Source organism: Indicator indicator, chromosome 39 (genome assembly GCF_027791375.1).
Source record: "Indicator indicator isolate 239-I01 chromosome 39, UM_Iind_1.1, whole genome shotgun sequence".
Taxonomy (NCBI): domain Eukaryota; kingdom Metazoa; phylum Chordata; class Aves; order Piciformes; family Indicatoridae; genus Indicator; species Indicator indicator.
This window is the reverse complement of record NC_072048.1, coordinates 1,159,055-1,292,662: the sequence shown is the minus strand read 5'-3', so window position 1 is coordinate 1,292,662 and position 133,608 is coordinate 1,159,055. Positions and strand designations below refer to the sequence as shown.

Genomic DNA, 133,608 nt, shown 5'->3' with positions numbered 1-133,608 from the left:
TGCTGGATGTCACCAGGCCCTGGCCCTTTGCCACCCGGAGGTGTCACCAGGAGCAGTCAGGACCCTGCCCTGAGGTCCCCTCTGCGTCTGGGGGGTGCTGTGTCCCATGGCTGGACCCTCCCCACGGTCAGACCCTCCCTATGGTCAGACCCTCCCTATGGTCAGACCCTCCCCGCAGTCAGAGCCTGTGCCCGGCCAGAGCCTTGTCATGGCCACACCTTTGCCATGGTGACCCTCACCCCACAGCGGACCCTTGCCATGGGCAGACCCTAGCCCCATTGGCAGACCCTGGCCCTGGCCAGGCCCTTGGCCCACAGCTGGACCCTCACCCCCTGGCAGCAGCTTCACCCCTTGGCCCTCCCCTCACCCCCGACCGTGCCCTCACCCTTATGCCCTCACCCCACGGCCATCCCCTCACCCACGGCCGTCCCCTCCCGCACCCCCTCGCCCAGCCGTGCCCGGTGCCCGCCGCGGGGGTGCTGATTAGCCTGATTCCCGCATTGTGATGCAGAGCCCGTCGGGCACCAGCTGCCACCGCCCGGGTGTTTATTGTCACCCAGAGACAGCCGCTGGCGGCCGCCCAGCTCCCCCCGCACCAACCAGCGCGGGGCCGCTTAACCCTGCGCAGCCCGGCCGCGGGCACCGGCGGGCACCGGGCACACCGCGGGGGCTCGGCCCAGAAGGAGCTGGAGCCGGCCGGGTGGTGTCACATTGCGCTGTGCCAGGCTGGGTGTTGCCAGGCTGGGTCGTGAGACACTGTGCCGTGCTGTGCCATGCTATGCATTCTATGCCATGCCATGCAGAGCCATCATGAGCTGTGCCATGCTGTGCCGTGCAGTGCCATGCTGAGCCATGCCATGCTGTGCTGTACTCTGCTGTGCCATGCCATGCTGTGCTGTTGCCATACCATGTTATACTGTGCTGTGCCATGCTATATGGTGCCCTAGCATGCCATTCTGTGCCATGCTGTGCTGTACCATGCTGTGCTGTGCTGTGCCATGCTGTGCTGTGCTATGCCACCAAAGCCCCAAGCCAGCAGCACAGCTGCCCCCAGGGAGTCTGTATCCATGGCACAGTTAATCCTCCAGCCGGGCATGGTGCCAGCCCAGCCCTGGTGCCCGCCTGCTGCCTGCCCCTCACTGGGAGGTTCCAGCCCAGGCCAGGGGGACCCTGGAGGGACAAAGGGGGGTGCCCACCTTGTGCCAGGAGGTGATCAGATGGGCAGAGGGGTCACGGCTGGGGTAGACCCTGGGCATTGAGGGGCAGGAGGGTGTCTCTGCCTGGGCACACACTTGGTGCCACATTTTCTCCTGTCACGGAGTGGCACAGCATGGCGTGGCACAGCATGGCATAGCACAGCATGGCATGGCATGGCACAGCACAGTATGGCACAACACAGCATCGAGCAGCATGGCACTGCTCAGCATGGCACACCCTGACACAGCTCAGCACGACCTCACACAGCATGGCACAGCTTGGCATGGCACAGCTCAGCTCAGCACAGCACAGCTCGACATGGCACAGCAGGCCAGGGCACAGCTTGGCACAGCACAGCACAGCACACGGAGGGGGAAGCCTCAGCACCACCAGCCTCAGCCACCACCCCCTTGTACCCCTCTGCCCCAGCCTTGGGGGGACACAGCTGGCACCACAGGGGTGGCATCTCCATACCTACTCCCCCCAGCCCCATACCCTGCCCCTCTGCTCTCCCCCCCCAGCTCCCTCCACCTCTCAGCAAGTTTTTTATGTGATTACAGGCACTGCATGGTAATTAGCACTAAACTCATTTGCACAACTCCACTTAATTGGCTACAACAATTAATTAATGTGTTGGAAATTTGGCACTGGAAAAAAAAAAGACAAGGGGGAGAAAAAAAAAAAGTTTAGCATCAGAAGGGGGAAAGGAAAAAAAAAAAACCTGGGGGGACATATGGGGACCCCCCCCCCCCCCAGCACCCATCTGCAGCCACCTGCAGCCCCCAGCCCCTTGGGGAAGTTTCCCTCTTGCACCTAAAAATGTTCCTCAGAGCTTCAGGGCCTCCTTTTTTGGGGCCTTTTGGCTTCGTTTTCGGATTTTTCCTGATTTTCTTTCCTGTAATTCATTGATTCCCCCCCTCCCTTTTCCTTGAGTTTTGGCCTTTTCCTTCAGTTTTTGCCATTTTCTCCTGATTTCCCCTCTTTTTCCTTCAATTCTTGCTCTTTTCCTTGCATTTTTGGCCTTGTTCCTGATTTCTTTTCCCCTTTGCCTTGATTTTTTCCCCTTTTCCTTCAATTTTCCCTTCCCTTCTCCTTCAATTTTTCCTTCCATTTTCCTTCAATTTTTCCCTTTTTCCTTAAGTTTCCTCATTTTCTTTCAATTTTTCCTTCCCTTTTCCTTCAAATTTCCCTTCCATTTTCCTTCTATTTTTCCCTTTTCCCTTCAGTTTTCTCCTTTTTTTTCAAGTTTTCCTTCCCTTTTCCTTCACTTTTGCCCTTTCCCTTCATTTCCTGCTCTTTTCCTTCCATTTTTGGCCTTATTCCTGGTTTCTTTTCCCCTTTTCCTTGATTTTTGGCCTTTGCCAAAACATTTTCCCTCGACTTTTGCCCTTTCCCTTCAATTTTCTCTCTTTTCCTCCCAATTTTTTCCCTGTTCTTGATATTTTTCCTTCCCTTTTGCTGCTTTTTTAACCTATTTCTTGACTTTTTTACCCTTTTCCTGATTTTTTCACTCTTTTCTCTCCATTTTTTCCTTTTTTCTGGACTTGTTTCACCTTTTCCTGATTGTTTTATTTTTCTTTTATTCTTTTGGCCTCTTTCTTGACTTTTTTCCCTCATTTCCCATGACTTATTTGGCCTTTTCTTAGCATTTTTACTCCTTTTCCTTAATTCCTTTTGGATTTTTTTCTTGACATTTTTGACTTTTCTTTGACTTTTCTCTTTTTATCTTGACTTTCTGATCATTTTCCTCAAATTTTTGGGTCTATTTTCTCTTCCTTTTAGCTTTTTCCTTGCTTTTCCCAACTTTCCCTTGATTTTTCCCACCTCTCCCTTTATATTTTTTTCCTTTTTCTCTATTTTCCCACATTTTTCTGGATATTTTGGGCCTCCTTCTTGACTCTTTTCCCCTTTCCCCCTCTTTTTGGCCTTTTCCTTGATTTTTCACCTTTTCCTTGATTGTTTTCTCCTTTTCCTTGATTTTTTTCAACCTTTTCTTGATACTTTTTGCCTTTTCCTTGCTTATATTGGCCTTTTATCTCCCTTTCCCCAACTTTTCCTTGTCTTTTGCACCTTTTCCTTGATTTTTCCAGATTTTCCCTGATATTTTTCACTTTTTCCTCGTTGTTTTTGACCTTTTCCTTGACTTTTTTGCCTTTTTTTTCCTCTCCCCCCCACTTTTTCCCGGATTTCCCCATTTCCAATGATTTTTCTCTCCTTTTCCCTTCATTTCCCTCTCTTTCCTTTGATTTTCCTTCTTTTTTTCTTGACTTCTCCCCCTTTTCTTGGACTTTATCTCTTTTACCTTTGATTTCCTCTCCTTTACCTTTGATTTCCTCTCCTTTTCCCTTTATTTTCCCCTTTCCTTTGATTTTTCCTCCTTTCCCCTCAATTTTTCCCCCTTTCCTTTGACTTTTTCCCTTCTCTTTTTCCCTTGATTTCCTTCCCTCTTCCTTCAACTTTCCCTCCTTTCCCTTTGACTTTGCTTTTCCTTCTCTTTTCTCTCCTTTTCCTTCTCTTTTCTCTCCTTCTCCTTTCTCTTTTCTCTCCTTCTCCTTTTCCTCCTCTTTTCTCTCCTTCTCCTTCTCCTTCTCTTTTCTCTCCTTCTCCTTTTCCTCCTCTTTTCTCTCCTTCTCCTTCTCCTTCTCTTTTCTCTCCTTCTCCTTTTCCTCCTCTTTTCTCTCCTCCTTCTCCTTCTCTTTTCTCTCCTTCTCCTTTTCCTCCTCTTTTCTCTCCTTCTCCTTCTCCTTCTCTTTTCTCTCCTTCTCCTTTTCCTCCTCTTTTCTCTCCTTCTCCTTCTCTTTTCTCTCCTTCTCCTTTTCCTCCTCTTTTCTCTCCTTCTCCTTTTCCTTCTCTTTTCTCTCCTTCTCCTTTTTCTTCTCTTTTCTCTCCTTCTCTCTTTTCTCTCCTCCCTCGCTTCCCTCACCTTTTCCTTCTTCTTTTTTTTTTTTTTCCCCTTCATTTCCCTTTCCCTTCCTGATTTATTTTCTCTCTCTGGTGCTGTGTGTGTGTGAGATGTGTGTGGGGGGGAGTGGTGTGGTGTGTGTGTGTCCCTCCAACTTAAAGCAAACTCATTTCCCCCTGCTAAAATACAGCATGACTAATGGCTGGAGCATGTAAAAAAATCATTGGGAAAATGTCCTTGGAAGACGAATGCATTTTCAGCAGAATAATTAACTTAATTAACAAATTCACATGCATATTCATCAGGCTATTAATGTCTTCTCAGCTCAGCTTGACGAACATTGCGGTAATAACCATCTCATTTGCATAGAGCATTCGACTGCTCTCCAGCACGGCAGAGAAACAACACAGCGAGAGGAGGAGGAGGAAGGAAGGGAGGGAGGGAGGAAGGAAGGAAGGAAGGAAAGAGGAAGGAAGGAGAAAGGCTGATGGTGATGATGATGATGGTGGTGGCGATGCTGGCCCCACAGGATCTCTGGTGGCTTCCACCAGGATGTTTGGGTGGGCTTCGTGTGGCGGATGCCCACGTGCCGAGGCTGTGGCCGTCGACGCCGTGCCGCGGGTGCCCGCACGGCTCCCGGCCCTCGGCAGCTGTGGCAGGAGGCAGCAGGCATGGAAAAGGGGGGGAAAGAAATAAATAAATAAAGGAGGAGGGAGGAAGGGGGGGAGGAAGAGGGAGGAAAAAAAAAAAAAAGCCAGAGAGGAGCAGTGGCAGCTGTCGGCCTAATTCGGTGAACGTGGTGCTGGTGGGCGGCTTAGAAAAACAGATTAAGGCGCCGGCGCCAGGCACTGATTCCTGCCATACGCTCGGGGGGCTCGGGGAGGGCTGGGGGGAGAGAGGGGGCTGAGTGTGGGGGGCAAAGGGGGGAAAGGAGGGGGGGAGGGAGGGGGGGAAAGGAGGAGATGGGGGTGAAGGGGGTGAAGGGAGTGATGGGGTGAAGGGAGTGATGGGGTGAAGGGAGTGAAGGGGGTGATAGGGGTGAAGGGGGTGATGGGAGTGGCAGGGGTCAAGGAGATGAAGGGGGGATGGGGAGGATGAGGATGATAGGGAGGATGAGAGGTGAAAAGGGAGATGGGGTGATGGGGGAGGTGGGGGTGATGGGGTTGGTAGGGGTGAAGAAGGTGATGGGGTAATGGGGGTAATGAAGGGGCTGAAAGGGAGAATGGGGTGACGAGGATGATAGGGAAGATGAGGGGTGATGAAGGTGGAAATGAGGATGATGAGGGTGAAGGGGTAATGGAGGTGATTGGGTCAAGGGGGTGGTGGGGATGATGGGGGTGATGGGGGTGAAGGGGGGAATGGGGAGGATGAGGGGTGATGAGGAATATGGGGGTGGAAGGGGTGAAGGGGGTAATGGAAGCTATGGGGTCAAGGGGATGAAGGGGGAATGGGGAGGATGAGGATGATAGGGAGGCTGAGGGGTGATGAGGAGGGTGGGGGCAATAGGACTTGAAGGAGTGGGGAAGAGAATGGAGGTGATGGGGTCAGGGGGGTGGGGGGAGTGATGAAGGTGATGGTGGTGAAGGAGACCATGGGGAGGATGAGGATGATAGGGAGGCTGAAGGGTGATAAGGAGGGTGGGAGCGATGGGGGTCAAAGGGCCAAGGAGGCAGTGGGGAGGAAGAGGAGGATGAAGGTGTTGAGGGCTGCTGATGTCAAACAGATTCAGCACCTCTGCAGAGGCTGCAGCCCTCCCTCATTGGCTCCACCCAGCACTGCCACACCCTGCCTGGCACCACCCACCCAGGAGACTCCACAGGTGCCAGGTGGTGGTTCCAGACCATGAGGGGTTCCAGGTCCCACAACAGACAATCAAGGGAGGGAGGGACAAGCAGGGAACAGACAGACAGGTGGGCAGGCAGACGTGTGGGTGGGAGGATGCAGGGACAGACACACGGACAGGAGGATGGACAGGCAGGTAGCATGCAGGATGGTGAGTGAGGGGTGGACAGACAGACAGGGGGGTGGACAGATGGACATAAGGGCAGGGACCTTCCTTTGACCAGGAGCCATCAGAAGGGCCCAGGGAGAGGATTCTGTCCCTGTGTCCTCTGCTCCAGGAGTGGACAGACCCTGCTGTGGCCTTTCTGAGTCACCCACTGGCTGGGGTGGGCACCGAGGGACCGGGTACCCCCTGGGACAATGAGGCCATGATCCTGGGCACCAGGGCTGGCACCCAGACGGTTGGTCCTAGGACACCATCCCTAGCAGCAGGTGACCGACCACAGGATGGCCACCAGGGACCACTCTGCTCCCAGGGATGAGGGACAGAGCTCAGCCAATCCCGGTCCAGTACTCATAACCTCAACCAATCCCCTGCCGGAGCTTGTGCTGCTGGCCAATCGCAGCCTCCCCTGCCCCTGGCCCCACCCACCCTGTCTGTATAACCCCAGGCTGGGGCCTCTTGTGCCCCCGCCCAGAGGATGGGGCTGATGGGGACAGTGAGAATGATGAAGGCAATAGAGGTGATGAGGCTGAAGGGGATGATGGAGGTGCCATGAGGTACCCTGGGCCCCTCTGGGTCCCTGCCCACCATGTCCCTCCGTGTGTCCCCCCCCGTGGCAGAGAGTGGAGTGGGACAGGACCTCACCCTGCTTGGGCTGGGGGTGCCCCCAGCACCCTCAGCTGTGCCCAGGAGGGACCCAGATGAGTGCTGCTGGCACTGTGACTCTCCATGGGGGCACCAGGCTCCTGGGGCATGGCAGAGGGTGAGGGGGGGTCACCAGCACTCACTGGGGTGGGAGGGCATAGGAGATGTGGCCACCTGACCCTGGCTGTGAGGTGCCAGCAGCCCCTCCACTCACCCTGGGGGACCCACCTGTCCCACTGGCACCCCTAAGGTGGGCACAAGCTGAGCCCTTCTCCATGCAGCAATGGGGAAACTGAGGCACAGAGCACCTGCATGGCTAGAGAGCAAAGCCACCCCCCACTGCTGTCCCTCAGAATGTACCTTTGGTCCCCACAGGATGCTCCACTGGGACAAAATCCCCCAAAATGAGTCAAAAACATTGAGGGGAGAGGGGTCCTGGGGTGAAGGTCAGGTGAAGGTCATGGGTGAGGAGGAGGAGGAAGAAGCAGATGATGAGGATGAGGTTGATGATGAGAGGAGGATAATGCCACGCACGCTGCCAGCTGCACCCAGGGACAGGACAAACAACAAGGAGGCCGCAGCCCCGGCGGGCAGGCGGTGCCAAGATGCCAGCAGTAAAGTGGTTAACGGGCTCCAGAGCCCGAGCAGGAGCTGGAGCCGGGGTTTTGGGTCCCTTCCAAAGGAGTTAATGTCCCAGGGTATGATGGATCGGGTGTCAGATGTGATCCCAAACCCAGCCAAGATGGATGGCATCGTTTGCCCTGCGCCCGCTTTGGGCAGCATTAAGAAGCCATTAAGGAGCTCTCTGTTTTTTTGGCAACTTTAATAGAATGAAAGACAACAACAACAAAAAAAAAGAGAGAGCTGGGGAAAAGAAAAACCAAAATCCAAACCCCAAAGCCCAGCTCCAGGATCCCTTTGGAGTCAGGATGCTTCCTGATGGAATGCAAATGCCATCCCCCCCCAAGCCTGGGTACTGCCCAGCGGCTTTGTGGTGCTGCTGGCGTCAGTGCCAATGTTATGCCCCTGGCTCTGGCATGGAGGATTCTCTTCCCACTGGAGCATGGCAGTGAGGTGCACCCCAAAGCAGCAGCAAGGATGGAAATAACCCCAACTCCCCCCCCCAGATCCTGCCCAGCTCTGCAGTCATGGTGCTGGTGCCAGTGCTGGTGCCAATGCTATGCCCATGTCTCTAGCATGGAGGATTCTCTTCCCACCAAAGCACAGCAGTTGGGTGCCCACCTTGGCCCCCAAAACAATGGCCAGGATGGAAATAATTCCCCCCCTATCCTACTCAGCTCTGTAGTCGTGGTGCTGGTGCCAGTGCTGATGTCAATGCCAATACCATGCCCACGTCTGTGGCGTGGAGGATTCTCTTCCCAGCAGAGCACAGCAGTGGGGTGCCCTCCTTGGCTCCCAGCACAACTGCAAAGATGGAAATAACCTCTCCCAAGTCCTGCCCAGCTTCACAACCATGGTGCTGCCTGTGCTGGTGCCAGTCTTGGTGCCAATCTCAGTATCAGTGTCATGCCCGTGGACTCCAACACCAAGAGGAGACACCGATGGAGGATTCCTCCTCACCACAGCACACCAGGAGTCTGTTTGTCCTGCCCGGCCTATGGCACCGAGCCCCGGTGCCAGCCAAGGTCTGGCCGTCACTGGTGTGATGAGCTGGGAGGTCCCCGCCGTGGGCACACCGGGGGGTGGCTTTGTGCCGGGCGGGCAGCGCCAGGCAAGGGCAGCCACGCCGGGGACTAGTCAAGGACAAACCGCACACAAGCTGCTCCTGCCCGTGTGCCCGCAGGCGCGGGGCCGCCGTGCCAGCCCAGCCGTGGCCATTACGGCTGCGTGCGCCAGCTGCGACCGCCCGATCCCCCCGTCCCTGGGGAGACCACGGCGGGGGGGGGGGAGGGCTGGGCACCGTGCCACCGCCCGGGCACCGGGGCACAGCCACGGCCTCCGGCAGCGCTCGGCGAGGGGTGCTGGGGTCAGGTAGGGTGATGGGGGGGGGGGTGAGCTGGGTAAGAGGGGGCAGCGATTCACCCTTAGGCTCTGGGGTAACCTTGGCACCGCTGCGGGCAGGGGATGAGCTGGAGGGCAGAGGTGGGCAGGGCTGCAGATGTCACCTCCCGCCGCCCCCCGCCCTGTTGCCCACGGCTTTCGCTGCCGGATCACCGGATTTTGGGTACGGAACGAGGTGGAATTAGGATTATTATGGCAGCTGCGCTCAGCCTGATTGGTTTTCGCTGGGAACTTGTTGGATTTGGTGGGATTACGGCAGGATCCCTCCCCTCCGCCCCGTGCCAACTCGGGAAAGGCTTTAACGGCTCCAAGCTAGCGGGCACCGGGGCCGTGGGATGCTTCCAAAAGTGCTTTTTTCCCAATTACATTTAACCAAAAGAGGGATAATTAAGTCAAATTTAATTAGGAGCGCGCAGAAGGGTCGGGAAAGCCGGGAGGCTGCTCGCTGCCACCCTGCCCCCGGGTTGTCTGGGCACGGCGTCTGTCTGTCCTGCTGCCCGCATGGGTGGATGGATTCCATCAGCTTCATCCCGGCGGAAGCTGGATGGAAAGGGGGGCTCCTGGCTGTGACACGGTGACGTGAAGCCCCCCCATTATGTGCTGTCCCCATCTCCTGCTCTGTCCCCTACACCTCTGCAGCCCTGGGTGGGTCTCTCCACCCCTCCGCCTGCTTTGGGGCTATTGGGATCCACTGGAAGCAGATGGGATCCATCCACGAGCATCAGGCTGCCAAGAGGGAGCAGAATCTGGGTCCTGGTGCCCTCGCTGTCCAGCACAGAGCTCCGGCGTGCCCGGCCGAGCCAGAGCTGCCAAGAGAAATGGGCATATTATGGGATGAACGCGGGCCAAGGCAGGGCTGGGATGCAGCCGCCGTAAATCAGCTTTTAAGTAGCAACAAAATGGACATTTCCCGTCTGAAACGAGGCACCGAGCTGCGGCGGGGAGCCCGGGAGGGGCTGGGGGCATCGGCGGGGGCATGGGCAGGGTCTTATCCAGCAGACTGGGGCGTCTGGAGGGAGGGAAGGGAAGGGAAGGGAAGGGAAGGGAAGGGAAGGGAAGGGAAGGGAAGGGAAGGGAAGGGAAGGGAAGGGAAGGGAAGGGAAGGGAAGGGAAGGGAAGGGAAGGGAAGGGAAGGGAAGGGAAGGGAAGGGAAGGGAAGGGAAGGGAAGGGAAGGGAAGGGAAGGGAAGGGAAGGGAAGGGAAGGGAAGGGAAGGGAAGGGAAAAGGCTGTGCTTAGCTGTGTGGGGTGCTCAGGTGGGCACCACCTGCTCTCTGCAGCTCCTGGCCAGAGCCGGTCCAGCGTCTGCTGGATCCAGCCCCCACCCCAGGCTGCCTCTCGTTTGGGTTTTGCCCCTTTCCTTCCCCTTAGGGATCAGCAGGGGGTTTCCTCCTTTCCACAGGGATGGCGCTGGAGACCCCCGGGCTCATCAGCAGAATTCAGGCTGTCCAAGTGCCCTTGGCCCTGAGTGATCCCTTCCCTTGGGTACCACCTGAACCCCCCCTTGTTGCTTTACCCTATCGCAGCCCATCCATGCAGCCTCCCCAGCGCTCGCCGTGTCCCGCCGGAACGAGGGGGCCTCTCCTCAACCCTCTGGCGTCTCCCACCACCACGCCTCGGGTGGGGATGGGGACAGAGGTCGGAGCTCAACCCCACACCGGCAGTGGGGCTGGGGGTGGGAAATGGGGGGGAATCCGACCCTAGCGAGGTCTGGGAGGCTCCAGCATCTGAACTCTTCACAAGGCTGCGACTGGCAGGGGCATGATGGGGACATAACGGGGACACGACGGCAAGTCGGGGCAGTCCCCGGGGCGCTGCACACACCCCACCCCCGCCTCACACATGCGTGTACCCGGGTGTGGGGGGGACCAGCTGGGCCAAACCCCCCACTCCAAAAATGCTCCGCAGCCTCCGGGGCCGGCTCGGGCCAGGCTGGGCGGTGTTGGAGGGTGAGGGGTCAGGACCCCCAAGCTGGGCTGCAGACAGGGAGGGAGGGGTGTCGGTGCTGGCCCCCCGGGCTGGGCTGCAGGCGGTGCCGCATTCCGGAGAACCAGCATTTGCTGGCGGCCGGTGCCAGCAGGCGTTGGCAGGTTTGGAGCTTCGCAGCGATTCCAGGCACAGATGTCCTTGTTTTAACTCCTCTGCGATGGAGCCTGGCAGCCCGGGGGAGGGGGTGAGAAAAGGAGGGGAGGGGGCGTCTCGGCAGCCCCCGGTGCGGCGGGGATCTCTGCCAGCCCGACCCGCCCCGGTTACAGCTCCAGCGACAGCGGAGACCCTTCCTGTCCCCACAGTCATCATTTCGGTGTCCTCATCGCACAGCACCCAGCGGGGGACACACACACACGTCCCCACACACACTCCTGACCCCCTTTACGCCACCCTCGACTTTTAAGCCTCTTTGAAAGAAGCCACCAGACTCCGGTGGGGGTAACGGGGCCGCCTCCGCAGCTCGGTGAGAAGCCGGCGCCGGGAGGCTCCGGTTTTTACGGTGGCTGCGATTTTGGCAGGGATCTGGCGTTAATTTCGCTGCCCGTATCCAGCCCGCGCCGGGTAATAACGAACAGATGCCGTGAAATTTAAACTGAAGCAATGACTCCTCCTCCCCCCCCCGCCACCTCCCCACGGCTGGCACTCGCCGGGTGGCAGCGGCGACCCGGAGCTGGCGCTCGCCCCGAATCCTGCCGCCGTTCTCAGACGGGTCGAGGGCACTGGGAGCACTGGGGGGCACTGAGAGTATCTGGGGTAGGGGAGTGGGGAGAAAACCACCCCCACCTCACCCCCGCCACCCCCTCGTCTCGTTCTGCCCTTGAATGGGAGGGTTGAACCTGAGCCAGCTGCCACAGAGAGGTCCACTCGTTGCTGGCCCCACTCCGGTGCCCCCAGGCCGAGCCGAGCTGGTGTCCCGGTAACACCCCCACATAAATTCCGCCCCCACCCGGGTGGCTTTGATCCCACGATCATGGAAAACCTTCTCAGAGCCCCGTGGGTCGCAGCTGCCAGGCAGTTCCCGACCTCCCATCCCGGAAGCCACTGAACGGGCATCGGGACCGGGCACCAGAGCCTTGTACCAGGACCGGACACTGAAGCATTGTACCGGGACCGGGCATCCCGGGAATGCACTGGAGCTCTACACGAGGCCGTGTACCGGAGCTTTGCAACGAAACCCTGTACTGGGACTGTGCACCAAAACCGTCCACCGGAGCTTTGGACCGGAGGTTTTCTCCAGAGCTTCGAACCGGGGCCATGCACCGAGAGAAGGGCCGCATTGCGGGGCCGATCGGGGCCGGAGTGGCGGGGCGGGTTCCCGCATCCCTTTGCATCGGCGGGGCCGGTGAAACAAAAATCTCGGGAATTAAACGGAAAAGCGCAGCCCCGCCACCGGGACCGACGCTCTCCGACACGACCGGCCCCGGGCCCTTCCCGGGAACAGATGTCGGGGGCCCCTCGCAGCCCCCAGGCCCCCTCTCCTCGACCTGGGCATCCGCCCGTCGCCGCCCCATCCTCGGGCTGCGGTCTCGGTGCCGGTTGCGGGGTGACGACTGAAGGGCATCGCCGGCACCTGGCTCCGCGGAGCCGCTTCCCGGGTCCTCTCCGGGGCTTTTTCCCGGGAGAAACGAGGCCCTTCCCGGGAGGATGCTCTGGCTGGAGCCGTCGGAAGAGGCTTCGTTCCTCTCCAGGAGCGGCGAGTGCCGGGGACCGGACCAGGGGTACTCGGAGAGAGCTTTAGGGGCTGCTCCCCTTCCGGTCCCAGCTCTCCGCCGCCCATGTCCCCGAGCCGGGCTCGGCACGTCGGGGCCGCGCTGGAGTTGTTCCGCTTTTGCAGCCCCGGCGGCCCCGGGCCCGACCTGACCCCAAACCTGCCCAGATTTCTCCCAAAAGTCTCGGGGCCTTGGGACGCGGATGCCCCCTGTCTCTCCCGGGAGGAAACCAGAGGGTCCGTCCTAGGGGTGCTGCCCCGGTACTCGTCGATACCCGCGGGTAACCTTCTCCCGCGATTCCCGTGGGCAGCGACACCGCACGACCGGGAGCCAGGTGCCCGACCATGCCCAGAGTCCGAGGCGGCAAGGCTGTGGTGAGCCCCGGTGGCGGGGACAGTCAATAGACCGATGCCCGTTCGCCAGAGAAGGCGGAGGAGCCCTGGAACCCGTTCAGCACCGCTGCGGCGGACAGCTCTGCACCGGGCACCAGCACCGGGCACCGCGACGGGGCTTAGGGGATCCACAGGGCACTGGCACTGTGAACCGACAATGGCGTGGGCACCGGGACTGGGCACCGGGCCGAAACCATCGGGCGCTGGCACCGGGAATCAACACTGGCACCAAACACCTCACCGATGCTGCTGGGGCTCCAGTGGGCACTGGCACTGGCACCACACCGGCAGCCGACCGTGTACCGAGGCCAGCAACCCGTCCTTGGCCGCCGCGCACCCTCGCCGAGGCCATCGGCACCTCGGCCCTGTGCCAACTCTGGGCACGGTTGTCCCGGGGGACCAGAGCAGTGCCACGGCTGCGGCTCTCCCGTTAACGGCGGGTTCGGGACCGAGCCGGGCCGCTGCCCCGGTGCCTTTATTGGCGGGGCGGGGGGGGGTACCGCATACACTCACACCGCCTCCCCGGTCCCGGGAGGGACACCCGTGGGGCAGAGCCGCGTTATATCAGCGCCTCCCCACCGTGGGCCGCGCACTCGGGCAGAGGCACGGGGAAGGTACCGGGACGGACTGGGAAGCATCGGGGACGACCCCGATAGCGGCGGGAGGGCGTCAGGCCGGTGCCCCCTGTGCCCCGATGCGGAAGGAAAGCGGCGAAGGGAGGCGAAGTCAACATTGAATATTTATTAATCGCCGTCGAAGGACGCTCGGTAATTACAGGTTCGCCGCGAATCGCACCGGCGGCGGCGGCGGCGGCTCGTCACGGCGGGGACCGGGCTGCGAGCGTCCAGCGGGGCCGAGAGGGTGGGGTGGGGGGAGCCCCGGGTGGAAGGAAAAGGAAGGGAAAGGAAACTGGGGAAGGGGGACACCGGTGCATGCAGTTATCGCCAGGCGCCCCCCCGACCCCGGGGACCCCGCGCTCCGCCAGAAAAAAAAAAAAAGCATCCGCGGCGGGAACCGGGGAGCGGGAAGCGGGGTTGGGGGGGCGGCTCCCGACGCGGGGGAGGGAGGTAGGGGGAAGGTGGGGGGGGGTCTTGCATATCGTTGGCCATAAATATTTATTAATCGAAATGAAACGGAACGGAAACACGAAAGCACTTCTGGTGTCGGACAGGCGGGTCCCCTTTGCTACAACGTTTGTGGGTTTTTTGTTTCTTTCTCTCTCTTTTTTTTGTTGCTTTTTTGTTTGTTTGTTTCCCTTTTTTTTACTTATTTTTCCCAAAACTTTTCTTTTTTTTTCTTTTTTCCCCTCTTTTTCTCTTTTTTTTAAATTTTTCTTTTTGTCGTTTTGAAAACACGTCTCAGAAATCCTCCTCCTCCTCCTCCTCTTCCTCCTTCTCCCTGCTCTCCCTAAATGCTGGTTTCTCAAAGGTGGGGCGGGCACGTTCAAAAAAACCCCCAAAGCATTAAAATATTAAAAGAAAAGAAAACAAAACTTAAAAAAAAAATCTAAATTATCGAACGTTCCCCTCGGCTCCCGACCGCAAGAACGCGGCAAACCGGAGCCGGGCCGGGCTCAGCCCCGCCAAACCCCCACCCACCCCAACCACAACCCCACACCCCCGAACCCCGCTTGCATAAAGCCCGGCCCCGGTTCTACCGGTGCGGGAGAACCTAGGGGAAAGGGAGGGGGGGGGCTCCGCGGGACTGGGAGGGGGTGAGTTTTGTAATTATTTTTTTTATCATGATTTTTTTCTTTTTTTTTCTCCTTTTTTCTTTTCCTTTTTTTGTTGGTTTTTGTTTGTTTTGTTTTGTTTCTTTTTTTCCGTGTCAAGTTTTTGCAAACAGGTAAAAAACGTCCTGACACATACGCTGCGAGAGGAGCTCCCGGGGTGGGGAGCGGGGCCTGGGGGGCCCCCCCAAAGCAAAGTGCATCTCTGAGCGTCCGCCGGGCCGGGCCCGCTTGCATAGATAGAAAATGTGGGTTCCTCCCTTCGCCTCTTTATTGCTTCGGAAAGTTTCGCTCCGCGGCTCTCCGCGGGCTCCTCTCGCCCCAACGGGGCCGGGGCAGCGGGTGTCCAATGCCGGGGGGGTAAGGGGGGTGCGGGGGTAAGGAGGTGTGAGGGGTGGGTACGGTGGTGAAGGGGAGAAAAAGGCTCCAAATGGGTTGGGGAGGAAGGGGGAAAAAAATATATGAAAAAGAGATTAAAAAATGGAATTGAAACGAATTCAAGAGGAAAAGACGAGGCTTGAGCCAGTGGGATGGGCTCGGGGGGCGGCTTCAATAATAATAGTAGCAATAATAATAGTAATAATAATAGTAGCAATAATAGCAATAATAATATAACAGAAGAAAAAAAGAAGAAATAAAGAAGAAAAGGAGAAAAGAAAAGAAAAAAGACGAAAAGATAAAAAAGAAGAAATAGTAAAAGGGGGGGAAGGGACAAAAGAAAAAGAAGAAAAAAGAGAAGAAAAAAGAGGAGAAAAAGAAGAAAAAAGAGGAGAAAAAGAAGAAAAAAGAGAAGAAAAGAAGAAAAGAAGAAGAAAAAAAGAAGAAGAAAATAAAAGAAAAAGAAGAAAATAAATAATAGTGGTAATAAATTATTAAGTAAATTATTGATAATAACGATAATATAAACCCCAGCTAAATAAATAAGAAATAATAATAATAAATGAACTAACTAACAAATAACGACAAAAGAACGAACTAACTGCTAATGATAATTTAAGGAAAAGGGGAAATCCTCCCAAAAAAGCACTTTGTCCCCACGGGGCGCAGGGACCCGCCGCCGGGGCCGGGTCCCCATATTGCACCAAAGCCCACGGCGGAGCCCTCGGGGGCCGGTCCGCGGGTGTGTGTTTGTGTGTGTGTGTGTCCGCCCCCATCCCGTGTGTGTCCCCCCCATCTCCCCGCGCCTCGGGGATGGGTCGGGGGTGGGGGGTTCGGGGGTGGGGGTGGTGATGATGGGGGGGAGAGGGGGAGTCAGTTGTGGAAGAAGGCGTTGAGCTCCTCGTACATGGGGCCCCGCTCATGCGGGAGGTGCATGTCGTAGGGGAAGATGTTCTCGGAGTGGACCCCCCCGCGTACCCCCGCCGAACCGAAGACCAGGTTGTGGCCGGTGGGGCGGGAACCGGGCAGCGCCGAGTAGTGCATAGAGTAGTGGTAGCTTTTGTCGTGGTCGGGGGAAGAAGAGTCCTGCTTGAGGGAGAAGTTGCCGTTGATGCAGAGGGGGGGGCTGAGCCCCCCGTCGTACTCCGAGCTGTTGTAATCGGGGGAGGCGTTGCCGTAGATGCTCTCGTAGGCGGACGAGCAGTAGCTGTGTGTCCTCAACCCGTGGGCACCGGGCCCGGCGGCGGGTGGGCACTGCGCCGCGGCCAGCCGCGAGCAGGGGTACGGGTAAGGGTGAACGGCGAAGGAAGCGTTGGGACCGTGAAAACGACCCCCTTCTTGGCCTTGCTCCGTGAGGAAATTACGGGAATTGAGTTGGAGGCAACCGGCCACCAGGTTGGTGGTGGGCTGGGAGAGCCCCTTGCACAGAGTCTGCACGTAGGAGACCAGGTCGGGCCGCTTGCCCGAGCGCAGGATCTCGGAGAGAGCCCAGATGTAGTTCTTGGCCAAGCGAAGGGTCTCGATTTTGGAGAGCTTTTGGGTTTTGGAGTAACAAGGAACCACTTTGCGCAGGTTGTCCAGGGCCGCGTTCAGATCGTGCATTCGGTTCCGCTCCCGGGCGTTCGCCTTCTGCCGCCGCAGCTTGGACCGTTCCAGCCGCGCCTTGGTCATCTTGCGTTTTTTGGGACCCCGCTTCTTGGGTCGTTCACCCTCCGCTTCCTCCAGGCCTTCCTCCTCCTCCTCCTCCTCCTCCTCGTCCCCTCCTAACTCCCCTTCCTCTTTGCTTTCCCCCAGCGACCCCTCGGGCGGTTCCTCGGGGGGGGCGCAGCCCTTCCCTGCCCGTTCTTCCTTCTCGCTCCGCGCATCCTCCTCGCACTCCTCGGCCCAACCGGCGAATTTCGGGACCTCGGGGACCAGGCTGGGCTCGCTGAAAAGTCGCGTCAACATGGTGGCTGCAGCGGGGGGCAAAGAGCCAGGCGTTACCGGCGGCCCCGCCGCGCCCCCCCCCCCCCTCCACCCCCCTCCCCAGCACCACCCCGGGGAGCGGCTCCGCGGCTCCGCGGCACCGAGGCCGCCGAAAACGAATTGAGCGCGGAGCCGCCCGCTGCCGCTGCCCGTCCCGGTTGCCCGACCCCGGTGGCTCCAGAGCTCCCTCGGGGCGCAGCGATGACCCCCCGACCCCGACATCCCCCACCCCCAGGCTTTCCGCTGCCGCTGCTGCCCGTGTCCCGCTGCCCAGTCCCTGTTTCTTCCCATGTCTCCCGCCACCGGTTCGGTCGGTAGCCCCCGCCTTCCTTCCCCGGTGCCCCGTGGGCTGGGCCCGGTGCCTCCGGACGGTCTTTGACGCCTCCAACTTTTCCCCGCCGCGGGCACGGAGCGTCCCCGGCCGCGGCTCTGCCACCGCCGTCCCGGGGCTGGAGGGGCTGAGGCGCGGCCGCCCCCCCACCGCCGTACCCCCTCCGGCCCCGGTCGGCCTCTCCCGGGTCCCCACTTCCCTACCCCGGGGCTTAGCTCCCCCAGCCGCCGGTGAGGGGCCCATAAAATGCGGCGGCATCGAACGGCGGCGCGGCGGGGGGCGGCGGGGAGCAGCGGGGGCTGCCGCGGCTGGGGACCCCTCCGGGGCAGCGCGGGGGTGTCGGGCGGCGGCGCTACCGGGGTCACCCCCGGGGCCGGGCGGTGCTGGTGGGACCGGGGCTGGGGGCACCGCCCGGGGCGGGGACCAAGGGCGCTGGGGGGGAGCGGAGAGGCGGCTCCTCCGGGTCAGGGTCCCCGGGGGCGGTGGCGCGGCGGCTCCGCGTTGATTTCGTTGATGCCGCTCGGCCGGTGCTGCCCGCTCCGTCCCACCGGGACCGCGCAGCCCTGGGGACGCGCCCAGCCGGAGAGGTGTCGGGGGGATAAAACCCCCAACACCACGACCCCCCCCTCCATAACCCCTATAACCCCCAAGGGAGGGAGGTGTCTCCGAGCGGGGATTAGGGAAACCCCATCGGTGGGGCCGACGGGGAACGGGAGAACTGAGGGCCAGGGGAGAAGGAAAGATGGGGTTGGGTGGGTGAAGGGGGGAGGAAAAAAAGGGCGAGACGTGGCGGAGAAACAAAATCAACATGGAAGTTGCCTTTTCTCCATTCAAGTTTCCACCGCTGCCCTCCCAACCCTCCACTTCTTACATAACTCACCTTCGGGCGGACCGCAGGAATTCCTATTTCATTGTTCCCAGCATCTTCTGGGACTGGGACGTGGCTCCTTGAGGTGCTCCAGCCTCCTGCAGTCCTCTATCCAAAAGGAGGCGAGAGTGGCATCTCTACCCAGCAAAGGGGGTACCAGCTCTGCTGCCAGTGCCATATGGTTGGCACGTCATGCGCGAGAGCTATCACATGAGAGCTAATGATTGACATGCGCTTGCATTCAGGGAGATTTGTCTCTCTGGGGAAGGAGGACTCGCCATCTGTCACTCTGTACTCAAAAAAAAAAAAAAAAGGAAAAGAAAAAAAAAAAGGAGGGGGGGGAAAGGGAAAAAAAAAAAAAAAAAAAAGAAACCTTCTTCCAAATCTCCAGCTCTGCCTACACGCCGCAAAATGGGACCCGGGCGAGATGCAGGCGATGGCGGGGCCGGGGCTGAACAATGGAGCCACAGCCACAGGGTGGTGGTGAAGGGAACTCGGCCATCCCGCCCGGGCCCAGCGTGGCACCGGGGCGAAGCCAGGGAAACGCCGTAGGGACCCTGAGCTGGGAGCTGGCATCTGCGGCTCGCTGCAAAATACCGCGGCGGAGGCTCGCCCCGGCTCCGTCCCCACCTTCGGCTGCCAGCCGAGAGGGGATGGCGGCGGCGCGGAGGGCCCGGAGCGGGCTGGGGGCTGTGGTCGAGCAGGGCCCCGGGAGGTGGCGGTGGTGGCGGTGCCCGGTTTGGCCGTGCTGGTGTGGGCAGGGGGCTGCGGGTGTGGGTGTAGGCAGGGGTGGTAGCTGTAGGGCCGTGAGTCCCCATGTGGGTGGCACATGGCCCCTCTGCCTGCCCACACCACCTCAAGGCCTCCACTGGCACCCCCGTGGCCACGCAGCTGTGCCAGCCTGGTTCTGCGGCCCTGTGGCACAGCACGTTGTGAACAGACAGCGCCAGCCCTGGGCACACTCCTGCGGGCACACCCCCCCTGCACCCACATCTCCTGCCCAGCGCACACGAGGCCCAAGCACCCCACGGCCAGAGGTGCCATGGCGGCGATGGCACAGGCCTGGCTGTGCCGCGGTGACACCAGCAAGGCCTTTGTCTGACAGGCGCTTCCTCACCAGCCGTGGCCCTGTGCCCCGGCCTGGCAGCACTTTGTCACACCCCAGCCTCCAAATCTGTCCCCACCACGCTGCATGTGCAGCCAGGAGCCCCTGCTGCCATTTCCCTTGTTCCCACACGCTGGAGGTGGGCACTGGTGACACTGCTGAGACTCTAATGGGCACATTGTGCCCCTGGGAGCCAGATCCCAGCACCCTGTGCCTCGCTTCAGGCTGCAGCCCCCTTGCCAAGCCGCAGGATGTCCCCATGGCCTGGTCTGTCCACACCAGCCTGGGGCCATGCCCAGGTCAAGGGGCACAAGCAGGGGAAGGGGCAGCAGGTGCCATGCACAGGCACGTGCTGGTCATGCACCACAGACAGACACGAGTGGCACGGCCGTGAAATGGTCACGGCAGGGACACGGTGGCAGCGGTGGCCGGGGCTGTGCCCACAGGCAGACAAAGGGTTGGCTGTGCCCAGGTCTGTGCCAGCGGCGTCGCCCGCTCCCCCGGTGCAGGTGCCGGGGGCTGGCACGTGACCGAGGGGCCCCCACCGGTGACAAGCGACCCTCCTCCCCGCCCCCCCCCCCCCGCACACTGCCGCCGCCGAACCCTCCGACTGTCACTCACGGCTGCGGCCGAGCAGATGGCACCTGGGCTGGGGCCGGCCCGCGGGGAGGCAGGGCCCACTCCAACCGTGCCAGCGCCGGTGCCACGCCGGGGCACTGATTTCTGGGCAGGCTCCCGGCACACCGCAGCCTTCCCTCGCAGCTCAGCTCCTTCTGGTGTTGCCATCTTCATTTTGTAGGCAGGGGCCGGGCCGGGCATCGCTGTGCCCTGACAGACCACCCGTGGCACACTGGTGATGCCCATACCTGCCAGCTCTGGGTAAGTTTCCACTCCACTAGCCCACGGTTCTCATGCCAGGGGACCTCCTCCTCCCCCAGGGTGAGTGCCCACAGCCCCACTCCAGCCTGGCTGCACTGCTGATACTGGGGTGGCAAAGCTGGTGGTGCCCCAGCCCTGGGCTCGCAGCCCAGCTGGGAGGACTTGAAGGTGCTGGAGGGTGAGGAGATGCCAGGGCGTGACCAGGCAGACTGCCCCGTGATGGGGCAGCGATGGGGACGGGGCAGAGCCACCAGCCCCTGGCCCGGTGCTTGGTTCCAGCCTAATTAGCAGCCGGCGAGCGGCAGAGTGGGCGCTGGCGTGAGCCTCATCAGCATTCACAGCGCTTGGAGGGAGAAGAAAGTGGAGACATGAAACGGGGAGAGGAGATGAAAGGGGAGCAGCGAGATGAAAACCCAAACGGTTGCATTGTGCCGGGGCCGGGGCGGTGCCAGGGGCCCGCAGCTGGCCTGTGCCAGGGACGTGACCCCGCGGTACAGGCAGCAGGAGGCACCCCGGTGCCATCCCTGGGCTGTGACCTCCACCACGGTTGGTGGTGGCACAAGGCAGAGCAGGGAAGGGGCAACCCCATAGTGGTCACCAGGTGTCTTCGGGAGGGGGTGGCTCCAGCATCGTGGCATGGAGGGTATGCCATCAGGATCTGGCCCTGGGGAGCAGGATCCAGCCCTGGGGAGCAGGATCTGGCCCTGGGGAGCAGGATCTGGCCGTGGGGAGCAGGATATCTCCCTAAGGAGCAGGATCCAGCCCTGGGGAGCAGGATTATCCCCTGAGGAGTAGGATTCCTCCCTGGGGAGCAGGATTCCCCTTGGGGAGCAGGATTCCTCCCTGGGGAGCAGGAGCTTCCCTATGCAACATGGAAGTGAGGCTGGGGTAAACCCGGGATTGGGCACAGCTGGGGGCACCACCGTGGGGAGCAGGGGCAGGGCGGGGTGCTGGTGCTGTGAGTGAAGGGGCTAGGCTGGGGTGGTTTATCCTGCCCCAGGAGTTTGGGGCTGGGGAAGCTGGGCACAGTGACCCCAGGATTCTGGTTCCCAAGCCGCTGCTGGTCCTTGGGTGCAGGGAGTGGCATTCCTGGCACTGCCACCTCCAGTCCCTGGCCACCCTGGCTAGGACACCTGGGGTCTTGCTGCCTGGCAGGCACCTGGGGGTGCCTGGCTGCTGCATGAAACTCTTTTATCTTCCAAAATTCATCCTCCCTGTCCCTTCCTTTCCCTCCAGCAGGAAGGTGATGAAGACCCTGCCTGGAGATGTCCCAGAGGTAGGTGCTGGGGCACACACGTGGCACTGGGAGGGACACAGCGAGGGCACAGAAGTGGGGCAACACTAGCAGAGATGAAGGTGGGAACTGGGTGCTGGGTGGTGCCAGGACCCGGCTGGCAGCCAGCTGGGCCCAGGGCAGCTCCCTGGGGCCACACTCGAGCTGAATTTGCCGGGTCTCAGCCGGCTGCTGCATCCCCAGCGTGGTGCCCGAGCTTGGCACCTAAGCCCCTGCAAAGACCACGATGTCCCTCCCTATCGTGGGACTCGGGGACACCCAGCGGGGCCCCTCTCGCTGCTGGGGTCCCCTTTATCCCCTCAACAGGGCCAAGCCCTGGGGCCTGAGCAGAGGAACCAGCTCGGGCATCTCCCTGCGAGCGGTGGTGGGGGGAGGCGGGGGCTGCGCTGCCAGATGGAGCCGGCTCGGAGCTGCAATATTTCTGGGAGGTGAAGGCTGGGCAGAGATGGATGCGCCAAGGCGGCGAAGCCACCGCCGGGAATGTCACAGCGGCAGCAGGGGGAGCTCAGCCCGGCCCTGTCCCCAGCCCTGTCCCCAGCCCTGTCCCCGCTGCCTTCGGGCTCTCCCTCGTGGGACCCATCCCTGGGCATCTGCCAGCCGCTGGGTGAGCAGGGCCCCATCTGTGGGTGGGGGGCGTCTGGGGGTGTCCTGCCTGTCCCTGTGTCCCCAAACATCCTTGCAGTTGGTCGTGGGATCGCTGGGGAGCTGGGAGGAGGATGCTGATGGTGGAGGGAAACTGAGGCAGGGAGGGAGGAAGGGTTGGTCCTGACTCTGCTGGGATTGGGGGGGTGGGGAATCCTCTCTTCCCCTGCTGGGGGAGGACAGGGTGATGCTGGTGGTGCTAGTGCCAAGCGAAGCCCCCAGTGCCATGGGGTGGCTGCTTCACAAGGAGCCTGCCCCTGGAGCAAGCCAGACCCCCTGCCCGGACCCCTGCCCGTGGGCCAGGGACTCACCAAGCCTTAAGACACTTGCTGTTAATTAGGGAAACGAGGCCCCGGGAATTGTCCAGTGGAAATCTGCTGGAGCCATGGCTGTGCATGGGGCTGCAGATGGAAGGTGCTGAGGAGGGGGACAGGTCACCCCAGGGGACTTCTGTGCCACCCCAGGGGACATCTGTGTCACCACAGAAGACTTCTGTGCCACCCCAGGGGATTTTTTTTGTGCCCCCCATGCCCTTTTGTCAGCCAACACTCACTGGATTTGCCCTTGGTGGGGGTCAGATGATCTCTGGGGACAGTGTGAGGGGGACTGGGCCAAGAGGACCCCAGCCTGGGATCTGGGGCCGGAGGGCTCTGCCACTGTGTCACCAGCTGGCAGCTGGTGAGGTGCCAAGGCCACCTGGGTGAGGTCAGAGTGGGCTATGGCATCACAAATGCTGGACTGTGCAGGAGCAGACAGGAGACCTCCTGCAGTCATCCCTGCCGTGGCTGGGTCTGAGAGGGGGCACAAGGTGCCAGCACACAGCTCGGCGGTGGCACCGGCGTGGGCACGGCATGGCGCGGCTGAACGAGCGCTGCTGGCACCGGCCCCTGGCCCCCCCCGCGGCAGATGGCATCCGCTTGGGCCCATTTCAGGGCACCGGGGAGGGGGGGGGGGTTGGGTGAGAGGCTGCCTACAGCCACGGCCCCTCCATCACCACCCTTGTGCCCCTCAGCTGTCCCCAGACCGGGGCGGAGGTGGCTGGTGGCCCTCCCAGACATACACTGAGTGGCACTGGGCCTCACTGGGGTGGGTGGGTACAGGAACCACAGGTGAGGGGAGCACTGGGGTGGCACCGGGGACAAAGACCGAGGGGCTGGAGTTGAGGCTGGGGGTGCCAGCCTCCCACCTTGGGGTACTCCATCTGGGTGCACCACCATGAGGGTCACCTGCCCCTGCCAGGCCCAGGGCACTGTGTTGGAGGTGTCCTCATCCCTACCTCGGGGGTGCCCTGGGGACCACCGGGGACCCCCATCCCACGTTCCAGATGGCTCTGGGGAGCAGCCCTCCTATCCCAACACCCATCAAGGAAGGATGGGGGGGGGAGGTAGGGCTGGCACGTAGTGGATTTGGGGAGGGAGGGGGCAGTCTCCATGGCGACAGGGCGCCGATGACGACAGTCGCCATGGCGAGGCTGCGCGGCCCGGCCCGTTGCCATGGCGATGCGCCTGGCACTGCCAGTCGCCATGGAGATGGCCGAGGGATGGAGAGCGGTCCCCGTGATGGGGATCCAGGGCCGGGCCAGGACTTGAGGTGGCATCTTTGGTGGGCAAGCAAAGCAAGAAAAGCACAGCACAGCAAAGCAAAGCAAAGCTCCCCCCTTCAACCATCCCCCCCCCCCACCACCCATGCGTGGCACCTCCCAGGTTCCCCCTGGCGTGGCACAAGGTGGGGGAGAGAGAAGGGGTGGGAAGGGTTGGTGTGGCCTGGCACCACCGCGTGCCCACCGTCACCACCCGGGTGCCCTCCTCCCTCTCTCTCTTTTTTGTGTGTGGTGTGTGTTGTGTGTGTGTGGTGTGTGTGGCACACGAGGCTTTTCCACTCCAGTTCACACTACCATCTGACAAGCCCCAACTTCTCATTTTCAGAGTAATCACTCCACTGCACTAATTGCACATGCAAATATGCAAATTCGTATTAATTAATTACTATACTAATTAGTTCTGTGGTATTTGCGAGTAATAAATCATTCGGAGGGGAGCGGGGAGCTGGGACCTGGCCCATTTACACTCGGCATAAAAATTTAATAGGCACCAGGGCTGAGCCGGGACAGCCGCCGTGTGCCGCCCTTAAAGGCACAGAGCTTGGCCTGGCACGGCCCTGCCCGTGCTGCCTGGCATCGGTGGGCAGCGTTAAACACAACCGCCCCCCCCCTCGCTTGCCCTGCGCCAGTGCGTGGGGGAGAGGAAAAGGCAGGGAGAAGGGGAAAGGAGAGACTGAGGTGGTGGGGAGGAGGGGTAAGGGATGGCATGGGAGTGGTGTGCCCGGTGGTGGGGGTTGTGTGCCCGGTGGTGGGGGTTGTGTGCCAGGTGATGGGGCTTCCGTGCCTGGTGGAGGTTCTCTGCTCAGTGGTGGGGGTTCTGTGCCAGGTGCTAGGGCTTCCGTGCCTGGTGGAGGTTCTCTGCTCAGTGGTGGGGGTCGTGTGCCTGGTGGTGTGGTTCCTGTACTCAGTGGGGGGGGATTCTGTGCCAGGTGGTAGTGGTTCTGTACGTGGTGGTGGTGGGGGTTTTGTGCCCAGTCGTGAGGGTTCTGTGCCCAGTGTGGGGGGGTTCTGTACCCAGTGGGTTTGGTAGTCTTGGCTGTGTCCCCCTAGGGAAACTGAGGCAGCGAAGGAGGTGCACATTCTAGTGCCAGGGAGTGGTATGGGGAGGCTGCCAAGGATGTAGGTATCAATATGGGGAAGGGGGCATCATACCCAGCAGCTACTCCAGATCCTGCCAGCATCATGGCCATGCTGGTGCCAGGGCCAGCCTGATATCATGATCACACCAGAATCATGTTGGTACTTTGACCAAGCTGGCACCATGACCCTGTCAGCAATTTAACCATGCTGGTACCATGACCGTACTGGTAGCATGGCCACATCAGCACCATGACCAAGCTGGTACCATGACCAAGCTGGCACTGTGACCATGCTGGTACCACGACTGAGCTGGCCACACCAGTACCATGCCCATGCTAGCACCATGACCATGCTGGTACTGTGGCTGCACCAGCACCATGCCCATGCTGGTACCACGACTGAGCTGGCACCACGATCATGGCCACACTGGCATCATACCCATACCGATACAAACCCCATGCCAGCACCACGACCACCCTGGGTACTTTAACCACTCCACCACCGCCGCCGAGGCTCCACCATTACAACCACACCACCACAGGAAGGCTGGCAGAGGGAGCGAGAGGCTGGCACGGCAGCAGCCTCTTTCCCCGCCGCCTCCCGCCCTCCCGTCCCCCCCCCCCCCCCCGCTCCAATCCTCCTTCCCCCCCCCCGCGACCCGCTGGGGATTTTGCGAGCCTTTAATTGTGGTAAGCACAGATTAATTAAGCAGCAATAAACACAAACCCATGCATTATTGATGGCGGAGGGGTGAGTTCAGGTTGGTGCAAACCTTGTAATTAAATCTAAACCTCAAGCTGCCCATTGTTAACCAACAAATTACATTACTATTGCGACACGTGTCCGGGGCGCGCGCCCGCCAGGGGGCTCGTGCCCGCCACCCCCACCCCTCCCCAACACCCCCCCCTCCCCAACATCCCCCACCCCAGGGTGCAAGGGAGGGCAGGGAGAGGTGGGTAAGGGGGAAAGAGGTTTAGGGCTCCAGCCCTGAGTTTGCTGCCAAGCTGCCCAGGGTCAGGCTGGTCGCTGCCGCTGGGGGCGTCCCCGTTCCGCCCCTCCAACCCCCGCCCCTCCCGCCCCGGGCTCCGTGCGCAGGGAGGATGCTTCAGTGCCAAGCCTGGCGAGGGCAAAGGGTGGTGGCGCCGCCGGCCGCTGGCGCTGTGGGGATGGCAGCTGAGTGAGGAGGGAGCAGGGGGTGGCTGCTGAGGGCCGGGGTGGGGACACGCAGTGGGGGTGTGAAGGTGGAGAGGTGGAGGTGCGCGCTCGTGGGTGTGCACAGGTAGGGACACAGACTGGATGGACACACACATGTACACGCGTGTGCACACATGCACATACACGCACACACATGCACGCGCGCACACACATGCACATACATGGACACACATGCACATACGTGTGCACACATGCACATACACGGACACACATGCACACACCTGTGCACACAGATGCACATACATGGACACATGCACATACGTGTGCACACATGCACACACATGCACACACGCGTGCACGCATACACATATGCGCATGCATGGACACACATGCACACAGGTGTGCACACACATGCGCATACATGAACACACATGAACACAAACATGCAGAGATACACATGCACACAGGTGTGCACACACATGCAGCTCCCAGGCACACGCATGCACAAATGCATGCACATATATGCGCACACGTGTGCACACACGTATGGACATACATGCATGTACACACGTGTACACACATGCATACACACATACTCCTCTGGACACACATATAGACACGCATACACAGGTGCACACACATGCACAGACCTGGCACACACGTGTGCACACACATGTTCATGATCAAATATGCACACACATGTGTGGGCACATGGATGCACATGCACACATGCAGCTCCCTGGCACACACATGCAGCTCCCTGGCATGCACATACCCCTGGCACACACGTGCACACAGACACACGGATGCACAGACTGTCATGCCTGGCACACACATGCACATGCCTGGCACAACCCCTCGGCCACCCCCCAAGCAGAGCCCTGCCCCATGTCCCCCTATCCCCACATCCCCCTTACAGAGACACTGCCCCCCCCCACACCACCCCTCACCCACATCCCTCCCTCATGTCTTTACCCCCCCTGGGTGCCAGGCACCATGCCCTTGCCACCCTCCTTACTGGGGTACCGAGCTCTTACTGGGGACCCTGGTGACACCCGAACTGGGGGTGAGCGACAATGGCACTGGGAGGGGATTGGCTGGGGGGAGAGGGGGATAGGAGGGGGGTGAGGCCGGCTGGCTGGCTGCGCGTCCCCGGTTCCCTGCGCGCCCCCCGGCCGGGCGGGGGCTGGGGGGTTGGCAGCTGGTAGCTATTTATTAACCAGTCATGGTTAAATTGGTTTATAAATTAACAGATGTTTTAACTTTAGGCTTTCTTCTGGGAACGGAGGCTGCAAACGGGGCTGTGCTGGAGGCTGGGCACCGCCCGGGCCCCCTCCCCAACATGGGATTGCGGGGGAGGGGGGACGGGGCGGGGGGCAACAAAAGTGCCAGCCCCCCCTCCCTCCGCCACACCCCCAATCTCAATTCTCCTTGGCAGGGGCATTGTGGAGGGTACCAGGATGGGGCTTTGGGGATGGCAGCTCCCCGGGAAGGGGGCAGAGAGGGAATGGGGCTGGGCTGGGCACGTGCTACAGGTGGGTAAACTGAGGCAGGGCTGGCACTGAGGCCCCCCCCCTCCCCCAGCAAGAGGAGATCACCCCCAAAAGGAACTGCTGCAAGCCCTCCCTCTTGGGGCACGCAGGCTGGCACACCCCAGATCCCCACATCCCCGACATTTAATGCCCCCACCCCCAAAAAACCAAGGACTTAACCCCCCTGGTGCAGGCAGATCCTGGCACCAGGCTCCAACTCCAGAATTCCCACCCCGAGCGCCCAGGAGGGTGCCCAACCTAGGGGTTGTTGTCCTAGGACCCCCCAGTATCCCCACGCTGGGGCCCGGCCCTGGGGCTTGGCACGGGCTGGTGGCGAGCGGCTGCCAACCGGGATGGCTCCAGCCGCGGCTCAGCTCCGGCCGCCCTGTGCCAAAGCCCTTGAGCCTGTGCCCAGGCCTGTGCTCACTGCGCGGCTGTGCCAGCGCCGGGGTGGCCGTGCCAGCTCAGCCATGCCAGCCCAGCCATGCCAGCGCCGGGCACCGCCGCACCAGCCACGCCGGGATGACATCTGCCGGCAGCGTGCCGCAGCTGTGATGGGCACGGCCGAGCTGGCAAGGGCACTGGGGGGCACTGGAGGGCAGCGGGGCTCACCAGGGGTCTCGAGGGCCATGCCCAGCGCAGGAGGGCGTGGGGGCACAGCACTCTGCTGGGGTGAGGGATGGGACACCCTCCCCCCCCCTCCCTTCCATCCAGGGACGTTTTCCCTCCTTGTACCTGGATGGGCTCCCCCCTAAAATCGTGGTGGGGTTATGAGGTTGCACCCCCCCCTTTTCCTGCCTCACTGCACTGAGAAGGTGCCGCCCTATGCCCCCCAGGCCCTACCCAGCCAGTCTGGGCAGCAAGATGTCACTGCGGGGGTCACGAAGCCCCATTTTGAGAGGGGGTCGCCCCCCCAGCTCCTCCTTCCCCTCTGCAAAGCCTCATAAGGGTTTCCCAGCAGGGAAGGGGTTAAAGCCCCCGGGTCCCCCCCCTCCCACCTGCCTGCCGCCCCCACGGGCTCCCACGCGCGTTCCCACTCCTGGCACCTCCTCCTCGCCCGGGGGTGGCACCGGCCGCCCCCACTACAGCTCCGTCGGGCGGGCTGCACCCACGGTGGGTCCTGGGGTGCTGTGGGGAATACTTGGGGTGCACAGTCCTGGAGAGAAGGGTTGGAGGGGACACGGTCTGGAGGGGGATCCCCAGAGTGAGGACGCTGGAGATAGGGGGGAGAGGGGGAGATTGGCACCCCCTGACCCCCGCCCGACCCTGCCCGAGCCCCTCCCACCCCATGGCCCCGCCCCCTCCATCGCACAGGTCCCGCCCCCACCTCCGCGAAACTCACCTTTGGACCGGGCAAGCAATGTCCCGGGGTCCTCCTGTCCCCACGATGCTCGGGTCCCGCCATGCCCTGTCCCCATGTCCCCCTGTCCCCATGACATCATGTCCCCCCCTCCTCGCTCCGTCCCCGGTGTCCTCCTGTCCCCACGATGCTCCGGTCCCGCCGTGCACTGTCCCCCTATCCTCCTGTCCCCGGTGTCCTTCTGTCCCCACCCTGCTCCATCCCCGATGTCCTCCTGTCCCCAGGGTGCTCCACCCTCACGGTGCCTTGTCCCCACGGCACCCTGTCCTCACCATGTCCTGTCCCCATGGGCACCTTGTCCCCATGATGCCCTGTGCCCACAGTGCGCCATCCCCATGATGCCCCTTCTGCTCCGGTGCCCACATCCCCCTGCCCCTTCGACACAAGGTCCCAAGGTCCCTTGCTGTGCCCAGCCCTGTGCCCGCCTCGTCGCTCTGAAGTCGGGTAAAGGCTCCTGCTCCTCGCCGGTGCCCACTGGCGGGGGCTGAGGTGCCCGGCGCTGCTTCCCTGTACCCGCTGCTATTTTTACCCTCTCTGCAGGAGGATTCGTTGCCGCGCTGAGCTGCAGCCCCCGCCGCATGGCACGGGGATGGGCACGCCATGGCACGGCACGGGATGGCACCGAACAAGCGCCCATGATTCTGCCCCCTGCCTGCAGCAGAGCATCCGGGGCGCCCACGGTGCCAGGCTGGGGCTGACCTGGCGAGGAGCGCGGCCCCTGCGTGTGGCACCTGTGCCGTGTGGCACGGAGGGGGCTCAGGCACGGTGCTGGATGCCAGGCCCGGTGCCGTACCCCCCTGTGCTGAGCTGCAGGTGCCATCCACGGGCACAGGCTGCGTGGGTGCGGGCGTGGGCGGCGCGTGCTGATCCCGGGGGGCTGCGGGCGCTGCCGCAGAGCGGAGAGAGGAGGGGGGCCCGGCCACCCCCTCACACGGTGCCTTCACGGGTGGGAGGAACGGGAACGGCAGCGGGAAGGAGCCCGGGAACCTGTTGCCATAACGACTCCAGACCCACACCAGGATGGGGATGGTGCTCAAGGCCTGGCGTGGGGACCCCTGGCACCAATCCAGCCCGGGCATAGGGTGGCCAAAGGTCCCCTCGATGTGTCCCTTGGCCTTGCAGTCCCCTCCACAGAAACAGGGGCTCTCTGGTGGTGCCCATCTCTGGGCTGTCCCCATCAGTGTGGGCATTGCCACACACTATGGTGGGGCTGTGCTGTGCCATAGGGTCAGGCTTGGCCACCCAGAGCCCAGTTTTGCCACACGGTTCTGTGCTTTGCCACGCTGTGCCACGTTTTGCCACCCAGCACCTGGCTTTGCCACAGTGTGTTTTGCCACCCAGAACCTGGCTTTGCCACCCAGACCCGTGCTATGCCATGCTTTGCCACCCAGAGCCGAGCAGTGCCGTGCTGTGCCGTGCTTTGCCGGGCGGGCGGGAGGCTGGTCCATGGCACGGTGCCACCCGGGTAAATATTTTGCTGGAGCGGTGGCTGCTGGCCCGCGGCCACCCGCAGCCGTTGGAGCACCGGGAGATCCGGGGGCCGGAGCCAGCTCCCGGCTCCCCCTTCCTCGTCCCTCCTCAGAGGTGGCTTCCTCAGCGTCAATGCCAGCGCCACCGCCCTGTCCCCTGACCGCGACACCCTGCCAGGGCATGGGTGACAGCGCTCTGCCTGTCGGTGACCCCTCTGTCCCCCCTCGCACGGGGGCTGTGTCCCCTTGGCAGGACCAGGAGAGGTGCCCTGGATGCCCAAGTCCCTCCTGGAAGGGCCATGGCAGAGCCTGGCACGTGTGGCACAGGGCACCGATACTGAGCAGTGCCCAGGCTGACGGCGGTGCCCCTGGGAGCTGAGCCCCAACTTTCCCGGTGGGAATCCTTGGGTTTGGTGGAATTTTCCACCAGAAAAACCACCGAGAACCGGGATTAGAGCCGGAGCGGAGCCAGGGCAGCCGGACGCAGCCGCGGGCAGGGCACACACACCCCCCCCCAGAACAACCCTGGCACCCTCAGGAGCTGTGGCTGGTGGCAGAGCCCTGGCACACGGGTGCTGGGACCTATTGGAGGTCCCATATCCCCTTGGATGTCCCCTGAGGATTCCTGTCCCGTGTGGCATGGAGCAGTGGGAAGGGTGAGAGCCGCTGTGCCCACCCCAACCTGCAGCTCCGCGGGGAGCTGAGGCACAGGGGACAGGGACTCAGGCTGGGGAGGGGACGACGACTTCTTGCCAGCCCTGTCCCATCCCAACCGGGGGACACTGCTCCGTGGCAAGGAATGGGTTAAGGGGGGTGGTGTGTCCCCACCGCCACCACCTCAGGAGCTCCCCAAGGGCTCAACCCTCCCCCCCACCCCCAACACTGCCCGGGTTTGTGGGGGGAAGGTTGTTGGGGGGGGTGGGATGAATAATTCAGCGCCTGGTAGGAGACGTGTCCTCCCTCCCTCTCCTTCCTCCTCCTCCTCCTCCTCCTCACCGGCTCTTGCCTTCTCCACCTCCCCGCCGCTCTCAGTTCTCGTCGTACCGAGCCCCCGGGTGTTACCGGTGGCACCGGTAGCATCGGAGCGGACCCTCCCCACACCCCTACCCCCCCATCCCATCGCCGGTAGCCCCCCTCGGCGACGCGCGGTCGAGACCATGGACCCCAAGGACCGTAAGAAGATCCAGTTCTCGGTGCCGGCACCCCCCAGTCAGCTGGACCCCCGCGCTGTCGAGATGGTGAGAGGGGACGTTAAGAGGACAGGGTCACACCGAAGTTGGGGGGTCCCCACGTTGCCCCAAGGTCACCGGCAGCTCCTCGGGATGACGCGGGACCCCTCTCCGGTGTGACCGAGAGGGATGGAGGGGAACAGGAGAACCTCAAGGGACAGGGATAGAGTAGGACAGGAGAGATGGGACTGGGAGGGACGGGACAAGGAGGATCGGAGGGAACAGAAGGGACGGGAGGGAACAGAGGGGACGGGAGGGACGGGATGGGACGGGATAAGGGGAATCGGAACTGACAGAGGGGACAGAAGGGACGGGATGGGACCTGGAGAGTGGGACAAGGGAGATCGGAGCGTGAACAGGAGGGATGGGATGGGACAGACGGGATGGGACAAGGGAGATTGGAAGGGAACAGAAAGGACAAGACGGGACAGGGAGAGCAGGACAAGGAGAACTGGAGGGGACAGCATGGGACAGGAGGGACAGAGGGGACAGGAGGGCTGACCTGGGACCGGGAGAGGAGGGCAAGGGGGATAGTAGGGGACAGAGTGGACAAGGAGTGGGAGGGACAGAGGGAACAGGACTGGATGGGGGACTTAGGGTGGGACAGGGTCCCACAGAGGGAGAGTTGTGCAGGGGGACAGAGGGGACAGGATGAGGACAGGAATGGGATAGGAGGGAAGGGATGGGACAGAGAGGACAGGACGTGTTGTGCCACCCCCAGCCGGTTGTCCCCAGCCCGAGGGGACATCCCCAACACACACTGGACCCTGAGTCCCTGCGGAGGGGCTGGGCAGGAGCTGGGGTTGTGATGTGGCCAGGAGGGACCAGGGACATTGTGGGCACCCCGGGATGGGGCCGTGGCTGCTCCGTGGGGTACTGCACCCTTCAGTGACAGTCTCGCTGGTGGCATCCTCCCCACACGTGCATGGGGCAGGGGACAGGGGGGTGTCCCCAGCCGGTGACACCCCCCTATGCCCCAGATCCGGCGGCGGAGGCCCACACCGGCCATGCTCTTCCAGCTCTCCGAACACTCCTCCCCAGGTGAGCAGAGTGTGGGGCAGGGGACGTGGGGCTGGAATGGACATGGGGGCAGGGGACATGTCCAGGGATGGGAGATGGTGGCACGGATAAGACAGGGTGGCAGGGAGGGAACATGGAGGCAGAGATGGGATGTGGTGGCATGGATGGGATGCATTGGCATGGATGGGATATATTGGCATGGATGGGATATGTTAGCACGCAAGGTAGGGGGTGGCAGGGAGGGGACAGAATGTTGTACGTGTGGGACGTCCACGATGTGAGTTGGTGGGAAGGATGGGACGTGGTGGCAGGGTGGGATGGGATGGTCCTGAGCATGGGCTCAGGAACAGGATGTGTTGGCAGAGGGTGTCACACACGGGATGGAGTGGCAGGGACAGGACGTGGTGGCAGGTCCCTGGTGGGCAGGGTAGCCCCCTGGAGCGGGGGTCCGGAGGTGGGCAGGTGCCTTCCTGAGTCCGTTGGGTGCCACCAGCTCCCATCCCTCTCACCCCTCTCTCCCCGGTGCTGCCGACCCAGAGGATGAGAATCTGCCCTACCAGGTGAGTTGGCACCGGGACCCCCAGGACAGCCCCAGCCCCATTCCCCCATTCCACAGCTCCCCGGGCACCAGGAGGTTATGGGTGCCCAGCCCAGGTGCCCGCTGCCCCGTCCCAGCCTGTCCCTGGTGGCTTATCAGCTCCCTGCCCGGCACAGGACACAGCGACACGGAGCAATGCCAGGCTGTGGGGCTTGGCTGTGGTACAAACCACCTCGTGAGCAGCACGGGGACACCACCGCGGGGTCCCCAAGGCCACGTTTCCATGCTAGGGCCCCCCCATCACAGTGTCCCCAGCGCCAGGTCCCCATGGCAGAGTCCTTGTCCCAGGGAGGGGCTTGGGGGTGCCAGCCTTGGGTCGCCATCGCAGGACCCCATCCTCATCCCGGACTCTCCACCATCACCACATCCCCATGGGGTACCAGACTGCCTCGGGGCCACAGTGACCTCCTGGTGTGGGGGGACACCAGGACCCTGTCCCCAACGGTGTGTCCCCCCTCCCTCCTCAGCGCTCCGGCGAGGGCTGCCTGCTCAAACCAAAGAGGACCAACCCGTGTGCCTACACCCCGCCCTCGCTCAAAGGTCTGCACGGGGAAACTGAGGCACGGGGGCTGGCTGGGGTGGGTTGGGGACGCTGGGGGACGCTGGGGGACACTGGACCCTCACACCTCTCCTGGTTCTGCGTGGCACCATGGGATGGGGGCTCCCAGTGCTCCCAGTACCCAGAGTGGGACGCTGATGCGGGTGCCCCCCCAGCGGTGCAGCGCATCGTCCAGTCCCACCTGGAGAGTGGTCTGTCCGGGGGTGACAGCTCCGACGGCGAGGCTGAAGACGGGGACAACGAGCTGGCCCGTGGCTGTGACCCCGACAGCGCCCTCGAGTCTGGTGAGGGGAGAACAGGGCTGCCAGAGCCTGGGGGGGATATGGCGTGGGGCTGGCATTGCTCAAGGGACACGGGGACAGGAATGCTGGAGCCTGGAGGAGGAGGGGGCCATGGGGCTGGTGCTGTCAGAGTCCAGGGGACATGGGGACAAGGCTGCTGCATCACGGGGGACACGGGGACAAAGCTGTCAGAGCTGTGGGGATGTGAGGATGGAGCCCAGGGGCGCACGGATGGGCGCCACTGTCCCCCACAGCCCTTGGGGACAAGGGTAGGTGCCCGGGGTGGAGGGCACAGGCTGGCTGCTGGAGGTGCTGCCTGTATCCGCTGCCCACTTGTCCTGGGCTGAGCAGGGCCCACGGGGACCACCACGTCCCTGCACTGGGCAGCGTCACCGTCCCCCACCGGGGCCGGGCTGACGCCAGCCGGACCCCCAGCCGCTTGGCTGACGTGGCAGCTGCCGGCTCCGGCGGTGCCCTGGTGCCACGCGTGCCATCTTCTGCCCCTGGCTCATCGCTGCCCAACCGAGAAGCCCCAGGGAGCCAGGCCAGAGCCGAGAGGAGCTACTTCCCTGCTGGTCCCAAGGCACACAAGAGGAAAGGTAATGGGATGGGGACAGCCAGAGGGACGGTGAGGCGACAGGGATGGCGAGGGGATGGGGACAGCCAGGGGATGGGGATGGTGAGGGGCTTGGACTCCAAGATCTCCAGAGGGCCCTTCCAAGCCCTCCTATTCTGTGATCCTGTGGGATGGGAACAGCAAAGGCACAGGGATGGCAAGGGGATGGGGGACAGCAAGGGCACATGGCACACACCTGCTGCAACAGGGATACAGCAGCAGCCCTTGCCCAGGGCTGTGAGGTAGATGCCCGGCATGGGGACCATGAAAGCACAGGGACAGCGTGGGGGACACAGCTGCCCACCCACCCGCTGCATGGATGCTGGCTGGGTGGCCAAGCTTGGGGTTCTGTCCCATCCACGCTGCAGCAGGGACACCCTGGAGCTCGGAGGTCCCCTAGGGCCACCAGCTTCGCAGTTTGGAGGTCCCTGGGGGCCACTAGCCTCGTAGCTTGGGGGTCCCTGGGGGCCACCAGCCTTGTAGCTTGTTCATCCCTGGGGGCCACCGGCCTCGCTGCCCGCAGGAGGGCAGAAGGTGTCCTTCGCCGGTGGCATAGAGGAGCGCGGGGAGGACCTGAAGTCGCTGATGGTGTCCGAGATCCCCGAGGATCCCGAGGGACTGGAGGAGGAGGAGGAGGAGGAAGAGGCAGGACGGGAGCAGGAGGACGATGGCACCGGGGGTACGTGGGGCGTCACACCCCCTCCTGTCCATCCCTGGTGGCTCTGCTGCCAGCGTCCCCGGTGCCAGAGCCGCCACCTTTCCGTCCCCAGAGCGGAGACACGTCGGCTTCGCGGAGGTGCCCTCGCGTCCCATCGGCACCGAGCGCCACTCGCCCACCTTCCCACTGGGCACCAGTTAGCTGGCACCGGGCACCAGGCACCGGCCACCCCTCGGCTGCAACAGCTTCGCCTGTGCCCCCTCCTCAACCCAGCTGCCCCCCTCGCCCGCTGCCTGCCCTGCCTGCGCTTCGTGTGCCGTGCCGTGCCATGCTGTGCCACGCCGTGCCGGGCCCCTCGCACGGCCACAGCTGCCCCCCCGCCATGCTTTGGTGTCAGGGGTCCCCGTAGGGCAGGAGCCAGGGCTGGACCCCTGGGGTGCTGGTGGGACCTGGGACCCCAACCCTGGCTCTTGCCCCCACCCCCCCAGTTCGAGCAGAGCCCCCCGCTCGCAATAAACGGCTGTACAGAGAGGCTGGAGGATGTCTGGGGGGGCTGCGGCCATGGGGGGGTTGGAGGGGGGGATGTGACAGCCTGTGCACGCGGGGCAGGGGACTGAGGGGGAGGTCTGGGCACCTAGGTGGGGGGACAGAAGGGAGCTGTGGAGCAGGGCTATAGGATCAGAGCCAGGCGCCACCAGGGAGCCCTCCTGCCATGGGGAACAGCCCCTCCCAGCCCCACTGACCCCACCTATAGTGGTCAATGGTCCCTCCCAGCCCCACTGACCCCACCTATAGTGGTCAATGGTCCCTCCCAGCCCCACTGACCCCCCCCTATAGTGGTCAATGGTCCCTCCGAGCCCCACTGACCCCACCTATAGTGTTCAATGGTCCCTCCCAGCCCCACTGACCCCACCTATAGTGGTCAATGGTCCCTCACAGCCCCACTGAGTCCCCCCTATAGTGTTCAATGGTCCCTCCCAGCCCCACTGACCGTCCGTCCCTCTGTCCTCCCCCCCGCTGGCTAATGGTCTCTCCCACTCCCCATTGCCCCGCCCATTCCCCACCCCCCTGCCGCGCCGCTCGTCGCCGGCGCAGCCTCGCTCTGGGGTTTCCCTTCCGGGGTCAGCGGGGCCGGAAGCGGCGATTCTGGGGGTGTGCTTCCGGCAGCGACCGGCACCGGGCGGAGCAGGTACCACGGGAGGGCCCGGGACAGGGCGGTGGGGCTCGGGGCCGGCGGTTCTGGGCCGTACGCGGGCAGCGGAGCCCGGTGGGGCCTCGGTGCTCGCCCCGGGCTCGGGACGGCGACTTCCCGGGGGACTGTCCATGGGTTCAGTCCCCAGGCACTGGGGTCTGGTGGTCAGTCCCGGGAATGCCTTTTACCGGGGCCCGGTGTTCAGTCCCGGCAGGGCCCGTTACCGGCTCCCCGCAGGCTCTTGGCCCCAAGGAGTTCCCCCGAGGACACCTTCCCCGGCGCAGCCCTGCTGGACCCCGAGGCGGACGGGGATCCCTGTCCTGCTCTCTGCCCGCCGGGCTCACCGGCGGGGACCGGGCCACCGGCTCTTACCGGGCGACGGCTCCGGAGCCCTCCCAGCACCGGACCCAGAGCCCGGGGGCGGGAGCGGCAGCTGAGCCTGGTCGCGTCCTCCTTGAAGCCACCTCTGCGCTGGCCCCATGTGGGGCACCGGCCGTCGGGAGGGGCTTAACCGGGGGGGCCTGCGAGCAAAGAACGAGGCGCGGGGAGGAGCTCACGACGGCGGCGGTGCGGGCGATGGGAAGCTCTGCCCGGTCTGGTCACACGAATCAAGGCAGGAATCGGTCATGGCTCTTCTGCTCTGGGTCTGGGGTCTCTGCAAAGACCTCCCCCCAGCGTTGTGCCTGTCCTGTGAGGGTCCCTTTGCCCGGTGTGTGAGGGAGGCCGAGTGTGGCTCACAGCATGGGGAGGCTGGTGGCCACCCCTGCCCTCTGCTAGCCCTTGGGGACCCTCCTCTGGCTATGGTGAAGCTGAGGAGAAGCCTCACTTGGTCCTGAGCGTTTAACGTCCTGCTCCATGCCGTGAAACGCATCAGAGGTTGTGTGGGACCAGGTGGGATGTGGCTGAGGCTTCCCCATCATGGCACAGGGGCACCAAGCATGGCACAAGGGCACCAGACACTGCCAGCAGGGTCCTGCAGCAGCTCCTGGGGTCAGGAAGCCTCCCAAGTGTCCATGCCAGGCTGTGCCCCTTGCGTTGGAGGGGCTGGCACCCACTGAGGGCACCCTGAAGGGGAGCAGGTTGCTTCAGGTGGGTCTCAAGTCTCAGCTGGTGCCAACTGGGGGTTGCCACCCAAAGCTTTTGGAAATGAGTGTGATGGTGATGAGGAGGGGGTGTGTGTGTGTGGGGGGGGGACACACAGGATGCTGTTGGGGGGGCCTGCAGGATGCTGTGGGGTTCCATAGAGCTCCCAGAGGTTGTTGCAGCAGCAACAGAGTGGCCTGGGGAAGTGCTAGCCAAGTGCTGCCTGCTGCCAGGACACAGCTGAGCACCCACCCATGGCACACCGGGCACCAAGGGGTTGCCACACCAGGAGCCCACAGGGGTGGGGGCAAAGGGGCAGAAGCTCTGGGGAGCTCACTTGGCACAGGGCTCTCTGAGGTCCCTGTGGTGCTGCCAAGGGGACAGGATCCCCAGAGGCCTCTGTGCCCACACCTTGTGCCCACTGAGGTGCTGAAGACAGGCACTGGTGGGTCCTGGCCCTCTCCAAGCGTAGGCATGGGGCTGAGTTAGCCCTGCAACGGGCTTCAGGGAAGCAGGGGGAGCTCAGCATGGAGCTCCACACCCTGCCTGTACTGCTGGCTCCTGGCAGCATCAGGAGGTGCTCAGAAGTGGCCTTGGCCTTGCAGGGTCCCATCCACAATCTTGATGAGACCTGTCCAGGGTTTGCTGAAGGTCTTGAGTCACCTCCTGGCTCTTTTGGTCACCTCCTGGCCCTTGTGGGGGTTCAGTGTCTCATTTCCCTCCCCCTTTTCTCACTCTAAAGGCTCCTCTCGGTGCCAGGGAGCTGGGCACTGTGTCAGCACCTGGTGGTGTTGGGTTGGTGTCCCTCAAAGGCTCTGTCCCCTCCTTTGCTGGTGCAGGGCTGGGTGCAGCAGGCTGCAGCTCTCAGGAGGGGTGACAGGAGGATGAGCTGTCCAAGCCATCATGTGAGCTGAGAAGAAGACACCTTAATGGGAAGTGAGGGAGGAAAGGAGAAGCCATGTCACGAGCTAGAGAGGCTGCTGCCTGCTGGAAGCCAGCTCATTAGCAAGCAAATGAGTGCTAATGAGGGCCTTATGATTGGGAACCTGAGAGCTGAAAGGGGGGACAAGGAGGAGGGGGTGACACCAGAGCTTTGCAGGCTGGGGGTGGCCCTCAGCACAGGTCCTGGGGCTGTTCTGGTGCTGGATTGTTGGTGGTTGGAGCAGCCCTGGATGGGTGTCAGGGCTTGGTGCTGTCTGCTCCATGTCTGCAGCCTGCTGGGATTCCTGAGCTGAAAGCCAAGGGTGGCATCACCTCTCTGTCACCTCTCCTCTCCATCATCTGGGAGATTTCCCACTGAAGCCATCCCAAAGCTTTCCTCGCAGTCTCAAGCTCCTCCTTTAGCTCTGAACCAGGGGTTCCCCTCTGCCCTGCCCTGCTGAGGCCACATCTGGAGCACTGGGTCCAGTTCTGGGCTCCCCCAGTCCAGGAGGGACAGGGAACTGCTGGAGGCTGAGGATGATGAAGGGAGTGGAAGGTCTGTCTGAGGAGGAAAGGCTGAGAGCCCTGGGGCTGTTGAGCCTGCAGAAGAGCAGCCCCAGAGGGGATCTTCTGGCAAGGAGTGGGGGGAGAAGAAGGTGCCAGGCTCTGCTCAGTGGCAGGACAAGGGGCAGTGGGCACAAACTGGAAGCCAGGAGGCTCCATGTGAACAGGAGGAGAAAGTTGTTTGGTGTGAGGGTGCTGGAGGCCTGGAGCAGGCTGCCCAGAGAGGTTGTGGAGAGCTTCCAACCCCCCCTGGGCATTGTGCCCCTGGGCAAGCTGCTGTGGGGGCTGGAGTGGGTGATCTCCAGAGGTCCCTTCCATTCTGTGATTTCAGTTGCCCCTTTGGGCTGTGTAACTGTCCCCTGGGATGTCCCTTTGGGCAGTGGGTGGCACTCAGACGTGCCCAGGCTGTGGTGGTGGCTGGCAGAGGCAGGCTGGCAGCACAGCCCTGTGCGGGGCGGGGGCTGTGGGGGCTGCTGAATGAATGATGCTGAGTGATCAATAATTGATCTGTCTCCCAACCCCTGCTCCCTCTGCTCTCAGCCTTCTGCTGCCTCAGGGAGCAGTCCCAGGCAAAGGCCATCACGGAATGGTAATGGTTGGAAGGGACCTCTGGAGATCATCCAGCCCAAGGGAAGGTCACTCAGGAGCACAGCCAGGTGGGGTTGGAATGCTCTCCAGACAAGGAGACTCCAGCACCTCCCAGGGCAGCCTGCTCCAGGCTCCAGCTGCCTTCAGGTCAAGAAGTTCCTCCTCATGTTCAGATGGAGCTTCTCCTGTGCCACTTTGTGCCCACTGCCCCTTGGCCTGGCACTGGGCACCACTGACAACAGCCTGGCCCCATCCTCCTGCCAGCCACCCTTGAGGTATTGATCAGCACTGATCAGATCCCCTCTCAGGCTGCTCTTTAGGCTCAGCAGCCTAAACTCCCTCCTCACAGAGCTGTTCCAGTGCCCTCAGCATCTTTGCAGCTCTTTGCTGTCCCCTCTCCAGCAATTCCCTGTCCTTGGGCTCCAAACCTTTCTGCCAAGCCCTGCCCTGTCCCAGGCTGCTCCTTGCTGCTGGTTCTTCCCCCAGAAGCTGGTTGTGGCCCATGGGATGGGCTGAGCCCTGCTTAAACCTCACCAGTGAGTTAAACCAGCAGCCTTAAACCTCCCTGGGGAGGCTGGGGTGCAAAGGTGGTGGGGTTTGGGGTTCAGAATGGGGGAGTTTGGGGTTCAGAGGTGGTGGGGTTTGGGGTTCAGAATGCGGGATTTTGGGGTTCAAAGGTGGAGGGGTTTGGGTTTCAGAATGGGGGAGTTTGGGGTTCAGAGGTGGTGGGGTTTGGGGTTCAGAATGGGGGAGTTTGGGGTTCAAAGGTGGAGGGGTTTGGGTTTCAGAATGGGGGAGTTTGGGGTTCAGAGGTGGTGGGGTTTGGGGTTCAGAATGGGGGAGTTTGGGGTTCAAAGGTGGAGGGGTTTGGGTTTCAGAATGGGGGAGTTTGGGGTTCAGAGGTGGTGGGGTTTGGGGTTCAGAATGGGGGAGTTTGGGGTTCAGAGGTGGTGGGGTTTGGAGTTCAGAATGGGGGAGTTTGGGGTTCAGAGGTGGTGGGGTTTGGGGTTCAGAATGGGGGAGTTTGGGGTTCAAAGGTGGAGGGGTTTGGGTTTCAGAATGGGGGAGTTTGGGGTTCAGAATGGGGGAGTTTGGGGTTCAAAGGTGGTGGGGTTTGGGGTTCAAAATGGGTGGGTTTGAGGTTTAAGGATGGGGAGTTTGGGGTTTAATGGTGGTGGAGTTTGGGGCTAGAAATGGGGAGCTTAAGGTTTAAAGGTGGGGGGGGTTGGGGTTTAAAGGTGGGGGGGTTGGGGTTTAAAGGTGATGAGGTTTGGGGTTTAAAATGGGTGGGTTTGGGGTTCAAAGGTGGTTGGAATTTGAGGTTTCAAGGTGATGAGGTTTGGGGTTCAAAGACTGTAGAGTTTGGGGTTCAGAGGTGGTTATGAAGGTGGGGGGTAAGGGGGTGGAGATCTCCTGGCTGAGCTGCCCTGGCACCCCCCATCCCCTGCCACATCCTCATCACCACAGAGCACTGCCTGGGCATGGGCTGGGGGTGGGGGGGAAGCAGAGCCTGTGGAGCTCTCAGGATGATCTTAAAGCACTGTGAAAGTGGGGGGGGGGCTGCCTAAGTGCAAAGTGGTGTTGGAGGGAGGGGGGGCGATGCCCGCGGCCGGCGGGGAGGTGCCAGCCCCGCACCAGCACATCTTTTATTTAGGCCCTCACAGATGTCTGCGACTTTGCTCAGTTTGAGCTGGGCCCCTGGCTGGATGCTCAGAGGGCTGTGGTGCTTGTGCCTGATCCATTCTGACAATGCTTCCAGCCCTGCCCCGGTGCCTCCCGCAGAGGCTTGCTGGGGGCTCCTCGAGAGTTCAGCTTCCTTCCCTTCCAGCTCCGATGCCTCCCCCCCAGGGGATTGGGAAGCAGAGGATTGGTGGTGCAGGGATCTCCCAGTTGTCCCCAGTCAGGCTGTGTGCTCAGCTCTTGGTTGTTGCTTCAGGGGCTGGTGGGGCTCAGCTTTGTGTGCCCCATGGGTTTGTTCCTTCCCACAGGTCTGGGTGCAGCCTGGGACTTTTTTTACCCCCCACCCTCCCCTCAGATATTGCATGGCTGCAGCCTCCTGGTTGCTGTGAGTGTGAGGTGGGGAGAGCCTGGCACAGGTTGCCCAGGGAGGCTGTGGCTGCCTCCTCCCTGGAGGTGTTCAAGGCCAGGCTGGATGAGGCCTTGAGCAACCTGGGCTGGTGGGAGGTGTCCCTGCCCATGGCAGGGGGTTGGAACTGGATGAGCTTGAAGGTCCCTTCCAACCCAACCCATTCCATGAATCCATGAATCTGCTGCAGGCAAACAAACCTCACTTGGAATGGTAGAGCTTGGAAGGGACCTCTGGAGCTCAGCCAGTCCAACCACCCCTGCTCCAGCAGGGCACCCCCAGCAGCTTGCCCAGCAGCACAGTGCCCAGGGGGGGTTGGAAGCTCTCCACACCTGGAGACTCCACAACCTCTCTGGGCAGCCTGCTCCAGGCCTCCAGCACCCTGACAGCAGAATCCTTTGGATTGGATCATCCAGCTCCAACCCTCTGCCATGGGCAGGGACCCCTCCCACCAGCCCAGCCTGCTCCAAGGCCTCATCCAGCCTGGCCTTGAACCCCTCCAGGGAGGAGGCAGCCACCACCTCCCTGGGCAACCTGTGCCAGTGTCTGACCAGCAGCTGGGATTCTGGAGGGTGCTGGGCTGTGGTTTGGTGGCCGTGGTGGTGTTGGGTTGCTGGTTGGACTCAATGACCTCAGAGACCTTTCCCTACTCAAAGAATTCTGAGATTCTGTGGAAGTTCTGCAGGGTTTTTCTGGAGGCAAAAGGTCCTTGGGCCAGGAGTGTTTTGCAGAGGAGGAGGTTGTGGCTCTGCCTTTTCCGTGGGTGACTGGGAGGTGGTGGTGGCACAGCTGGGGACTGACAGCTCCCTGCCCCGACCTGTTCTTGGCATCTTCTGCCCTTGTTTGTCTCCAGCCTGTGCTTAGCTGGCCAGGCCACTCACATAGTGGCCTCCTTGTGCCTTGCTGACGAAGAGGAAAAATTTTCATACAATGGTTGGCAGCAGCTGCATGGAAACAGCCTCCAGACCTCAGCACCTCGCTGCCACCAGGGCCCTGTGCCCGCCGCTGCCGCCAGGACTGCCCCTGCCCCAGCCCCTGCCCCTGCTGCCTGCCCACTGGAGCTGGGCAAGGAACCTGGCATCCCACTGCTGGAGTGAGCTGGGTCCTCTCTTGGCTCTGCAGGGTGGGATCTGGGAGGATCTTCAGCTCCTGGGGCTCTGTGGTTTGCTTCACACCATGGAGACCCTGGGAGCTTGGAGTCCTTCCCTGCAGAGGAGGCTGCTGTAGCTTGGGGGGGCTTTAGGGTCCCCCTTTTTTGGGTCTCCTGGTTTTGGGTCCCCTTTTGGGTCCTCCTTTTTTGGATTCCCTTTTGGGTCCCCTTTTTTTTTTTGGGGGTCCCTTTTTTTTTTTGGGGTCCCCTTTTTTTTTTGGGGTCCCTTTTTTTTTGGGGTCCCTTTTTTTTTTGGGGTCCCCTTTTTCTTTGGTCCCTTTTTTTTGGTCTCCCTTTTTTTTGGGGTGTCTCCCTTTTTTTTGGGGGTCTCCCTTTTTTTTTTGGGGGTCTCCCTTTTTTTTTGGGGGTCTCCCTTTTTCTTGGGTCCCCTTTTTTTTCTTGGGTCCCCTTTTTTTTTTTGGGTCCCCTTTTTTTTTTTTGGGTCCCCTTTTTTTTCTTGGGTCCCCTTTTTTTTTGGGTCCCCTTTTTTTTCTTGGGTCCCCTTTTTTTTTGGGTCCCCCTTTTTTGGGGTCTCCTTTTTCTTTGGTCCCTTTTTTTTTGGTCTCCCTTTTTTTTTGGGGGTCTCCCTTTTTTTTGGGGCATCTCCCTTTTTTCTTGGGTCCCCTTTTTTTTCTTGGGTCCCCTTTTTTTTTTGTCCCTTTTTTTTTTGGGGTCTCCCTTTTTTTTTTGGGGTCTCCCTTTTTTTTTTTTTGGGTCCCCTTTTTTTTTTGGGTCCCCTTTTTTTTGATCCCCTTTTTTTTTTAGGTACTCCTTTTTTTTTTTCGGTCCCCATTTTTTTGGGGGCCTTTTTTTTTGATCCCCTTTTTTTTAGGTCCTTTTTTTGGGTCCCTTTTTTCGGATCCCCCCCTTTTTTTTTTTTTTTGGTTTGTTTGTTTGTTCCCCCCTTTTTGGGGTGCTGAGGTGAGATGGGGCAGCCCTGGAGTGATCCCTGTGGGTGTCTTCAGGTCCAAGAAGGAGGTTCTTGGGCAGCCCACAAGCCAGTTTTAGTCTTTTCCCCTTAGGAACTGCACCCAGCTGGATTGGTAATAGGAATATTTGCCTGTGGAAGGGGAGGGGAGAAGCACCCAGAGACCTGAGGGTCCTCTTTTTGTCTCCCCACAGGTGACTTGGTGCTGCCTTGGCAGATGTTGCCCCTCCTGATGTAGGCCCCAGGTCCCTCAGGCTGAGGATGAGCAAACCAACAGACCTGGAAGGCAGCCTCCCAGCCATTGCATCCATCAGCACCTCCTTCTCCCAGAGCCAGGGCCTCTCCCCATACTGCTACCTCTCTCCAGAGAAGAGGAAAACCATCTCAGATGTGAGGAGGACCTTCTGCCTCTTCGTCACCTTCGACCTGCTCTTCATCTCCTTGCTGTGGATAATTGAACTGAACGTGAGTTGGGGGAGAAGCAGACCTGGTGTGGAGCCTTTGCCCCTTCCAGGCTGTTGCTTTTGCAAGCAGCTTCCTCCGTGTTGATTGCTTCACAAGTCCTGGGCCAAGGCTTTTGTTTGTTCTTCCCAGCTCTCTGCTGGCTGAGGAGCCTCTGAGCAGCTCATTTCCTGCAGCCCAGCTCTGCTGGGGCTGTCCCAAACCATTCACACCGTGGTGGGCAGGGCTCTCTCTGGTGGCTCTGACCAGATCTGTGGTCTGTGGAATCTCCACCACTTGGCCACATTCCTCTCCTGCTCCCCTTGGCCTTGGGCAAAGCTGTTCAGTTGTGTTTGCCAAGCAGCTGCCAGCTTTGCCTGGGTGTCCTCTGCTGGGAGAGCAGGGTGGGATGTGCAGACCTCTCCTCTTCCCCACCTGGCTGCTGGGGCAGAGCCAAAAAGGTTTGGCTGTGAGCTTCCAGCCCAACATAACTGCTGCTAAACCTCAGCTTCTGCAGGCTGGAGATGCAGCCCCACCAGGCAGGAGGGAGGGGTTTGGTTGTCCCCACAAGGTTGTCACCCCCTCTGTGAGCCTTTGCTCAGTGTGGCAACTGCAGAGCCACTTTGTTTACCTCACTCCCAGCAGGTCAAAGTTACTTCCTGGCCTCTAGTTTGGTTTGATTTATTTATTTATCCATTTTTTTTTTTCCCCTTCCTGAACTGGTTCTGACTGGTTTCAGCCCTGCTGGTGGCAGCTTTGGAGTACTAAATGTCCTCCTGGGGAACAACCTGAGCAGAGAGGAGAGATGAACCTGATAGACATCCACCCAACCCCCCCCCTCCTGCCCCCCAGCCCTCCTGCCCTGCTGGTGTCTGGCCTTTATTTATCAGCACTGGATCCTGGGCTCACTTAACAGCTCTTATCTCTGCCCTGCTTATCAGCTGAGTGTCTGCACTTAACAGATTGTCCCTGCCAGCAGCTCCCTCCCCTTGCAGTGTCACAAAGCCACACAAAGACCCCCCCCCTCCCCGAGTCCACCCTCCTAGGAAAAAGCTTCCCTCAGCCAGCATTCCAACCATGCCAATGGTGTCCTGAGTGCCTGCCCTGGACCCCAGCCTCCTGCTCTTGGCCCTGCTCTCTGGAGAGCTTCTGTCTGCACCCAGCCTGCAGGGTGCTCACCAGGGAGGATTTCTGAGTGTGGGGCTTGCAGGTAGCCATTAGGCAGAGCTTTGGGCCCTGGAGCTGCTGCATGTTTCAGGCTCTTAGGGCAGCTCCTGAAGATCAGGGCTAATGCTGCTCTTATCAAACTGTTTCCTTCACTGCCAGATAAGGCTCCACAAATTGGCCCTGGTTAAATGTCTGCTGCCTGCAAGCTGTAAATCTGTGAGCTGGCTGCTCTCAGAGGCAGGGACATGCCTCAGATGGTTCCCTCCTCGTGGCTGTGGCCTCTCTGTAACCTTAAAAGAAAAAAAAAAACCAACCAAACAACAAACCAAACCCAAAACCCAACAGAGAATGGCAGAGGCAGAGGTTGGGTTGGGTTGGAGAAGACCTCTAGGATCATGGAGTCCAACCATGGCCACCAAACCACAGCCCCGAGGGCCATGGCCACAGATTTCTGGAACACCTCCAGGGATGGGGACTCCACCACCTCCCTGGGCAGCCTGTGCCAGTCCCTGACCACTCTTGCAGCAAAGAAATTGTTCCTTGTGTCCAACCTAAGCCTTCCCTGGCACAGTTTCAGGCCATTTCCTGATACTAGGGAGAAGAGCCCAACCCCCACCTCACTCCAACCTCCTCTCAAGGAGCTGTGGAGAGCAAGGAGGTCTCCCCTCAGCCTCCTCTACTCCAGGCTGAACACCCCCAGCTCCCTCAGCTGCTCCTCTTAAATCCCAACCCAAAATGCTCCCAGAAACCCCAATCCGAAGCCTTCCTCCTCCCTGCCTCCATCCTCCTGCAGCCCTGGCGTGGGGAAGAGGCTTTGGTGGCAGCTCAACAAAGCTGGCACAGGTCCTGGAGCTGCAGATCAGATGAAGCAGAGCTTCCTCTCCCTCAGCATCCAGCCCCAGCCCTGACCTAGAGGGACAGCTTCCTGATGGCTGCCTCTGCTGTCCTTGGACTGCCTGAGCAGAGGGTGCCAGGACACCAAGCTGCCAAGAACTGGCCTGAGAGCCACCAGCTTGCTCCTCACAGATCATCAAACAGCTGTCAGCCTAGAGCAGCTTCCAAGCCAGCTGGGCTGTGTTCAAACCAATAGCCTAAAGGTGAAGCATTTGTTCCAGCTACCTGAGCCACCAGCTCCATTCCAGCCCCCACCCCAGAGCAGGATTTATGGTGTCAGAAGTCCCAGAGCTTGTCAGGCCCTGGATTGTCTGAGGATGAGGCAAGAGAGCTCTGCTCAGAGCCTTTTCCACCCTCCCATGCAGTTATCCCAGAGGGGTTTTGCCTCTTTCAGGTGTCCCCAGCAGGAGAAGGACTCAGAGCTGCTGGAGTGAGGCCACAGAGATGAGCCAAGGGCTGGAGCAGGTCTGCTGTGAGCACAGCCTGAGGGAGCTGGGGGTGTGCAGCCTGGGGAGGAGAAGGCTCCAGAGGGACCTCAGAGCTGCCTGGCAGTGCCTGAAGGGATCCTGCAGGAAGGCTGCAGAGAGACTTTTGCTGAGGGGGTCTGGAGACAGGCCCAGGGGGAATGGTTTGGAGCTGAGGCAGAGCAGGGTTAGAGTGGAGCTGAGGAAGAAGTTGTTGAGTGTGAGGGTGGTGAGAGTGTGGCACAGGCTGCCCAGGGAGGCTGTGGCTGCCTCCTCCCTGGGGGTGTTGAAGGCCTGGTTGGAAGTGGTGAGCACAAGTGGGAGGTGAACCAAGGCTGTGAGCATGGAGACCTGGTGGCACTGGTTGTGTGCTGAGCCAAAGCAGCAGCTCTCTGCTGTTCAAAGTGTTCCAGGTACCCCCTCCAGCTCTGGCTGCCCAACTCCTACTCCTTGGTGTGCAGCCAAGGCTGGAAGGGTCCTCCTGTGGTCCTGCACTGGCAGGTGAGGCCCTGCTGTGCTCCTGGCAGGCAGTTGTGTGCCTGCTTCACAACCTGCCCTGGTGGTAACCTCTGGGCACCACTGCAGCAGCTCCTTGCTCCCATCAGTTTCTTCTCAGTAGCCTTCTGGTGTCCTGTCTCCCCTGCAGACCAAGGATGGCATCCAGAAGAACCTGGAGCATGAGATCATCAATTACCACTTTGGGACCTCTTTCTTTGATATATTTGTGAGTATCCCAGGGGGCTGCAGGTGAGGAAGGGCTTTGAAGCTGGAGAGGGAGGGTCTGTGTGGTGGGGTGGGAAGCTTAGGTCTTCCCACAGCCTGGTTTGGTGGAATTTAGATTGGGTGTGAGGAACAAGGTCTGCACCAGGAGGCTGCTGGGACACTGCACCAGCTTGGGAGGTGGTTGAGGCCCCATCCCTGGAGATACTCAAAGTGAGGCTGGACAGGCCTCTGAGTGGAGGATGTCCCTGCTGAGTGCAGGCTCCCCAGAGTGGAGTCTCCTTCTCTGGAGACTTTCAAGCCCTGTCTGGATGTGTCCCTGTGTGACCTGTGCTGGATTCTATGGTCCTGCTCTGGCAGGGGGGTAGGATCTGATGGTCACTGGAGGTCCCTTCCAACCCCTGACATCCTGTGAGCCTGTGCAGGAGGGTTGGACCTTTGGAGGCCCCTTCCAACCCATCCCAACCCATCCCAACCCATCCCAACCCATCCCATCCCATCCCAACCCTGACCCCCTGAAGCAGGCAGGTCGCAGCCCAGCTCAGTGATCCTGAGGCCGTTCCCAACCAGGCTGATTGTGTGCTCCTGTGGCAGCCTTGGCCCCAGGCTGTCGGGGTGAGGGGATCCTGGGGAGCTGGCCCATACTCCTGGGGCCCAGGGGCAGTGTCCTGAGGGCTGCTTTCCCTCTGCAGGTGTTGGCTTTCTTCCGTTTCTCCCTGCTGCTGCTGGCCTACGCCGTGCTCAGGCTGCGCCACTGGTGGGTCATAGCGGTAAGGAGCTCGCTCCTGCGCCCTGCCTCCAGCTCTGCCTCTGCACCCTGCCAGCATCTCAGCTATCTGAACTCCTTTTCCAGGTTACCACCCTGGTATCCAGTGCCTTCCTGATTGTGAAGGTCATCCTGTCTGAGGTGAGGCTCCCAGGGGGGTGTGCTGCTTCCCCATGGCTGGAAATTCCCTCTGGCTTCTCACAGTTTTGTTTTGTTGGTTGTTGGTTTTTTTTGTTTGGTTTTTTTTTTTCCCCCACCCCTCCCTTTTCCATGCAGCTTCTGACCAAAGGAGCTTTTGGTTATTTACTTCCCATCGTGTCCTTTGTCATTGCTTGGCTGGAGACTTGGTTCCTGGATTTCAAAGTCCTGACTCAGGAAGCAGAAGAGGAACGCTGTGAGTGTTTCACTCCTGCCTGGGAGGAGTTGGCAGCCCTGGGGACCACCAGGCCCTGGGCATTGCTGCTGCTTTGGCAGCACCTTGACAGATAGGGACATTGATGGAGAAGTGATCTCTAGGTAGTCCCTTCAGGGGGCAGAAAATACCAATTATAAAAAGCAGCTTTTGGTTGAGTGGAGAGGAGGTGGGGGGGGGGGAAGCCAACCCAGCCCCCACCAGGTGCCAAGCTGCCCTGTGCCTGGCTCAGACGTGTTGGGAGCAGAGCTCACCTCCTCCTTGGGTGTTGAAACAGTGGGAGAGGTGCCAGGAGGACTCTTGGACTCCCCAGCTCTGGGTATCTCCCTTCAGATCTGGGCCTGGAGACCTTTCCCAGCAGATTGCTTCAGTCCCACAGGACCTTGCAGGGGTGCAGCCTGACTTATGGGCTGTGAAATTTTACAGCCTCTGGTGGCTGAGGTCGAGCTAAATGGAGCTGGAGTCTGAGCTAATGCTGTGCAAATTACCCTGCACTGCCTGGGCACCTGGAGATTCCAGGGGTCCTTTGAGGCAGAGGGTGCTGAGCTGAGACTGGCACAGCTGCCCCTTTCCTGGAGCAGCCAGAGGAGTCTGTGGCTCTCCTGGGCTCAGCTGATGAAGGAGGCCTGGGAAATGGCAGGGGGAGGAAGGAGGATTTGTCAAGTGGGGCTCAATCAGAAGTGCCCTGACTGACTGGAAAGCACCAGAGGATGTTTGGGTCTTGCAAGGAGGCTTTAAGATGAAAAATGATCAAGTGTTTAATGCCTCTATTGGATTAGGCTCAGGTTCCAAATTGCTTCCAGGGGAAGCTCTTATTTAATTAGGTGCTTAATCGCCTTTGGATTTGACAGGCAAAGCAGCTCATTGATCTCCCTGCAGATAAAAGGCCTCCAACAAAGGAGGAGGAGGCAAGAGGAGCTGAAAAGCTCCCTGGGCAGGCTGGTGGCAGTGTGGAGAGGCCAGCTGAGGCCAGGGGAAGGTGGTGGGGAGGGGGTGAAGGTGGTGGGGAGCCTCAGGCCCCCCGTGTGCTGTGCTGCTGGCTGTGTAACCTCTCGAGCTTTGCCTTGCAGGGTACCAGGCAGCACAGGCTGCAGCCTCTCGTGGTCCCCTGCTCTACCCCAGAGCCCTTTCTGAGGGACAGTTCTACTCCCCACCAGAGTCCTTTGCAGGTAGGATGTCCTCTCCTTCCCCTCCTGATGCCACCTCACTGACAGCCAGGGCCTGCTCACACCTCACTGCCCCTCCTGGCTCCCCTCAGCCTGCCCCTCCTGGGCCTCTTCACCACCTTCATCACCTACCCCAGGAGCTCTGTCTCCTCATCCCAACCCCTGGCAGTGATGGGTGGCAGAGCCTGCAGGATCTGGCCCTGCAGAGTGGGCTCCTTCCTCCTTGCACTGTGCCCAGGCAGGGCTGTGCCATCTCTGTGCCATCTTTGTGCCATCTCTGTGCCATCTGCAGGGCACTCAGCCCCACATGCCAGGCTTTGGCTGGGTAGGAAACTGGAGCCCTTTGTGCTTCTGGGGCTTAAATGCTCTGAGCTGCAGCTAAAGCCCTTGCAGAATGCTGCCCTCAGGATGAGGGCACAGGGACAAGTTGCCACAGGCAGGTGAGGATGAGGGCTGGCACCGTGCCACTGGCCTGGGACACCACCTCCAGGGTGAGGAGGTGGCACCCAGAGCAGCTGAGGGTAGCTGCCACCTGCTTCATGCTCAGGCTTTGGAGAGCCAGAGGTGTTCAGGGAGGCAGGGCCTGGGCTGCAGCAGGATCATTCCCACTGGATAGGGCACGGGATCAGACCTTGCCTGTGGGACACCCTGGGGTCTCCAGCAGCTGGGTGCTGACTGTGTGCTTCCCTCCAGGGTCAGACAATGAGTCTGAGGAGGAGGCTGCAGGGAGGAAGGCACTGACAGCTCAGGTAAGCAGCGTGTGCCAAGAAGGGCATCACCTGGACCAGCCCAGGCTGTGGCTCACAGGGCAGCATGGCACCTCCCCAAGCCTGGCTGGGCACTCTGTGCCCCTTTCCCAGTGTTCCTGCTGCCCTTCAGCTTCAGTTCTGGCTCCTCTGCTCCTCCCTGTGCCTGCTGGAAGCCCTGAGGTGCAGGCAGGAGCCTGGCTGGCAGTGGCAGCTGCTGTGTGGATGCAGGGCAGGGTGGGGAGCGTGAGCAGAGCTCCAGAAGGAGGCCTCTGTGACCCAGGTGAAGAGATCTGTGTGATGTGGTGGTGGGAGATGTCCCCTTGCCCTCTGCCAGCCCTGGGAGGGGGTGGGGGTGGTTAGTGGTGGGGCTCAGGCTTTCTGCAAACCCCTGCCCCTGAAACCCTCCCCTGTCTCCTAGGAGAAGGAGTACATCCAACAAGGCAAGGAGGCCATGGAGGTGGTGGACCAAATCCTGGCCCAGGAGGAGAACTGGAAGTTTGAGAAGAACAATGCAAGTGTCCCCCCCCAGGACCCCTGCCCCAGCTGTGGGCACAGAGCAGGGATGGCTTGGTGGAGGCAGGAGGACAAAGGAGGCTTTGGAGAGCTCCTGCTGACAGCAGAAGTCACCCAGGGTTAGAGTGAGCTGAGTGAATCAGGGACCCAGGGCAGTGCAGCCCAGGGCAGAGTCCCCTCTGATTCCTGAGGTGGTTATTTGCCTTCCTGCCTGACAGGAGACAGCCCAGAACTCTTCCCTCCAGACAGGCAGGGCTGGGCAGCTCACCTCAGGTGGGCATGGAGAGGAGGGGAGCAGTGCTGGCCCCTGGCACTGCTGCAGCCCCTGCCCCACTGCAAGGTGCCCTTGAGAGCATCATGGGGACACCCAACCAGACCTTGGTGGCCTCCAACCCAAGCCCTTTGGTGGCCTCCAACCCAAGCCCTTTGGTGGCCTCCAACCCAAGCCCTTTCTGGCCACCAAACCTTTCTGGCCAACTCACCCAAACCCTTCTGGGCAGCTTTGGGCCCTGGCAGCAGCAGAATGTGGGGCACTGCCTGCTCTGCCAGCCCCCAAAAGCTCTTTGTGTCTCCCCTTCCCCAGCCCAGGGCCTTTGTGGCAGCTGGAAGGGGTAACTCTGGGATGTCTTTGGCTGCCATCTTCCCCCTGTGGCTTTGCCAGAGGGCTCTGGATGCTTTTTCTTGCTCCAGGCAGCACAGAGGTGCCCAAAGCAAAGCAGGCCCTGCCCTGCCTTCCGTCCTCCCCAGGCTGCCTCATTCCCTGGGCTTACAGCAGAGCTTGTCTGGGCCAGCCCAAGCTCCTTGGTGGAGAGAGAGGGAGAGTGGGGCTGTGTCTGCAGCCCCTGAAAGCAGCCTGGGGTGAGAGTCCTGCAAACTGCAGCCTCATCTGGTGCTTCAGATTCCCCTGTCAAGTGCTGCATTGTCTGATGCCAAACTGGCTGGGCAGATTGTTTGTTTTTTCCTAAGGGGTGTGGGGGGTGGGGGCTGGATTTAGATAGACTAATCAGAGTTTAACACAGGGCTAATGATGAAAGGTTCTCATCTGTCCAGCCCTAAACCCCCTCCAGGGAGGCTCTTCTCAGATGTGGGCACCACCAGCAGCTTTGGCAACCCAAACCTCTTTCCCCTCCCCTGGTGTTGGTAGCAAAGGAGAGTCTGACCTTGAGGGGGGGTTTGCAAGGCTGGCACAGGGGTGGATTCTTTTTCTGTCTCATCCCTGCTGCTGCTGCTCTGGGATATTGTTTTGTTTATGGAAATTGATGCCTGGGCAGCTCAAGTGTGCTCAGAGCTGGGGTTGGGGGGCAGGAGAGGGTGGACAAGGGGACAGTTGAGGGCTTGGGGGGAGGGTTCTTCAGAAGGACCCCTGAGGTGGGATGGCTCCTGCAGGTTCCCCCCAGAGAGAGGGAATTGATTTTGCTGCCATAATGCCCCTCTCTTGTTTCTTGCACAGGACTTTGGTGATGTTGTTTACACTTTTGAAATCCCTTTCCATGGCAAGGCCTTCATTTTAAAGGTAAGAACCTTCCTGGAGCACTTCCCTTGCCCTGGCTGGGGCAGAGGCAGAGAGGAACTGCTCTGCTCAGAGCCACAGCTCAGCTTACAGGCTCCCTCCCACGCCTGGCAGGCCAGGCCAGGTCAGGCTGCAGAGCTGCCCTCTGTGTGCTGCAGGTCAGGCTGCAGAGCTGCCCTCTGTGTGCTGCAGGTCAGGCTGCAGAGCTGCCCTCTGTGTGCTGCAGAGCTGCCCTCTGTGTGCTGCAGAGCTGCCCTCTGTGTGCTCCAAAGCAGCTGAACTGCACTGGGGCAGCTCTGCAGCAAAGCCTCCTTGGCTGGCACACAGACAGCTCAGCAAACCTGCTGGGCCCCACTCTCATCTCTGCTGCTGGAGAACTGGGAGCAGGCGACTGTAAAAAAAAAAAAAAAAACAACTCCCTTCCAACCCCAGCATCTAGGAACTAATCTGACCAAGGAGGGCTAATTGGAACTAATTGCCAGCAAGACCAGGGCTGAGAGTGTGTCTGCTGCTGCCTGGCACGGGGAAGAGCTGCTTGGGAAGTGCCTTGCTCTGTGCCCCTCTCGTTGGAAGTGCCTTGGCTGCAGCCCATGCTCTAATGAAGCGTCGGTGCTGCGCTGCCTTCTCTTTGTTCCAGTGCATATGTTGCCTGGTTGGCAGGAGCTGCCAATGGAGCAGCTCTCTAATTCCCTAGGAAAAGAAAAAAACCCAACCAAACCAAAACCCTGGATGGTCCCACATGGTCTCACTTCACTGCCTTTAACCATTTGCCTCCAAAGATCTCCCCTTGTCCCATGAGGATGGGAAGCGAAGGTTGGCTCTCGGTGCTAGGAGCTCAGAAAGAGCTTCTCAGCATCTTCTTGAAGTGATGTGCATGCAGCAGAGCAAGGCAGGGGCGAGGGTGGGACAGGAGCCAGCCCTCAGGTCTGGCTGGCTGGCAGTGTTACAGACAGGTAGACAGACAGACAGAAATTTGCCCTCTCTCTGACACCAGCGCAGACCTTGGCAGGCAGCAGCAACCTGAAGTCTGAGCTGTCCTCTCCATCTCTGGAGTCATTCCAAACCCACCTGGACACCATCCTGTGCAACCTGCCCTAGGTGCCCCTTCCTTAGCAGGGGGGGTTGGACTTGGATGATCTCCTGAGGTCCCTTCCAGCCGCTACCATTCCCTGTTCCCTGCTGGGGACAAGAGCAGAGTGGGGACAGCCTTGCTTCGGTGCATGCTTGAGCCAGGCCAGCCCCAGCACTCCCCTGCTCTATCATCCCAGCAGTTCTTTGTGATCTGCCCCCTGTGCTCCCTCTAAATGACCTCCTCCCAAGTGGAGCAGGGGTGGTGGTGGGGGGGGACTGGCTCCAAGTGCTCTGGCTCTGTCCTCAGGCTTTCCTGCAGTGCTCTGCTGAAACAGTTTACCAGGAGGTGATTCTGCAGCCCGAGAAGATGATCCTGTGGAACAGAACAGTGGCAGCTTGCCAGGTGAGCGTGCTGGACAAAGATGGCTTAATCACAGGAGCTCCTTGGAGCTTCCCCAGTCCAACACCGGCTGGCACTGGTGGTGCTCAGGCCCTGAGCTGGAGCTGAGCTGGAGCCGAGGCACCGAAGCGTTAAATCTGCGCCGCTCCCAAGGGCTCCCCGCAGCCAGCTGCATGCCTCTGCCCAGCCAGAACCCCCCACCAGGTGGGGCAGGGAAGGCTGGGCCCCAGGCTGAGCCAAGCTGGGCTTTGGCATGGGGGGGGAGCCAAGGGCAAGGCCTGTGTGCCCCCCAAGCCCCCTCCCACAAAGGCAGAGGCACAAAGCACAGCAGGGAGCTCAACCCCCTTCAGCCTCACAGGGACTCTCTGGTTGCTCTGGATCCTGGGGCTGGATTAGGGGAGGGTCTGTGCCCCCCCAGCTGTGGGCATGTGCAGACCTGCAGGGCACAGTCTGAGGAAATCTCTGGGTTTAACCTTTTTTTGTTGTTTTTTTCTCTGCACCCCCTCCCCAGATCCTGCAGAGGATAGAAGACAACACAGTTGTCTCCTACGACGTGGCAGCTGGGGCCGCGGGCGGCGTCGTGTCCCCCAGGTCAGCTTGGGCCACTCCCTGCTGCTGTCCTTGGCCCCTGAACCCCCCTCCTGGAACACACAGACAAGCAGCTGGCTCTGGTGGCAACCTTCTGCCCCAATCTGTGCCCCAGCTCAGCCCCAGTCTGTGCCCAGCCCTGCTCCGACTCTGCCTGAGCTGCAGCCTCTGCTCCAACCCTGCTGCAGTCTGTACCCAGCCCCTTCCCAACTCTGCCTGAGTCCCAGCCTCTGCCCTAGTCTGTACCCAGCCCCTTCCCAAACTCTGCCTGAGTCCCAGCCTCTGCCCTAGTCTGTACCCAGCCCCTTCCCAAACTCTGCCTGAGTCCCAGCCTCTGCCCTAGTCTGTACCCAGCCCCTTCCCAAACTCTGCCTGAGTCCCAGCCTCTGCCCTAGTCTGTACCCAGCCCCTTCCCAAACTCTGCCTGAGTCCCAGCCTCTGCTCTAGTCTGTACCCAGCCCCTTCCCAAACTCTGCCTGAGTCCCAGCCTCTGCCCTAGTCTGTACCCAGCCCCTTCCCTAAGTGTGCCTGAGTCCCAGCCTCTGCCCCAGCTCAGCCCCAGTTTGTGCCCAGCCCTGCCTGAGCCCCTGCTCCAGGCCCTGCCCCAACTCTGCCCCAGTCTGTGCCCAGCCCTCTGCCCCAGCCGTGCCCCTCTGCTCTGGCAGGGAGCTCCCAGTGTCAGTGCAGCAGAACTGGCCCTGTGGCTAAGGATCCCCTGCAGCCTTCTCCAGATGTCCCTGGCAGGAGCCTGGGAGCTGCCCGTCAGCCTCAGGCTGTCTCCCCAATAGCCAGTTCTGCACCAGGCTTCCTCCAGCTGTTGCCAGAGCCCTGCCACAGCGTCTCCCAGGAGTGCTGCCCCTCCAGAGCTCCCTTCCCAAGGCATCCTTTGCCCTGTTGTGTTGCTCAGGGACTTTGTCAACGTGCGGCGGATCGAGCGGCGCAGGGACAGATACATCTCCTGTGGGACCTCCACCACCCACAGCACCAAGCCCCCACTCTCCAAATACGTCAGGTGAGAGGCAGCTCCTCGGGCAGGGGCAGGGAGGCTTTGGGAGCTGGCATCTGACACAAACCCTCTGCTTTAAGCTCAGGGCCAAGAGCCTCTGCACTGCAAACCCTGCTGCCTTTCCTGGCAGCGACTGCAGGAAGCTTCCAAGCTATTTGTGGAGCTCAACCTTGCTCCCCTCCTCCTCCTCCTCCTTTCTTCTTCTTCCTCCTTTGTTGGAGAAGCTCTCGGGGCCGTTCGGGCGTTTCCCAGCTCCCTCTGCTCAGGGGAGTTGGAGGTGCTGAGCAGTAGGAGCCACAAACAGCTTCCCCCCCTACACCCCCAAGCCAGGCTGCATCCTGTTTATGTAACAGTTAATTCCCAACCAGGGCCCAGCTGCCACTGCTGAGGGGCAGCAAACAGCTGAGTGGAGCTGGAGCAGAGCCTCTGGGATGCCTTTTGCTGCCTGTCAGCTTGGTCACTTTGGAGGCTGAGGACACAGGGGGCTGATCCCGTGGCTGAAAGGAGCTGTGTCAACCATGGCCTGGCTCCCAGAGTGTCAGCAGGTCCTGGGCCTCTCCCTTTCTGCTAAGGGGCAGCTTTGCCTGGCTGCTTGATGGAGCTGGGGCAGGGTTGGGGCTCCTCAAACAAGGAGTCCTTGTTGCTGCCTGTGCCACTACCCCCCAGGGCCCAGCTGTGCCACTCTGAGCCCTGACTTTGTTGTTCCTAATAATCCAATTGACATTTTTAACTCAGAGCCCTGAGAGCTGCCTCAGTCTATTTAAGAGCTGGGGACTTCAGGGCCTAGAAACAGCCTTTCTCTCTTTTTTTTTTTTTTTGTTTTGTTTTGTTTTGTTTTACAAATGGATGCAGCAAAAATAGCCTCTTCCTGGAGAGGGAAGGGAGAGCTGTGCCTGGGCTCCAGGGGAGCTCAGCTCCTCTCTCTGAGGCAGACCAGGGGGTGTGAGGAAGGAGCTGGGGGCTGCACTGGTGAAGCTCCCCCACCCACCCCAAGCCTGGCCTGGGTTTCCCTGGGTGTTTTCTTGTCCTAGGAGCTCTTGTTTGCAAGCATTCCCCTCCAAAAGCTCCTCGGGGTGGAGGGCTGCTGCTGGCAGGGCTGGCACAGGCTGGAAGGCAGAAGCTGCTGGCACCACCTCTGCCAAGGCACCTGTGGGAAAGCTGCCTGGCCATGCTGGCTCCTGTGCCAGCAGCCAAAACCTCACCTTCCTGGGCACTCTGCATCTGCTGCTGCCCTGCTGGGCTCTCGGCCTCGCTGCCAGGCCCGGGGGGGGCTGCTGCTGCTGCTGCTGCCAGAGCTGGCGCAGGGTCGGTGCGGAGCACCCCAGGGTGCTGCAGAGCTTGGCCCCAGCTCTGATCCTGCTGCTCTTGGTTCCTCACAGGGGTGAGAATGGGCCTGGAGGATTCATTGTGCTGAAATGTCCCAGCAACCCCAGGGTCTGCACCTTCATCTGGATCCTCAACACGGACCTGAAGGTAAAACCAACCCTGCAGCCCCAGCAGATCTCTGGCATCCTCTGGGGTGTGTGCCAAGGAGCCTGCCCCATGCTCCTGGTGCCACAGACCCTGCCCCATCCTGGCCCCTTCAAAAGCAGCTCCTTGTCCAGTGCTGCCCTGAGGGGATTTGAGTTTTGCAGGTGGAGGTGAAACTCTCCCTGAAAGAATCTTTCCCCTGGAAGCTGCCCTGGTGGTGGGGCAGGGGGAAGGCTTTTCCTGACCTGGCAGGGGTCTTGCTTAGGGCCTTCAGCTCTCTGCATGCACTTCTGGGGGCACAGAGTTTGATCCTCTTTGGCTTCTGAAGATACTTGGGCAGGTGAAGCCTTGTCTGGCTGCTTGCTGCTGCCAGGGAGGGCAGGGATTCGTGTGCCCTGCTGCCAGGCACCCCGATACAAACCCTCAGGGCCGTGCCCACAGCCAGGAAAAGCTTCCTGGTGCAGATGCCCCCGGTCTGGAGCTCTTTGCAAAGCTGCCTGGCCAGTCCTTGCTGGTGGCCCAGATAAAAGGCAGCCCAGGAAGGGAGCTGGGGTGGGGGTGGGGGGAGCGGGGCTGGCCCCTTTGCTGCCTCCGCTGAAGGTTGCGGTGGTAACGGCGCTGCAGCAGCGAGCACAAAGGCTTCCATTCATCAGCTCTGCTGCAAAGCTGCGTGGCCCCCTCCCCTCCCACGGCCCTCCCCCCCCTCTCCACCACAGAGATCAGCTCCTGCCTGCCTTGGGACTCACTGGGGAAGGGATTTGCAGAAGCTCTCCTCTGCCTTGGCAGGCGGAGCAGGGGGCAGAGCCGAGCGTGGCCTCTTGGCACCGGGGATTGTGTTTTCCCTCACGGATCTGGCTCCCATCTCCTCCATCCCACTCTGAGGAGCAGGGTTGGGAGGGATGAGAAAGCCTCTTGGTTGTGCAAGATGGGGCTGAGGAGGAGAAGGCAACTCCCTGTGCCTCCCAGGGCCGGAGAGCCCTCGCCCACCGCCCGCCCCCACCGCTGGCAGCTATTAATAACCCTCCTGGCAACTGCTGCTACCATCTCCCTGCCGGGCACTGCCAGTGCCCAGAGCCCCCTGCTCTGCTGCTTTGCCATTTCCTTTGGCCCTCAGGGGCTATTTATAGCCCATGGCTCATCCCTTCCTGCAGCAAGGGGTGAGGATTACACACGTGTGTGTGTGTTTGTGGCTGTGACGCAGCTCCTTCCCGGAGCTCCTTCCAAGGAGGTGTCTGAAGTGGACCCTGGACCAGCAGCTCCACGTTCCCAAGGGAAAAAAAAAAAAACAGTTCCAGGCTGGGCTCTCTGCCTCCTGCCCTGCTGCAGCACCTCGAGCCAGGGGGGAGATCCTCCTCTACCTCCCTCAACTCCTGCCCAGGATATTTAGCCTGAGCTGCCTGCACTCGGGACCCTTTCTCTGGCCTGGGATGAAGGAGTCCTCCTCCACCTCTCTGAGCCCCTACCTAGGAGATTTGGTCATCAGGACCCACCCTCTCTGCTCTGGGATGGAGGGGTCCTCCTGTACCTCCCTGCCCCCCCACCCCAGGACCTTTGGCCACCACTGCCTGCACCCAGGACCCTTTCTCTGCCCCCTGGGCCCCTGCACAAGCCCCCAGCTCTGCTGCCAGCCCTGCCTGAGCTGCCTGCCCCTGCAGGGAGCAGGATCCTGGGGCTCTGGGGCTGTTTCCTGCCTCTCCCGTGGCAGGGCAGGGGCTGAGGCATTGGGGCTGAGTCGTGCAGGGCTTTTGTAGAGAAATCAAAGCATGCTTCAATTCCCTCCCCCAGAGCCAGCTCCTGCTTCCCCCCGCTATGCCCTGGGGGTCAGGGACAAGGGGCTCAGCCCTGAGTTGTGTGTCCCCCTGCCTCCCTCCTGCCTCAGTGATTCCTACCCTGACTCCCAGCTCTGCCCTTGCCCCCCTGCAGGGTCGGCTGCCTCGGTACCTGATCCACCAGAGCCTGGCTGCCACCATGTTTGAGTTTGCCTTCCACCTGCGCCAGCGGATCAGTGAGCTCTGCAGCAAGCCCTGAGCAGCAGGGCCCTGCTCTCTCTGGACTTTTCATTCCTCTGCTCTCTCCCTCCTTTGGGGCTGGGGGACAGCCCTGTGCCTCCCTCCCCAGGGAGGAGACTCTCTACTAACAGTGCTGGGGTGAGCCTCAGGGGTGGCTCAGCTCCCCATCCCCAAATGGTTCCTCCTAACCAGGGCCCTGCAGCCACTGACTGTGCCAAACCCCTGCCCTGCCCTCCTCGGGCTGGTTCCCCCCCACACTGTTCCCTCACACAAGGGGGGCTCATCTGTGCCCCCTACCCATCCTCTTCTGCTCCATTTGGATGAGGAAGAGGAGCCAGAGGTGCAGGGTGAGGACTCAGGGGGCATCTCCTCACTGCTGTCCAGGAGAAGCCCTGTGCCAGGCTCTGCCCCTCTGCGTGTGAGGGGAGGGGGCAAAGGCCCAACTTGGCCTCTTCTCCCAGCTCCTTGTGCCCCCCACTCAGGAAGGGCCAGAGGGGGGCCATGCAGTGCCCTACCCCCCCCCACTGCAGGGCTGCTCCCTGTTGGTTTGTGCTGCCCAAACCTCCCTGGGTCGCCCCTTGGGGTTTGGCTGATCCCCCCCCCAGCTCCTCTCCCCCAGCCCTGGGTGGAGGCAGAGCAGGATTTGCCTTAAAGCAGTGACTGTGCTCTGGGCTTGGGGGGGTGCTGGGGCTGTGGGGGAGGCTTTGTTCTACCTGCAGCACCGGTGCTGTGTTCTGCTCTATAAATGGAAGCAGCACGGAGCTGCCCCCACGCAGGGCCCCACGTGGGGAGCACCCACACCAGCCCCCCACACACGCACCCCTCCCCCACCCTGGGCTCTCTGCAGAGACACCCCCCCCGCCCCCCACCAGCACCCCTCCCCTTCCCCTGTGCTGGGGGTGTGAGCCCCCCCAGTGCCTGCCAGGGGTGCTGGCACCTGGCACAAGTAAAAGCCTTGCACTGTTTGCAGCCCCTGGTCTGCTGTGTGTGACTCAAAGTGAGGGGACAGGGGCAGTGGGGGTGGGGGGCAGCCTGAAGACACCCCCCCCCCCCCCCCCCCCCAGGTTCAAAAAACGGCTGCCCCAAGCCCGTGTGGCCATGGGCATCGCTGTGCCCCATTCCCTGCTGGCACCAGCAGCTCGTGGCCATCAAGATGGAGCTTTCCCCCCCTGCTCTGCTGACCCTGCACTGAGGTTTTCCCACCCTGGCCCCAGGTGGTTCACCCCTGGCGTGGGACCCCCATGGCCGTGGTGGGGCTGGAGTCTCGTGTCCACCCTGCCCCCTCCACGTGAGCCCTGGGTGCTGGCACCCAGCGGGTGCCAGTCTGTTCACAGCCCCCATCTGTTGGCCCTACAAATAACCCAGCTCGGGGGGGCCCCAAGGCCAGCACCCCCCTGCCCACTCACCTGGCACAACCTGTCCTTGAGTGGGGGGACACCAGGGTGGAATCCTGATGGGCCTTTGAGGGCAGTGGTGAGGCTTCTGGGTGGCACAGAGGTGGCACAGGGTAGCATGGCCACCACCTTGGCACCCAGAAGCTGTTGACACCTCTGGGGTCCTTCATGCTCACCAGTCCTGGCCGGCTGGTGCCAGCACCATGAGGGGCAGGGAAAGGCCAAACATGCCATGGGACGATGCCAGGGGGGTCCTGCCTGGCCCTCACGTTGCCCCATGTCCTCATGGGGAGGGGCACACACACACACACACACACACACACAACCTAAGCCTGGGGTTGCCACCCCGGCGGTGCCAAGTTGCCGACGGGCACGGGGGGGGGGGGGGGCAAACACACCCAGGGTACCACACGTGTCCCCAGCGCCTCCCCCGAAGGAGCCCTTGGCACCCTGCTGTGCCCTGGGTGCCAGCAGCACATCCCAAAATAGCCTGGGTGGGGAGATAAAAGCAGGAGGGGGCCGGCAGGGCACACATGGGCAGGATGCTGGGGCCCAGCGCGGTGGTGCGCAGCGGGGGGCTGCTGTCCGGTGCCCGCCTGGGCTGCCGCCTGCGGGAGGAGGACTCTGGGCGCAGGGAGACCTTCAGCGCGGAGTGGTTGGACCTGGAGCTCAGCACCCGACCTGAGCAGGGGTGAGGGCACCGCTGCTGCCAGCCTGGGGGGGGCCCTGGGGGTGCTGGAGGGTGGTTGGGGGTCCTGAAGGGTTATGGGAGCTCCGTGGGGGGTGTGGAGTGAGGGTGGGTTCCAAGGGGTCTCATGGGGGATGTTTGGGGGTCCTGAAGGGTTGTGGGAGCTCCGTGGGGGGCTTGGAGGGTGGGTTCCAGGGGAGTCTCATGGGGGATGTTTGGGGGTCCTGAAGGGCTGTGGGAGCTCCGTGGGGGGCTTGGAGTGAGGGTGGGTTCCAAGCGGTCTGATGGGGGGCTGCAGGGGGCTCTGGGCACCCGAAGAGGCTGTGGTGGGTTCCAAGGGTCCCTGTGGGGTTGAGCTCCGAGGTGGTGGGGGGAAGGGGATGATCAGTGGGGACTGGGAGGGTCTTGGTGAGGTTGCTGTGAGGAGTTGGGGGTCTTCAAGGGGCTGGGGGATGCTGGGTATCCACACAGGGCCCTGAGGGATGTGAGGGTCCTCGTGAGGTGGTGGTATCCCCATGGGGCTAGAGGGTCTCCGAGGGTCCCCGTGGGGGTCTCCAGCATGCCGGCAGGGACATGGCAACCTCCGAGGGGTGAGCGGTCCCCGAGGGACGGTGTGGGACGTGGGCGCGCCCCCCGCGGGGCAGAGCAGGGCACGGGGGGGGTCGCTGGGCTGTGCTGGGGGTCTCACTACCATGCCCCCTCCGTGCCCAGGTGGTGCCGGCGGGAGGTGGACCAGCAGCGCCGGGAGACGCTGGAGCAGTGCGGGGAGCTGCGGGTCCTGGAGCAGCGCTCGCCCTGGGGGGTGCTGCGGGTGGGCTGCCTGGGACAGCCCCTGGCCCAGCACCTCCTGCCCTACGCCCGCACCCTGCCCCTGCCCCTCTTCTCCCCCTCAGACCTCCGCGGTGCCAAGGCCGGGCTGCCCCGCACCCTCTCCCGCTCTCTGTCCCATGAAGCCCAGAGAGGCTGAGGGTGCTGGGGGGGGGCGCGGGGGAGGGGGGCACGACGCTGATGCTGGGGGGCAGCGGGGGGACCTGGATGTCTGAATCCACTCGGCCACCCCCGAAGAGGCAGCTCGGGAGGGTGGGGGACAAGTGGGGGGTGGGATCCCACACGCCTGGGACCCCAGCCCACAGCGGGCGGCGGGGAGGCCGGTGGGGACGAGGTGCCAGCGGTCTGGGGGGGCCCTTGGCAGCTCCAGCCACGGGCACAGCTCCGTTTTCCTGGCACAGAGAAGGAGACACGAGGATGGGGAGCGCTGAGACCCCCCCACGGGGGGGGGTTGTGGAGGGGTGGGGGACTGGGGAGGGTCTCTCTGTGGGGTTGTACAAATGGAAGGGTTTTGTATGGCAATAAACTGCTCAGCCTGGCACCGTGGAGTCGATCTGGGGAGCGTGGGGAAGGGGCAAGATTTAGACAGGGACCTTGGTGGGGAGTGGGGGAAACTGAGGCATGGGGTGGCTGGAGGGAGCCAGGGGTTTAAGGGGGATCTTGGGTGGGTCTAGGGGAGGTGGGAACCTTCTGCTTACATAACCCCCTCCCAGTGCCAGCCCAGCCCATGCCAGGGGCTGGGATAGTCCCAGTGCCAGTGCCCAGATTAGCTGTTCCCACCCAGCTGGATCCTCCTGTCCCTGGGCCACTGCCAGGCCCTGTCCCCAGCCCTGTGCCATTTCTCCCTGCCTGGCACTGGTCCCCACCACCTTTGCCCACCTGCAGCTCTGTCACAGGTGGGATTTGGGGTCTTTAAGCCCCAGCCCTCTCCCCAGCACCACAGGCAGGTCCCATCCTGCCCCTTGCTGCAGGGAGATGGGCACCCTGGGAGGGTTGATGGTGCCAGCTCCTGCCAGGGGCTGGGCTGGGCTGAGCTCCAGCACATTCAGCTCACTGGTGACAAAGAGGCATCAGGGAGAGAGAAAATGGATCCCATTCCAAACCCTTCCCAGTCCTCATCCCTTCCCATTCCCATCCTACTCCCTAACCCCATCCTCTCCCTTCCCTTCCCAATCCTCATCCTCATCCCAGCCTCTTCCCATCCTCTCCTTTCCCTTCCCAATCCTCATCCCAGCCCCTCCCCATCCTCTCCCCATTTCAATCCCTTCCCGTCCCAATCCCCATCTCAATCCTCATCCCATTCCCTTCCCATCCCATCCCATGGGACACTCCTGAGCATCCCCACGGCTGGGGCAGGCCATGGAGGGGACTCACAGCTCGATGTGTGAGGAGAGGGTAGCAAAATCCTTCAGGACACTGGGACTGGATCCCCAATTCCTGGATCCTTCCCCTGCTCCCTGCCAGCTGGGAGAGGGCAGCCGAGTGCCTCTCGCCCAGCACCGGGGCCGCATCCAGCAGCGCTGGCACCCAGCCACATCCCCCAGCCCCGGGGCGCTGGCACTAACCTGGTTAGCCAGGATGGATGGGCAGCATCCCCCCCGCGCCAGGCAGGGCCATCGCTCATCGTGGGGCCCCCTCCTCTCCCCCCGCTTAAAGCCAGCTGAGGATATAAGGCAGGTTTTGGGGGGTGGGCGGCCAGCGGCAGCCGCGCAGCCCCTCGCCATGAGCCGCCTGGCAGCGCTGCGGGAGGGCTACGAACGCTTCGACCCCGCCGCATACCTGCACAACAACTACCTGCCCCCCCGCGCAGACTTCTCCTCCGAGGACTTCGTGGTGCCCTGGAAGCTGCGATGCTTGGCTGAGACCTTTGCCAGCGGTGAGGGGCCCGCGGGGAAGACCCTTCCCTCCCCCCCCAAAGAGTCTTTGCAGTGGGATGGGGAAACTGAGGCACAAGCAGGGAGAGCAGCTCAGCACCCACCCTGCCTGCTGCCCGTTCCCAGCCCTTCCCCATCCCAATCCCCAGTCCCATTCCCATCCTCTCATCTTTCCAACCCCTTCCCCGTCCCACTCCAAAGTCCCAATCCCATCTGCTCCCCATTCTAAACCCTTCCCAGACCCATCCCCAGTCCCATCCTCTTCCTATTCCAAACATTTCCCAGCCCCATCCCAGGCCCCAGTCCATTCCCATCCTTCCTGATTCTCATCCCACTTCCCAATCCCATTCCCATTCTCTCCCCATTCCAGCCCTTCCCATCCCAGTCCCCAGTCCTAATCCCATCCTTTCCCCTTTCCGAGCTCTATCCCAGTCCCCAGTCCGATTCCAATCCTCTCCCCTTTCCAAGCCCTTCCCAATCCCCATCCCATGGCTGCTCCCACTCTGATCCTCTTCCCATGCTGGTTTTCCCCCTCCCCAGGCTCAGTGTGGGACCCCCCACCCCCCTCCCGCCCCCTTACGTCCTGCTCCCCCTCCTCAGGGGAGATCCACGGCCGCACGCTGCTGGACGTGGGCTCAGGTCCCACCATCTACCAACTGCTGAGCGCCTGCGACCACTTCGAGGAGATTGTGGCCACAGACTACCTGGCGGTGAACCGGGAGGAGCTGCGGCGCTGGGCACGGGGCGAGCCTGGCACCTTCGACTGGAGCCCTTTCATCCGGCACGTCTGCAAGATCGAGGGGCGCGGGTAGGGGACACGGCAGGACATGGAGGGGGGGGACACGGAGGGAAGTGGGGTGGGGGCACGACGGGACATGGAGGGGGGGACACGGAGGGAAGTGGGGTGGGGGCACGACAGGACATGGGGCATGTAGGGACACGGGGAGCACACAGAGGGACACGGGGAGGGACACGGTGGAACATGGGGGCCACACAGAGGGACGCGGGGGGGCACAGAGGGACACGGGGGGCATGTGGGGACATGGGGGGCACACAGAGGGACACGGGGGGGGGACAGAGAGGGATACGGGGGGGACACGGTGGGACATGGGAGGGACACGGAGGAGGACACAGGTGGTGGTTGGGGCTGGGCTGGTCCCTGCAGGAGCTTGTCCCCACGTCCTGTGGGATCACAGCCCCCTTTTCCCCAGGGATGCAGGGCTGCTCCCCGTGGTGTTGCGTCCCCCACGGCTCGTGGGATCACAGCCACACGTCCTCGTGGGTGCTGGGCTGAGCCCTGCAGGAGTTTGCCCCTAAATCCCATGGGATCATAGCTACAAATCCTTGTGGGTGCTGGGCTGAGCCCTGCAGGAGCTTGTCCCAAATCCCGTGAAACCCTAGCCCAATGTCCCTGCGGGTGCTGGGTTGATCCTCGCAGGATCCCAGCCCTGTGTCCCTGCAGACGCTGGGTTGATCCCCGCAGGATCCCAGCCCTGTGTCCCTGCAGATGTTTTGTCACTCCCTATGGGATCCCATCCCCGTTGCCCCCCAGTTTCCCACCCCCACATCCCCCGCGGGTGCCAGGCTGATGCCCGCGGTCTGTGTGGGGTGATCCTGCCCCGCGCTGACCCCCAGCTGCCCGCAGGGAGCCCTGGCAGGAGAAGCAGCGGCGGCTGCGGGCGCGGCTGAGGCGCATCCTGCCCATCGACGTGCACCAGCCGCATCCCCTGGGATCTCCTCTGTGCCCGCCGGCCGATGCCCTGCTCTCTGCCTTCTGCCTGGAAGCCGTCAGCCCCGACCACGCCGCCTTCACCCGCGCCTTGGCACACGTGGGCACGCTGCTGCGCCCGGGGGGGCACCTGCTGCTGCTGGGGGCACTGGGGGAGTCTTTCTACCTGGCGGGGGCCGCTCGGCTGCCCGTGGTGCCGCTGGCAGAGGACGACGTCCGAGCCGCCCTGGCCGATGCCAGCTTTGCCCTCCGCGATTTCCGCTCCTACGCCATGCCCCCCGCGCTCCGCACCGGCGTCGATGACGTCGATGGAGTCTTCTTCGTCCATGCCCAAAAACCGCTGGAGGCTTGAGGGACCCCGGCCCCGAATCTGGCCCCGAATCCGCCCCCCGAATCCCCAACCCTGCATTTGGAGCCCCCTCGCTGTTCCGGCCCCGCTGCCCCCCCAGTAAAGCCCAAGCTGCACCACCCAGCCTGGCATCGCCGAGGGCAGACGGGGGTGGCCCTGGGGAGGGAGCACCCAGAGACTGGGGGGGGAGGATGGGGAAGGGGACAGAGGGGAAGCTGCACTGTGGAGGTATTAGGGGGGGGTGTCAGGACAAGGAGAGGATTTGGGGGTCCATAGAGGGGTTTGGGGCACACTGAGCAGGTTTTGGGGCACATCAAGGGGGCACAGTGAGGGGATTTGGGGTACCAAGGGGCTTTGGGGAACAACAAGAGGGTGGTTGGGACACATTGAGATGGCTCAGGGCACACTAGGGGGAAGTTGGGGTCCATTGAGGGGATTTGGGGCACATCAAGGGGGGTTGGAGCACACTGGGCAGTTTTGGGGGCACATCAGGGGGGTCTGGCAGCATGTTGAGGGGATTTGGGGTGCACCAAGGAGATTTGGAGCACACTGAGGGGAGTTTGGGGAACACTGAGGGGGGTACAGGACAGAGGGGGGCACCACAGGGTGACAACAACTGGAATGGGGCACACTGGGAGACGGGGGGGGGGGGGGGGCAGGGATGGTATGGCAGAGCAGACACAGGGTAGGGGCACTGTGGGCAGCGTTATGGGGGGCACAGGGTGCCAGTGGGGCAGGGATGGGGCACAGGGGGTGAGAGCCAGACACGGTGTAGATTGAACTCAGCTTTATTCACCCCACAACACACTCGGGGGGAGAGGGAGGGGCTGCATCCCCAGGTTCGGGGGGGGGGCACAGCCCCTCTGGCACAGGTGGGGGCCACCCCCCACAACCCCAAGGCACCACTCCAGCCCCACACATTCCACCCCCACCCCTGCCAAAGCCAGCCAGCAGCCAGCAGGTCTGAGTGAGACACCCCCCCAAAGCACACAGCCCCCTCCCCAACCCCCCCAAAGCACACAGCCCCCTCCCCACCTCCCCCAGCCACTCAAACTCCCCCCACGTGAGCCCCACAGGCTCCAGCAGCCACCTCGTGGCTACTGCAGGCTTCACAGCTCCCAGTTCAGCACTGGGGGGTACTGGGAGGGGGGAGGTTCAGCTGCACTGAGCCCCCTGTGCAACCAGCCCCCACCCCAGGGAGAGGAGATGGGGGGCAAAGAGTGGAGGGAGGGAGGGTGCAGGGAGAAAGAAACCTCAGAAGGCAACTGGGGGAAGGAGCTCATGGCTGGGGGGGAGGGGTCTGGGGGTTCACTTGGCACAGGGCAGGGCAGGACCCCAGAGGGGGGCAGGCAAGGGGCTGTGCTCCCCCCCCCCCCCGCAGCTCTAGTCCACTTTGAAGAGGTCAGAGTTGGCCTTCAGGAGGTAGAGGCTGTCGTCCATCAGGAAACTGGGGGGCAGAGGTGGGAGTTGGGGGGGGTCCCATGGCCTTGGGGGGACCCCCTCCCCTCTGGCTATCAGTGCTAGGTGGGGAGGTGAGGGATTGGGGGAGCCCCAAACATCTCCCCCTCCTCAAACACAGCCAGGCCCCAGGGCTCTGGGGAGCAGCAGTGGGGTCCCTCCCAGCACCCCACAGGCAAGAAGGGGGTCCCCAGCCCCCCAGTTTCAAGGGGGAGGGGCACTACGGATCCCATGGGCAAAAGAGAGGCTCCAGCATCCCATGGGAAACAGGAGGGCACGGAGCATCCCCAGGGACCAAAGTAGGGGTGGTCTTAGCACCCCAATTTCAACAGTGGGGGCAGGAGTTGGGGTACCCAAAATGAGTCCCAGCACCCCACAGGAAAGAGAGGAGCCCCCAGAAACCCCAGGGTCAAGGGAGGGGCACCCAGCACCCCAAGCCTGTACCAGGAGGAGGGCACCCAGCACCCTGTGGGTACCAGAGGGGGGCAGAGAGCATCTCAGGGACCAAAGTGGGCACATTGTAACTGCAAGAGGAGTGGCACCCAGCACCCAGAGCCTGTACCAGGAGGAGGGCATCCAGCAGGCAAGTCTGGGGTGCCCAGCACCCTTATTTTAAGAGGAAATGGGTGGTCACTGACCTGTAGAAGAGGACATTGAGGGGGATGGTGCCAATGTGCCAGAGGGCATGGGCATCCAGCACCCAGAAGAGGGGGGGGAAGTCGAGGAGCTCCAGCAGTGCCAGGGCCTGCAGCAGCAGCACCACTGCTGCACACTTCCAGACGTGGGGCAGGCGTGGGCGGTTCTGCAGGCACCAGCGCAGCCACCACGCCAGGTTCAGCAGCCCTGGGGGCAAAGGGAGTGGCTGGAGGGGGGACAGGGAGAGGGCAGCACCCACCTGTGGGCACAGCCATCCCCCTCTCCAAGCACCCAGCCTGCTGCCAGGCTCACCGATGCCAGCGTTGGCTGCCATGTTGTAGCCGTAGTCGAAGCGGACCAGGGTCAGGTAGGAGATGTGGCAAGCGAGGAAGAGGAGGAGGAAGGCCCTGAAGATGCTGATTAAGGCTGGTCGCTGCAGCCCCAGAGTCCTGGAGGGGTGAGGGAGAGGAGGAGGAGGGTGAGGAGGGTGAGGGGGCAGGCAGCAGAGGGGTGCCCAGGGCCCTGCCCTGCCCTCACCTGACGCAGCAGAGGTACACAGAGTGCAGCACCACGGCCGAAGCACAGAAGTAGTCCAGCTTCTGAGGGGGAGGGGTTGGGGGGTGGGGGCTGCCTGAGCCACGCTGCCAGCACCCCCACACCCCCCCGTGGGGCTCAGCAGTGGCAGCTCAGGGCACAGAAGGTGCCCAAGGCCAGCCCTGGGGGGTGCTCACCTCTGTCACAGCTGTGTCCCGAGTGTGGAAGACGGTGGACCAGAACCAGGCGTTCAAGGAGACCTGGGGGAGAGGGAAGGGGGCAGGCTGGGTGGCAGCCCCCACCCTGAAGTGCCAGCTGGGCACTGGGTCGTGGTACCCCTCTCAGCAGCTTGTTGGACTTGGGAAGATGAGGGAAGGAAAGGAGGAGGGAGGAAAAGAGGGGCAAGGGAGGGGAACAGGGGAGGAAAAGGAGGGGAATGGGGGAGGAAAAGGAGGGGATCACGGGAGGAAAAGGAGGGCAGCAGGGAAGGAAAAGGAGGGGAACGGGGGAGGAAAGGAAGGGAACAGGGGAGGAAAAGGAGGGGAACAGGGGAGGAAAGGAAGGGAACAGGGGAGGAAAGGAGGGAACAGGGGGGAAAGGAGGGGAACAGGGGAGGAAAGGAAGGGAACAGGGGAGGAAAGGAGGGGAACAGGGGAGGAAAGGAAGGGAACAGGGAAAGAAAAGGAGGGGAACAGGGAAGGAAAAGGAGGGGAACAGGGAAGGAAAAGGAGGGGAACAGGGAAGGAAAGGAAGGGAACAGGGGAGGAAAGGAGGGGAACAGGGGAGGAAAAGGAGGGGATCACGGGAGGAAAAGGAGGGGAACAGGGGAGGAAAGGAAGGGAACAGGGGAGGAAAGGAAGGGAACAGGGAGGAAAGGAAGGGAACAGGGGAGGAAAGGAGGGGAACAGGGCAGGAAAAGGAGGGGAACAGGGAAGGAAAAGGAGGGGAACAGGGAAGGAAAGGAAGGGAACAGGGGAGGAAAGGAGGGGAACAGGGGAGGAAAAGGAGAGGGAACACGGGAGGAAAAGGAGGGGAACAGGGGAGGAAAGGAAGGGAACAGGGGAGGAAAGGAAGGGAACAGGGGAGGAAAGGAGGGGGAACAGGGGAGGAAAGGAGGGGAACAGGGGAGGAAAAGGAGGGGATCACGGGAGGAAAAGGAGGGGAACGGGAGGAACAGGGAGGGAAAAGGAGGGAACAGGACGGAACGGGGAGAACAGAGGAGGAAAAGGAAAAGGAAGGGAAAAGGAAGGGATAAGGAGAAGAGAGAGACAAGGAGAAGGAAGGGACAAGGAGAAGCAGGGATAAGGAGAAGCAGGGATAAGGAGAAGCAGGGATAAGGAGAAGGAAGGGACAAGGAGAAGGAAGGGACAAGGAGAAGGAAGGGACAAGGAGAAGGAAGGGACAAGGAGAAGGAAGGGATAAGGAGAAGGAAGGGACAAGGAGAAGGAAGGGACAAGGAGAAGGAAGGGACAAGGAGAAGCAGGGATAAGGAGAAGGAAGGGACAAGGAGAAGCAGGGATAAGGAAGAGAGGGAACGGGGCAGGGCGCTGAGGCTCACCCAGGCGAAGGCGACACAGGTGGGGTACATGGGGGAGGCCGGGGGGACAGCGGCTTTGTAGCGCAGCAGCATGACGAAGCTGGCCAGGCCGTTAAGGAAGGAGGCAAAGGCTGAGGCCGGCTCCTGGAAGCAGAGGAAGCGCCAGAAGGGCCACTGCGGGGACAAGGGTAGCGTCAGGGGACGGAAGGACCTAACCCCCCCTCACCCCCCAGCCCTCCCGGAGCTGACCTTGCCGTGGAACTGGGGCACTCTGTGGCCCCCCTGCAGGTAGAGTCGCACCGTGCGCCACATGCAGTCGTACTTGCAGTCGTCTCTGCAGCTCCAGCCTGCAGCAGGGGGCAGCAGCGGTGGGAGGGGGCTTGCCCTGACCGCTGAGTGACACCCCCCCCTCCGCCCCAGTCCCACCCAGTATGGACCATCAGGTCAGGTCAGACCATGATGGGCGCTCGGAGTGCCAGGATCCAGCTCAGGTGGGTGGCCCTGGGTGGGTGGCTGGGGGACCACCATGCACCCAGACTTTCCTCCCAGTGCTACGGCCCAGCAGCCTCCAGTACAGCCCAGTGATTCCCAGCATGGCCCAGCAGAGGACAGCAGCTTTCCCAGCAAATTCCATTGGTCCCCAGTACGGCTTAGTGGCACCCTAGAATGGCCCAGCACAGCCCAGTGCCTCACTACACCACCCAGTACCTCCCTGCACGACCCCATTACAGCCCAACGGCCCTGAGCATGGCCCAGTGCCCCCCAGTACAGAACCAGCAGGGCCCAGTGCCTCCCAGTACAGCCCAGCACCCCCTAGCCTAGCCGCAGGCGGCCCCAGTGCCTCCCAGCCCGGCACCGCTGCGTCCAGCCCAGTGCCTCCCAGTCCGGTGCCCGCCAGGCGCGGAGGCGGGGCCCTTGGGAGGGGCGTGCGCCTATTGGGGGAGGGACATGCAGGCAACGGAGGCGTGGCCCGGCACGACAGCCAATGGGCTTGGGGCAGGGGCGGTACCTGTCAGGCCCATGTAGAGCGGTTGGCGGGCGCGGAAGTGCTTCAGCGCCGCCCCCGAGCAGTTCTGCCGCTCGCAGCGGCTCAGGCACTCGCGGTACAGCGGCTCCCGGTCCCCTTGCGAGCCCCGGGCTGGGACCGGCGCCGCTGCTGCTCCGAGCAGCAGCAGCAGCGCGGTCCGCGCCGCGCCGCCGGCCGCCATCGCCGCCCGGCCCGGCCTCGGCCCGCCCCTTCCGGCCCGCCCCTTCCGGCCCGCCCCGGAACCGGGGCGGCGCGAGGCATCATGGGATATACCGCCCCCCGCCCGCCGCGGGGATGCTGGGATACAGTCCCCCGGACGCGGTGCTCATGGGATATATCCCCCGACAGTGCGCAGCGTGGCCCGAGGAGCTGCCGGGCCCCGGGCGGGGGCGTGTGGGGACCCCGACGGCCCGTGGAGCTCGGGGCCAAAGCAGTGCCCGGTAGCAGCACGCCCCGATGTGCCTCCGCCCCGGGGTGGGCTGTGCAAGCCTCAGCCATGCGGGACCGCGGTTGGGGGACTGTGGGACGAGGACCCCGAGGTGGCTGCCGTCTTGTCTTAGGGTGATGGTTGACAAGCTGGCGTCCCGTTCTCATCGCCTCCGGGCATATGAGGGTCCTGGCTTCCCCAAAAACTTGGGTCTCCTTCTTCAGCCCAACCGGCTCCCCTATGGTGGGGGTTGCAGGTGGCCATGGTGGCTGTCTGGGAGCACAGGATGAGGTGGCACATGGGGACGTGGCAAGAGAGCCAGCTCGGTGCAGGGATCCCATCCTGGCCCTGCAGTATGGCTGCTCCTGGCCATGGTGCCCCAACCTGCTTGGCTGGGGGGCATCCAGGTGGGGCTGGGAGTGTCTGGAGGTCCCTGTGGTGGGTTGTGATGCTTGCAGGGGACCCCCTGTCCCAGTCTCCACTCTGCATCCAAGGCAGTAGATGAAGGTGCCTAGGGTGGGAGGACAATCACCAGTCCTGGGTGACCTCACTGGGGCCTCATCAAATGCTTCCAGGCTGTCCCCATACCCCAGGGCTGTCCCCTAGAACTGACTCTCGATGCCCAGACCTGTCCCCCCCACACCCCCTGTCCCCAGACCCAGGACTAGCAATATCATCCCAGATCCTGCACTGGAGATAGTCACAGCCCAGAGGGACATGAGAAGGGCAGGGACGGGGCTCGTCCCCTCTATTCCAAGTGACCCCGCAGTGCAGCCCCGGGACCCCGGGACAGAGGAGCATCGGGACCGGGCTGGGGAGCGCCGGGGACATGCAGCCAGCACATTCCCGGTGCAGCAACAGGAGGCCGGGACAGCGAAGTACCGAGACCGGGCTGGGGATACCCGGGCCGGGGTGCAACCGGTGCAACCCCAAGTCCGCAGCGGGCATGGGTGTCCCGATGCTCCCGGTGGATGGCGAAGGGTCGGGTTTGACGGGAGCGCGCAGGGTCGGTGGGAACACGCAACAAGAGGCGTGGGGATTTGAGGTGGGGGGAGGCGGTTTGTGTGCGGCGCGCCCTCGCCCGCGGCCGGGGCCGGGAGCGCGGCGCGGCCCCGCGAGGCGGAGCCCGGGAGCGGCGGGAGGCGGCGGCTCCGCACCGCAAACTTTCCCGGAGCGACCGGCGGGACCATGGGCCGCGGCCCGCGCTGAGCACCATGATCCCGGCCGGACCCTGCCTCTGCGCCGGGCTCCTGCTTGCCGCCTTCTGCCCCCCAGCCGCCGCCGAAGGTGGGTCCGACCAGACCGAGACCGGGGGACACCGGGAACCGAGGGAGACGGGTGGGGGGGAAAGGACACAAACACACACACGGGACCGGGAGGACACCGGGCCGCGGGAGCGTCCTTTCGGCGGCGGCAGGACGTTGCACAAAGTTTTGCACGGGAGCGACCGGCACCGGGGGCCACCGGGAGGACGCGGGCGGGGGGGGGGAGAGCACCGGGCTGCAGGGTCCAGCGTACTTGGGGGCTGCTCGGTGGAAAGCGAGTGGACCGTCCGTTTGTCCCTCCGTCCCCCTTCCCCCCTGCTAGTCTCTCCCCGGTGCTCCTCCGGTGCTCCCCCGGTTCTCCTCGCCGCAGGCAGCGCGTCCCCGGTGTCCTCCTGCACCGCGATCGCCCCTGTGGGGCTGGGGGCCAAACTAGGAGGCGCTGGTCCGGACTGGGCTGCTTTGCCCGCTGCGCCCCGTCCTACCCGGGGCGGGTCGAGCCCCGTCCCCGCTGCCCCGGGAGGAGTTCGGGGGAACCGGTACCGCCCCGAACTGGGACACCCCCTCGCCCCCCCCCCTCCCCTGTGGCTGCAGCCGCTCCCAGAGCCCCGGTAACGTCCGGGGAAGCGGGGACGGGAGGTGACCCCCGAACTTGCCGGGATTCCACTTCCGAGGAAGTGTTGGGGAGCAGGGCAGGGAGCGGTGCCCCACGGAGCGCTGGGTGGGTGGGTGGGTGCGTCCCCGTCGCTCCCATCCACATTCTCGACGTGCCGCACCCTGCCCAGCCCGGGAGACCAACCGGGGAGGGAGCAGGAGCAGCCCGGGCAGGAGCCCTGCCAGTCCCGACGCTTCGGTGGGGCTGGAAGGGAGTGGGGACATCAAGGGACAGGGCTGGTAGACCCCCCCCCAAGATGGGCATGAGTAGCCCCAGAAGTGTGCAGCAGGATTTGACCCCATTGCCTCCTGGTGCAGAGATGTGGGGGGTCACCGGGTGCCCTCCACTCGTGGCACCCCACAGCTCGCTCTGCTCAGAGGGTCTGTGCCAGGAGAGTGCCTGGCTGCAGGCTGGTGTCTCCCCACAGCCCTAAAGCCATGCCCGGGGCTGGAGCCATGTGCTGGCTGAAGGGGAGGTCCAGCAGCCCCAGGTCGGGAGCGCTGGAGCCAGGGCTGCCCCAGGGGCATGCAGCTGGTGGGCTTTGGCGATCCATGGTGGCACTACCTGCCGGAGTGAGCCGGGACGGATCACTGCCTGCCCTTCCCGGTGCCCAGCTGGGGACCCGGAGGAGCAGGCAGAGCCGAAGCCCATGGCACAGAGCTGGGATCCCACCAGAATCTGGCCCTGCTGATGCCACTTGCCCGTCCTGCTGCCCTTCGCCCTGGGAAAGCCTGTGGCATCCTCTGCCCGCGCTGCAGGGCATCTGAGGGCAAACCTTGAGCTTTGTCTGCCCGCAGCCATGGCACAGTTCCCTCCTGAGGGGACGCCCCCCCACTGTACAGCTGAGGCCACCGAGGTGGGGTGAGAGCTGAACCCCAGATTTCAGAAGTTTCCCCCTGCCTGGCCATGACCAGGGTGGTCTCCCTGGCTCTGCGGCCCGGAGGAGGTGGCTGCCAGCCTCGTCCCCTGGCCATGAGGCCGTGCAGGCAGCTGCCAGCACCAGGGGCTGTCACTCAGCCCTGCACAGCCGGCAGCCCCCTGCAGCCAAGGACTGCGACACCAACCCCCTGCCCCGGGCAGAGGGCATGGCACGGCCGCTCAGCCCCCGTGTGCCTCCATGCCCCCTGCCCTGTGCCCAGGGGCTGGTGGCAGCTGGGGGCTGGTGGCATTGGGGTCAGCTCTGGAGCTGTGTTGTGCTGGTGGCAAAGTCAACGCCGGAGCCAGGCTGGTGTGCTGGGGGGGAGGCTCGTCCCGGTGCGGCGGCAGGGTGCCGGGGGCCGCGGGCGCGCCGGGGCTGGGCCGTGCCCGCCAGCCCTGCGTCACCGCTGCTCCCCAAACACGCCCGACCTGAAAAGGCAGTTCCAGCCCGGAGCGGGCGGCCGGGGGCACCGTGCCACCCATGCCCGTGACTCACCTGCCCGGCCCGGAGCCCCGGGCGGGCTCCAGCGCCCCACCGCTTCCCGTCCCCCCCTGCACCCCCTCGCCCACCCGAACGCCCCAGGGATGGTGCCCTCGGCCAGCAGCCCCCCTCGGGACGGGGCCGGCCGGGCCCTGGCAGCCATCGTCTTGCAACAATCGGAGCTTGTCTGGCCGCGGCCCCCCCGCCGGCGTGGGCAGCGCATTCCTGCCCCCGGCCCCCGCTCCGGCCCCCGGCACTGCACGGCCGAGCCGGGTGGGTCCCAGATTGGCTCCCGTCGTCCGCTGTGGGCACGGGAGTGACATCAGCCCCCGGCTGTGCCCCGTGCGGGGTGCCCGGGGCTCGGTGCCAAGGCGGGAGCCGCCGTGCCGGCAGCGGCGATGCAGGAAGCTCATCGGAAGCTGTTGGGAGCAGCCCCGCGGATAAAACGGCCACCGCCGGACCCTCCGCCTCTCTTGCTCGGTTTGCTGCGGGGACGAGGACAGGTTGGGGACCCTCTCTGAGCTTCCCCCCAACTCTGTCCCCCACAGTCTGCACGGGGACCGACATGAAGCTGCTGCATCCCTCCAGCCCCGAGAGCCACTACGAGACCCTGAGGCATCTCTACCAGGGCTGCCAGGTGGTGCAGGGCAACCTGGAGCTCACCTACCTGCCCCCTGACGCTGACACCTCCTTCCTCAAGGTGTGCAGGGTTGGGGGAAGGACACCTCGAGAGGGGCAGCCTGAGGGTCTGGGCTGGTCCCTCACCCCTGCCCACCCCCTCCCCAGGACATCAAGGAGGTGCAAGGCTATGTGCTGATCGCGGAGAACCAAGTGAGGCAGCTGGAGCTGCAGAACCTGCGCATCATCCGCGGCACGCAGCTCTTCCAGGAGCGCTATGCCCTGGCCGTCGTGGGCAACGCTAGCCCCGATGGCACCACAGGGCTGCGCCAGCTGGGCATGCGGCACCTCACAGGTCAGGGACCCACTCCCCGGGGTGGTCGCTCCTGACATGGGGGTGGCTTAGGGCTGTGCGTTGCTGCTTAACGGAGCTGGGAGCTGCTGGGCCCTGCCTGGGGTGGGGACACGGAGTTGCTGGCTCTGCCTAGTAGCTGCCTGAGGCTGCTGGTCCCCAGTAGTCCCTGCCTGGAACTGTTGGTCCCCAGAAGCCCTGTCTGGAGCTGTTGGTCCCCAGTAGTCCCTACCTGGAGCTGCTGGTCCCCAGTAGCCCCTGCATGGAACTTTATGTCCTTGCCTGGGGCTGGGCACGGGGGCTCCAGGTCCCTCCTCATGTCTGGGAGTCCCGAGGGGACTTCGGAACCTCCCCTCATCCCTATGCTGACCCCCCCTCACCTCTCCACCTTTCCCCACGCAGAGATCCTGAAGGGGGGAGTGCGCATTGAGAGGAACCCCCAGCTCTGCTTCCAGGAAACCATCCTCTGGTCTGACATCTTCCACCGCTACAACGAGCTCCGTGCCCACGTCCAGGTGGAGAGCACCCGCAGCCGCAGCTGTGAGCACCCCAACCCTGCCCGGGGTGGGGGAAGGCCAAGGGGTGTCTTGGGGGCTTTCCATCCCCCCATGGCATTGCCCACTCACGGGTTCCCCCCGGCACAGGTCCCGACTGCTGGGCGCTGTGTGCTGAGGGGCACTGCTGGGGTGAGGAGCCACAGGACTGCCAGACCTGTGAGTATGGGGCCCACAGCCAGCTCTGCTCCCCACTTGGGGACCCCCAAACCTGCTGCCCCACAGGCCCCTCCAAAATCCCTGGGTATCTCCCCTCCCTTTCTGTATCCCTGTCCCGCTGTCCCCTGTTTGCCACCTAAAAGCACCTGGCTGCTCCTCTTGCTCCCCTCCCAGCACCCTAGAATCCCTGCCCTGGTCACCTCCTGCTTGTCCCTCCAGATCCCTTCTGCTTTTGACCTCTGCTTGGCACCCAAACCCCTGCCCCAGACATCCCTAAAATCCCTGCCCTGGGTGGCCTATTCTCACACCCCCAAATCCCTGCTTTGGGGTTTCCCACTTGCCCCCACAAATCCCTGCCCCACTGCCCCCACTTGGCACCCTAATCCCCATCCTAGGGATCCCTTCGCCAAATCCCTGCCCTACTGCCCCCACTTGGCACCCTAATCCCCATCCCAGGGACTCCTCCCAGCTCCTTACCCTGGGAACCCACTTACCCCCCAGCTTCTCATCCTGGGGACCCCCACAATCCCGTCCCCACTGTGTCCCTATCTTCACCCCCTCCCCGGACAGTGACCAACAGCATCTGCCACGGCTGCCCACGCTGCAAGGGCAAGAAGCCCACGGACTGCTGCCACGAGCAGTGTGCCGCTGGCTGCACGGGCCCCAAGCACTCCGACTGCCTGGTGAGCACCGGGAGGGGGCACCAGGGACCCGGGGGAGGTCCTACCAGGGTCTCACACAGGTTGTGTCCCTCCCCCCAAGGCGTGCCTGAACTTCAACCGGAGCGGGATCTGCGAGCTGCACTGCCCCCCCCTCGTCATCTACAACTCAGACACCTTCGAGTCGGTGCCCAACCGCGACGGGCGCTACACATTCGGTGCCAGCTGCGTCAGCCAGTGCCCCTGTGGGTACCACACCGCCGGAGGGGGCTGCTTGGGCTGGGCCTGTGAGCAGCCTGGGCTGGTGGGAGGTGTCCCTGCCCATGGCAGGGGGGTGGAACCGGCTGAGCTTGAAGGTCCCTTCCAACCCAAACCGTTTGGTGCTATGGTGAGGAGCTACCCACGGCACTGACCTCCCTCTTTGCCCACCCCCTCCCCAGACAACTACCTTGCGACAGAGGTGGGGTCCTGCACCCTGGTGTGTCCCCAGAACAGCCAGGAGGTGACCGTCAACAACGTCCAGAAGTGTGAGAAGTGCAGCAAGCCCTGCCCAGAGGGTGAGCAGCTCCCCACAGGCACCTTGCTCAGTGGGGCTGGCTGTGCCTTGGGGGTGTCAGTGGGTTTGCGGAGGGAGTTGGGGGGGGTCCCAGCAGAGCACTCCAAGCCCTGCTGTGCTCCTCCCACCCCCCAGTTTGCTATGGGCTGGGAGTGGATTTTCTCAAGGGCGTCCGCGCCGTGAACGCCTCCAACATCCAGCACTTCAGTGGCTGCACCAAGATCTTCGGCAGCTTGGCCTTCCTGCCAGAGACCTTTGAGGGGTAGGTGCCCTCTGCCCCCACCCTACAGCCACTGCCACCCCTACCAAGAACCCTTCCCCCCACCTCAACCTCCCTCCCACCTCTGGCAGGGACCCTAACACCACCACCCCACCCCTGGACCCCAAACTGCTGCGGATCTTCGAGAGCCTGGAGGAGCTGACAGGTGAGAGCCAGGGGAGTGGGGAGCTTGGGGGGTGGGGGGACGATGACTCAGATGCAGGGCTGGGGGTGGGCACAGGGTGGTCACACAGCCCTTGGCTCCCCACAGGCTTCCTCTACATCGCTGCTTGGCCACCTGACCTGCAGGACCTGGGGGTCTTCCAAAACCTGCGTGTGATCCGCGGCCGAGTGCTGCACAAGTGAGCAGGGATGGGGGGGGGGGGAGGGGACACGGTGGGAGGGGACACGGGGTGGGGGGGATGGGTGGGGGTGGGGTCCACGCTGCTGACCTGGCACTGTCTTGGCAGCGGTGCCTACTCCCTGACGCTGCGGGACCTGGCGGTGCGGGCACTGGGGCTCCGTGCCCTGCAGGAGATCAGCAGTGGGATGGTCCTGGTGCACCACAACCCCCAGCTCTGCTTCCTCCAGAAGGTGCCATGGGGCAGCATCTTTCGCCACCCTCGCCAGCGACTCTTCCAGGCCCACAACAAACCCCCTGAGCTGTGTGGTAAGCAGGCAGCCACGGCAGATGGGGCTGGGGGGATGAGGGTGGGGGGGAGCTGAAGGACCCTCAGCCCTCATTGCTCCCTTCCCACCCCCTGCAGAGAGCGAGGGGCTGGTTTGCTTCCACCTCTGTGCCCAGGGGCACTGCTGGGGGCCTGGCCCCACCCAGTGCGTGGCCTGCGAGCGGTTCCTGCGTGGCCAGGAGTGTGTGGCCTCCTGCAACCTCCTGGATGGGTGAGCAGCAAGCCCTGGGTGGGCAGAACCCTGCCCCCCACCCACTGTGGGGAGGGTCCAGCGCCCTGCACTCACCCAAGGCCTCCCTTTGCCCCCTCAGAGCCATCCGGGAGCATGCCAACGGCACACGGTGCCTGCCCTGCCACCCCGAGTGCCAGCCCCAGAATGGCACCGAGACCTGCTTCGGATCGGTGAGGATGGGGAGGGCATGGGGGGCGTAGGGGTAAAGGGGGTGCCCACAGATGCCAGGCTGTCTCACACAGCCCCTCCCCACCCCACAGGAGGCAGACCAGTGCGTGGCTTGTGCCCACTACAAGGACGCGCAGCAGTGTGTGCGGCGCTGCCCCAGCGGGGTGAAGGCTGATGCCTCCTTCGTGCCCGTCTGGAAGTACCCAGATGAAGATGGCATCTGCCAGCTCTGCCCCACCAACTGCACCCATTCGTGAGTCAGGGAGTGGGGGGAAGCTCTGGGTGGGTGCAGGCAGGGAGTTGCTGACCAGGCAGCTGCTGCACGTTGTGCCCCCAGGTGCACCATCCGGGATGAGGACGGCTGCCCAGTGGACCAGAAGCCAAGGTAGGAGCTTAGGTACCCTGTGCCACCCTGGGGCTCCTCCAGCTGGGCCCTCTTCCCACCTCATCCAACCTGCAGGTGTTGAAGGCCAGGTTGGATGAGATCTTGAGCCACCAAGTCCAGCTGAGAGGTGTCCCTGCCCCGTGGCAGGGAGTTTGGAGTAGCTGAGCTCTCAGGTGCCTTCTATGTCACCACCTCCCCCACGCTGTCCCCTCCTGTGCCACAGCCAGGTGACCTCCATCATTGCTGGCGTGGTTGGGGCTCTGCTGGTCGTGGTCCTGCTGCTCATCACCGTCGTCTGTGTCAAGCGCCGGCGGCAGCAGGAGCGGAAGCACACCATGAGGCGCCTGCTGCAGGAGACTGAGGTGGGCACACTGGCACCTGCCACCCTCCCAGGGCTCGGGGGGACACAGGACAGACCCCCTTTACCCCCACTGCCAGGCAGGTGCCAAGAGACTGACCCTTCTCACCCAGTTCTCCTATGGAGACAGACTGAGAGAGTTGGGGTTGTGCAGTCTGGAGAGGAGAAGGCTCTGAGGAGACCTTCTGGTGGCCTTCCAGGATCTGCAGGGGGCTACAGGAAAGCTGGGGAGGGACTTTTGAGGGTGTCAGGGAGGGACAGGACTGGGGGGATGGAGCAAAACTAGAAATGGGGAGATTCAGATTGGATGTCAGGAAGAAGTTCTTCCCCATGAGGGTGGTGAGAGACTGGCACAGGTTGCCCAGGGAGGTGGTGGAAGCCTCATCCCTGGAGGTTTTTGCAGCCAGGCTGGATGTGGCTCTGAGCAACCTGCTGTGGTGTGAGGTGTCCCTGCCCATGGCAGGGGGGTGGAACTGGCTGATCCTTGAGCTCCCTTTCAGCCCTGACCATTCTGTGATCCTATCTGTGCCCTGCAGCTGGTGGAGCCACTGACACCCAGCGGAGCCCTCCCTAACCAAGCCCAGATGAGGATCCTCAAGGAGACAGAGCTCAAGAAAGTGAAGGTCCTGGGCTCCGGTGCTTTCGGCACCGTCTATAAGGTGAGGGGCAGCTGGGTGCCACCAGAGGGCTGGGGCACCAGAATGCTCCCTGCTCTGCACCCCCTCCCTCACCTTCCCCCTCCCCAGGGCATCTGGATCCCCGATGGGGAGAGCGTGAAGATCCCAGTGGCCATCAAAGTGCTGCGGGAGAACACATCGCCCAAAGCCAACAAGGAGATCCTGGACGTGAGTGTGCCAGCGGTGCCAGGGGGCCAGGAGGCAGCCCCTTGCATGCCTTGACCACCCTCCAACCTTGCCCACAGGAGGCCTACGTGATGGCAGGGGTGGGCAGCCCCTACGTGTCCAGGCTGCTGGGCATCTGCCTGACCTCCACGGTGCAGCTGGTGACGCAGCTGATGCCCTACGGCTGCCTGCTGGACTATGTGCGGGAGAACAAGGACCACATCGGCTCCCAGGACCTGCTCAACTGGTGTGTGCAGATCGCCAAGGTAGGGCAGGAGGGGTGGCACCCGGGCTGGGGACAGCCCTGGAGCCTCTGGGGGACAAGCTGACAGGTACCACCCGCAGGGGATGAGCTACCTGGAGGAGGTGAGGTTGGTGCACCGGGACCTGGCGGCTCGCAACGTCCTGGTCAAGAGCCCAAACCACGTCAAGATCACCGACTTCGGGCTGGCACGGCTGCTGGACATCGATGAGACTGAGTACCACGCTGATGGGGGCAAGGTGGGGGCTTGGGGGAACAGTGCTGGGGACAGCCAGCACCACCCCCATGCACCATTCCCGCTCACACCTCTCTGCCCTGTGCCAGGTGCCCATCAAGTGGATGGCTCTGGAGTCTATCCTCCGCCGGCGCTTCACCCACCAGAGCGACGTTTGGAGCTATGGTAGGTTGAGGTGGGCACGTCCCTGGGCGCAGTGCTGGCTGGCCCAAGGTTTGGCTGAGCGCCACCCCCTCATGTGTGTCCCTCCCCTCCAGGTGTCACCGTGTGGGAGCTGATGACCTTTGGGGCCAAGCCCTACGACGGGATCCCGGCGCGGGAGATCCCTGACCTGCTGGAGAAGGGCGAGAGGCTGCCGCAGCCTCCCATCTGCACCATCGACGTCTACATGATCATGGTGAAATGTACGGGGGGGAAGGGGACAAGGACAATGGCCTGGGGACGAGGCGGGGGGGTGGTGCTGCCACCTCGGCCCTGACAGCTTCCCCCTCCCCCTTGCTTCTGCCCCAGGCTGGATGATCGACTCTGAGTGCCGGCCCAAGTTCCGGGAGCTGGTCACAGAGTTCTCTCGCATGGCCAGGGACCCCCAGCGCTTCGTGGTCATCCAGGTGGGTGGCTCCCCGTGGGTCACAGGAGCACAGGATGTTAGGGGGTGGAAGGGAGCTCCTGGGATCGAGTGGCAGGACCATAGAATGCAGCACAGGTCACACAGGAACGCATCCAGATGGGTCTTGAAGGTCTCCAGAGAAGGAGACTCCACAACCCCTCTGGGCAGCCTGCTCCAGTGCTCTGTGACCCTCCCAGTGAAGAAGTTCCTCCTCATGTTGAGGTGGAACCTCCTGTGCTGGAGTTTATCTCCGTTGCCTCTTGTCCTATCCCAGGGTGCAAGTGAGCAGAGCCTGGCCCCTGCCTCCTGACCCCCATCCCTCAGATATTGATAGACATTGATCAGATCCTCTCTCAGTCTTCTCCCTGGGTCCTGTGCCCAATGTGGGCACTGACCACTGCCCTCATTCCTTCCCCCTGCCCCCAGAACGACATGGTTGGGCTGCCCAGCTCCATGGACAGCACTTTCTATCGGGCACTGCTGGAGGAGGAGGACATGGAGGACCTGGTGGATGCTGAGGAGTACCTGGTCCCTCACCAGGGCTTCTTCAGCGCCGAGACATCCACCACCTACCGCAGCCGCATCTCCTCCACGCGGGTAGGTGGGATGGGGGGGATCCAGCTGGGAGCCTCCCCCTGCCTTGGCAGAGATGTGGAGTGACCTGGTGTTGGGTCAGGTCCATGCTGGGGGGGGTGTGTGTAAAGTCCTCTCCATGCTGCCTGGCTGCGGGCACTGGGGTAGGGTCCCTGGTGTGGGCTGCGAGTGCCCAGCTCTGTGCCCCTTCTACCCCCAGAGCACAGCAGAGACCCCGGTGGACGTGGAGGAGGGTGAGGGCTTGGCTGCCTTCCCCTTCCCCCCACAAGGCCTGGGGGAGGGGCCAGAGAGCCCTGTGCCAGAGGTGCCCGAGGGGGACAGCGTGGCCAAGGTGGCCCCGCAGAGCCCCTCGGGGCGGGAGCCCAGCACCCTGCCGCGGTACAGCGAGGACCCCACTGGGCCAGTGGCTGAGGAGAGCGAGGGCCTGGACCCTGAGGGCTTCACCACACCAGCAGCCCACCCCCCCATGCCAGGTAGGAGCCTGTGCAGCTTCCCTGGGGGCTGCCCAACTGTGCCAGCACCCAGGCTGGCTGTGGTGGTCCCCAACGTGTCCCTGCCCCCCGCAGAGTATGTGAACCAGGCCGGGGAGCAGTGCCCCTCACCCCGGCAGCCCTGCACGCCCCCATCCCCCCCGGACAAGCCCAAGGGGCACCAGGGCAAGAATGGGCTGATCAAGGAGGCCAAGCACCCCTGCCCAGGCTCCTTCACCCACGCCGTGGAGAACCCTGAGTACCTGGCACCCCCTGCCCCACCTGCCCCCTTCAGCCAGGCCTTTGACAACCCTTACTACTGGAACCAGGACTCCCTCAAGGCTGGCAGCCCCGAGGGTGGCCCTGGCACGACGCCCACGGCCGAGAACCCTGAGTACCTGGGGCTGGCTGGCCCTGAGGACGCCGTGGTGTAGGGCTGGGGGCCGTGGACAGACCCCCCCTCAACTTCGCCGAGGCAGCTCGGGGAGGGACAGTGAGTGGCCAGGCCGGAGGCTGTGCCCTCTGCCTGTGGTGCCAAGGGCTGACACCGGCCACGGAGGGCTGGGAGAGCCCAGGACACTGTGGGCCAGCAGCGTGGGAACAGACAGAGGTCACCCTCCGTGCCAGGTGGGCACCGGCAGGGGTGAGCCCCAAGCCAGGCTGAGCTGGATGGTGCAGACTGCCACCAGGAGGAGCTCAGCCTGGAGAAGGGCACCGTGAGGTCACCTCAAAGGCTGCTCAGCCACCTCTCCAGGGCTGTCCTGCTCTGGCTCATCCCATGGCCATCACCACCACTGCCACCCTCCTCCGCCGGTGCCAGCGCAGCGCCGGGACTCATGGACTTGCACTGAGAGCAGAGGGAGGCTGGGCTGTGCCCCAGCTCCTCCTGGAGCCTTCTGAAGCCCCCAGATGTATATTTGATAACTGTACATGGTTGGTTTTTTGATACTCCCTTGGTCTGTGTGTTTTCCTCCTCGGCATGGCCACAGGGCAGCCAGCTCTGGCCCCTGGGCACTGTCCTGGCCCCAACACCAGGACAAACTTGGTGGTTGTGAGGGTGACAGAGGCCTGGAGCAGGCTGCCCAGAGAGGTTGTGGAGTCTCCAGGTGTGGAGAGCTTCCCAACCCCAGCTGGATGTTGTGCTCCTGGGCAGGCTGCTGTGGGTGCCCTGCTGGAGCAGAGGGGTTGGACTGGGTGATCCCCAGAGGTCCCTTCCAACCCTCACCACGCTGGGACTCTGTGCCCTGGGGACAATCCTGCCCGTTCCCTCCTGGTCTCAGCTGTCAGCAGCAAAGGGCAGGACCCACTTTACCTGGAGGGTACAAGTCCTGCTCCCACCTAGCTGCCAACCAAGGGTAGGGCAGGCAGGAGCTGGGAGCTGACCTAACCCTGCTTTCACACCTCAGTGCCCCTGTGCCACCCCCTGCCCACGCTGGAGGGGCCACATTCTCCTGTGTCCTTTATTGAGTGCCAGGCTGCTGCTTTTACACACAGCACAGAATAAACAGGGGCCCCTCTGCCAGCTCAGCCACCTCATGGCCGGGGCAGAGGCAGGAGGTGGGGAAAGGAAGAGCTGAGAGCCTGAGACCAGGGCTGGCGGGGGACATTCGTGGCTGTTAAATCACCTCCTTGGCCGTGGGGACAGAGCTGGGCAGGGGTTCCCATGGCTGGCCCGGGGCAGCCAGTCCCTGCTGCCCACAGCCTGGGTTAAAGAGTGACAGGACAGGCTTTAATCATTAACAAACCACACTCAGCCTTACACCAAGTGGTTCTTCCAGAGCTTTGGAGCTGCAGAGTCCCCTCCACCACCCAGCCTGGCACCTCCAAGGGATGGGCAAAGCGTTCACAGATATTAGGGACACCCCCACCCCCCAAATCCTCAGGGGCTGAGGGAGGGGAGAACCTCTCCCTGTGCTGCTGGGCATGGGGGAGAGGCAAAGGCAGGCAGGGGGGTGCCCCGTGCCACAGCTACACCCCACAGCAGGTCAGGCACCCAAAGGGTTGGGTCACAACTGACCCCCACCCCAGCAGGGCCAGCCCAGTGAGACCAGTGGCACAGCTCTGCCCATCCCAGCTCTCACCCCCAGTGCCACGGTGGCATTCCCAGGGTGGCTCCTCACGCTCTGGCAGCCCCCCGACGTCCCTGGTCGTGCAGGAGGCTAATGGAGGCGGTGAGGAGCAAGGCTGGGGGGCACTGGCAGACCCCAGCTGGGCAGGGGGCTACAGAATGACGCAGGGGGGGCGGCTGTTGGTGATCTTCTCCAGGGGTTCTCCATTCCTGGCTCTGCGAATGGCTTCGATCAGCTGAGGAGACAGAGGGCAGGGGGTCATGCTCTGGGCCAGTCCCACTGCCAGGTGTGGAGCAGCTTGGAGGGGGGACAGAGGGACTGGGAGCGCTCAAGGACACGACCCAGGGAGGTCAGGCAGTGCCAAACCGTGGGCAGGCTGAGGCAGGAGCTCCAGGAGCTGCCCCTGCTCTTCCCACACAAGCAGCAGCTCAGGCTCACACCGAACCACAGCCAGGCCTGGAGCAGGTCCTAGCAGGGTGGATGGAAAAGGAAGACCCCAAGGGATCGTGAGGCTGCAGCAGAGCTTGGGCAGAGCTGCAGGGTGGTGAAATGGAGACACTGAGGGGCAAAAACAGCCAGAGAGGAGCTCACTGCAAAGCCCAACCTCCCCCTGGCCCCAGCCTGGCCGAGGTGAGGACCCCAGCTGGGTACTTACATCCTTCTCGTAGGGAAAGCCTCCGTTCTCCAGCTTGGAAAAGACCAACTGCCCATTGATCTCGATCTCAAAGGCACCTTCAAAGCAGACAGAGCTGAGCTGTGAGCTGTGCTCCTGCCCTGTGCAGTGCCACCAACCCTCACACCCAGTCTGCAGCCACCCCAAACCCTGGCACAAGCCAGAAACGCCATGGTAGCACCCCCAGAGCGTACCCTCAGCCTCAGTGGCAGGACCAGGCTGGCAGAGCACCCACAGAGAGCTTCCTGGGGGGGTCCTGCCCTGCTCCAGGCAGACCCCCAGGCTCTGGAGGCTCTGCACCCCAAAACCCCAGTGAGGGGCAGCTCCTGTGACCCACAAGTGGGGCACAACCTCCTTAGCCTCACTGCAGGGTTTCACCCAGCTGGCACCCAGCTCCGTGGGGGTGCAGTTTGGGGTCACCTCAACCCTGGCATGGCACTGGGCACGGCAGGGCCATCAGGGCCCCTCACCTGTGCCCCCCAGCCTGGACTCAATCTCGATGTCTGGGTACTCCTCCTTCACAGCACTTGCCAGCTCCTGGTAGGTGGCCTCGAAGCCGCAGGGCTCGCTGGGTGTGGGGAGAAGCAGTTGAGAGCTGCAGTGTGGGACCAGTACCCCTCGCCCAGGCACCCCACCCAACCCCACCCCAGACTAAGAAGACCCTCCCAGTATTCCACCTCCCCTGCTGCCACCTGTACCCCCATGTTCCCCACAACAACCCTCCCATCTTCTGCGCCCCCCAAATCTCCAGAACCCTGCATCAGTGACCCCTCCCCCAAACCCTCCTCTCCCTCTGCACCCCTGTTCCTCCTCACATGCCCCCAGCTCCCGCACCACCCAGCTCCTGCTCTCCTCAGCCCTCTAAGCCCTCTACACGCCCCCAGCCCCCCATTTCCCTATCACCCACCCACTCCTCATCACCCCAACTTCTCCCCCCTCTGCAGACCGCCGCCGCCGCAGCCTCCTCGCCCCTCCCTTCACCCTGCAAGCCCTCACCTACCTGAAATCCCTCCCTGCCCCACTTCCCCCAGTTCCTACTCCTGGCACCCCACTAATCCCCTTCCCCAGCCCCTTCGGTTCCCACACACGGCCGGAGGCCCCTCGCCCCCCCTCTCCCATTCATCCGGTTTGTCGCCGCCGCCGAGACCCCCCCCGCAGGCGGCGGAGCGGCAGCGGGAGCAGGAGGCCGGGCCCGGCGCTCACCAATATTCCACCACGATGTGGACCCTCCGCTCGGCCTCAGCTCCGGCCGCCACCACCTCGGCCCCACCGCTCATCGCCGCCGGTGCCGCCGCTCTGCCGCCGCTTCCGGGTGCGGCCATGTGACACAGCACTTCCGGCTGCGCTCCGGCTCTCGTCCGCTACGGGCAGGCTGCGCACTGCCATCTGCTGGTGGGAGGAGAGAATAGCAACGGGGCGGAAGGGGACCGGCAAAGACCCTCCCCTCATGGGGACCCCGTGAAGCCCGCACCGACCCCGTGCGGACCTACTGACCCCCATGGAACCTATATTGAACCCCGTAGGGGCCCCACTGATCCCCGTGGGGACCCCCGTGGGACAAGCGCCGACCCCCCGCAGAGGCTCTAGAGTCCCGTGAGGAACCCCCCAGACCCATGGCACGCTCACTGCCTCTCATGGGACCCCCACAACCTCCTCGTGGGAGTCCGATAGGACCAGACCCCAGGGGATCACCCACGGACCTATAAGACCCCCCACGGAGCTTTCAGCATCCTGCACAGGGATCCCCTGAACTCCCCATGAGGACTCCTCCAGGGAATCTGCAGCCTCATGGGACCCCAAGCACCCCACTGGGACACCCACAGCCCCTGTGGGGATACCCACAGCTCTTGTGGGGACACCCAGAGGGTACCCCACCCTCCGTCCCTACGGGACCTCTACAGATCCCTTAAAGGACGCCCATGCATCCCATCGGGACACCCCAAACCCACATTCCCCTCCATGGGATTCCTACCTCCCTCCAAAGCCCAGGTGACTCTGACACCTCCATGAGACCCCCCCCCGCTCCGAGACCCACCCCAAGGGTGGCTCCCCACTTCCCCCAGACTCTGTGCTGAGCCCATGGGACCTTCCCCACCCCATAGGGCCCTTCCAGCCCCCCAGCATGTGGGGTCCCACAACACAATCCCCCCCTCGACACCTGAGACCCCTGATGGGGGGAGATGGGGCTGGCTGGGACTCACCAAACCCCCCCCTCTGCAAGTTCCTGAGTCCCCCCAGCTCTGCCCCCAACTCCCACCTCGGCTGCTCCTGGGGTCACCCCAGTGCATTGTGGGAAACTCCCCATCACCACCGCGGGGTCCGGGACGCGGTTTTAGAGGGCGAGGGCAGAGGCTGGGACCATTCCGACTGGCCCAGGGCCAGGCTGGATGCCCCACGCTAGGGCCGAGGGGCTGGGGGGGGGCACCCTTGGGTGGCGCGGGGGGCCGGGAGCCGGGAGCCGGGCGGGCGGCCCGCAGGGGGATGATGTCAGGCGGGGGCGGGAGCTGGCGCAGGTAGATAAAGCCAAGGGAGAACAGGAATCCCCGGTCCGGCGGGAGGGTGGCAGGACTCGGCGGGCGCCCGCAGGTAGGAACGGGGCTGGGGGGGGGGGGGCCCTGCGCCATGGGGCCGTTGGCCCTCCCTGGATGTCAACCTCACCCCACCAGCATCACCCCAGCCCCTACACCCCCCCTCCCCAAGCTGTACCCCTGTCCCTTCCTTCCCACCTTCCTCCCAGCTCTTCCTCCTCCTCTGCCTCCCCGGCACAGCCTCGCTGCTTCCACAGCCTCAACGCCTGCAGCCCTGCAGCCCCCGGGGGCCTGGCAGCTCTGTCCCACTACCTCGGCACCCACCGGGACCCCTGCCCACAGATGGGGGTCCTGAGATCCTGTCTCATAGCTCTGGCAGCCCTGGCACCATGCCCCTTAACCCTGGTGGCCCTGGCAACCCTTGCCCTACAGCTCTGGTCACCCTGGGACTCTGTCCCATAACCCTGGTGGCCCTAGGAACCTGTCTCTTAACCCTGGTGGCCCCCAATCCCCTCTCCTCTAGAGTTCTGGTGGCCCTGGAACCTCACCCTAGACCCTCAACATCCCCCAGTCCCCCTGCCCCACAGTTCTGTTGGCCTTGGGACCCCATCCCTTAAACTTGGTGGCCCTGGCACCCCATCCCTTAAACCTGGTGACACTGGCACCCCATCCCTTAAACTTGGTGGCCTTGGGACCCCATCCCTTTAACTTGGTGACACTGGGACCCCATCCCTTAAACTTGGTGACACTGGCACCCCATCCCTTAAACTTGGTGGCCTTGGGACCCCATCCCTTAAACTTGGTGACACTGGGACCCCATCCCTTAAACTTGGTGACACTGGCACCCCATCCCTTTAACTTGGTGGCCTTGGGACCCCATCCCTTTAACTTGGTGACACTGCGACCCCATCCCTTAAACTTGGTGGCCCTGGGACCCCATCCCTTAAACTTGGTGGCCCTGGGACCCCATCCCTTAAACTTGGTGACACTGGCACCCCATCCCTTAAACTTGGTGGCACTGGCACCCCATCCCTTAAACCTGGTAGTCTTGGGACCTTGTCACCCAAACCTGGTGGCCCTGGCTGCCCTGCTCCAGAGCTCTGGTGCCCCTCGTCCCAGCTCTATACTTTTGACACCCTCCAGTCCCCCATCCCATTACCCTGGTGGCCCTGGTCGCCTTGCCCCATAGGCACAAGACCCTAGGGACACTTGGTGTCCCCCCCCCCCATCATCATCACCCTGTCAGTGCCCTGTCACAGCCACCAGGACAGGGCAGGCATGGGGGTGACCCGAGGCTGCTATGAAGGGCTGGCAGACTGGTGACAAGGCTGTGCCACTGCCCCAGGGCCTTGGGGGGTCCCCATCTGTTACATCCCTGGTCAGCCTCTCTGGTGTCCCCTGGGCTGGCCCTGCAGCAGGTCCCACCATGAGCAGCATCACCTCACATGACCCTTGGTGCCTCCCCAGTGCGCTTGTGTCACCCTAGGGCCTGGCCAGGCAGGGAGACCCCAGCCCAGCCCCTCTGGTGGAGCAGAGGATCTGAACTGGTGGGACAGGGAGGTGGCACAGCCAGGGGTGGGATGGGGATGGTGGTGGCAGTCGCATGATGGCATCAGTCCTGCCTGGCCATGGACTTGGACCCTGAGCTGGCCAGAGGACAGGGCCAGGGCCGGGGCTGGGCAGAGGGTGAATGATTAACCTGGCCCCGTGTGGCACCCCAGGAGCAGTGGGACCCCACGTGGCTGTGCCCATGACCACCAAGTGCCACTGGCACAGCCACGGCCACAGCCCCGCGTGTGTTACGTGTGCCACGTGCCGGGCAGCCCCATGCCAGCCTGGCACTGAAGCTGGCTGTGCCCAACCATGCCGAGCTGTGCCGAGCCACACCAAGCTGTCTCGAGCTGTCCCGAGCTGTCCTGAGCCATGCCAAGCTGTGCCAGGCCGTGCCAGGCTGTGCCATGGCAGGGCTGGCTCATGTTGTGAATCACTTTGGGGCTGACACAGGAGTGCCAGTTGGTGCCCACAGGCTGTCCCCCCAAGCAGGGTGGCACCGTGCGGGTGCTGGCAGCAGCAGCGGGGTGGAGGCGAAGGGTGCAGCGCGGGGGCCTGTGCCCGGTGGGAGGGCTCGGGGCCGTTCCCACGGCGGGCGCGGGCACCGGCTCCCTCGCCCCCGGCCTCCCAGCGCGGCCGCCCCGGTCCGGATGCCAGCGTGGTGAGGTGGAGCTGGGAGCGGCTGCCAGAACTGGTTTGGCCGGACCCGAGGAGGTGTCTGGGCTGGGCCACCACTGTGCTCCGCTTCCTGCTCCCGCTGGCGCCGTGCTTGGCATGGCACGGCTCAGCCTGACGGAGCTCAGCCTGGCACAGCTCAGCCCAGTAAAGTTCAGCCCAGCCCAGCCCAGCTCAGCTCGGCAAAGCTCAGCCCAACATGGCTCAGTCTGGCAAAGATTAACCCAGCAAAGCTCAGCCCAGCACGGCTCAGCCTGGCACAGTTCAGCCCAGAAAAGGTCAGCTCGGCACGGCTCAGCCCAGCAAAGCTCAGCCCGGCAAAGCTCAGCCTGGCAAAGCTCAACCTGGCATGGCTCAGCCCGGCACGGTTCAGCCCGGCAAAGCTCAGCTCAACCCAACTCAGCCCAGCTCAGCCCAGTTCTTTTTGGCCCGTTTTGGCTCAGCCCAACTCACCTTCCCCACACCCAGACTGGCTCAGTTGGTATTTTGGTGGTGCCAGAGGGGCACTGCTGAGGGTGCCACAAAGGACATGGCAGCACCAGGGGCTTCTTGGGTGTCCACTGCTGGCCTCACCCTCATGTCCCCAGCTCCTGTCCCCCAGCTCCTGCACCGGGATGGGGCTGGGGGCGACAGGGACCTCCTGGTGCTTGGCAGTTCGTGGGACCCATCCGGACCCCCGCAGGGTGCAGGGTGCCAGGGGCAGGCGATGCTGAGTCACCTCACCCCGCGCTGACTCACCGCTTGTCTGGGCGCCGGCAAAACACCACCGGGATGGGTGCCAAGGGTGGGCAGCACCTGGCAGCACCCCGGCACTGTCTGTCTGCAGTGTGTGGAGCCGGAGCCGGGCACCATGCCCCGTGGGGGCTGCCCTGCAGATGCAGAGCCTTGTGCCAGGCAGGACCTGCTCTCTTCCCCCCAGATGATGCCATGGACGGGGGGGCTCAGCCAAGCTGCCCCCGGGAGCCCCCCGGGCCGGGCGGTGTGGAGCAGGAGGGGGTCCCCAGCGAGCGGGATGGGGGCGAGGGCCCCCCCGAGGTCAAGCGCTCCCAGCCCCTCTTCATCCACGGCTGCAGGTGGGTGGGGGGGGGGGCGGATGCCAAGGGTCTCTCGTGGAGGTTTGGGGGTGGTCCAGCAGGGTTGGGGGTACAGGAGGTGGTGCTGGGCGGTCTGTGGGTATTCAGCCCCTCTGTGCCCGCAGCCGGCAGCTGACAGAAGAGGAGCCACGAGCCTCGTCGCTGCCCAGCATCCCCAACCCCTTCCCCGAGCTCTGCAGCCCCTCCAACTCGCCCATCCTCAGCAGCCCGGCCCTGGGCCAGGGACCCCCCCGGGAAGGTGTCTCCCACGTGAGTCTGGGGGCAACAGGCTGGAGATGGGGGGGGGGGAGTTTGGCTCCTGGGAGTTCTAGGAACCCTACCCAACAGCTCTGGTGGCCTTGGGACCATGTTCCACAACCCTGGTGACCCTGAGACCCCTTCCCTTAGCCCTGTAGTGGTCATGGTCCCCTTATAGCCCTGGTGGCCCTGGGACTCCATCCCAGAGTCCCAGAATCCCCCCAGCTCCCTGCACCCAGTCCTGCTGGCCCTGGGACCCCATTCCTTAAACTTGGTGGCCCTGGGACCCTCTTTCTTAACGTTGGTGGCCCTAGGACCCCTTGTCCCATAGCCGCAAGACCCCAGCTCCCTTTGTCCCAGACCTCAGAGGTGTCCCCACACCATCATCACCACCCACGGATGGCATCGGGGTGACCTGAGGTCCTAGTGATGGGCTGGCAGGCTGGTGGCAGGGCTGTGCCACTGTCCCAGAGCTCCACCTGTGTCACCCTGGCACACCACCTCTGGCACAACCAGGCTGGGCAATCAGGAATGGAGCCGAGGACTCACAGGGGTGGGACGGTCGGGGCAGGGACAGGGACCAGGACAGGATGGGGACAGCGGTGGCCTCCCTGCTGGCAGGTGGTGAAGGTGTTCGGCGAGGACGGCGCCTGCCGCTCGCTGGAGGTGTCGGCTGGCACCACGGCTCGGCAGCTCTGCGAGACCCTGGTGCGGAGGACGCGGGCGCTGCAGGACCACAGCTGGGCACTGGTGGAGCTGCACCAGCACCTGGCCCTGGGTGAGCTGCTGGCACCGAAGCGGCCCGGCGCGGCGCGGCCCGGCGCGGCACGGCCTGGTGCGGCACCGGGCATCCCCCGGGCGCCCCGCTGAGCCCTGTCCCCGCGCAGAGCGGTGCCTGGAGGACCACGAGTCGGTGGTGGAGGTGCAGAGCTCCTGGCCCCCGGGCGCCGACAGCCGCTTTGTGTTCCGCAAGAACTTCGCCAAGTACGAACTGTTCAAGAGCAGCGCGGTACGAGGCCACCCCGGCGCAGCCCGCGGGCACTCGGCGGGCCCGTGGGCACCCTGAGCACCCCGTGGGTACCCTGAGCACCCCATGGGTCTGCCCTAACACACTCTGTCTTCCCCCCCCCCCCCAGCAGTCCCTCTTCCCTGAGGTGATGGTGTCCAGCTGCCTGGAGGCGAACAAGAGCATGGCACACTCCGAGCTCATCCAGGTATGGGGCCGCCAGATGTGCCACGGGGACCTCAGCGTGCCATGGGGACCCTGCTCTGCCATGTGGACCCCGGGGGGACCCCATCATGCCATGGGCACTTCTCTGCACCATGGGGATCCTGCCATGCCCTGGGTGCCCTGCTGTGCTGTGAAGACCTCACCGTGCCATGGGGACTCTGCTGTGCCACGGGTTCCCCGTGGTGCCATGAGGATCCTGCTATGCCATGGGGACCCTGTGGTGCCATGGTGACCTCACCACAGCACAGGGACCTTGCTATGCCATGGGGATGTCACCATGCCGTGGGGACCTCACCACGGTGTGAGGATCTTGCTGTCCCATGGGGACCCTGCTGTGCCAGGGGGACTCCACTGTGCCCCTCAGCCTTCCTCTCCCCCTCCAGAACTTCCTCAACTCGGGGAGCTGCCCCGAGGTGCAGGGCTTCCTGCAGCTGCGGGAGGCTGGGCGCAAGGTCTGGAAGCGTTTCTACTTCTCCCTGCGCCGCTCGGGGCTCTACTACTCCACCAAAGGCACCTCCAAGGTGAGCTGCAGGTGGGAGCCTGGCTGCAGGTGGGGGCTGCCATGGGGCCAGCTCTGATGTGTGTGTGTCCCCCTCCTCCCCACCTCTCCCCTGCCCCAGGACCCACGGCACCTCCAGTACTTCGCTGACCTCACCGAGTCCAACATCTACTACGTGACGCAGGGCAAGAAGCTCTATGGGACACCCACAGAGTTTGGCTTCTGCATCAAGGTGGGATTCAGGATTCATGAAATGGGTTGGGTGGGAAGGGGCCTTCAAAATCAGCCAGTTCCAACCCCCCTGCCATGGGCAGGGACACCTTCCACCAGCCCAGGTTGCTCTGGGCCTCATCCAGCCTGGCCCTGAACACCTCCAGGGAGAAGGCAGCCACAGCCTCCCTGGACAGCCTGGCTGGGGACTGGGGGTCCTGCTCCTTGCTGAGGGGTCTCTGGCCATCTGGGGCTGCCCCATGATGGCTCCTGCCTGTGCTCCCCACAGCCCTACAAGGTGAGGAGTGGAGTGAAGGGGCTGAAGCTGCTCTGCAGTGAGGATGAGCAGAGCAGGAGCTGCTGGATGGCTGCTTTCCGCCTCTTCAAGGTGAGCCCAGGCTCCATACTAGTGGTACTGGGGGGCATCCTGGAGGAATGCTGGGGGGATGCTGTGGAGATGCTGGAGGGTGCTATGGAGATGGTGGGGGCATACTGGGGGGGATAGTGGAGAGATAATAGGGAAATTCTGGGGGGATGCTGGGAGGATGTCCCCATCCCAGTGCTAGAAGAGATGCAGGATGGTTGTCCCCAGCCCATGTTGGGTTGATGTGGAGGTTCCCATCCCCATACTGGGTGGATGTAGAGGTTCCCACCCCGTGCTGGGTAGATGTGGAGGTCCCCATCTCACACTGGGTGCATGTAGAGGCTTTCATCCCCATACTGGGTGGATGTGGAGGTCCCCATCCCCATGCCAGCTGGGTCCCCCCTTCCCGTGGGACAGAGGCCCCCCCCAGCTCAGCAGGCTGTGTCCCCCCCAGTATGGAATGCAGCTCTATCGCAACTACCAGCAAGCACAGGCACGGCTCAGCCAGCCCCCCTGGATCGGCCCCACACCCCTGGTGAGTGCTGATCCCCCTCCCCAAGCAGCCCCCATCCCATGGGGACCCCCAGGTCACCCCTTGTTCCCCCCCAGCGGAGCGTCTCGGACAACGCGCTGGTGGCCATGGACTTCTCGGGGTGCACAGGCAGGGTGATAGAGAACCCCAACGAGGTGCTGACAGTGGCCTTGGAGGAGGCTCAGGCCTGGAGGGTGAGTTGAGGCTTTTAGGGGAGGGTGCGGAGGGGTGGGCTGCAAGGTGGGGGTCCCCTTGAGCCCACCCTGATGCCTGCTCCTTGCTCTGCACGGCCAGAAGAAGACAACTCACCGCTACAGCCTGCCCGCCGCCTGCCACAGCTCCCCACTCAGCGCCGGTGAGGGGACACTGCCAGCTGGTGCCAAGGACGGGGGAGGGGATCACTGCCCTCGGTGGGGTCCCCCCATCGAGCCTGACACCCCTCTCTCCGCAGCCATCCACCGCACCCAGCCCTGGTTCCATGGCCGCATCTCCCGGGAGGACACCCAGCAGCTCATCGTCCGCCAGGGCCTGGTGGATGGGTAGGGCACCCTGGGGAGAGGGGGCCGTGGGGGTCCCTAGGGATCATGGCGGGGGGGGTTATTGGGGGCCTCTGAGGCTCGTGTGGGGGCATAGAACACGTGAGATTGATATGACCCCAGGGGGTAGAGCACAGCAACTCGTGGGGATCGTGCAGGATGCCTGCAGGGATAAGGGGAGAGTTGGCAGGGCAGGGGGTGGGATTCGCGGCGGGGGGGGTTGGGACATCCCCAGAGTTTGCAGAGGATCTGCAGCCCCCAGGGGGTTGGGATTCAGGCGGTTGAGGTGGAGGGGACAGCCCCTTGTGGGCTCCTGGCGGGTACAGGGCTCCCAGAGGGCTCAGGACCTTAGAGGTTTGGGGGCTGGGAAGGGCTCTTGGGATCCCGGGTTTGGCATGGAGTGGCAAAGGGTGTCCGGGGTTGGCAGGGTCTTCCTGGTGCGAGAGAGCCAGCGGAACCCCAAGGGCTTCGTCCTGTCCCTGTGCCACCTGCAGCGAGTCAAGCACTACCTGATCCTGCCGGTGAGTGCCAGCAGCGGGGGGGCGGAGGGGGGCCGGGCCGTTGGGTGGCAGGGGGTGCCAGGGTGGGGGGTCCTGACCCGTGTGCCCTGGCAGAGCGAGGAGGAGGGGAGGCTTTACTTCACCATGGACGACGGGCAGACGCGCTTCGCCGACCTGATCCAGCTGGTGGAGTTCCACCAGATCAACCGCGGCATCCTGCCCTGCAAGCTGCGCCACTACTGCACCTGCGTGGCCCTCTGAGCCTGGCACCGCCTGGCACCGCCTGGCACCGCCGAGATGGCACAGCCCAGCCCGGCCCGGCCCTGCCCGACACCACTGGCACGGTTTGGGCCAGCCTGGCACAGCACGGCAGGGTTGGGGCCGGCTGGGCGCAGCGCACTCAGGGGCAAGGACAACTCCTCCGCCACTCCCCCTGGGTGCCAGCTCTGCCTGCGGGGTCCTGGGGTGCCAGCGCCACCGGGAACCCTCCTACTCAAGCACTTTCTACCCCCCTTCCTGCAGCACCAGCCCTGAATGTCCCTAAGCGACCCCGTGGGGCCCTGGCACTCCTCGCCCCCAGGCCAGGAGGGTTTGGGCGTCCCCCAGCCCCTGGAGCGGGGTGGTGGGAGGGAGTGAGGGGGGCACCCACCAGCACTGTGCCCCCACGTCCCCCCCAGGCCAGTTGAACTGTGACTTGTTTTGTACCAGTGACAATAAAAGTTATTTTTTCAGAGCCCATGCCTTGCCCCCTCGAAGGGAAAACTCGGGGTGCTGGGGGGAGGGGGCGTCCATCCTCACAGCCCCCTGCTGCCAGTGGGCACGCAGCTGGCAGCCTCCCCACGTCCTGCCGTGTCCCCACGGTGCCTCAGGTCTGGCACAAAGAGCCCTCTGTGTGCCCTGGGCACCACGTGTGGCTCTGCCACGGGGCTGCCAGCAAATCCCCAGGAGGGGATTAATTAGGGGCGGGGGGGGGATTAAGGGCTGAGATTTGGGGGGGGGGGCAGCTGCTATTAAAGGCGGGGGGCAGGGGAGCGGGGACCTGGCTGTGCCATGGCGCCCAAGACAGTGCTGATCACCGGCTGCTCCTCTGGCATCGGGCTGGCACTGGCCGTGCGGCTGGCACGAGACAAGCAGCAGCGCTTTCGAGGTGAGCAGGGGGCGCAGAGACACCCCACCCCCCCCAGGGGTTCCTAGGGGATACCCCGGGCTGAGGCTGAGCTGGCTCTGTGCCCCCTCCTCCGCCCCCGCCCTCAGTCATTGCCACCATGAGGAACGTGGGCAGGAGCGGGGCCCTGGCGGCCGCGGCGGGGCCGGCGCTGGGCAGGACGCTGGAGATCAAGCAGCTGGATGTGTGTGACGAGAGCTCCATCCGCGCCTGCCTCGACAGCATTCCCGGGCGCCACGTCGACGTCCTGGGTGAGCCCTGGCACCCCCCTCTCCCACCACGTCCCCGTGGTGCTCCCTGCTGAGCACCCTCCGTGCTGGGCACACCCTGTACTAGCACCAACCTGTGTGCTGGCGACCACCTGTGCCGAGCCTGTCCCATCCTGGGAACCTCCATGCCAGGGAACCTCCATGCTGAGGGCACCCTGAGTGGACGTGGGGATGGTCCACATGCCAGGGACCCTTTGTGTACCCAGTGCTGATGCCTCCATGACGCGCTGGGCACCAGGGCCCCTCCATGCCAAGGACACCCTGTGCTAGGGTGCACCTTCTGTGCACTGGGGACCTTCTGTGCTGGGGACACCATGTACCAGGGACCCTCCACATTGAGGGCATACCATGCTGGGCACCCTCAGAGCACCCTCCTCTGTGCCAGGGGCCCCCTGCACTAGGGATGCTCTGGACACCAGGGACCTTCTGTGCACTGGGTATGAGGAGATCTCGGAGGAGGGATGCCCCACTGATGCCCAGTGCCCCTAGTCAGCAACGCTGGGGTGGGCATGGCTGGCCCCCTGGAGTGCCAGAGCCTGGCAGCCATGCAGAGCCTGATGGACACCAACTTCTTCGGCCTGGTCCGGCTGGTCAAGGAGGTGCTGCCCGACATGAAGCGGCGCCGTGGGGGCCACATCGTGGTCATCAGCAGCATCATGGGCCTGCAGGGTAAGGGCTTGGGGGCACAGGGTGGCCTGGTGGGACCAACCTTGGCACCATACCTTGAACAGGACCCCCCCCCCCCAACCCAGGCATCGTCTTCAATGACATCTACGCAGCCTCCAAGTTCGCGGTGGAAGGATTCTGCGAGAGCCTGGTGGTGCAGGCGCTGCGCTTCAATGTGGCGTGAGTGCCAGGGGCTGGGGGCCGGCTTGGCACCACCACCCCACCCCCCCACAAGGGGTGGAGGAGTTCGGGGGGGTGCTGGGGTCCCCAGCGCCCCGTCCCCGGGCAGGATCAGCCTGGTGGAGCCGGGGCCAGTGACGACGGAGTTCGAGGCCAAGCTGTACGAGGAGGCTGAGCGTGCAGACTACTCACGGACAGACCCTGAGACTGCTGACATCTTCACCAACGTCTACCTCAGGAACTCCAAGGATGTCTTTGCCAGCCTGGGACAGACCCCCGAGGACATCGCTGAGGTGACAGGCAGGGGGGGGCCCTGCCAGCCCGGGGGCAGCCCTCTTCCCCTTTCCCCCCTGGCTGGGCTGGGCTGGGAGGGTCTAGAAAAGCTTCAGTTAGCCCCCAGGGAGGAGCAGGGAGCCCAGCGGCAGGGCAGGGATCCTGTCCTGGCAAATCTTTCCCTCTGAGGTCCATCCTGGTGGGGCTGAGCCTGACTGGAAACAGGGATGGGATGGGGATATGGTGGATGGGATGGAGATAGGGATGGGATGTGAAGGGGTTGGGGATGGGGATAGGGTGGGAATAGGGCTGGGGATGGGTTGCAGGTAGGATGGAAGGGGGATGGGGATGGGAGTAGAGTGGAAATGGGGATGGGCACAGAGATGGAATGGGAAGGAGACGGGATAAGAATGGGATGGAAATGAGGATGAAGATGGGAATGGGAAGGGGATGGGGATGGAGATAGAACGGGAATGGGAAGGAGACAGGATGGGAATGGGGCTCAGGATGGAAAGGGGATGGGAGAAGGCTGAGAATGGGATGGAAACGAGGATGAGGATAGGATGGGAACAAGAAGGAGATGGGATTGGAATAGGAATATGAGTGGGGATAGAATGGAGTGGGAAGGAGATGGGAACAGGAAGGAGATGGGAATGTGGACAGGATGAGATGCGATGGAAAGGAGAGAGGGGACAGAGACGAGGACAGAGCAGGGATGGGTTGTGATGGAATTGGAGCTGGGATGGGGACGGGGAGCAGGAGCTGGTGACAGGAATGGGCCAGGAAGGGGACAAGAAGGGGACCGTGTGTGTGTGTCCCGGAGCAGCACACGCTGCGGGTGATCGAGGCGGCCAGGCCACCCTTCCGGCACCAGACCAACGCAGCCTACACGCCGCTGGCTGCCCTGAAGCAGGCAGACCCCAGCGGGGCCCTGCTGACCGCAGCCTTCTCCAAGCTGGTGTTCAAGTACGGCGCAGTGCTGCGCCTCGGGCTGCGCGCCCTGCGCCTGCTGCGCTGGAAGGCTCAGAAGGTGAAGGAGGGAGTTCGCCTGCTGGGCTTCAAATAGCCTCCCCCCGCCCCCCGCCCCCACCATGGCCCCCCCGGCAGCCTGGGGGGTGAGCAGGGCTGGGACCCAGCTGGGGTTTCGCTTCCTGCTCCCCACCCCACCCAAATAGCCTCCCCCCGACCCCGGCGCCACCGCCGCATTAAAGTGGGCAGAGGTATTTTTAACCCCGCAGAGAGGCTTCCTCCGAGAGTGCAGTGGCTGTGACAGGGCTGGCAGTTGACCCCCCCGCCTGCCTCCTGCTCTCTGGGGGCATCCAGTGCCACCCCCCTCACCCCCCCAGCTCCTTGCACCCAAGGGTGCTCTCCCGGCCACCTGCCAGCAGTGGCTGTGTTGGTGATGTCCCCTGCGGTGGGGGGGCTCAGCAGGGTGGATTCTGTCACCCCAGCTCTGGCACTGAACCCCTCTAAGGGCAGAGAGGGCAGGAAGTGGTGGAAGGCACAGAATGACTAAGATTGGGATAGGTCTCCAAGGTCATGAAGTCCAGCCTACAACCAACACCACTGTGCCCACCTAACCATGTCCTGACATGCCACAATCCGTCCCCTCCCCTGCCAGGGATGCTGCTGGCAGGGGGCAAAGAGTGTGGGGTGTGTTTAGGGGGTGCCAAGGGGCTGCAGGGGTGGGTGTGGGTGGCATGGTGAAGGCTGGTTGCTGGGTGGGTGCAGAGCAGGCACCAGGAGCAGAGGTGTCAGCAGCAGGGACTCCAGCACCTTGTGATGCTCCAGGGGCTCCCTCCCAGCCTGGGGAGTGCTGGGGGGCTGGGTGCAGGGTGCTGGTGTGTGGGTGCCTGGTGTGACTGCAGCTGGGGGGAAACCACAGGGAGGCCCAGGATGATTCAACCTCATGGGGCTGTTTCTCAGAAACCTTCCCATGGAGCTTCCCGGTGAGCCCAGGAGGCCCTGCTGAAGGGTTGGAAGGAACCTTCAAGATCATCCAGTTCCAACCCCCCTGCCATGGGCAGGGACACCTCGCACCAGCCCAGGGTGCTCAAGGCCTCATCATGCCAGGCAGGGGGCATCCACAGCCTCCCTGGGCAACCTGTTCCATCCTCACTGTCAAGAATTTCTTTGCAGTCTCCTCTCTTCCAGCTTCAATCCATTGCTCCTCCTTCTATCCCTACAAACCTTTGTCAAAATTTCCTCCCATGGCCCCCCCAGAGCCTGGGATGGAGGGGGAAGGGATGCACCTGGGGCAGGCATGCAGAACCCTCACTGTAATCCCCCCCCCCCAAAATCCCTGCCAGGACCCCCCCAGCCCCAGGTGTGGCTGCAGCACCATGCCCCAGCCTGTGCCATGCGTGGCAGCTCCTCAGCCTGGCTGGCTCCAGGCACCTTGGGGACAGGATGGGGTTAGTGGTGGGGAGGGAAGGAGGGTGCGGAGGAGGAAAGGAAGTATTTTTACATTGTCCCTCCCCCTCCCTGTGCCGCACGAGTGCAGGGCACGGCGGCGCTGGGGCCGGTGGCAGCAGGGCTGTGGCAACGGCGCAGCACCTGCGGGCCCTGCAGGGTGACATCAAAGGGACACAGCCTCCCCCCATTGCGGTTTCTGCAGCCTTGACTAACTTTCTCCACTCCGGGGGGCAGAGACAAGGTGGAGGGGGGGTGTTGCACCCAGCTCCGGCGAGGGGGGGCCCTGGCTGCAGTTCAGCTCCCCCAGCACAGAGCCACAGCCGTGGGAAATGAGGCTGAGGGAGGACAAGACCCTCACAGGCACCCCCAGTCCCATGGTGTCCCCAAGTCTGCAGAGGAGCAGCAGTGGGGCTGCTGCTGGGGGAAAGCAGGACGGGGGGAGGACAGGATTGTCCCCGGGGTGGGCTGGGGACAGCAGTGCTGCGATGGCCTCAGCCCTGCTCACCAGAGCCTGCGGTGGGAATGGGGGGTTCCGCATAAAAGGAGGGGGGACCCAGGGAGCTGCAGTAGCCTGGGGTGAGTGTGTGGGGGAGTTCCTCCATCAGTGGGAGGCAGCTGGGCTGTGTCTGTAGCTGGGGAGCATCACCCCCAGCCTGGGAACCTCTCCCTGCTCCTGGAGCTCCAAGGCAAAGCAGCAGCCTCAAGCACAGCCCTCGCTGGAGGGGGCTCTGCCGGGAGCGGGTCGGGGGACGACAAGGGGGGGGTCAGAAGCAGCTTTTTCTGCAAACAAATATCTGAGGGGACTTTGGGACTTTCCCTTCCCCGGGGACACCACGAGGCACAGTTTCTGTCCTCTCCTCGCTCGTTTACTCTCGGCTGGCAGCCCAGGTGTCCCGGCTGGGTGCCATGCAAATGTGGGGCCAGAAATAGCTCCTCCGGAGGGAAAGGCTAGGAGTGAGCAGCTCCCCGGAGGCTTCACTTCCCTCCTGGCACAGCGAGGAGGGCACCAGGCGTGACCTGAACCCGCTGCCCCCTGTCGTGGTGCCCTGGTGACAGCCGAGGCTTCGTCCCTGCTTTGCCACCTGCATCCCGGGGCTATGGTGCCAGCCTTGGGCATGCTTGAGGTGGCCTCATGAGGACTCAGGCTTTGCCCCCTGCTTTTTGGGGGCAGTGGGAACCTCACACTTTCCTTGGGGGGGCACTGGGAGCCCAGCAGAGCCACCCAGCCCACGCTGAGGGCTGTGAGACACCAGTGGGTCCTTGCTGGGATGGTGCAGAGGAGGTGACTCAGTCAAGGGCTGGAGAACTGGGACAAGGAGGAGGTGGCAGCAGTGACTCAAGTCCTCCCTCACCTACTCTGCCCTTCCAGCACTGCTGGATTTGGGGTGCTGGACCAAGCAGGAGCTGGTGGAGATGTAGCCCAGCTCCTGGCAGAGGTCTGTAGGGTTTTTGTTCCTGTCTGGACACGTGGGGGGCAAACAAATCCCACCCTGCCCCATCCCAGTCCCAGCCAGACTCTGGTCAGTGGTGCCCAGGGACAGCACAAGGGGCAATGGACACAAAGTGGAGCCCAGGAGGTTCCATCTGAGCAGGAGGAGAAAGTTGCTTGGTGTGAGGGTGCTGGAGGCCTGGAGCAGGCTGCCCAGAGAGGTTGTGGAGTCTCCTGTGTGGAGAGCTTCCAAATCCCCCCTGGGCACTGTGCTGCTGGGCAAGCTGCTGTGGGTGCCCTGCTGGAGCAGGGGGAGTTGGACTGGCTGAGCTCCAGAGGTCCCTTCCAACCTCACCACTCTGCTTCTCCCTGCTTACATCTGCCCAAGCAGGGCCACAAACCTCCCCTTTGGAAGCAAAGACAACAGAAACAAAGGCAGCCTCAAGAATATAAAAACATCTTCAATGGCTCTGAATTTTCACTCCCCAAAATAAAATAAAACTAAAAAAAAAAAAAAAAAAATCAGAGTTCACATCAAAACTGCTCTCTGCTTGTGGCCACTTCCCACAGTGCCACTGTCCCCCAGCAGCCAGGCACAGATGCTACAAAAAAAAAAAAAAAACCAAACCCCAAACACCCAAGGGGTACCAAAGTGTCACCTCCAAGTGCCCCTCCTCTAGAAGTGGTGTAGAGAAACCACTCCTCACATTTCATTATCCTAATCAAACCTCCCCCCCACCAAAACCCTCAACCATAACAACCTGACACCCCCACTCACACCTTGGTTTTTTTGTTTTTGTTTTTTTTTTGGACCTAAACCAAAGCTTTTGCCCTCAAAAGGGAAAAACAAAAGAAAACCAAACAAAAAAAAAGAAGGATGTGGTCCTTAAATTCCCTTAAAGATGACCCTGTGGTCCTTAAATTCACTTGAGGATGACCTTGTAGGTCCTTAAATTGACTTGAAGGTGACCCTCTAGGTCCTTAAATTCAATTTAAGATGGCCCTGTGGTGCTTAAATTCCCTTGAAGATGACTCTGTGGTCTTTAAACTCCCTTGAAGATGACTCTGTGGTGCTTAAATCCCCTTGAAGGTGACCCTGTAGGTCCTTGGTCCTTAAATTCAGTTTAAGATGGCCCTGTAGGTCCTTAAATTCTCTTGAAGATGACCCTGTGCTCCTTAAATTCCCTTGAAGATGACTCTGTGGTCCTTAAATTTGCTTGAAAATGACTCTGTGGTCCCTAGATTTGATGTAAGATGACCCTGTGGGTCCTTAAATTGACTTGAAGATAACCTTGTAGATCCTTAAATTCAATTTAAGATGGCCCTGTGGTGCTTAAATTCACTTGAAGGTGACCCTGTAGGTCCTTAAATCCAATTTAAGATGACTCTATGATCCTTAAATTTGCTTGAAAATGACCCTATGGTCCCTAAATTCAATTTAAGATGTCTCTATGGCCCTTAAATTCCCTTGAAGGTGACCCTGTAGGTCTTAAATTCAATTTAAGATGACTTTGTGGTCCCTAAATTCCCTTGAAGGTGATGCTGTAGGTCCTTAAATCCAATTTAAGATGACTCTGTGGTCCCTAAATTCCCTTGAAGGTGACCTTGTAGGTCCTCAAATTCAGTCTAAGATGGTCCTGTGGTGTTTAAATTCCCTTGAGGGTGACCCTGTAGGCGCTGAGCTTCACTTGAGGACGAGGCTGTGCTCGCCGCGGGCGATGTGTGAGGAGAAGTCGTAGCGGTCGTGGCCGCGGTAGCCGCAGACGTTGCACTGGAAGGGGTGGTGGAAGCCGTGGCAGCCCATGTGGATGGTGAACATCACGTAGTCCAGGAAGAGGACGCGGCAGTGGTCGCACCTGTAGACCCCCAGCGCCTCCCCTTCCTCGTTCACCACCCTCAGGGCGTCGCGGGGGCAGAGGGCGGAGGGTCTGAGGAGGTCGTGAGGGGGCCTGGGGAAATCCCCCAGGGCTTGGAGGCCGTTGCGGGGCTGGCCGGGGGCCGCCTGGCTCTGGGGGCAGGGGAGGCTCTGCCTCTCCTCGTGGTTGCTGTCCGTGTCCGTGGAGTCCTGGCCGCTGTGGCTGGGGGAGAGACCTCTGTCCGAGGCCAGGCTCCTGTCCCCGGGGTGCGAGCCGCCGTTGGGCACCTGGGCGCGGGCGAGCGCCAGGGGGTAGAGGCTGCTGATGACTGGCACCGCCTCGGCGCTGGGGGCCGGGGGGGTCCGCAGCAGGGGGCGCAGGGCTTCGGCCCCCAGGTAGGTGATGGCGTTAGTGATGACCTGGTCCATGGCACCGCCCCGCGCGGCTGTGCCCTCCCTCTCGTACGGCGCGGGGCAGCCGTAGCCAGGGTCCAAGCCCTGCTGCTTCTCGCCTGCAAGGGAGGAAGAGGAGAGGCACTTGGGTGGTGGGGGGTGGCTCCAAGCTCCGCAGAGGCTTTTCCATGCATCAGAAAGGAGAGAGGGAGGAGAAAGGTCCTCTGCAGGACGGGGCTGGGATGCTGCAGCAGGTTGCCTGGGGGGGGGTTGAGGTCTTACCCCTGGAGGTACTCGAGGTGAGGCTCAACAGGGCTCTGGGCGACCTGATCTGGTTGGGAATGTCCCTGCTGACTGCAGGGAGGGTTGGACTGGATGAGCTTTGGAGGTCCCTTCCAACCCAGACCATTCTATGACATCCACAAGTAGCTTTAGGGGGGTTAGGGGTGGCCTTCTCTTTGACTTGAGACCTTAGAGCAGCCTTCTAGGATCACCAGGAGAGCTGGAGAGGGACTTGTGACAAAGGCATGGAGTGGTCATTGGAAGGAGACTTGGGGTTGTCGTGGGGCCTTTGAAAAGTCACCAGGATAGAATCCCAGTGGAAGGACAGACAACTGTGAGAGCCTCAGTGACCACACTTTTGTGTCTTGCCTTCTGACAGTGACTCCTGACCAGGAACCAGGAAGGCTGCTCTGAGGTCTCCCCAGAGCCTTCTCTTCTCCAGGCTCAACAACCCCAACTCCCTCAGCCTGTCCCCACAGGGGAGGCTCTCCAGCCCTCTGATCATCTTCATGACCTCCTCTGGACCCTCTCCAACAGTTCCAGGTCCTTCTTGTTGTTCTTCTTCTGCACCTTTTGGGCTGCAGTTTTATTTCCTTCCTGTACCTGGCAGAGACAAAGCCAATTGCTGCCCACCCAACCTTCTCCTGGACACAAGGAGGATCTCAGCTACATCCTCTTAGCTCTCCTCCTGTCCTGACTGAGTACTTTCAAGCATCCCTAACTCCTGGGCTCCATCCCTTTCTGCAGAGGCAATCCTTTGGGCTGCCCTCTCTCTTTTTTTGCTTCTATTGCCTATCTTTGGAGGGTGTTTTAGTTTCCAACTCATTCTCATCTTGGCCTCTCCTGGAGGAGGCTTTGTGAGTCACAGCAGGCTGTGTGTGACCGCCTTGGGTTGTCTTCTCCTGCGTGAAGCTGGGGAGTGAGGCATGAGGAGGGCTGGAAGCAGTTAGGCTTCTTTGTGGTTCTTCTTAACCTTTTGAGTGCTTTCAGCTGAGAAAACGTGAGCTCCTGGGTTTCTGCCTCTGCAGTGAAACCTGGGCAGTTTCAGAGGCATTGAGTCATGGTGTTGACAGGAGGCTGATAAACATCTGCACTGCCCCAGTTACTGTAACTCACAGATGACTGGAGCTGATCTGGGCAAGGCTCCTGCACGTGAAGCATTTGGCCTGGGACGTTTCCTTTTAAAGCTAGGAGTGGCTTTAGCTTAGCTGCAACCACCCAGTCTGGTTACCTGGTTCTAGACATTCACCCAAATAAAGGGATTTCAGTCAAGACAATCACAGGGCAGGTGGTCCAGGGAGGTTGGGGATGTCCCCTCCAGGGAGGCATTCAAGGCCAGGTTGGATGAGGACTTGAGCAGCCTGGGCTGGTGGGAGGTGTCCCTGCCCATGGCAGGGGGTTGGATGATCTTGAAGGTCCCTTCCAACCCAACCCATTCCATGAATCTCTGAGGTCAGGCACAGGCTCTGCTGCTCTGTGTCCCTGCTCGTGGCTGCTGTGCCCAGGATGCCAACGTGCAGCGAGCAAGACTCCTGCTGCTTGTCCAGACCTCTGCAGAGCCCTCCAATAACAATCAAGAAGATTTTTTTTCTTCTTTTCTTTCTTTTTTTTTTTCTTCTTCCCCTGCTCAATAGACTTCATTCACAGACCCCAGCCAAACAAAGATGCCTTGTTAGGGCACATCCCTGTTCCCTCCTTCCTGCCAAAATGAGCACTCATCACCCGTGGGGAGCCCTGCACTTTCCCAAGGAATCATAAAGCTGCCCTGGCAGAGGTCCTCTCCTGCACACACAGGGTTCACAAAGCCACCCAAGTCAAAGCAGGGTCACTCAGGCTGCTCTTCCCTGCCACCCAGTGAGGGATGTTGTCCCACATCACCTAACGAGACAGCTGCAAAGCACACAGGCTCTAGAATAAAAACACCCAAACCCTGAGTTTCAGAAATGTTTGTGTTGGGGATCTGCCCTGAGCCCTCCACCACAAACAGCCTCAACAGAGAGTCACAGGATTGGGTTGGAAGGGAGCTTCAAGATCACCCAGTCCCAACCCCCCTGCCATAGGCACTAGGCCAGGTTTAAAGCACTCTCCTCTCTCTCCCTGTGTTCTCCTCTCACTTGAACCATTCCACCTGCAGGGAAAACCAAAGCACAAGAGTGGAAAAATTCTCATCTTGGAGGTGGTGAAGTAGCTGAGGACACAGCTCAGCAACAGAAGGACATCAGCAATCCTCCAAGATTTGCTTCAGAGAACCCAAGAATGGGTTGGGTTGGAAGGGACCTTGAAGATCATCCAGTTCCAGCCCCCCTGAGGTGAGGGTGGTGATGGTAAGAGGGTGAAGGTCATAGGAAGAAAAATAACCACTCAGTAGCTTAAACAACCATGAAAACATTACAAATGAGGCCCTACCAGAGCTGCTGACTAAGCCAGGTCCTTCCTCAGGACACAAGAGGTGCATTTGGTTGCCTTTAAAGCCAAGTGACTGAGTAGGACCAGCCAGGAGGAGCTGTGCTGAGTGAGACACAGAACCTGCCCAACTTGTCCTGATCATCTGAAATGAATGGAAAGAAAATGCTCTGGAAACATTCTTGCTGCTTAAATGACCACAAGAGAGGATTGGATGTTTTCAAATCCTCTTCTCACTCAGCAGGATGACTCCAGAGGAACCCAAACACTTCCAAGGACTATGGGATTCCAGAGGAGGGCTATGAGGGCTGGAGCAGCTCCCCTATGGGGATAGCCTGGGGGAGTTGGGGCTGTTCAGGCTGGAGAAGAGAAGGCTGCAGGGAGACCTTAGAGCAGCCTTCCAGTACCTGAAGGGGCTCCAAGAGAGCTGGGGAGGGACTTTGGACAAGGGCTGGGAGGGACAGGATGAGGTCCAATGGCTTTGAGCTTGGAGGAGGGAGATTGAGAGTGGAGCTGAGGAAGAAATTCTTGGCAGTGAGGGTGGGGAGAGCCTGGCACAGGTTGCCCAGGGAGGCTGTGGCTGCCTCCTGTCTGGAGATGTTCAAGACCAGGCTGGATGAGGCCTTGAGCAACCTGGGCTGGTGGGAGGTGTCCCTGCCCATGGCAGGGGGTTGGAACTGGCTGATCTTGAAGCTCTCTTCCAACCCAACCTATTCCATGAATCTACGAACTCCTCCTGAGGAGGGGATTGAAAAGCAGCAGAGGCCCTGGCCTGTAGGTTTGGGTTTGTTTTTTTTAAGCAGCTTGCAGATATTGAAGTGTGACAGAAGTGTGACAGGTGAGAAGGGTTTTGTTGTTGTTCTTACCAATGAATTTCTGAGGCATTGAGCTTTTTCTCTTTGCCACGTTGCTTGCCAGCCTGTCCAGCACCAGGGCTCTTTCAGTCCCCATCTCTGCCTTGCTGTGCCTTGCCTCCATGCTGGCTAGTGGGGAAAAAATGGGGAAAAGGAAGGTGGAGAAAAAACAAAACACAAAACCAAACCAAACCAAACCAGACAAAACCAAACCAAACCAAACCAAGACAAAACCAAACCAAACCAAACCAAACCAAACAAGACAAAACAAGACAAAACAAAGCAAAACAAAGCCAAAAGACAAAACAAGACAAAACCAAACCAAACCAAACAAACCCAAGACAAAACCCAAACAACCAAAACAAGCAAACAAAGAACCGACCAGGAACCAACCAACCAAATACAACACATTGGGGGTGGGGGAGAAAGGGGAAATGGGGAAAATAAAATTAGATTTAAAAGGAAAAAAAAAAAAAAAGAAGAGCTGAATGGTTTCCTCCCACACTGACTGGAAAGGAGCACTTTGGAGGGCTGCACTCAGCTGGGTTTTGCTGGGGCTTTTTTTTTTTTTTTTTCTCTTGCTGGTTGTGGCTCCCTGCAGGCAGCTGCGGTCAGCAGGAGCCAGCAGGGCTCAGCCCCTGCTGCTCGAGTCCTGAGCTCGCTGCAAGGGGAGCACAAAACCCTCCAAAGCCCAGCACCTTCAGCAGGCAGAGGAAGTGTCAGACCAACTGGTTGGAAGGTTGGTTACAGAGCGAAGAGGGAGGCAGAGCCCCTGGGAGCTTTGCTTTTTGCTTCTGACTAAGAGTGTGACACCTCTGCCACAGGACCCTCCTGCTGTGCTCTTTGGAGATCAGTCACACCCAGGGGGCTCCTTGAGAACCTCTGAGAACCTGCAGTGCTCCACTACAAACCCCAGAGATCAATGCAGGCTGGGGGGTGTTGAGAGCAGCCCTGCAGAAAAGGACTTGGGGGTGCTGGTGGAGGAGAAGCTGAGCAGGAGCCAGCTGTGGGTTCCATCTGAACACCCTTTGGTGTGAGGGTGCTGGAGGCCTGGAACAGGCTGCCCAGACAGGTGCTGGAGTCTCCTTCTCTGCAGGGCTTCCAACCCCAGCTCTGGGCAAGCTGTTGTGGGTGCCCTGCTGGAGCAGGGGGGTTGGACTGGATGATGCCCAGAGGTCATTTCCAACCCCACCACGCTGGAATTCTCTCCTTGCCCTTCCTAAGGCAACAAAGAAAGCTCAGAACCGACCATGAGAGGCTCCTGGCTGCTGTGCTGTTGTACTCTTGCAGTGATCTCCCCAAAGACAAAGCAGAATCCCTCTGAGAGGGAAGCAATGCCAGAAGGAAAGGAGATGAGCACCTTGGGTGTCCCTTCAGCCCTGCCAAACACAGCTTGGGGAAGCACTGGACCTGCAGAGTGCAGTTTGCCAAGTGCAGCAGGAGCTAAAAGCTGCAGCATCATCCTTCCCCAGCCCTGCTCCCCACAGCTCCCTGCCACTCCTGCTTCAGCTCTTGCTGTTATTGATCTTGGAGGAGTTTCAGCCAGCACCAGCCCTGACTCACCAAACCTCAGCCTGAGCTGAGCCCTTGGGCTAAGGTCTGCTCAGCAGTTTGCAAAGGCAAAGTTGTGCTGCCTGAGTGCTCACTGCCACCAAACCCCAGCTCTGGGTATGACTCAGGATGGGGTAAGAGGGCTGAGATGGGCAGACCCTCTGAGGGCAGGCACCTGGTGCCCTGAAGGTAGCACCACAGCTTCTCTAGGCTGCTTTTTGATTCCCAGATGACTGCAATAGGTCTAGAGACTCCAGAAATAGATTCAGCAGCTCCTAAAGTGCTTCCAGCAAGAAACACTGAGACACTGTGAGGCAAAACATCAATCAAGAGGGACAGGGAGCTGCTGGAGTGGGGCCAAAGGAGGCCACCAAGATGATCCAAGATGATCAGAGGGCTGGAGAACCTCTGCTGTGGGGACAGGCTGGGAGAGTTGGGGCTGTTCAGCCTGGAGAAGAGAAGGCTCCAGGGAGACCTCAGAGCAGCCTTCCAGTACCTGCAAGGGAGCTACAGGAAGGCTGAGGAGGGACTGTTCAGAAGGGGCTGTGGGGACAGGACGAGGAGCAGTGGTTTGGAACTGGAGCAGGGCAGGTTTAGGTTGGACATCAGGAGAAGGTCTGCACAGTGAGGCTAGGGAGACACTGGCACAGGCTGCCCAGGGAGGTTGTGGATGTCCCCTCCCTGGAGGTGCTCAAGGCCAGGCTGGATGAAGCCTTGAGCAGCCTGGGCTGGTGGGAGGGGTCCCTGCCCATGGCAGGGGGTTGGAACTGGCTGATCTGAAAGGTCCCTTCCAACCCAACCCATTCCATGAATCTCTGACTCTGGCCAGAAGCTGAAGCTGATTCTTGGGCACAGTGGGTTGGGGATTTTTCATTTCAGAACTGCTCAGGCTCCAAAACCTGGAGCAGGCTTCCTGAGCTCTTTGGGTAACTGCAGTTCTAGGGTGGCTTTGCTTCATTCCCAACCTAGGAAGCTTTGGCACCTCAGGAGGATCACTGCTCAGGTCATGAGGAGGAGTACTTTGATTCTGAAAACCCCAACAACCCTCAGCTGCCCTGGAGAGAGGAACCCCACAACCACTGCTTGCTGGGATCACAGGCTGGAAGGGATTGGAAGGGACCCCCAGAGATCATCAAGTCCAACCCCCCTGCCAGAGCAGCAAAAAGCCTCAAACCCCAACTCATCCCTGGCAGGGGAGCAACTCCATGCTGCTTCATTCCCCTCATGCTGCTTCATTCCCCTCAGTTTATTCTTCTAATTCCTCTTTTCCTCCCTCTTTACCTTCCTGCCTTTTGCTCATCCTTCTACTCCAACTTTAATTCCACCTTTTCAGAGTCTTTTTCCCTATCTCCTGACTGACCCCAAGAGGAAAGCTCCTGAGCAGCCCTGGAAAGAGGCTGAGGAGCTGCAGGAGGAAGCTCAGCAGTGACTTCACTGCCTCCTGCCAACTTTATTTATGTGCCACCAAGGGGACTTGACTCAATTAGTGCCCAGAGGGCAGGCAGGCAGCTTCCTGCAGAGGTAACAATGGCCTTCACTCAGCAGACACCACAACTATTGACCTCCACCACATCTTCTGGGCCACCTCTGAGTATCAATCTGCCAGCTTGAGGCCCCTCAGTGACTTTATTTGAAGGCTGAGGATCTCTTCTTTCACAGGAAGATTTTTCTGCTCCTTGCCAATGGCAAATTTCACTTTCTTTTTGCTGCCCCCCACCCACCCCCAGAAAACAAACAGACTATTTATGGCCCACAAAAGGTCTTTGGCAACATCTCTGGAAGACAGCCTGAGGGGAACCAGTGTCTGCTGCCACTGAGCCCCAGGCTGTGCTGGTTGCCTCCCACAGTGCTGCTCTCTCCTTCTCACTCCACAAAAGCTAACTTGAAATTATCTTATCCACCTCCTTTCTTCTGGAGCAGTTATTAAATAAGCCAAGAATAATAGTTGGGGTTTAGGAAACAATCACTCAAAACTCTCCTCCAGCAGAGACAACTGAGCCTGCCCTGGCTGCCTCCTCCACTGCCTTACCCACTGGGGGACTCCACTGCACGTCATGACAAGAGGTTCAGGAATTAATTATCTCACCCTCAAGTGGAGCTGAAAGAGAAGTTTCAGGCTGGACTGGCAGAAATAGTCAAGTGGTTTGGTTAAATCTAGAATTGGTTGGGTTGGAAGAGACCTTTGAGATCCTGGAGTCCAAACCTTCAACCTACTCATGGCCATTAAACCAAGATAAAGTTGTGGTGGCAATGAGAATCTTGACTTCATAGAACCCCACAGTGGGGTGGGTTGGAAGGGACCTTCAAGATCAGCCAGTTCCAACCCCCTGCCCTGGGCAGGGACACCAACCCCCAGCCCAGGGTGCTCAAGGTCTTAGGAAGAAGTTGTTCAGTGCCAGGGTGGTGAGAGTCTGGCACAGGTTGCCCAGGGAGGCTGTGGCTGCCTCCTGCCTGGGGGTGTTCAAGGCCAGGCTGGATGAGACCTTGGAGCAGCTGAGTCCAGCTGAGAGCTGTCCCTGCCCATGGTGGGGAGTTTGGGGCAGCTGAGCTCTGAGCTCCTTTCCCCCTTGAGCCATTCTAGGACTCCAGGATTTATCCATTCAGGATGAATCCTGAGGCATCCTTGCAATCACTTGCTGACAAGCCACCACCTCTCCAAGCCCTGCTGTCCCCTGCAGCCCTCACATCCCCCTGGGGGTGCAGAGAGAGCAGGCACTGCTCTTCCAGCCCAGGCTGTGACCACACAGAGCTGTTTCCATGCTGTGGTTTCTGCCCCACCGACAGCCTGGCTGCATTTTCAGAACGTGTGGGCACCATTCACAAACCCAAAGCAGGGCTCAGGCTCAAGCCATTGCTTCCTGTAGCATCTCTGTGTGGTCACTAAATGATGGAGAGTGGAACAGGGAGGTGGCTTCTGGTGCAATGAGAACAATGTGACCAGAGATTGCTATCTGGGACCCAGCAAGGCTCTGACATTGCTACCAGGAAACCTTTCAGTTCAGAAATAGTTGCACCCTGCTACTGCTGGAACATGCAGACCCTGTGGGAAGGAGCATCCCGAAACCCCTGGGAAGGAGCACCCAGAACCTTCTGGGAAGGAGCACCCAAAACCTCCTGAGAAAGAGCATCCAAAACTTCCTGGGAAAGAGCATCCAAAATCTCCTGGGAAGGAGCATCCAGAAACCCCTGGGAAGGAGCACCCAGAACCTCCTGGGAAGGAGCACCCAGAACCTCCTGGGAAGGAGCATTCAAAACCTCTTGGGAAAGAGCAACCAAAACCTCCTGGGAAGGAGCACCCAGAATCTCCTGGGAAAGAGCATCCAGGACCTCCTGGGAAGGAGCACCCAGAACCTTAAGGGACCTTAAAGACCATCCAGCTCCAACCCCCTGCCATGGACAGGGACACCTCCCACCAGCCCAGGTTGCTCAAGGCCTCATCCAGCCTGGCCCTGAACACCTCCAGGCAGGGGACATCCACAACCTCCCTGGGGAACCTGTGCCAGTCCCTCCCCGGGCAACCTGTGCCAGTCCCTCCCCAGCCTCACTCTCAAGAATTTCTTCCTCGCCTCCAGTCTCACTCTGCTCTCCTCCAGCTTCCATCCCTTCCCCCTCATGCTATCACCCCAAGCCCTTGTAGAGGGTCTCTGCCTATCACAGATCTCCAGGGCACCACCCCATTGCCATCCCCTACAGCCATCCACACCACTCAAACCTCTCCCAGTTCTAAGCCATTCTGCCCAGCAGCTTCTTCATCTGAAGAAAAGGAAGCAATAAATGGGCAGAGATGTGGGCAGCAGCTGCCCACAACCAGGGGCAGCCACTCAGCTGCATAAACAAAGCCACATCAGAGCTGTGACCTCTCCAACCATGTGGGTGACTGTGAGTGGCACCTGCAGAAGTGCTGCCCACAAGGTGTGCCCAGAAATGCTTTATTCACAGGGACTGTGACAGCAAATGTGGTGGAAATAAAAGGATGGCTGAGGGTTGGGTGAGGCCAGAGCCTTCTCTGAGTGCTGGGTGAATGGTTGGAGACTCCATGGTCTCCAAGGTCTCTTCCAGCCAAAGTGATTCTGTGAGAAAGTGTCAGAGGACACCAGAGGACCGTGGAGCTGTCTGGGTTGGAAAAGGCCTCCAAGACCACTGAGTCCAACCATCAACCCAGCACCACCATGGCCACCAAACCATGGCCCCAGGTGCCATGGCCACAGGTTTCTGGAACACCTCCAGGGTTGGGGACTCCACCCCCACCTGGGGCTCTGTAGGGACCTCTGAAGATCATCCAAGCCCCCTGCCAAAGCAGAGTCACCTAGGGCAAGGCACACAGCAGCACATCCTGATGGGTCTTGAAAGTCTCAAAAGAAGGAAGCTCCACCTGGAGCAGCCTGGGCAGCCTGCTCCAGCCCCTGACCACTCTTGCAGCAAGAAAATTCTTCCTCACGTCCAACCTCAGCCTCCCCCAGGCGCAACCTGAGGCCATTTCCTCTTCTTCCACCACCTGATACCAGGGAGAAGAGACCAACCCCCACCTCCCTCCATGCCTGTAGCAAAGGCTGAGTCAGCAGCTAAGGGGACAGCCTGCTCTGCCCCCTGCCATGCTCCAGCCCCCCCAAAGCCCCCAGGAGGGGAGGGACTCACCAGGCTCAGCCACGCCAGCGCTCTGCAGGTACGTGCGGCACCGCTCCTTGTGCTCCTCCAGGGAGCTCCTCTGCTTGTAGCTCCTTCCACAGAACTCACACTTGTAAGGCTTCTCCACTGGCAAAAAACAAGAGGCTGGTATAAAACAACCCCGAAGAGCCACAGGCTGCACCAGGGGAGGTTGAGACTGGACGTGAGGGAGAATTTTCTTCCTGCAAGAGGGGTCAGGGATAGGCACCAGCTGCCCAGGGAGGTGGAGGAGTCCCCATCCCTGGAGGGGTTTCAGAGGAACAGAGCTGTGGTGCTGAGGGCCATGGTGTGGCCCCAGCCTTGGCTGAGTTAGGCACTGGTTGGACTCAGGGACCTTTATCCAAGCCAAACAAATCTGTGATCCTCTGATCCTACAGCCCTGTGAGGTGCCTTTTGAAGCCACTTACCAGAGTGTGTCCTTAAGTGGCCTGTCAGGGCATCCCTCCTCTGGCAGGCATAGCTGCAGAGGTGGCACTTGAAAGGCTTCTCCCCCGTGTGGAGCTTAATGTGGCGCAGGAGGTTTCCCTTCTGGGTGAAGGAAGCTCCGCACTGCGTGCACTGGAAGGGACGCTCACCTTCAGCCACACAGAGAGAGACATGCAGAGAGAGACAGAGAGACATGCAGAGGTTAGCTCAGCACCCTGCTGGCCTCCCAGCCCCTCCTCCTGAGAGGGGAAAGGAGCCAGAGGTGCATGGAATGGGTTTGGCTGGGAAGGGATCTTCAACACTATCCAGTTCCAAGCCCCTCCTGCCACAGGCAGGGACAGCTCCCTCCAGCCCAGGCTGCTCAAAGCCTCACCCAGCCTTGAACACCTCTGGGGAGGGGGCAGCCACAGCCTCCCTCTGCCAGGCTCTCCCCACCCTCACTGGCAAGAATTTCTTCCTCATCTCCAGTCTCACTCTCCCCTCTCCCAGCTCAAAGCCGTTGTCCCTCATCCTGGCATTCCCAGCCCTTGTCCAAAGTCCCTCCCCAGCTCTCCTGGAGCCCCTTCAGGCACAGGAAGGCTGCTCTAAGGTGTTCCTGGAGCCTTCCCTTCTCCACAACCTCCCTGGGCAACCTGTTCCAGTGTCTCCCCACCCTTAAGATGCCCTTGGCCACAAGGGCACATCGCTGGTTCTTGAGCATCCTTCTGCCCACCAGGACCCCAGATGCCTTTTCTCTGCACTGCTCTCCAAAGAGAAGCTCTTAGAGGAAGTAGAAGTTTCTAGAAGAAGCAAATTGGGATCTTCTTACCAGTGTGGCTCCGTTTGTGGACCATCAAGACATTGAGGCTGATGCAGGCCAGCCCACAGATGTCACAATTCATTTTCCCACTGGCTGGCCTGATGCTGTCATAGGAGCCAGGATGTCTCTCCAGTTTAATGCTTTCATAGTCAGGGTATTCCCTGGGGTAGCTGAAAGGCATCTCAGCTTCTTCTGGAGTCTCCACAGGCTCTGAATTTAAAGCACTCTCCTCCCTCTCACTGTATTCACCTTTCACTTGAACCACTTCATCTGCAGGGAAAAGCAAAACAAAACAAAGCACAAGAGTGGAAAAATGTTCACCTTGGACATCCCAGAACACAACTCACCCACAGAAGGGCATCAGCAGACCTCAACCATTGCCTTCAAGACCCAAAGACTCAGAGAATCCATGACTGGGTTGGGTTGGAAAGGGACCTGAAAGCTCAGCCAGTTCCAACCCCCTGCCATGGGCAGGGACACCTCCTACCAGCTCTCCAGGGTCTCATCCAGCCTGGCCCTGAACACCTCCAGGCAGGGTGCAGCCACAGCCTCCCTGGGCAGCCTGTGCCAGTGTCTCCCCACCCTCACTGGCAAGAATTTCATCCTCATCTCCAGTCTCAATCTGCCCTCCTCAAGCCTGAGTGATGCTCTCCTCAAGCTCAAGATGCAGAAGTACAGCTGAGATCATCCTGAAGATGAAGGAATGAAGCTGAGCTGCATCTCCGTGGGTCATGGACGCTTAATGTCACTCACAGTGAGACAGCTCAGAGCTGTTGAGCTGCCTGCTAATTCCCTTGGCTGGCTGATTGCAGCAAAACCAGAAGTGGGGAGATTCAGATTGGATGTTAGGAAGAAATTCTTCCCCGGGAACGTGGTGAGGCACTGGCACAGGTTGCCCAGGGAGGTGGTGGAAGCCTCATCCCTGGAGGTTTTGAAGGCCAGGCTGGATGTGGCTGTGAGCAACCTGCTCTGGTGTGAGGTGTCCCTGCCCATGGCAGGGGGTTGAGACTGGCTGAGCCTTGATTCTTGATTCAATGATTCTGTGATTGCCTTCTCCAGGTGCCAGAAGCTCTCAGAGGGTGCAAACTCCCCTTGCCAGTGGAGAGCAGCATCAAGAGATGAAATTCAGCTTCCTGTATGAAAGCATCGTTCCCCTGGCCACCTGCTGCTCTCTCAGAGCAAGGCTCAGACAGCTCAGCAGGGCACTGGAGCACTTGTCCTTTCTCCAAAGCACAGAAGGTGGACTGCTGAATGCGAATCAGCTCTGGTTCTGAGTAAGGAACCACATCAAACAAGGGCTGAGAGCAGAAAATGAGGAGGCAACATGAAAGCAGAGCTGAAAACAAAGATCTGGTGAGCCAAGCTGTCCTGAACTCAACATCTGCAGCTACACTGCAGTGATAAAATCATTCCTCTGCCCTCAGGGGCTGCACTGAGCCCAGCCAGGCTGTCTGACTTGGGCTGGGAGGAACAGGTGGGTGATGGTTTCTTCATCCCAGGGAGGAATCCACATCAGTGGGAAAAAAATTCCACAGGTCAGAGCATCCCAGAATGGTTTGGGTTGGAAGGGACCTTCAAGATCAGCCAGTTCCAACCCCACCTGCCTGGTTGGCTTCATCCAGCCTCACCCTGAACACCTCCCTGAGCAGCCAGGTCCTCCTGCTGCTGTCCCTGGATGATGATCTCCACACAGCATCACCTTTCCCCCCCTCCCATGTTGAGTGTTTTTATCCCCCCATCCCAGACATATTTTGGAGTCTGGATTTTGGGACAGGTTTGCTCAGAAGGTGACCACCAGTTCTGGATTCACCTCCAAGTGGACCATTTCCCTCTGCACCTTCTTCAGCTCTGCCTCACATCCTGAGGACTCCCTCTGCCACCCTTCTTCTGAGGCACCTTCTGCTGCCAACAGCACTTCAGGGGGTTTGGGGGTGACCCTTTGGGTGAGAGCCCTCCAGAATTACTTCATCCATCCATCCATCCACCCATCCATCCACCCCCACCCCTCTGAGGAGCTGCTATTGCCAGTTGCTGGCAGCAGCTTTCAGCAGCAGCTTTTGCCCAAGTTAAAGAAAAGTTTTTTTGGGGTTGGTTGAGGTTTGTTTTTCTTTTTTGTTTCTTCTCCCCTCCCTGAGAGCAGGCAGCTCCCAACTGCTGTTCTACATCCTGCACCAGAGGGCCAAAGGAAGCTGAAGGCTGCAGCTGCACCTTGGTGCTGCTTTCAGAAGTGATTTCAATTCCCACTTTCTGCTCAACGTCTTCACCTTTGCCTCCCCCACCCCTCAGCCGTGGTGGAGGACAAGTTGTAGCCTCCAAGTGAGAAGATTTCTCTGCTGTTTCTCACCACAGGTTCACAGCTCAAAGCTTTTTGCTCATGCACAGAGCTCTGCCAGCCTGAAGCTGGGCTGAGTTCCCCAGGGCAGGCACCTGCTGACTGGCACAAAGTGGGCACAGCACCCTGTGGAAAATCATCACCTCTGCACTTTCCATGGCTGTGCTGCCTGCTTGTTTCCTTACACAGTGACAGAGAAGGCTGCACCTGGGCTCTGACCAAGGCTTTCCCACTGCTGCCTCCCCTCAGAGCATCACCTCCAGTCCAGCTCTCAGCCACAGCCCACCAAGGCCTTGCAGTCTGCAGGCAAGCACTGGAAGAACCTCAACGGAAAAAAAATATTTCACCTTCTGAGGACAGAGAGCAAAAGCCAAAGGGAATCACCAAATGGTAGGGGTTGTAAGGGACCTCTGGAGAGCATCCAGTCCAGCCCCACTGCCTGAGCAGGGGCACCCAGGGCAGCTCACACAGGAACACATCCAGGCAGGCTTCGAATGTCTCCAGAGATGGAGCCTCTAGCACCTCTCTGGGCAGCCTGCTCCAGGCTCCAGCTCCCTTCAGTCCAAGAAATTCCTCCTCATCTTCAGAAGGAACTTCTCAGGTTCCAGTCTGTGCCCATTGCCCCTTGGCCTGGCACTGGGCACCACTGAGAAGAGGCTTTTGAGAAGCAAATGCATGTGAGGAGGGTTGGGATTCTGCTGTCCCAACACTGGCTGCTGTCTAGGCTCCACTCTGCCTTCCTGCCAGCAGGAAGCTTTGGTGTGAGGATGGCAGAGCCCTGGAGCAGGCTGCCCAGAGAGGTCCTGGAGGCTCCCTCTCTGGAGACTTTCAAAGCCCTCTGGATGTGTTCCTGTGTGAGCTGCCCTGGGTGCCCTGCTCTGGCAGGGGGGTTGGACTGGATGCTCTCCACAGGTCCCTTCCAACCCTTACCCCTCTGGGATTCTATGAAGCAGTCTCAGGTCAGGGCACCCCAAAATTCACCACGGGCTGGCAGAGGGCTGAGGCAATCAAATTTCCTTTTTCAGCCCCAACTTTTTGCTCCACGTCCTGGCATGCAAGGGGAGCACTGAGACTGGCAGCTGCATGGAAAGGTTTGGATATAGCACTTAAGGGAATGGGTTGAAGCTGAAGGAGGGCAGATTGAGAGTGGAGATGAGGAAGAAATTCTTGCCAGTGAGGGTGGGGAGACACTGGCACAGGTTGTCCAGGGAGGTTGTGGCTGCCCTCTCCCTGGAGGTGCAGGAGAGCTGGGGAAGGACTTTTGGCAAGGGTCATAGAACAAGAGGCAATGGATTTGGGCTGGAAGAGGGCAGTTGAGACTGGAGATGAGGAGGAAATTCTTGCCAGTGAGGGCAGGAAAACACTGGACCAGGGAGGCTGTGGATGCCTCCAGCCCGGAGGTGCTCATGGCCAGGCTGGATGAGGCCTTGAGCAACCTGGGCTGGGGGGAGGTGTCCCTGCCCATGGCAGGGGGGGTTGGAACTGGCCTATCTCTGAGGTCCCTTCCAACCTGAGCCATTCTCTGAACCTATGAACTATTTTTCTTGAGGCAGCTGAGGAAGGGAACAGAGGCTGCAGAACAAACTGTGGTTGATTTTACACAAGCCAGTCCCAGTGTGCTGTGTGAAGGCTGATGCAGAGGGTTTCATTTCCTGGGGAGATGATTACCAGATGAAAGACCTGCTCCAGAGTAATATTTTTGTTTCACCTGAAAAACGTTGTAAAAACAATGGGTGCTGGAAAGCCTCCAGAATGAAGCTGTGGTGGCAGCTTCAGACTGAGTCACTGCACCAACAGAGCTGGGCATGTTCTGGGAGGTGCAGTGGTTAAAGAATGGCAGCAAACTGGGCACCCCCAGCTCATCCCAGAGAGACTGGGAGCTGCTGGAGAGAGTCCAGCACAGGCTGCAAAGCTGCTGAGGGGCCTGGAGAAGCTCTGTGAGGAGCAAAGGCTGAGAGCCCTGGGGCTGAGAGCCTGCAGAAGAGCAGCCCCAGAGGGCAGCTGAGCAATGCTCAGCAAGAGCTAAAGGAGCTGTGGGGGGCAAGAGCCTGGGGCCAGACTGCTCAGTGGTGCCCAGGGACAGCACAAGGGGCAATGGACACAAACTGGACCCCAGGAGGTTCCATCTGAGCAGGAGGAGAAAGTTGTTTGGTGTGAGGGTGCTGGGGGCCTGGAGCAGGCTGCCCAGAGAGGTTGTGGAGTCTCCTTGTGTGGAGAGCTTCCAACTCCCCCTGGGCATTGTGCTGCTGGGCAAGCTGCTGTGGGTGCCCTGCTGGAGCAGGAGGGGTTGGACTGGCTGAGCTCCAGAGGTCCCTTCCAACACACCCCACACCCCCCCCCCCCCCGGGATTCTGTAACTGGAGCAAGGCAGAGCATCATCTTAGCTTTTCTCTTGAGGAAGGAAGGAAAACTGGGGGAAGGAAAATCCCCCAGTCCCTAGGATTTAATCCAAGACCTTGGCCTCAAACCCAGAGGGGAAGAAGGCAATTTGGGCACCGTTCTAAAGTTTTCCCAACAGCAACTCTGCGGGAAGAAAAGGCAGAAAGAACACAGAGAAAACCCCAACAAAACCCTTTCCCCCAGAAGCTATTCAAAAGACAACAGCACGGAAGGGTGGAGGGATGTCGGCTCAAGTGTTTCACAAGGAGCTGGGGTCATAACCATGAAAATCCTCAGCGCAGGCAAAGCAACAACAACAACAACGACGACAACAAACCACCCACAAAAGTCAACTGGATAACAAAGAAACTTAATCATCTTAATGTGGCGTTTTAACGACGCCGCCGATTTGCTGTGCCACTTCCAGCATAATGAGGTCCTAACGCTACAGATGTTCAGGCAGACTAAAGAGAAGGGGAGGGGGTCGAGGGGGGTGGGAGAGGATAAAGATAAAGAAGAAAAACAAAACCAACAACAACAGCAACAACAACAACAAAAGACCCCACAGAGGCAAAGCAAAAGCTTTTCTTGTCTGCCGTTCCCTAACTACCCAATTAAACAAATCGGGAAAGCGTCTGCGGCAGTTGAGCAGGGGGGTGACAGCTGTCAACGGGGTGCAGGAGGAGGAGGGAGGAAGGGAGTCGCTAAGGTGGGCAGCTCAGAGGGACGACCTGGAGCTGGCAGGGATTCAGCTGAAGATTCAGCACCGATCAGGGCGTCACAGAACGGATTCGGTGGAGAGAGGTCTTTCAGATCGTTGAGTCCAAGCGTTCCCGAACTCTGCCACGCTCTAACCCCTCAGCACCACATCTCTGCCTCGGGCAACAGCTCCAGGGATGGGGATTCCATCACCTCGAAGCCTGCTCCAAGCTTTGAGAATCTTTTCAGGGAAGAAATTTCTTCTAATGGCCAACCTAACCCTCCCCTGGGGCAGCTTGAGGCCATCTCCCCTCCTCCTGTCACTTGTTCCTTGGAGATCAGCACAACCCCTACCTGGCTCCAGCCTCCTCTCAGGGAGAGAGCAAGGAGGTCTCCCCTCAGCCTCCTCTTCTCCAGGCTGAGCACCCTCAGGTCCCTCAGCTGCTCCTCACCAGATCTGTTCCCCAGACCCTTCAATGGGTTAAGATCTGCTTTGAGTTTATTTTCCCTTTGTGCCTTGCAGCATCTCCTCAGCACTGCTGCTCAGCACCCATTTCACAGAATCCTAGCATGGTAGGGGCTGGAAGGAACCTCTGGAGATCACTGAGTCCAACCCCCCTGCCAAGCCAGAGTCACCTAGAGAAGGTCACTCAGGAACACCCCACCTGGAATGTCTCCAGAGATGGAGACTCCACCATCTCTCTGGCTATCCAAAACTCAAGCACCTCTCATTTAAGCACCTTCCAGAGCAACACAAGATGAGAGGGATGAGAGGGAAGGGATTGAAGCTTGAGGAGAGCAGATTGAGAGTGGAGCTGAGGAAGAAATTCTTGGCAGTGAGGGTGGGGAGAGCCTGGCACAGGTTGCCCAGGGAGACTGTGGCTGCCTCTTCCCTGGAGGTGTTCAGGTCCAGGCTGGATGAGGCCTTGAGCAACCTGGGCTGGTGGGAGGTGTCCCTGCCCATGGCAGGGAGTTGGAATAGGCTGAGTTTTCAGGTCCCTTTCCAACCCAACCCATTCTCTGCATCTGTGAACACTTTGAGTGGTGAAACCCAAAGCCCAGGTGGAAATTTCCCTGCTAAAAGCAGGACAGAACCTTCCCTAACTGCCCCTCGTGGTGCTGGGTGCTCCACATTGAGGCTGCTCCTTTCTTACTGAAACAAAAATAGAAACAAATCAAACTGAAATGCAACAGAGAATTGGAAAAGGGAGGGGGGGGGTAGAAGAACAACAACAAAACCCCCAACCCAGGCATCATTTTCCAAGCACTTGGATGTGTATTTTCTACTACATTAATAGCAGTGTGGCTCTGTCATTAAGGCACTGTGTCATTTGTCTCCTTGTGCAATTAATTACCAACAACAGCAACAGCAACAACAACAACAAAAAGAGAGAAGTAAACAACACAAATCAGCTCCAAGCTGATGAGAGCCAAGAAACCTGAATTACAGAGCAGCTTCTTCCAGTAGCTTACTCCCAGGCAAGGGTTTTCCTCCCAAAGCTGTTGGGTTCTGGGTGAATCTCTCATTTCCCACCTGATATCCCCCCATCTGTTACCAAGCTCCCCAGGAGCCAGCAGTGGCCTCATGCAGCCCAGCAGGCAGCTGTGTGCTGGGCTGCTGCCAGTGGAGTGTGGGCAGCAGGGCAGGAGAAGAGACTCTGCCCCTTGGCTCTGCTCAGGAACACATCCAGGTGGGGTTGGAAGCGCTCCAGAGATGGAGACTCCAGCACCTCTCTGGGCAGCCTGCTCCAGGGCTCCAGTACCCTTCAGAAGTTCCTCCTCATGTTCAGATGGCGTTTCTCATGTGCCACTTTGTGCCCCTTGGCCTGGCACTGGGCACCACTGACAACAGCCTGGCCCCATCCTCCTGCCACCCACCCTTCAAGTATTGATCAGCATTGATCAGATCCCCCCCTCAGGCTGCTCTCTCAGCCTTTCCTCCTCACACAGATGTTCCAGGCCCCTCAGCATCCTCCTCGCCTCCACTGGACACTCTCTAGTATATCCCAGCCCCTCCTGAACTGGGGAGTCCAGAACTGGTCCCAGTACTCCAGATGGGGCCTCACCTGGGCAGAGTAGAGGGGGAGGAGAGCCTCCCTGTACCTGCTGCTCAAACTCTTCTTAATGCCCCCCAGGATGCCAGTCACCTTCCTGGCCACCAGTGCACATTGCTGTCCCATGGAGAACTTCCTCTCCACCAGGACTCCAAGGTCCTTCTCCATGGAGCAGGGCAACCTTGCCTCAGATGCCAGTGGCAGGTGTCCCATGCCAACCAGGCTGCCCAGGGAGGTCGTGGATGCCCCCTCCCTGGAGGTGTTCAAGGCCAGGCTGGATGAGGCCTTGAGCAGCCTGGGCTGGGGGCAGATGTCCCTGCCTGTGGCAGGAGGGGGTTGGAACTGGATGCCCTTGCAGCTCCCTTCCAACCCAAACCATTCCCTGCATCTCTGAACCACCTCCAGGCTGCGGTGCCACCACCTCTGGTGCTGATGTCACCGAACGTGCTTGGCAGCATTCCTGCTGTGACAGCATAGGGGCTGCTGCCAAGCAACAACAAAGCCAAGCAGGATCTGCTGCTGATAACACCACCACCACCACCCGGAGGAGACTTTCAGTTCACCAAGAAGCCACCGAGGCAGAGACACCCCAAGAGCAGCAGCGGCGCCAGCGGAGCCTCGCCTGGCTTGGGGAGGCTCAGAAATCCCCTCTGAAGGGAAGCTGCTCAGCCTGGCAGCTCTGATGTTGTGAGATAACCTCTGGGTCCCACGAGCAGCAGGGCTCGAGCTGGGCTTGGGAGATGTAATATTCTGATAAAAAACGGCACTTCCTCTGGCAGCTGATAAGGACCTGAGCTCGGCGGCAGCGCCGGGACCTCAGCGGAGCTTCCTCAGCCCTCTCCTGTCTGCCCTCCAGCCTTTTAACCACCCCCCTGCAGACGCCTGAGAGGCAGCAGCAATTAGCATCCATAAACCACAAGGGTGGCTTCGGGTGCTCTTTATTTCACAACCAGGAAAGCAGCTCTCTGCCATTCACCACCCCACCCCCACCCCACCCCCAGAAAGCTGCCTGCCTCCAGCAGGACAGGGGAGGGAGAAGTAACCAAACTGGGCAGGGACTGGTGGGGAAGGGCTGCTGGTGAGGGGCAGTGGTTTGAAAGTGGAGCAGGGGGGGTTTAGGTGGGACGTCAGGAGGAAGTTCTGCACAGGCAGATTGGTGTCTCCATATCCATCCAGGCTGGGGATGATGAGGTTGAGAGCAGCCCTGCAGAGAAGGACCTGGGGGTGCTGGGGGGGAGAAGCTGGACAGGAGCCAGCAATGGGCACTGGCAGCACAGAAGGCCAAGGGCAGCCTGGGCTGCATCCAAAGCAGTGTGGCCAGAGCTGCAGAGAGAGGATCCTGCCCCTCTGCTCTGCTTTGGGGAGACCTCACCTGCAGGGCTGGGGCCAGCTTTGGAGCCCTCAACACAGAAAGGACCTGGACCTGATGGAGAGGGTCCAGAGGAGGCCACAGAGATGATCAGAGGGCTGGAGAACCTCTGCTCTGCTGTGGGGACAGGCTGGGAGAGTTGGGGTTGTTCAGCCTGAAGAAGGCTCCAGGGAGACCTCAGAGCTGCAGTTCAATATCTGCAGGGGACCTGCAGACAGGCTGGGGAGGGACTGCTCAGGAGGGGCTGTGGGGGTAGGCTGAGGGGCAGTGGTTTGGAACTGGAGCAGGGCAGACTGAGGTTGGACATCAAGAGGAAGTTCTGCATCAGGAGGAAGTTCTGCACTGGCACAGGCTGCCCAGGGAGGTGGTTGAGGTCCCATCCCTGGAGACATTCAAGATCAGCCTGGATGTGTCCCTGGGCAGCCTGCTCTGGCTGGAGGAGTCCCTGCTGAGTGCAGGGGGTTGGACAGGATGCCCTTGGAGGATCCCTTCCAACCCAAACCATTCTATGAAGATGACCTTTGGGGGTCCCTTCAAACCTGCTGCCATCTGAACCAAACTCCTCTGCTTGGCTCTGACTCCTTCAGGAGAAAAGTAGCTTTGTGGATCATTTTTAGTCCATTTCTCAATGCAGGAGGCTTCACCTTTTGGCCACCAAAGAGCACTGGGGACACATGAAGACACCAGGGCAGCATTTCCTGCCCTCTCTGCCTCACTGCTCAGCCCTGCTCAGCTGAGACACAGGAAGCACCACGGGAGCTGGGGATTGGTATGGCTGCAGGCAAGCACAGCCCATGTGCAGCACAGCATGCAGCCTCCAGTCCCCTGAGGCAAGAAACAAGAGGAGGGAGTGGGGGGTGGAGGGGGGTTTCTGTCTTTATTTTTCCCCCCCTCGTTCTCCTCCATCAAGCTTTTAATTAACACATTAACTCCAGCCTGCTGCCTGATGGTTTGCTTCACACATCCCAAAGGTGGTGGCTGAGGGACTTCTGACAAGGGGTTGGAGTGGTGAGGGGAGAGAGGATGGGGTGAGACTGGGAGAGGGGAGATTGAGACTGGAGATGAGGAAGAAATTCTTGCCAGTGAGGGTGGGGAGAGCCTGGCACAGGTTGCCCAGGGAGGCTGTGGCTGCCCCCTCCCCAGAGGTGCTCAAGGCCAGGCTGGATGAGGTCTTGAGCAGCCTGGGCTGGTGGGAGGGGTCCCTGCCCATGGCAGGGGGTTGACACTGGCTGATCTTGAAGGTCCCTTCCAACCCAACCCATTTCATGAATCTATGAATCTGGCCATCAGTTGAGAGCTGTCCCTGCCCAGATGATCTCTGAGGTCCCTTCCCAGCTGAGTCATTCTAGGGTTCCATGGAGAAAGAGCCATGATCCAGAATAAACTTTTGAATCCCTCTCACAGCATCATCAGGTGATTAAAAAGACAAAACTGAAGGATTGCTTTTCAGAATTAAACTTTCCTTTACCTCCTGCTTCCTCCTTAGACAGATTGTGTTCCTTCACATCTTCCCCATGATCCATACTCTCCATTTCTTGGGATTGGGTCAGGTCACCATCAGTCAGAACCTCATGGCCCTCTGTAAGAAGAGCCCAAACATCACTCATTAACTATTTATGCTCCAAGAATGTTCCCAGCAGCTTCCCTCAAAGCATCTGCAGCATCCCAACATCCAGGTCCTACAGACCCAGCAGCTGCAGTTTGTGGAGGGATTTGCTTCCCAAAGTCTGAGGCAAACCCTCACACACAGCTTCCCAGCATGGGGAGGGTTGGAAGGGACCTCTGGAGCTCAGCCAGTCCAACCCCCCCTGCTCCAGCAGGGCACCCCCAGCAGCTTGCCCAGCAGCACAGTGCCCAGGGGGGGTTGGAAGCTCTCCACACAAGGAGACTCCACAACCTCTCTGGGCAGCCTGCTCCAGGCCTCCAGCACCCTCAAAAAAAAGAATTCTCTCTTCCTGTTCAGATGGAACCTCCTGGGCTCCACTTTGTGTCCCTTGCCCCTTGTGCTGTCCCTGGGCACCACTGAGCAGAGTCTGGCCCCAGCCTCTTGCCCCCACCCTTTAGATATTGATCAGCATCCATAAGATCATCTCTGGGGCTGCTTCTTGCAGCTTTGTAGCCTCTGCTGGACTCTCTCCAGTAGCTCCTTGAAGATCATCAAATCCAACCATTCTCTACCTCTACCAAGCCTGGTGCTAAACCATGTCCCCCAGCACTGCACATCTGCAGCTTAAACCTTTCAGGAGAGGTTAGAAGAACACAAAGAGCACAGCACCTGCAGCCACTGGCTGGTCCTGAGCACTGCTGAGGTCCATACCTGCCTGGGAACCTGCAAGAGACAGAAGAGCTGTTGGAGGCTCTCATTCTTTGGCACCATTGATGCTGTTGCAAGATGATAAATTTCCATTTCCCTTGACTGAAAGCAGAGCTGGAAAAAAAGCAAAATTCTCCAAGGACTCCAGAGTGAGGAACTGCTCTGTGTGCTTGGACAACTCCCCTCTGCAGCTACCCAAAAGGAGGCTGGAGTGAGGCTGGAGGTGGCCTCTTCTCCCAAGCAGTTAACACCAGGACAAGAAGAAATGGCCTCAAGTTCCTCCAGGGGAGGTTTCAAATGGGACATGAGGAACAATTTCTGTCCTGCCAAGGAGGGCCAGCTACAGAAGGTCACTCAGGAACACATCCAGGTGGGGTTTGAATGTCTCCAGAGATGGAGACTCCACCACCTCTCTGGCTATCCAAAACTCAAGCACCTCTCGTTTAGGCATCTTCCAGAGCAACACAGGGTGAGAGGGATGAGAGGGAAGGGCTGGAAGCTTGAGGAGAGCAGATTGAGAGTGGAGATGAAGAAATTCTTGAGGGTGAGGATGGGGAGAGCCTGGCACAGGCTGCCCAGGGAGGCTGTGGATGTCCCTTCCCTGGAGGTGTTCAAGGCCAGGCTGGATGAGGTCTTGAGCAGCCTGGGCTGGTGGGAGGTGTCCCTGCCCATGGCTGGGGGCTGGAACTGGCTAATCTTGAAGGTCATTTCCAACCCATTGCATGGCTCTGGTTCCCAGGAGCACTCAGCAGCCCTCCCTGAAGACCTGAGGTGCTGCAGGGATTTCCACTCTCCACTCCAGTGCCCAAATTCAGGCTGCTGAACCAAGCTGGGGGCGCAGACCTGCCCTGTCCAGCCTTTACTCCACTCTTTGCTGTCCTGAGACTTCACCTAGGGCAGGGTTGATTTTCCTAACCAGGTCACAGCTCTCTGCTTCCTTCCTCCTTTCTGTCCTCCAGCTTTTTCCTCTTTTTTTTAAATTCCTCTTTTATATATATATATATATATAAGAAAATATTTTTGAATGTATAGATATATATACAAAAACCACAAACAATGATAGCTCCAGGACCTGTGAAATTCATTCCTGGCAGTTACATAACAGAGCTGCTCCTGCCATGGCTGTGAGGTGTTAACCACCAGTGACATTTCCCCCTCAGCTCTCTCTTTCTCTCTCTCTCTCTCTTCACCACCACTGCACATGGAACATTTTTGTGGTCTCTGTGACAACGTCAGAACACAAAGCTCCATGAACCCTGCAGCAAAGCCACCAGCCAGACCAGAATCCCCAAATCCCAGCATGGTGGAGGCTGGAAGGGACCTCTGGAGCTCAGCCAGTCCAACCCCCCCTGCTCCAGCAGGACACCCACAGCAGTTTGCCCAGCAGCACAGTGCCCAGGGGAGGTTGGAAGCTCTCCACACAAGGAGACTCCACAACCTCTCTGGGCAGCCTGCTCCAGCACCCTCACACCAAACAACTTTCTCCTCCTGCTCAGATAGAACCTCCTGGGCTCCACTTCGTGCCCATTGGCACTGGGCACCACTGAGCAGAGTCTGGCTGCAGCCTCTTGCCCCCTACCCTTTATCTCTTGCTAAGCATTGCTCAGATCCCCCCTGGGGCTGCTCTTCTCCAAGCTCTCAGCCTTTGCTCCTCACAGCAAAGAAGTTTCTCCTCCTGTTCAGAAAACCATAGAATCATTTAGGCTGGAAAAGACCTTTAAGACCAACACCAAAGTGTAGGAGCAGCTGGGCTGCTGCTCCAACAAAGCAAAGGCAAACCCTGAGAAAGCAAAAAAGCATCAGAGAATCACTAAGGTTGGAGAAGGCCTCAGAGATCATCAACCCAACCCCAGCACAGCCATCCAACCATGTCCCCAAGTGCCATGGCCACACATTTCTTGAGCCCCTCCAGGGATGGGGACTCCACCACCTCCCTGGGCAGCCTGTTCCAAGCCCTGACCACTCCTGCAGCAAAGAAATTCTTCCTAAACTCCAACCTAAACTAAAGCAGCAGAACTGTTTTATTCTTTTTTTTTTCTCCTGTCCTACAAAAGAGGTTTGGGTTTGTTTTTGTTTGTTTTTTTTTCCAAGCTTTGGTTCCTCTGTTCCCTAAAGGAAAACCATTCAGCTCCCCTTCCTCATGCCGAGTTCCATCAGCCAGGTAGTTGCCACTGCTCTGAGTCTGCTGTGAGCAAAGAGCAGCCAGAAAAATCCTCCCTGTGAAGGACTGAAACCACCCAGGAGCAGGCTGAGGTCCCCAGGGTGCAGCTCCTGACTGCAGAGTTGTTAAGCTGTCAGCACTTGGGAAATGATTCCTCAAATTAAAGCTGAGCTTCTTTCCCTCCTTGCAAATGTAGCAGGAATGTGACCATTGAAGTGGCTTCGGTGAGAGCTGGAATGTGCCAAAGTCACTGAGTTAAAGGGGGTGAAAAGTGCAGCTGGTTACTAAATAAAATAAATAAAACCCAGGAAAGTAAAGAAACAAAGTGAAATGAAATAAAGGTAAAATAAGGGTAAAAAAAAAAAAAAAAAGATTGAAGCAAAAATAAAATAAAAATTAAAAAGTAAAATTAAAAAATTAAAATTAGAATAAAAATTTAAAACTAAATTTAAAACTAAATTTAAAACTAAAAATTTAAAACTAAATTTAAAACTAAAAATTTAAAACTAAATTTAAAACTAAAAATTTAAAACTAAATTTAAAACTAAAAATTTAAAACTAAATTTAAAACTAAATTTAAAACTAAAAATTTAAAACTAAATTTAAAACTAAAAATTTAAAACTAAATTTAAAACTAAAAATTTAAAACTAAATTTAAAACTAAAAATTTAAAACTAAATTAAAACTAAATTTAAAACTAAAAATTTAAAACTAAATTTAAAACTAAATTTAAAACTAAATTTAAAACTAAATTTAAAACTAAATTTAAAACTAAATTTAAAACTAAATTTAAAACTAAAAATTTAAAACTAAATTTAAAACTAAAAATTTAAAACTAAATTTAAAACTAAATTTAAAACTAAATTTAAAACTAAATATTAAATACAATAAATAAAAAATTAACTAAAAATCAAATTAAAGATCAAATTAATTTTTAAAAAATAAAATTAAATTAAAAGTTAAATTAATTTTTTTAAATTAAAATTAAATTAAAATTAAATAAAAATAGAATAAAAATAAAATAAAAATAAGGTCTCCCTGGAGCCTTCTCTCTCCAGGCTGAACACCCCCAACTCTCTCAGCCTGTCCCCCCAGGGGAGGTGCTCTTGAACACCTCCAGGCAGGGGACATCCACAGCCTCCCTGGGCAACCTGTTCCATTGTCTCTCCACCCTCACTGCCAAGAATTTCTTCCTCATCTCCAGTCTCCACCTGCCCTCCCCCATCTCAAATTCATCCTCCCTCCTCCTATCACCATGAACCCTTGTAAAAAGTCCCTTCCCAGGCAGGAGACGGTTTAGGAACCTTCCATCCTTGCTTCTGGACAAAGAAAACCACAACCTCTCCCTCCCCTTCAAGAGAGCAGAATGTGAGAAGTGACCTCCAGAGCCCTTTGGTCCTCCTGGAGCCGCAGTGCCCAAGCCCTGTCTGGGTGCCCTGCAGCCGCCACGCGCCGCTGGCTCCCAAAGCAGAAGTATCACCTTTGGGTGCTTTTGAAGCCAATCCTTCCCCATCCCTTCTTCCACCCCAGCAGTCAAAGTGAGAGAAAGAAAAAACCCCCAATATTCAAATGTCTTGCTAAAAAAAAAAATGGCAAAAACTGAGGGCTGTGGAGTTGTGAAAGGCACAACTGCTGCTCCGTGCTGGTGTGGGACCAGGCAGAGGAGCACCCAAGCCACCTACCTCTGCTTTAACCCTCCCTGGAGAGTCATAGAATTGCCAGGGTTGGAAGGGACCTCAAGGATCAGCCATGGGCAGGGACACCTCACACCAGAGCCACCTCCAGCCTGGCCTTCAAAACCTCCAGGGATGAGGCTTCCACCACCTCCCTGGGCAACCTGTGCCAGTGTCTCACCACCCTCATGGGGAACAACTTCTTCCTGACATCCAATCTGAATCTCCCCATTTCTAGATTTGCTCCGTTCCCCCCCAGTCCTATCCCTTCCTGAAACCCTAAAAAGTCCCTCCCCAGGTTTCTTGTAACCCACTGCAGATACTGGAAGGCCACTAGAAGGTCTCCTCAGAGCCTTCTCCTCTCCAGACTGCACAACCCCAACCCTCTCAGACTGTCTCCATAGCAGAGGAGCTCCAGCCCTGTGATGGATGTGTCTCAAACCAGCACTGCCTCTAACACCCTTTTTGCTCTCTGGTAGCTAGCAGAGCAGGAGGAACAACGTGAATGAGCCAAATCTTCCCTTTTTGCCCCCAAAGCCAACAGCAGAATGTTGCCTTTCCATCACCAGCTGCACTTCCCAACCCTCTAGCACCACAACAGGGCCAGTCCCATACGCTCCCAATCCTCCTGGCCCAGCACACAGAGGTTGTCTCCTTCTCTTTCCACCTTCTCCAGAGGCACCAAATTACCCCAAAGTAACCACACAGCAAACCTGGCCCCTGCCCCTCTCCCTGAGCACTCACAGCACAGGCAGTGACCTTGTGTCCAACCTCTTCCACTCCAAAAGGTTTTCCACCTTCAGCTCTGTATTGGCTTTGGGCTGAGCTGGAGTTAATTCTCCTCAAAGGAACTCCAGCTCAGCCCAAACTCAATACAAACTGAATCACAGAATCATAGAATGCCAGGTTGGAAGGGACCCCAAGGATCATCTGGGGTCCAACTCATGGAAAAGAAGGAAAGCCCAACTGATTTCCCCATGGAATGGCCTCCACCAGCATCTACAGTCCCAAGAAGAAGGCTGAAGAAGGTACCTGATCAAAGCCACTCCTTGCAGGGTCTCAGGCACTTTGCTGCTCTGAAGCACCATGGAGCATCTGAAGAGCCAGGGGCTCCTCCCTCAGTTTTGGGAGGGGATTCTTATCAGCAGCACAGAAGGTGGGGCTCACATCATAGCCTACGACCTTCTAACACCAGCAGAGCATCTTCCAGTAACTCAGCACCTCCATCCCAGCACAGCAAATGGAAATGGAAGTGGGAGCTCAGCTCTTGCAACCTTTGCAAGACCAAACCAGTTAGGGCTGGACCCAATCTTAGAGGTTGGGGTTTTTTTCCAATAAAAATGAGTCTATGATTCCATCGAGAGACACAACCAAGGGCTGTGGGCTTTGCCTCCTCAAACATCTCTTAGCAGTGCTCATCTCCCACTCTGTGCCTGTGCTGAGCCTCCTCACACTGGGCACAGATAATTGAGGCCAGGGATGTTACTCTGACCTCAAATTCCCCACAGCCTCCAGTGGAACCAAGATTTTTGCCCAAGGAAAGAGAGACACTTGGCAGCTGCTGCACCCAGATCAGCCCAGGAAAATTCTTCTACAGTAACTTCATCCCCAGCCTGCCAAGCTCAGCACATTGACTGCTCCTCACCAGCCCCACAGGCACGACTCCAACCTGAAGGATTGTCTGATGTGAAGGTTGAGTGCACAAGAAATAGGAACACCAGGAAAAAAAAAAAACCAAACATTTGAAACCTTCTCTCAGCTTCCAGTGGCCAAACACCTTTACCTTCATCAGGTTCATCCAGGGAGGTTGGAGATGAATCTCTAAGGTCCTTTCCAACCCTAACCATTCTCTGATTCTAAGCAGAGCCACCACTGACAAACCTAAAGCTCCTTCTTCTCCCACACAAGCCAAGCAGTGGACTCAAACTGGCCAAGAAAACCAGGCTGGAATTGGAGGCACCAAACTGCCCCCAGCCCCCTTTCAAATCGCTGAGGCCATCTCTCAAGCAGCTGTGGCCTCAGTTGGGTCAGATTAAGAAGAATTTCAGTGCAAGCAGGTTTAAAGGCTTTAGCAGAGGAGGACATGCTGGAAGTAAGAGCCTTCAACTGCCCACCATTTGTCACTGAGGTGCAGCAGAACTCCAGCTCTCAAAGTAGTGAGTTGAGGTCAGAATGTCCACCTCTGGGGTGATGCTCTGCCGGGCTTGCCCAGAACGCTGCTGGTCTGGGGATTTTTCTTCCCACTGAAGCCCAAATCTTGCTTGCTGTTTGCTGGCCCTGGAAGTTCCAAGCCCGTTTTAGGCTCCAGAAGAAGCCAAAGTGCTCCTTAACTCCTTACAAGCCGGGCCAGGAGCAGGTGCTGACCCCCAGCTCCATCCCACGCGTGGGGATGTGTCAGGTATGAACCTCAGAGCAAGGGAAAAGCTCCGTTCGTTTCCCGTTTAATTGCCACAGGCGATTCGGTTCCCGTCGGTAAAACGCGGCCGCAGAAGCCGCCGGGAAGCAGAGGTGCGGCGGAGCCCGGTGCGGGCACCTCGAGGGGGTCAGCGGGGATGGGGATTGAGGCGGGGGGCGACACACGACAGCGGCAGCAGCTTCCCCACCCCGGCCCCGGGGAAGAGCGGGGTCGTTCTCACCTGCCATGCTCCGGCCGCGGCTGCGGCTCCGGCTCCGCCTGCGAGCCCCGCGGGGATTGTCCCGGAGGGGACCTGGCCCGGCCTCGCCTCCCTCCCGGGCTCCGCCACATCCGGGCCGGCGCTGGGCGGGCGGAGAGCGGCGCCGGGCGGTGGCAAACGGAGCTGACCCGGGGCTGGCCCCGGCCCGGGCGCTGTACGCCCCGGGTTTCGCCGGTGGTGCTCAGCGATGGGCACTCGGCAGAGACAGACACGGGCACCGACGGGGACCCCGGGAGGGAAAGGGGTGGGTGCGGGGGGCTAGGGGAGGACAGCCTCTTCCAGGCTTTAAGAAGCCTTTCATTGAACAAGTTCCTCCTGACATCCGAGTGGAGAGATGGCAGCATCCATAACTCATTAGGGACCAAAACCATCGCTTAGCGTTTTAGGGAGCCCTTCACCTTAAACCCCACAACGAGATGGGAACACCATGAGCTGGATTAGGTCGCTCAAGGGTCAACACCGACTCCCAGGGTGACAACACCGACTCCCAGGGTGACACAGAGCTGTTCCACGCTGGCAGCCTCTTGACTCATCTCACGTCATGCTGCAGAGCCAAGCTTGTGTGTGTGTGCCAGGGCTGGGGTGGCAATGGTGAGCTGTGGTGCCCACACACCAGGTGTGAGGCTGGCAGGTGGGAGGGTGACCTCTCCACACGCTGAGTTTCCTTTACACACCACCTAAAGGTGGCCTCAGCTGCTCCACTGACACTGCTTGCCTTGGGTTACCCTTTCAGTTGTGTGTCCTTGGTTAGTAATCCCTCTCCTCAG

General features: G+C 60.6%; 11 protein-coding genes across 11 annotated transcripts; 7 read left to right on the top strand and 4 right to left on the bottom strand.

The window, feature by feature from the left end:
• Nucleotides 1-15,839: 15,839 nt before the first annotated feature.
• NEUROD2 (neuronal differentiation 2) lies at nt 15,840-16,913 on the bottom strand. Its single transcript, XM_054396848.1, has one exon. The coding sequence runs from the start codon at nt 16,911-16,913 to the stop codon at nt 15,840-15,842; it is 1,074 nt and encodes a 357-aa protein (XP_054252823.1).
• A 14,490-nt stretch (nt 16,914-31,403) lies between these two features.
• PPP1R1B (protein phosphatase 1 regulatory inhibitor subunit 1B) lies at nt 31,404-35,408 on the top strand. Its single transcript, XM_054396900.1, has 8 exons — nt 31,404-31,484; nt 32,456-32,516; nt 33,033-33,055; nt 33,561-33,633; nt 33,808-33,936; nt 34,464-34,532; nt 35,073-35,228; nt 35,320-35,408. Exons 1-8 carry the CDS (start codon nt 31,404-31,406, stop codon nt 35,406-35,408), a joined length of 681 nt encoding a protein of 226 aa, XP_054252875.1.
• Nucleotides 35,409-43,980: 8,572 nt separating this feature from the next.
• STARD3 (StAR related lipid transfer domain containing 3) lies at nt 43,981-59,084 on the top strand. Its single transcript, XM_054396830.1, is given in 15 exon segments — nt 43,981-44,184; nt 47,291-47,326; nt 47,329-47,409; nt 48,098-48,175; nt 48,259-48,312; nt 48,448-48,565; nt 49,654-49,752; nt 50,443-50,498; nt 50,917-51,009; nt 52,462-52,524; nt 53,900-53,995; nt 54,504-54,583; nt 55,488-55,592; nt 56,966-57,059; nt 58,980-59,084. Coding segments are annotated over 15 exon segments (1,362 nt in total).
• Nucleotides 59,085-61,001: 1,917 nt separating this feature from the next.
• TCAP (titin-cap) lies at nt 61,002-62,124 on the top strand. The gene is made up of 2 exons (XM_054396890.1): nt 61,002-61,150; nt 61,859-62,124. Exons 1-2 carry the CDS (start codon nt 61,002-61,004, stop codon nt 62,112-62,114), a joined length of 405 nt encoding a protein of 134 aa, XP_054252865.1. The 3' UTR covers nt 62,115-62,124.
• Nucleotides 62,125-63,697: 1,573 nt separating this feature from the next.
• On the top strand, nt 63,698-65,930 carry PNMT (phenylethanolamine N-methyltransferase). The gene is made up of 3 exons (XM_054396882.1): nt 63,698-63,851; nt 64,450-64,657; nt 65,495-65,930. The coding sequence occupies exons 1-3, from the start codon at nt 63,698-63,700 to the stop codon at nt 65,928-65,930; spliced, it is 798 nt and encodes a 265-aa protein (XP_054252857.1).
• A 1,380-nt stretch (nt 65,931-67,310) lies between these two features.
• On the bottom strand, nt 67,311-71,300 carry PGAP3 (post-GPI attachment to proteins phospholipase 3). The gene is given in 10 exon segments (XM_054396871.1): nt 67,311-67,374; nt 68,024-68,228; nt 68,334-68,470; nt 68,559-68,620; nt 68,753-68,815; nt 70,114-70,266; nt 70,342-70,439; nt 70,833-70,950; nt 70,988-71,083; nt 71,085-71,300. Coding segments are annotated over 10 exon segments (1,212 nt in total).
• A 1,460-nt stretch (nt 71,301-72,760) lies between these two features.
• ERBB2 (erb-b2 receptor tyrosine kinase 2) lies at nt 72,761-83,295 on the top strand. Its single transcript, XM_054396837.1, has 27 exons — nt 72,761-72,833; nt 75,411-75,562; nt 75,649-75,835; nt 76,235-76,372; nt 76,477-76,545; nt 77,116-77,228; nt 77,308-77,449; nt 77,645-77,761; nt 77,896-78,022; nt 78,112-78,185; nt 78,291-78,381; nt 78,490-78,689; nt 78,787-78,919; nt 79,020-79,110; nt 79,201-79,361; nt 79,446-79,493; nt 79,717-79,855; nt 80,388-80,510; nt 80,598-80,696; nt 80,774-80,959; nt 81,039-81,194; nt 81,280-81,355; nt 81,448-81,594; nt 81,701-81,798; nt 82,224-82,394; nt 82,591-82,864; nt 82,958-83,295. Exons 1-27 carry the CDS (start codon nt 72,761-72,763, stop codon nt 83,293-83,295), a joined length of 3,723 nt encoding a protein of 1,240 aa, XP_054252812.1.
• Nucleotides 83,296-84,568: 1,273 nt separating this feature from the next.
• On the bottom strand, nt 84,569-88,227 carry MIEN1 (migration and invasion enhancer 1). Its single transcript, XM_054396802.1, has 5 exons — nt 88,000-88,227; nt 86,807-86,964; nt 86,074-86,171; nt 85,586-85,662; nt 84,569-85,165 (listed from the first exon to the last, which is right to left on the bottom strand). Exons 1-5 carry the CDS (start codon nt 88,225-88,227, stop codon nt 85,082-85,084), a joined length of 645 nt encoding a protein of 214 aa, XP_054252777.1. The 3' UTR covers nt 84,569-85,081.
• Nucleotides 88,228-91,281: 3,054 nt separating this feature from the next.
• GRB7 (growth factor receptor bound protein 7) lies at nt 91,282-95,821 on the top strand. Its single transcript, XM_054396807.1, has 14 exons — nt 91,282-91,430; nt 91,556-91,700; nt 92,310-92,466; nt 92,576-92,697; nt 92,825-92,902; nt 93,303-93,440; nt 93,540-93,650; nt 93,918-94,016; nt 94,447-94,527; nt 94,602-94,718; nt 94,819-94,879; nt 94,976-95,063; nt 95,488-95,581; nt 95,675-95,821. Exons 1-14 carry the CDS (start codon nt 91,285-91,287, stop codon nt 95,819-95,821), a joined length of 1,584 nt encoding a protein of 527 aa, XP_054252782.1. The 5' UTR covers nt 91,282-91,284.
• A 789-nt stretch (nt 95,822-96,610) lies between these two features.
• Nucleotides 96,611-99,179, top strand: RDH8 (retinol dehydrogenase 8). The gene is made up of 6 exons (XM_054396879.1): nt 96,611-96,707; nt 96,815-96,976; nt 97,484-97,663; nt 97,747-97,840; nt 97,950-98,133; nt 98,940-99,179. The coding sequence occupies exons 1-6, from the start codon at nt 96,611-96,613 to the stop codon at nt 99,177-99,179; spliced, it is 957 nt and encodes a 318-aa protein (XP_054252854.1).
• A 4,462-nt stretch (nt 99,180-103,641) lies between these two features.
• Nucleotides 103,642-132,542, bottom strand: IKZF3 (IKAROS family zinc finger 3). The gene is made up of 8 exons (XM_054396801.1): nt 132,509-132,542; nt 126,294-126,347; nt 125,487-125,597; nt 115,195-115,455; nt 114,368-114,535; nt 113,931-114,047; nt 107,757-107,873; nt 103,642-104,324 (listed from the first exon to the last, which is right to left on the bottom strand). Exons 1-8 carry the CDS (start codon nt 132,540-132,542, stop codon nt 103,642-103,644), a joined length of 1,545 nt encoding a protein of 514 aa, XP_054252776.1.
• Between the last annotated feature and the right edge of the window lie 1,066 nt (nt 132,543-133,608).

Bases quoted from the DNA above. Each gene is read 5' to 3' on its own strand.
- NEUROD2 (XM_054396848.1), bottom strand. From the start codon at position 16,913: ATGTTGACGCGACTTTTCAGCGAGCCCAGCCTGGTCCCCGAGGTCCCG.
- PPP1R1B (XM_054396900.1), top strand. From the start codon at position 31,404: ATGGACCCCAAGGACCGTAAGAAGATCCAGTTCTCGGTGCCGGCACCC. The intron at 32,517-33,032 runs GTGAGCAGAGTG...CTGCCGACCCAG, and splicing joins CTCCGAACACTCCTCCCCAG to AGGATGAGAATCTGCCCTAC. The intron at 33,056-33,560 runs GTGAGTTGGCAC...CTCCCTCCTCAG, and splicing joins ATGAGAATCTGCCCTACCAG to CGCTCCGGCGAGGGCTGCCT.
- TCAP (XM_054396890.1), top strand. From the start codon at position 61,002: ATGCTGGGGCCCAGCGCGGTGGTGCGCAGCGGGGGGCTGCTGTCCGGT. The intron at 61,151-61,858 runs GTGAGGGCACCG...CTCCGTGCCCAG, and splicing joins AGCACCCGACCTGAGCAGGG to GTGGTGCCGGCGGGAGGTGG.
- PNMT (XM_054396882.1), top strand. From the start codon at position 63,698: ATGAGCCGCCTGGCAGCGCTGCGGGAGGGCTACGAACGCTTCGACCCC. The intron at 63,852-64,449 runs GTGAGGGGCCCG...CCCCCTCCTCAG, and splicing joins GGCTGAGACCTTTGCCAGCG to GGGAGATCCACGGCCGCACG. The intron at 64,658-65,494 runs GTAGGGGACACG...AGCTGCCCGCAG, and splicing joins TGCAAGATCGAGGGGCGCGG to GGAGCCCTGGCAGGAGAAGC.
- ERBB2 (XM_054396837.1), top strand. From the start codon at position 72,761: ATGATCCCGGCCGGACCCTGCCTCTGCGCCGGGCTCCTGCTTGCCGCC. The intron at 78,186-78,290 runs GTGAGAGCCAGG...GGCTCCCCACAG, and splicing joins GAGCCTGGAGGAGCTGACAG to GCTTCCTCTACATCGCTGCT. The intron at 82,395-82,590 runs GTAGGTGGGATG...TTCTACCCCCAG, and splicing joins GCCGCATCTCCTCCACGCGG to AGCACAGCAGAGACCCCGGT.
- MIEN1 (XM_054396802.1), bottom strand. From the start codon at position 88,227: ATGGCGCAGGGCCCCCCCCCCCCCAGCCCCGTTCCTACCTGCGGGCGC. The intron at 86,965-87,999 runs GTGGGGCATCCA...GCCTGCCCGTAG, and splicing joins CCCAGCCCCTCGGCCCTAGC to CGGACGAGAGCCGGAGCGCA. The intron at 85,663-86,073 runs GTGAGGGGCCCT...TCTGCTTTGAAG, and splicing joins GTCCAGGCTGGGGGGCACAG to GTGCCTTTGAGATCGAGATC.
- GRB7 (XM_054396807.1), top strand. From the start codon at position 91,285: ATGGACGGGGGGGCTCAGCCAAGCTGCCCCCGGGAGCCCCCCGGGCCG. The intron at 93,441-93,539 runs GTGAGCTGCAGG...CCCCTGCCCCAG, and splicing joins CCACCAAAGGCACCTCCAAG to GACCCACGGCACCTCCAGTA. The intron at 94,719-94,818 runs GTGAGTTGAGGC...CTGCACGGCCAG, and splicing joins AGGAGGCTCAGGCCTGGAGG to AAGAAGACAACTCACCGCTA.
- RDH8 (XM_054396879.1), top strand. From the start codon at position 96,611: ATGGCGCCCAAGACAGTGCTGATCACCGGCTGCTCCTCTGGCATCGGG. The intron at 97,841-97,949 runs GTGAGTGCCAGG...GTCCCCGGGCAG, and splicing joins GCGCTGCGCTTCAATGTGGC to GATCAGCCTGGTGGAGCCGG. The intron at 98,134-98,939 runs GTGACAGGCAGG...GTCCCGGAGCAG, and splicing joins CCCCCGAGGACATCGCTGAG to CACACGCTGCGGGTGATCGA.
- IKZF3 (XM_054396801.1), bottom strand. From the start codon at position 132,542: ATGGAGCTGGGGGTCAGCACCTGCTCCTGGCCCG. The intron at 126,348-132,508 runs GCTTGTAAGGAG...TGTCTCTTGCAG, and splicing joins CAGCACCTGCTCCTGGCCCG to GTTCCCAGGCAGGTATGGAC. The intron at 104,325-107,756 runs GTAAGAACAACA...CCTCCCTTGCAG, and splicing joins AATGCCTCAGAAATTCATTG to GCGAGAAGCAGCAGGGCTTG.